Source organism: Delphinus delphis, chromosome 3 (assembly GCF_949987515.2).
Source record: "Delphinus delphis chromosome 3, mDelDel1.2, whole genome shotgun sequence".
Classification (NCBI taxonomy): Eukaryota; Metazoa; Chordata; class Mammalia; order Artiodactyla; family Delphinidae; genus Delphinus; species Delphinus delphis.
Genome location: NC_082685.1, coordinates 136,398,185 through 136,542,363, shown reverse-complemented (window position 1 = coordinate 136,542,363; position 144,179 = coordinate 136,398,185). Strand labels below are relative to the sequence as shown.

The window sequence follows — 144,179 nt, the reverse complement described above, 5'->3', positions numbered from 1 at the left end:
ACTCACCACAGCTTACTGATGGGGAGTGAAGTTTTCTGAACTGACTGCAGTTGTTGGTATTATCACATTTAAATTAAAAACAACAAGGGTCTATTTCCACCAGTACAAATTCCAGCTTGTAGAACTGGGCAAATGTATAAATTTTTGCCTGCTGTATGCCCAGCAGGGAAATGACATAACCCTTGGTTCCTGGTCCTGCCCAGTGCCTCTGGGGAGGCTCATTAATCCTTTGGAGACTGATTCAGCATCTTAAAATGTAGTCATAATAATAGTTCCTACCTCGTTGGGACTGATGTTCAGGTTACAGAATAAAATCTGTGTGAAGAGTTAAACCTAGTGGAAAGCATACATAAAGTGTTTAATAATTCTCAGCAATAGTGTTTAATGCCTGACTCTGCTCACTGGAATAGGAGTCCCTTGAGGACAGGGATAGTTTCACATATACTGCCATGTCTACTGTACCCAGCTCCATGAGGATTTGAATTGAGTACTTATTTCCATATACTGTTCTAAAGAGTACCGTTGCCCCAAGAACTCATACACTCACTTACGGAGGAATCTACATGCAGAAACTCCATTTACTCCAGGAAGAACTGGGCCCTGGGAATTATGTTGTTTCCTCTTCCTGCATTAAAACATTGTAGGATTCAGCTGAAAAAAACACATTCCTCTCTTCACTGGAGACTTTGCTGAAAGGGTTTCTGCTGCATTTATCTGGGAGATTGAAAGTAAGGGAAATCTAACATACATCAAGGAACTATTTTCCCGGAAGGGTAATAAGGTAAAGTAAAAGAATCATGTTAAATATATGCTTGTCTTTCTCATAAAAAGCTTTGTCTTGGAGGAATATTCTGAAGGGAACAGACCACTGTGAGCAGGTCAGCCTGGGGTTTATCCATTTCCTAAGCAACTATCTCATTTTAGATAAAAGGCAGGGGTTTTCCTTAGAAACATAAAGTGTCAGGCATTAACAGGGTTTTTATTATTTATTTTCTAAGCTTCATTATGGTTGACGATGTCTCACTTTTTCCATTGTAAACCCCTTCTTCTTGAGGGGCTGTAACTCCTCCAATAAAAGGAATGGCTTCAGGCAAACACTGGAAGCATTTGCTCTCAGCTTAGGAGGACCTTTGTTTTTCCAGGTCTTGAATATAAAAATCCATTAAAATTTTTTTAAATTATAGGAGTGTTAAAGTGAAAAAAAGAACCCAGGGATTACTGCTTTCATATGTCTCTTTACTACCTGAGCTCAGAATTTTTGTTTTTTTTAAACAGCAATTTTGCAGGCTCCTCTGATTACATTAACAGCCCCTCCTTTATTATCTGAGATAATTCAGTAATGCCCATCTGTTTCCTGTCCACTGGCTTCCTCAGAGATGCTTGCTGGAGACAGTTTGGTGATTAGTTTGTACTGTCATTTCTCTTTCCCTGATAGATGATCCAATGTTTCCCAGAAGAAAGCACTCCATTCAGTATGTGTTCTGCTTCCTTCAGTGAAACATCACAGTGAGCTGCCAACCTGAGGGCAGTGAGCTGATAGCAGGCTATGTCCCCCTGAAGATGGCTGCACACTGAAACACCTTTAACATGTCTCTCTGGTGTTGCTTCCAGAAAAGTGCTGATCTGGAGGTTGTCATGGACTGCTGGATTGTGGGCCAAAGATAAGTGCAGGGTAAAGATGAGGTCCTAGGGACGCATTTCAGAGAGTCACTAGAAACCCAAGGTCTACTCATGGCACAAGTGAGAGACTCTGGTTATGCCCCAGTATGGTGGTCCTAGGTCCTAGCATGTGGCTGGGGGTGACCTCTGTAGCTGAGTTATGCCTAAGGGACCCCAGCATCTTTAATACTTTTTCTTCCCCCTTCGCTCTCCAGTCCAGTACTATCTCATCATGAATATTTTTAAAATAAGATTTCAGGTAGTTCATTGCCTCTGAAATATACACACAGGCAGTAATACATTAAATTCCTCTAGCTACTTCTGTTTAAAACGTAGCTGAAAAGAGAGGATATCTCCTTTAGAATGTGCTGCAGTTTTCTGGAAAGATCACTTTTAGGAGTAGATTAGAGGCAGAATATAAAGCAGTGTCAATAAATACAGTGTTGTGAAAATTGTTTTTTCATATAGAAAAACAAAGTAGATTCCTATGTCACACCATATAAAGGAAGCTATAGGTAGATTAAAGATCTATTTTTTTTAACTTTTGATTAGAACCAAATACAGGAGAGGATTTCTTATAGAAGATACAAAACTCCCAAACCATAATGTAACAATAGTCAAATTTGACTATACCCAAAAGAACAAATTCTAAACAACCATAGACCTAATAAACCAAGTTATTTTAAATACATATAGCCAGCAAAATATTATTATTTATGATATATAACTACGTCCTACAAATCAACATAAAAAACAACTGAAAAATATGAAAAGGATATAATAGGCAATCTATAGAACAACCAATAAACTTAGAAACTAATGTACTACTTCACAAATAATCAGAGAATGTATATAAAAATAAAAGAGAGATACCATTCTACAACTATTAGATTGTCGAAAATTGAAATTCTTATATTACCAAATGTCACTTAGGATGTGGAGAAATGAAAACTTTCATATGCTACTAATTGGCCAAAAACCACTTGGAGAGATTTTAACATATTTAGTAAGCTGAAAATGTGCATATCCTTTAAAATGCACAAATTTCCCTTCTGAACATATGCTCTTGAGAAACTCTTGCACCTGTGTATAGGAAATGTGCACGTGACTGTTTATTGAACAGTGCTTGTAGTGGTGAACAACTGGAATCAACCTAACTGTTCATTATATTTAAAAAATTTATTCAGGTTGATATTTAGTTTATTTCTTGTAACTATTGTAGAGTATTCCACAGTATGCCTATACCTCAGTTAATTAATTCTTTTTCCAGTTAATTTATCCAGTGGAGAAGGAGGAAGGGGAATAGAATCAAGATCCTAGGAACCACCATTGTTTCTTAAAAATAAAATATTTGAGAAAAGTATGCAATAATATTAAGATCTGATAGAACTGGATAATGGGGATGTGGGAGGAAAGACTTCATAAAGGCTTTCCATTCCTAAAATCGTAGTCATCCAGTATTATTCAAAATGTACCTTCTTCTCAGAAGTCTGTCTAACCCATTTAACTATGACTCTGGCTAGACTTGTATCCCTTAAAACTTTCCATCTATATATCAATTTGCAAGTACTGTATCAATTGGGACTTGGTGATTTGTTTATTTCTAAGTCTTTTATTCAAAGAATAACAGAGCAAGAAAGACCTACTCTTTACTGTTGTTATAATAATGAGGAGACTGAGACCTAGAATATATTTATGCATGTGTGCTTGGTCACCAAACTAGATAACTTTTTTCAAAATAGGGAAATTGCTATTTTTAAATATATTGTAGGTTTACCATGCTTTTCACAAAGTGCTGTGCACATCAAGCAGCAAAGTGGTTGACTAGACAACTAGAGGACCAATTCTGAGAGACAAAGTCTTGGGTGGTGGGAGTGCAGAGTGCAGAAGCCTAGAATAGGAGAAGTCCTAGTCAGGAGCGATGTCATAGGATTGGGAAAGGGGGCTAGACATATGAAGAAAGAAGAGTCATGAAATGGAACTGTGAACTGAGGCTTAAGGTATTTTAGGAGAATCAGATGGGGGAACATGTAAAGGAGATTTTTTTAAACATTAGTCAGGTCTGCATTTTCTGCCATTCATTCAACCCTGGATTAACCATTCAGCAAAGTAAGGAGGTGTAGCAAGGAAAGGTGAGTACTACACGTTTCTCTCCACCCCAGCTATCTTTTCTTTAACTATTTCACTGCCTTCCTTGACTTTAGTCCAATTTTGGGGGGTTATTGCCATGTTTTGCTTTAATCTGTATTATTAAACATTTTCTTTGTCATGATGAGTGACTTAAATTTAAAAGTTTGGTTTGAAGCTGTTGTCAGATATCACAGTTTTTTCCATCTCATAGCTTGAGACTTTCACTTATATCCAATATAAACATAGCTGGTGAGTCTGGCTAGCATTCAACTCACCAGCTGATTTGTGTAAATGATCTTTAAGCTCTTTATTTTGAGCAATGGAAGGACTGAGAGGGCACCATTGTTGGACTAGGCTGAGGGCATCAGTTGGTCTTAATCCAGCCTTTCATTCATTAATTCATCTCATTTGTCTTGAAAACTACCGTGTACCAGTCAACTGTTCTGGCATCGGAAATGCATGTTGAAAAAGACTCAGTCCTGCTGCCTTTCAAGTTTATGATAGCCTATGGGCCAGGCTGATAAGTAAAGAGGCAATCACAACACAATATATTCAATATTGCTATAGATTGCTTAGTCACTATTCTCAGTCATAAATCAGACTGTGCGGTAGTGACACTAATCCAAATGTCTTCTTTCTACCAGACAGAGTTGATGTTACAGCAAACCAGAAAGTGAAACTTTTTTTTTTTAATTTATTAAATTTATTTATTTTTGGCTGCATTGGGTCTTCGTTGCTGTGTGCAGGCTTTCTCTAGTTGCGGCGAGCGGGGACTACTCTTGGTTGCAGTGCACGGGCTTCTTATTGAGGTGGCTTCTCTTGTTGCAGAGCATGGGCTCTAGGTGTGCGGGCTTCAATAGTTGTGGCATGTGGGCTCAGTAGTTGTGGCTCGTGGGCTCTAGAGCGCAGGCTCAGGAGTTGTGGCACATGGACTTAGCTGCTCCGCGGCATATGGGATCTTCCCGGACAAGGGCTCAAACCCGTGTCCCCTGCATTGGCAGGCAGATTCTGAACCACTGCACCACCAGGGAAACCCCCAGAATGTGAAACTTAAGAAATTTTTTTTTTTTGAGGAAAAACAAAGCCTACAATACACACTAAGCCACAATTATTTACAAACATATACAATTCAACTCTTCTATTTGGAGCAGCAATTCTCAAACCATAATTGTCTAATTCTATCCTCTGTCATGTATGCATCCTCCTTGCAACCAAAGGTAATTATGTCTAAGTACATGAACCTAAAATTTGCATTAGGAATGCCTAAAAGCACTCTGGAAGTGCTGAAACCACAGTACAAGAAGGAATGAGCACAATACCAGTGTGGGTTTTTGGGCATAAACACTAAGATCAGAATAGTAACATGAATCAGTAGCTGTAGCCAAGATCTGTTATAATTTGCTACAGTTGATGGAAGTCCATTAATCCTTATTCAATCTTACTGTTTAAAAGAATAGTTCAGAATTTCCTTCAAAGCTAGGTTTAGGTTATGGGGGAGAAGACAAGGTATATTTTGGGGGTTCCTGGGAAATCAACACCATTTTTATATTTAAATATAAACCCTTCATCCAAATACACAAAGTCTAGGGATGTAATAAAAGGTCAGTCTCACATTTTAAATCATCCCCAAATATTTTTCATTTACTATAAAAAGTCAAGATAATATGATCCTTACAGAGTGAGGAGTGGGGCTCAGAGATGTTCCATGGCTTGGCCAAGATTACACAGCTGTTTAGTGATAGAGTAAGGAATGAGCCTTACGGTGTTTTTCAGATGTGCCTGAAGAAGACCATGTCAGTTGCCTCCTTAGGTAGGTTTATTCCTAGTTATCTTATTTTATTTTATTTTTTGCAGTGGTAAATGGGCTTGTTTCCTTAATTTCTCTTTCTGATCTTTTGTTGTTAGTGTACAGGAATGCAAGAGATTTCTGTGTATTAATTTTGTATCCTGCAACTTTACTAAATTCATTTATTAGCTTTAGCAGTTTTCTGGTGGCATCTTTAGGATTTTCTATGTATAGTATCATGTCATCTGCAAACAGTGACAGTTTTACTTCTTTTTTGCCTGTTTGGATTCCTTTTATTTCTTTTTCTTCTCTGATTGCCATGGCTAGGACTTGCAAAACTATGTTGAATAATAGTGGCAAGACTGGGCATTCTTGTCTTCTTGATTTTAGAGGAAATGCTTTTGGTTTTTCACCATTGAGAATAATGTTTGCTGTGGGTTTGTCATATATAGCCTTTATTATGTTGAGGTAGGTTCCCTCTATGCCCACTTTCTGGAGAGTTTTTATCATAAATGGGTGTTGGATTTGGTCAGAAGTTTTTTCTGCATTTATTGAGATGATCATATGGTTTTTATTTTTCAATTTGTTAATACGGTGTATCACATTGTTTGATTTGCATATATTGAAGAATCCTTGCCTCCCTGGGATAAATCCCAGTTGATCGTGGTGTTTGGTCCTTTTAAGGAAGCAAAAGACCTGTACAAAGAAAACTATAAGATACTGATGAAAGACATCAAAGATGACACAGACAGATGGAGAGATATACCATGTCCTTGGATTGGAAGAATCAATATTGTGAAAATGACTGTACTACCCAAAGCAATCTACAGATTCAATGCCAATCAAATTACGAATGGCATTTTCACAGGACTAGAACAAAAAATTTTCCAATTTGTGTGGAAACACAAAAGACCTCAAATAGCAAAAGCAGTCTTGAGAAAAAAAAAAAAATGGAGCTGGAGGAATCAGGGTCCCTGACTTGAGACTATACTACAGGGTTACAGTAATTAAGACAGTATGGTACAGGCACAAAAACAGAAATATAGATCAATGGAACAGGATGGAAAGCCTGGAGATAAACCCACGCACGTATGGTCACCTAATCTATGACAAAGGAGGCCAGAATATATAATGGAGCAAAGACAGCCTCTTCAAGTGGTGCTGGGAAAACTGGACAGCTACATATAAAAGAATGAAATTAGAACACTCCCTAACGCCATACAAAAAATAAACTCAAAATGGATTAAAGACATAAATGTAAGGCCAGACACCATAAAACTCTTAGAGGAAAACATAGGCAGAACACTCTTTGACATAAATCACACCAAGATCTTTTTTAACCCACGTCCTAGAGTAATGAGAATAAAAACAAAAATAAACCAATGTGACCTAATGAAACTTAAAAGCTTCTGCACAGCAAAGGAAACCATAAACAAGACAAAAAGACAACCCTCAGAATGGGAGAAAATATTTGCAAATGAAGCAACTGACAAAGGATTAATCTCCAAGATACACAAACAGCACATGCAGCTCAAAATCAAAAAAAGCAAACAATCCAATCCAAAAATGGGCAGAAGAGCTAAATAGACATTTCTCCAAAGAAGATATACAGATTGTCAACAAACACATGAAAGGATGCTCAGCATCACTAATCATTAGAGAAATGCAAATCAAAACTGCAATGAGGTATCACCTGACACCGGTCAGAATGACCGTCATCAAAAAATCGACAAACAATAAATGCTGGAGAGGGTGTGGAGAAAAGGGAACCCTATTGCACTGTTGGTGGGAATGTAAATTGATACAGCCACTATAGAGAACAGTATGGAGGTTCCTTAAAAAGTAAGAACTACCATATGACCCAGCAATTCCACTATGGGCATATACCCAGAGAAAACCATAATTCAAAAAGAGTCATGTACCACAATGATCATTGCAGCACTATTTACAGTAGCCAGGACATGGAAACAACCTAAATGCCCATCGACAGATGAATGGATAAAGAAGATGTGGTATATATATACAATGGAATATTACTCAGCCATAAAAAGGAACAAAATTGGGTCATTTGTAGAGACATGGATGGACCTAGAGACTATCATACAGAGTGAAGTAAGTCAGAAAGAGGAAAACAAATATCATATATTAAAGCATACATGTGGAATCTAAAAATATTGGTATAGAGGATCTTATTTGCAAAGCAGAATTAGGGACACAGACGTAGAGAACAAACATATGGTTACCAATGGGTAAGGGAGTGTGGGATGAATTGGGAGATTGGGGTTGACACATATACACTATTGATACTATGTTTGAAATAGGTAGCTAATGAGAACCTACTGTATAGCACAGGGAACTATACTTAATGCTCTGTGTGATCTAATGGGAAGAAATCCAGAAAAGAGGGGATATATGTATATGTGTAGCTGATTCAGTTTGCTGTACAGTAGAAACTAACACAACATTGTAAAGCAACTATACTCCAATAAAATTAAAAAAAAAAAGAAAAAGACCATGTCAGGAAATCTAAGGCCAAGAGGCACATCGTCTCTGGGCTGTTCATACCTTAGTATCAGCCAGAGACCAGTCATGAATATAAGACCAACAGCAAGAAATTTGATGTAGAAAATGTAATACAGAAAATTATCTACAAGCAAGAAGAGCAACTCAGGAAATTTGAGACAACTCCAAGGTAGGCAACTTCAGGAATCCACCATTACTCACAGGGCTGGAGGGGATTTGGAAGGAGAGCTGAGGCCATGTGATAGGAATGAGAACTTCGCAGGAGGGGCCCTTTCATGGGGCCCTGAAAACAGGACTACTGAAGATGCCCTGCAAGACAGAGTTGGGGGAATACCTTGGATTCTCCCTCCAGTAGCCTATAAGATGAGCTCAGTGGGAAGCCAATTTGCAGGAAGGTCTAGGAAACATAATGCGTGTCTATCCCCCTTGGAAAACAGAGCAGTGCATGAAGAGGATGAGGAATGGGTCTGAGGAAAATGATCAGCATGCCTTTTTCAATGGGATATCTATGTTTTTAAAATGTGTGTTTTGCATCTTAGGGATGTTTTATTTGAAGAAGGGATTCTATATTCAAGAAAGTAAGAGTTTAAAATTCACTACCTTTGACCAACTCACTTTTAAGAGAACACTACATCTTTAGCATTTCTACATACAAAGTACTTTTGGTTGTGTCCCCTCTTAGAACACTGAAAATTGTTTCTATTTTAACATGAAGAAACTGAAGCTTAGCTTACAGTAATTAAGAGACTTCACCCATAAGTCATGGCCAAAAGTCTCAACAGCTATGACCGGAAATATGAGTCTTGGACTTCAAATTTGGGTGCCATTATTCCCAAATTTTGTGCTAAGGCATTGCAGGGTGCTGTAGAAGATGTGTAGGGACATAACTAAATATTTTTAAATGTCAAGGGAAATAGAGTAATCTATTTTGGACCCTACATGAATTAACAGTTTGAACATTAGATTGCTGTGTTCCATTGGTTCATGTCATATTTTTGTGAAGCTAGGTTTTATGTGATAAAAAGCAAGGACCATGTAAAAATCGTTTCAGAACACAAAATGAAGGTTGCAGTGTCCCACTGATTCTAAGGTTTGAGAAGTTGTGCTGTGCTCAGCAGTCACGGAATTGTTGGGATATAAGTACTTAAAAAATGTTTGGACCTAACTGCTTAATAAATAGAACTATTAATGTTTCTTTTGGTTAGGCTGTGCTGTGAAAAACTTACAGACATTAAGAATAGTGTAAACTGAGAACTGATTTCTGCTCTAGGGACATTATCTCATAAGGACCCAAAAGCAATAACATGAAGATATTGAGATTGTGGTTGGGGGGTTTTGGGGTGAGAAGAACCTTGGGCTGTTATTCTAGAATCCTACACCCTCTGGCCACCACCTTTGTTTGCTTTAATCTGAGGAGTAAACATGGGCTACAGTTGAGTTTAGCGATTTGAAAGCCAAGGTCATCCTTACAAAGAAAACTGCATCTTTAGACTGCTCTTAACCTGCCCCTCAGAGTGTAAAACTTGGAAGATCACTTGCTGGATTATCAAAGTTCCAAAGACCACATGCAAGACCAGCGTGGCACATCATCCCTCATGCCTTCTATCAGTTCCTGCTCTTATCTCAACCTGTCTTTGTCATGTGCTCACTTGGGAAGCTTAATTGTGGCAGTAAGGTTGCCAACTCTTTGTCATTCAGATGTTAGTTTTTTTTCCTCTTCCAAAATGTAATTCTTGAAACAATTTTTATTTCTTGAACACTTCCTCCTTATCTCTGTAAAGACCTCTAAAATGTGCCTTATAATGAAGATTACACCTGACAATAAATTCTCCAAGAAGCGTAGACATCTTAAAAGATCAAAGAAAATGGGGATTGAAATTTGTAAGTGATGTTATTTTAAACAAAAATGAGTGAAACTGACATCTTGTGACATTATAGAGTGCTATGATATTTTGTACTTTGGGAACTAGAGAAACAAAAGATCAAAAGATGGGAGGGAGAAATCAGAAAGAAATAAATTTCAATATTCTATAAACGTATTAAACAGTTCTCTTGCTTATTAGGATGGAACTAGAGTCAGTATAAAGCAATGAAAATACTTTAAATTTTAAAAATGTACATTACAGGTGCTGTGACTTCTTAGTGTGCCAAAGTTCTAAGCCATGGTTATGAATCAAAGTCACATGTGGAACTTTACAAAAAATGCCGATGTCAGGGCTCTGTGTCAGACCTGCTAAATCCTCTGGGCTAGGGCTCTTGAATCCCTGACTGATGGATCGATTCAGTGATTGACAGCAGTTTATTAGTCACCTGTACTCACAGCCCAGAGGAAGACACCACATACCAGGCACTGCCAGTGAGGAGTTGCACTCGGGAACAGTGTACAAGCAGGAGCTGTGGGAGGCAGGCTGTGTCGGATCCAAAGGGTGGAAGGCTCATTTCCCACAGGAGGATATTACTGGCTTGTTTGAATAATTCTGTGGGCTGGCAGGGAACTGAAGCCTGAGTGAATCCCTGTTTAAAAAAAAAAAACAATTGATGTGCAGCCATTTAATTAAGAGATTATTGAATTAGATGCACTCTGGTGTAGAACTACAGACTAGCAGCATCGATATCACCTGGGAACTTATTAGAAGTGCACAGTATTAGGACCCACTCTGGACCTACTACATCAGAATCTAGAGTTCAAGATTCCCAGTGATTTGTAAATAGTAAAGTTCCTAAAGCTCTGGTCTATGGGAGACAAATATCAGACTGGGATCAGGGGACTTGTATACCATGGCTCTGTCACGTACCAGCTTATATAAATCATTTATCCTCTGTGAGTCTATTTCTCCAGCTAAAGGAACAGATATACCTACCCGACTTACACCAGGACTGTTGTAAGGCTATGAAATGGAATATGGAAAATATGTGGAAGTACTTCAAAAGATTAAAAGTGCACTGTTTATATCAACTGGTGCTCTCATGTGGTCAGTAGAACCACAGATTTATAGAGCTACTTGGCTCTTCAGTTTATTCCACCTCTATATTTTGAGCCACATCCTTGATTACTACATGGTTAAGCCCCACTCACATTTTTTTCAGCCGCCTACTAAAACTGCCCAAGGGTAGCGTTAACTTTTTTCTCTCTTTTTTTTTTTCTTTTTTTTTGCGGTACGCGGGCCTCTCACTGTTGTAGCCTCTCCCGTTGCGGAGCACAGGCTCCGGACGCGCAGGCTCAGCGGCCATGGCTCACGGGCCCAGCCGCTCCGCGGCATGTGGAATCTTCCCAGACCGGGGCACAAACCCGTATCCGCTGCATCGGCAGTCGGACTCCCAACCACTGCGCCACCAGGGAAGCCCTCTCATAATTTTTAAGTCATAGGAAAGTAAGAAATACAAGTAAAAAGATAGCTCAGTAGAATCTGTAGAGTGCCTGGTAATATGATATATTCATTCATGTAACTTCATATCTGGTGGGACTTTGCAAATTCAGGATCTCAGTAAAGCCACCTTGGCATTATGAATCCTATAGTCTCTCTTGTCATGGATAATTAACGTTTGATTCATGGTTTCTTGATTCATGGGTCATCTTGTGATAAGCTGCTCTGTGCCATTAGGTGAATTTGGTAATGGAGCTCTGTCGTTGTGTCTACGTGAATAAAAACTAGAAGAGTGTGATTTTTAAAACTTGCCTGGGCTCTCTTCTCCAACCTCTTTTATTCCATTTGTGATGCCTGATGCTCCTTGGGGGCCAAACTTTACCCCCAGCTCCTTCTCTACCTGCCAACTGCCTCCTACACCCCAACCTCCTCCTACCCATGCCCCCAACACATACCTGAAAGATGTCCTTCTAGATGAGGCTGAGCGCTACCTAAATACAAGTCAGGATTTATCTCTAACTCCAATCCTCAGTTCTGACTCTCTAGCCAGCTATAACCCCAAGACTTTCTTCTGCCTCAGCTCTGCCTTTGTGTGGATGCGAGTATCTCTCTTCATGTACTTGCTGTGCTGCAGTATATTTCTCAGTAGCTGCTGCGCTGGATGTAAACGCCAATGAAATTCTTTTTGCCTCTTTGCCTACACTCTTGTTGTTTTTTATTTTTTTCATTTTCCCCACCTGAAGTTTTATAGTATGTTCATGGTCCCATGTAACTTCAGCTTATCCAAGTTGCTGTTTCTCCTCACTTTCAGCTCATTCCCTTCTCAGTCTTTTTTCATTCTACTGGGCTCAATTACCATTTTTGCACTTAGATTCACTGTGCTTCCCTTCAGTTTGATGTCTATGCCTAATTTAAGGCTATGTGCTGCCTTCTGGCCTTTGTCGCAAAGGGAAGACCATAGGCTAATAAAGTATTTGACCTCACCATTCATATGTTTCTCACTCTCATTTCTTGGGCGCTGGGAGTCACTATTTAATTTCATCAAGGGACACAGTCATTCTGGCAGTAAACATCCTTCAGTGTAACCAGAAAGTCAGTCCTGGGAGAATAAAACCAATCATGATATTTTCTTTGAAGATTTCTTGTCAAAAAAGAAGTAGGACCAATGAGTCAGTTATCTAAGTGGACTGAGAAACTGCAAAAATGCTTTTTGTTTATACCTCCTTATGGTCTCTATTACATGTAGGGTACACATATGGCATTTCTAGCAGAGGTTTCGTTTATATATGTACAAACTCAGATTGTGGTTTACAAATCTTACTTTTAGTTGTCTAGCCACAGCACTGTCAGCTTACAATTCAAATGGTAACAACTGATTGTTTCTATCATTTGAATTTAATTTCTGTTTTGCAAAATGTCATGAGGTTCCTCTTATACATGCTATTCTGTGTCTTCTTAGTGTTTAGAGGGGGATTAGAGTGTTTAGAGGAATTAAGAAATCCAAGCAGCAATTATGATAAATTTCAATTATTGAAAGATTTAAGAGAAATGAAATTAAGATAAATGAATAAAAGGCAGGTACATGTCCTAGAATTCCACATGGTTTTGGTCACTTGCATTTGGGCTTTATTTAAAGAATGAGTAGTTTTTGTGTAGTATTCCCAGAAACATTTAAATACTAAAATGTGCCAACTAGTCATGATGTGAAATTTTTACTGTTTATGACCTTGCAGTCCAACTTTCATGTGTATGGAAATTCTTTCTTGTGTGTTTTTGTTTATTTCTTTGCTGGACTAGATTGTTGTAGCTCATCTCAATAATCTTTATCTCCTGTATTCACACTCTGGTATAGTCCCTTCCCATGTTAAATAGAGGTAATTTTTGTAAGCTATAGAATATTGTGGAAATGATGGAATGTAACTTCTGAAGCTAAGTGATAAAAGACATCGGGGCTTCCTTTTGCTTTCTTATATGACTTGCTTTGGGGAAAGCCAGCTGCCATGTCATAAGTACGCTCAAGAAGCCCTATGGAAAAACCCATGTGTCAAAAACCTGAGGCTTTCTGCCAGTAACCAGTGAGGAACTGAGACCTCTTGCCAGTAGGCAAAGGAGTGAGCCATCTTGGAACGCTAGCTCCAGCTGAGTGTTCAGGTGACCGCAGCCCTGGCTGACTTATTACCTGTAGTCTCACGGGAGAACCTGAGCCAGAATCACTTAGTGAAGCCACCTCTAAATTTCTAACCCACAGAAGTGTAAGAAAATAAGTGTCTGTTGTTTTAAGCAGCCAAGTTTTAAAGTAATTTGATAGATTGCAATATATAACTAGTGTGTAAATATTCTGTCATCAATGGAAAGATCTCAGATCTGAATGATATTAAACAAATACAATGCCCAAATCAACCTGCTAAAGAAATTAGAATTACTCATGTCTAGTTTATTTATATTTTTATGTATCTCAAATAAAATAAATATTCCTTCATTTTATATTTGAAGTTACTGTAAGTTAAAAAATAGAGTGACAATGCTACAACATTGAATAGGGAAGAAATTTTCAAATCATAAATACAGAGACTTATTTGAAAACTTTAACAATAGAAATAGTTATTCTATCTCTAAATAACTAGAAATTAATAATCTCTTAAGGTTGGCAATTTTTGAGATCTATTAAAGAAACTATAGTAACATAATTAAGTGCCACTTGCCAATATTTTCCAGTTGTGTGTAAAGTTAACTGAACATATAAAGCATATTTTCTCCTGCTGTTGACTTTTTATTGTCTTGAGCCTGTAGTAAATGTAAGTCTGCTATGCTTAAGGGTATCATTTTGTGCAGGAAACCACAATAAGGTCTGGGAATAATTGCCACAAAAACTAAGATTAAAAGATAAAGTTAGCAAAAATCTTTTGACATTTCTATCAAAGTCTGTTCTCTAGAAGAAAAATTCTAATTATTTCTTAAATGATAAAATCAATGTTAGAGGAAATGCTATACACTTCATTTTGTTGTATAGTCAAGCAACTTTTCTACTTCTGTATCTGTTCTTTAGGTAGAAAAAAATTAAAAAGAGTATTAAATCTTTTTTCAGCTAAACTATTTAATTTTAAAACTAAGTAGCCACAAATACCATATGCTAATGCATATATATATGGAATCTAAAAAAACGGTACTGTTGAACCTAGTGGCAGGGCAGGAATAAAGACGCAGACGAAGAGAATGGACTTGAGGACACAGCGGGGGAAGAGGAAGCTGGGACGAAGTGAGAGAGTGGCATGGACATATATACACTACCAAATGTAAAATCGATAGCTAGTGGGAAGCAGCTGCATAGCACAGGGAGCTCAGCTTGGTGCTTTGTGACCACCTAGAGGGGTGGGATAGGGAGGGTGGGAGGGAGGCTTAAGAGGGAGGAGATATGGGGATATATGTATACATATAGCTAATTCACTTTGTTATACAGCAGAAACTAACACAACATTGTAAAGCAGTTATACTACAATTAAGATCTAAAAAAACCAAAAACAAACAAAACCCCCCAAAAACCAAAATACACACACACACACAAAATGAAGTAGCCATAACTATGAGAGAAAACATTTAAAATGTTTGGTTTTCTTAAGTTTTAAATATTTCTACATGTCCTCCAGCCCTCTCATGAAATCAGTCTCCCTGAATAACCTTATTTCATTCTTCTTGATGACATTATGGGAAGTAACAAAACTCTGGACCAAATTGTCTGTTGTTATTATGGGAAGATTCTGATAGTTCCTTGGAGTGCCACATAGTGGCTATAAAAGCAGCTTTGGAATGGTTTTCATGATCCTAGACCTCTCTAAATTGAGGTCCATGGGGGTCAAGAGATAGCATATAAAGTCCAAGAGTTTCTATATCCTTTTGCATTTTATTTTGGAGTGCTGAAGTTTTGAGGATTTTTGTAATGTACCTGAAAGGGGCCTGTAGTCATCAATTTTAACTCAGCTGTGCTGTAGATCTTTGAGGAATTATGCCATGCTCTTTGCTCCATCTGTATCTTGAGTCCAGTGTTACCCCCCAGTCAAAGCTGAGAAAGTACTCTTCCCACACTCTTGTGCAGAACTTGCACCACTCATCCTACAAGACCTATCTTGGAATAGTGCGCAAAAAGGTTGTCGACACTTTCATCTGGAGGGCTTACTAGAGAGATCCCAGAGAAGCAAGACCCAAGGACGAGCTTCTGTGGCTAGTTCCTTGTCAGAAAACCTATCCTGAATGTGGCAAAACATGTTAATGTGAGAGAAATAAGAATGAAGAGAGTCTTATTTCACAATAAAAACAAGGCATAATTTTTTCTCCCCAAATATTTATTGACCATGTTACAGATGTGCAGCTCATGCCACATGCAGGGAAGAAACTTTAAGACTTACTTTAAGGAGATGTTTCAACTCTCTGAGCTAATACAGACAGTAATGGTAAATAAGAATGCAGAATATTAAGGCATTTTTTTGTTTGTTTTTTTTCCAGAGGAGCCCTCAGCCTTTACTGTGAAATTATTACTAGACAGATATTATGCTGTTCATATGCAAAGTCAATGACAAAGCTCCAAATCATTGGGAGGCTTTGATCCATGTAGTTTTAATTTCAACATATGAATTCATAGTTATCGGAATAGGATTGAAATTAAATGATGTCTTTATCAACATCTTGAAAATTCACTTTTCTTTTTCTGACTTTGCACAGAACAACGTTAATGTTGAATAGAGAAACAGCAAACAGTAACTTCAGCTGCTTGAAATTCAAAGCTCTGTTTTCCACAGACACATAAAATTAGTTGAGAGTAGCCAACATTCTGGCCTGTACTGCAGTCTGGGTGTGCTCTGTTGGCTTCTGTTACTACATCCCGTCTGCAAACCAGGTGCACAAAACATCACAAAGAAGTCTGGTTGCTGGTAGTTAATGGAAGTTATGTGGTGAATGAAATTCAAAGCAGTAGCAATATATTTTGCTAGAGAGGGTTAGAAAAGTTTTCGTGAAGCTAGCAAAATGACAGCAAATGACAGCTTCTAATCTCAGTGAATGAGGATATTCTGATACTAATTAAAATTCAATGTTTAATCATCAACTCTTGCTTAAAGAAGAGGGGAGGGAAAAAAGATTTTTATGTGGTGGATAATATGTTCCCTATAAAGCAAATAAGGCAAAGCTACTTATTTTGATGAACTGTGAAAAATAATGGCTCACTAAATATTGTACTGTGCTTAAGGGCTAAATTTAAGGCTATGTCACATTTCCCCTCTCAAAAATGTGTACCCCCTGGATAAGCTTAACTCATGATTGGTGCTGGAATCTAGACTTTATCTTCTCCCATATTTGACATTATTTTATATGGGTACAGTCATGATTTGAATGATGTTTAATGATGGAGTTGTAACTGCTTACTCGGAAAAAATGGAAAGACGCATTGGGAGTAATAGATTATAGATAATCTTATGATTTATGCTGAATAACCATGAGTATATCATTTTTTCTTTCATAAAAAGGTAAATATGCTATAAATTAATGAGAATTTTGGAGGATTTATAAAGCATATGTTTATACAGGCTTTCTAAAGCCTTTTTTAATAATAGATGTGTCAAAGAAAATAGAGGGATAATGATCCCATTGATGCAAGGAAGTTATCCTATTTGCATCCAAAGTCAAATTGCTAAACAGGAAATAAAAGCCAAAGCAAGGCAAAACAAAAGCAATAAGAAAACTTTCTTACCTATTAGAAAACTAATGTGGAGTCAAATTTATAACTGTTTAGAGAAGAATCATTTAATCAGTTAACAAGCTCTTATCAGTAACTACTAGGTCTTCAACACTGAACCAGACTAGGCTACTATACTTTGTAACAGAATCATCGGGGCAGTTTGTAATTGTGGAAGGTGGTAGGTCACCATAATCTTGTTGCTAACCCAGTTTGAGGTTCATTGTTCTGGGGGAGTTATCCTAAAGCAGACACCTGAGTCTTTCTGCAGAGGGGAAGGAGATTACTATATAGTATAGGAGACTGGATATTTGTACAAAAAAAAAAAAAAAGAAAAGAAAAACAACAAGTAATTGATGACAACTTGTAGTCTTGTAGTTTTCCTCTAACTATAAATGTTATCTCCAATTTTTTGCATTGGAGCAGTAAGTGGATGTTTAAATTTAGTCAATCAGTAAGAAATGTTATATCACTTACCTAGACCAGTGATGTTTACTTTTTTCTTGGTGGTAGGCCCCTTTTGAATCTGATGGATATTTAAAACTTTTGCAAAAGTAACATATTCTAACTTATTGTATTATATAATTAAAAAATTAATCAAACTATACACCTTCAAATTATGATACATATAACCAAAATAATAGAAATACCTACTTGTACACATGTCTTCTTAGTGAAAGTGGAGGAATAGTTCTTTGGTTTCATTGATGGATGATAATTGAAACCAGAAATATGGATGAAATCATCATTGGGAAGTATTTAGAACAAGAAGAGGGAGGAAGAAAAGGAACACTGAAAGGCACAATTAGGAGGGAATGGAGGAATAGGAGCCCATGAAGGCAAGTAAGAAGCAATAGCCAAAGAGAAAGGAGAGATGCCAGAAGAGTATTATGAGAGTGATGGAAGGGTATATTGTTGAGGACAGAGTGAACAATATTGCTAAGTGCTGTTGAGGTCAGGTAAGATAAAGAAGGCAACCATGTAGTTTAAGAGGAACAGGAGTGAAGTCCTCAGGACTTAAGGTAATGGATCTATGAGACTACAGCTTGTGATTTTATATGGATTTTGAAGTTCTCTGGGATAATAACAGGGCTTAGTCTGGAATAGGTGACTGATCCAGGAGCTCTTTGTCCCATGTGAGTGAGATTCTGAGTGGTGGTAGATTGGTTCTGATATTCAGGTTCAAGGCCTGAGGTGCCACAACCATGGTCTCAGATTTAAGGACACTCATCATTTAAAAAATGCTGCTAAAAGAATATGTTATGGAAAATAAGAATAAATATTTAGAGTCATGTTATCTGTTATCAGGTGATCTTGAGTAGTGACATCATTTAGAAATGTTTTAAGATATAAAAATCTAAGGAAGTGGCTGTTAATACTGGCTGCACATACAATCACTTGGGGTAGTAAAAACCAAATTCCTGGCAACAACTCAGCCCAGCTGAACTTTTAAAAGCCTCTTCTGGTTTCAGCCCTGACACATAAATAGTTTGGAATTCATTATTCCTGAACTTACAATCAGAAAAAATCTGAATGAACTAAAAGTCAGTGACTTGTTGAAAGTATCAGAAGAATGAAGTCACAGAGAAAATCACCTTGCCCAAATGTGGAGAGAGAGTTAGTCAAACAGAGTGAACTAAACAATATACATGTAGGCATATACTACTCAAAATGCAGAAAACCAAAAGAAAAGAGAACATCTTGAGAGAAGTCAGAGGGAATAAAGCACCTTAAATATAGATTGGCAGGATAAGAATTACAGCAGACTTTTTATCAGAAACCATGCCAGCAAGAAGAAAGTGGGATGAAATAAAGTGTTAAAAGAAAAAAACTCATCAACCTAGAATTCTACAACCAGCAAAATTATCCTTCAAAGAGACCTTCAAGATGGTGGAAGAGTAAGACATGGAGATCATCTTCCTCCCTACAAATACATCAGAAATACATCTACATGTGGAACAACTCCTACAGAACACCTTCTGAATGCTGGCAAAAGACCTCGGACTTCCAAAAGGCAAGAAACTCCCCACGTATCTGGGTAGAGCAAAATTAAAAAAAGAAAAAACAGAGACAAAAGAATAGGGATAGGACCTGCACCACTGGGAAGGAGATATGAAGAAGGAAAGTTTCCACACACTAGGAAGCCCCTTCACGTGGAGACAAGGGGTGGCAGGGGAGAAGCTTTGGAGTGATGGAGGAGAGTGCAGCGACAGGGGTGCAGAGGTCAAAGTGGAGAGATTCCCGCACAGGATCAGTGCCGACCAACACTCACTAGCCTGAGAGGCTTCTCTGCTCTCCTGTTGGCGCGGGTTGGGGCTGGGAGCTGAGGCTCAGGCTTCGGAGGTCAGATCCCAGGGAGAAGACTGGGGTTGGCTGCGTGAACACAGCCTGAAGGGGGCTAGTGCAACATGGCTAGATGGGAGGCAGTCCAGGAAAAAGTATGGACCTGCCTAAGAGGCAAGAGACTATTGTTTTGGGATGCATGAGGAGAGGGGATTCAGAGCACCGCCTAAACAAGCTCCAGGGATGGGCGTGAGCTGCGGCTGTCAGCGCGGACACCAGAGACGGGCATGAGACGCTAAGGCTGCTGCTGCAGCCACCAAGAAGCCTGTGTGCAAGCACAGGTCACTATCTACACATCCCCTCCCGAGAGCCTGTGCAGCCCGCCACTGCCAGGGTCCCATGAGCCAGGGACAACTTCCCTGGGAGAACACACAGTGTGCTTCAGACTGGTGCAATGTCATGCTGGCCGCTGCCACCATAGGCTTGCCCCACATTCCGTATCCCTCCTTCCCCTGCCCTGAGTGAGCCAGAGCCCTAATTAGCTCCTTTAACCCCGTCCTGTCTGAGCGAAGAACAGACGCCCTCAGGCGACCTACACACAGAGGCAGGGCCAAATCCAAAACTGAACCCCAGGAGCTGTGTGGACAAAGAAGAGAAAGGGAAATCTCTCCTAGCAGCCTCAGGAGACGCAGATTAAATCTCCACAATCAACATGATGTACCCTGCGTCTGTGGAATACCTGGATAGACAGTGAATCATCCAAAAATTGAGATGTTGGACTTTGGGAGTAATGATATATATTTTTTTTTCCTTTTTCTCTTTTTGTGAGCGTGTATGTGTATGCTTCTTTTTGTGATTTTTTGCTGTACAGGTTTGCTTTTACCATTTGTCCTAGGGTCTGTCTGTCCATTTTTTTGTTTTGTTTTGTTTTTTTAGTATAGTTCTTAGAACTTGTTATCATTGGTGGATTTGTTTTTTGGCTTGGTTGCTCTCTTTCTTTCTTTCTTTTTCTTCTTTTCTATTTTTTATTACTTTTTACTTGTTTTTGTATTTTTAATATTTTTTTATTTCAATAACTTTATTTTATTTCATTTTTTTCTCTTTCTTTCTTTTTTCTCACTTTTCTTCTGAGCTGTGTGGCTTGCAGGGTCTTGGTATGCCAGTCGGGTGTCAGGCCTGTGCCTCTGAGGTGGGAGAGCTGAGTTCAGGACACTGGTCCACCAGAGACCTCCCAGCTCCACGTAATATCAGATGGTGAAAGCTCTCCCAGAGATGTCCATCTCAATGCTAAGACCCAGCACCATTCAACGACCAGCAAGTTACAGTGCTGGACACCCTATGCCAAACAACTAGCAAGACAAGAAAACAACCACATTCGTTAGCAGAGAGGCTGCCTAAAATCATAATAAGGTCACAGACACCCCAAAAACACCACCAGACACAGTCCTGCCACCAGAAAGACAAGAGCCAGCCTCATCCATCAGAACACAGGCACCAGTCCCCTCCACCAGGAAGCCTACGCAACCCACTGAACCAACCCTAGCCACTGGGACAGACACCAAAAACAACGGGAGCTACGAACCTTCAGCCTGTGAAAAGGAGATCCCAAACACAGTAAGTTAAGCAAAATGAGGAGACAGAGAAACACACAGCAGATGAAGGAGCAAGGTGAAAACCCACCAGACCAGATAAATGAAGAAGAAATAAGCAGTATACCTGAAAAAGAATTCAGAGTAATAATAGTAAAGATGATCCAAAATCTTGGAAATAGAATGGAGAAAATACAAGAAGCATTTAACAAGGACCTAGAAGAACGAAAGAGCAAACAAACACTGATAAACAACACAATAAGTGAAATTAAAAATTCTCTAGAAGGAATCAATAGCAGAATAACTAAGGCAGAAGAATGGATAAGTGACCTGGAAGATAAAATAGTGGAAATAACTACTGCAGGCAGAATAAAAAAAAAGAATGAAAAGAATTGAGAACAGTCTCAAGAGACCTGTGGGACAACATTAAGCACACCAACATTTACATTATAGGGGTCCCAGAATAAGGAGAGAAAAAGAAAGGGTCTGAGAAAATATTTGAAGAGACTAAAGTTGAAAACTTCCCTAATATGGGAAAGGAAATAGTTACCCAAGTCCAGGAATCACAGAGAGTCCCATACAGGATAAATCCAAGGAGAAACCTGCCAAGACACATATTAATCAAACTATCAAAAATTAAATACAAAGAAAACAATACTAAAAGCAACAAGGGAAAAACAACAAATAACATACAAGGGAACTCCCATAAGGTTAACAGCTAATCTATCAGGAGAAACGCTGCAAGCCAGAAGGGAGAGGCAGGACATATTTAAAGTGATGAAAGGGAAGAAACTACAACCAAGATTACTCTACCCAGCAAGGGTCTCATTCATACTTGACGGAGAAATTAAATCCTATACAGACAAGCAAAAGCTAAGAGAATTCAGCACCACCAAGCCAGCTTTGCAACAAATGCTAAAGGAACTTCTCTAGGCAGGAAACACAAGAGAAGGAAAAGACCTACAATAACAAACCCCAAACAATTAAGAAAATGGTAATAGGAACATACATATCAATAATTACCTTAAATGTAAATGGATTAAATGCTCCAACCAAAAGACATAGACTGTCTGAATCGATACAAAAGCAAGACCCATATATATGCTGTCTACAGGAGACCCACTTGAGACCTAGGGACACATACAGACTGAAAGGGAGGGGATGGAAAAAGATATTCCATGCAAATGGAAATCAAAGGAAAGTTGGAGTAGCAATTCTCATATCAGACAAAATAGACATTAACATAAAGACTGTTACAAGAGGCAAAGAAGGACACTACAAAATGATCAAGGGATCAATCTAAGAAGAAGATATAACAATTGTAAATATTTATGCACCCAACATAGGAGCAGATCAATACATAAGGCAAGTGCTGACAGCCATAAAAGCGGAAATCAACAGTAACACAATCATAGTAGTGGACTTTAACACCCCACTTTGACCAATGGACAGATCATCCAAAATGAAAATAAATAAGGAAACACAAGCTTTAAATGATACATTAAACAAGATGGACTTCATTGATATTTATAGGACATTCCATCCAAAAGCAACAGAATACACATTTTTTTCAAATGGTCATGGAACATTCTCCAGGATAGATCATAACTTGGGTCACAAATCAAGCCTTGGTAAATTTAAGAAAATTGAAATTGTATCAAGTATCTTTTCTGACCACAGTGCTATGAGACTAGATGTCAATTGCAGGAAAAGATCTGTAAAACATATAAGCACATGGAAGCTAAACAATACACTACTAAATAACCAAGGGATCACTGAAGAAATCAAAAAATACCTAGAAACAAATGACAATGAAAACACGACGATTCAAAACCTATGTGGTGCAGCAAAAGCAGTTCTAAGAGGGAAGTTTGTAGCAATACAATCCTACCTCAAGAAACAAGAAACATCTCAAATAAACAAACTGACCTTACACCTGAAGCAGTTAGAGAAAGAACAAAAAAAACCCCAAAGTTAGCAGAAGGAAAGAAATCATAAAGATCAGAACAGAAAGAATGAAATAGAAATAAAGAAAACAATTGCAAAGATCAATAAAACTAAAAGCTGGTTCTTTGAGTAGATAAACGATATTGATAAACCATTAGCCAGATTCATGAAGGAAAAGCGGGAGAGGGCTCAAATCAATAAAATTAAAAATGAAAAAGGAGAAGTGACAACTGACAATGCAGAAATACAAAGGATCATGAGAGATAACTACAAGCAACTACATGCCAATAAAATGGACAAACTGGAGGAAATGGACAAATTCTTAGAAATGCACAAGCTTCCTAGACTGAACCAGGAAGAAATAGAAAATATAAAGACTGATCACAAGCACTGAAATTGAGACTGTGATTAAAAATCTTCCAACAAACAAAAGCCCAAGATCAGATGGATTCACAGGCAAATTCTATCAAACATTTAGAGAAGAGTTAACACCTGTCCTTCTCAAACTCTTCCAAAATATTGCAGAGGGAGGAACACTCTCAAACTCATTCTACGAGGCCACCATCACCCTGATGCCAAAACCAGACAAAGATGTCACAAAGAAAGAAAACTACAAGCCAGTATCACTGATTAACATAGATGCAAAAATCTTCAACAAAATACTAGCAAAGAGAATCTGACAGCACATTAAAAGGATCATACACCATGATCAAGTGGGTTTATCCCAGGAATGCAAGGATTCTTCAGTATACGCAAATCAATCAATGTGAGACACCATATTAACAAATTGAAGGATAAAAACCATATGATCATCTCAATAGATGCAGAAAAACTTTCGACAAAGTTCAACACTCATTTATGAAAAAAGCCCTCCAGAAAGTAGGCATAGAGGGAACTTACCTCAACATAATAAAGGCCATATATGACAAACCCACAGCCAACAGCATCCTCAATGGTGAAAAACTGAAACCATGTCCACTAAGATCAGGAACAAGACAAGGTTGTCCACTCTCACCACTATTATTCAACATAGTTTTGGAAGTTTTGGAAGCAATCAGAGAAGAAAAAGAAATAAAAGGAATATAAACTGGAAAAGAAGAAGTAAAGCTGTCACTGTTTGCAGATGACATGAAACTATACCTAGAGAATCCTAAAGACTCTACCAGAAAATTACTAGAGCTAATTAATGAATTTGGTAAAGTAGCAGGATACAAAATTAATGAACAGAAATCTCTTGCATTCCTATGCATTAAAAATGAAAAATCTGAAAGAGAAATTAAGGAAATACTCCCATTTGCCATTGCAACAAAAAGAATAAAATACCTAGGAATAAACCTATCTAAGGAGACAAAAGACCTGTATAAAGAAAATTATAAGACACTGATGAAAGAAAGTAAATATGATACAAACAGGTGGAGAGATATACCATATTCTTGGATTGGAAGAATCAACTTTGTGAAAATGACTCTACTACCCAAAGCAATCTACAAATTCAGTGCAATCCCTATCAAACTAGCAATGCAATTTTTCACAGAACCAGAACAAAAAATTTCACAATTTATATGGAAACACAAAAGACCCCGAACAGCCAAAGCAATCTGGAGAAAGAAAAACAGAGCTGGAGGAATCAGGCTTCCAGAATTCAGACTATACTACAAAGCTACACTAACCAAGACAATATGGTACTGTCACAAAAACAGAAGTATAGATCAGTGGAACAGGATAGAAAGCCCAGAGATAAACCCACGCACATATGGTCACCTTATTTTTGATAAAGGAGGCAAAATATACAATGGAGAAAAGACAGCCTCTTCAATAAGTGGTGTTGGGAAAACAGGACATCTACATGTGAAAAAATGAAATTAGAACACTCCCTAACACCGTACACAAAAATAAATTCAAAATGGATTAAAGACCTAAATGTAAGACCAGGCACTATCAAACTCTTAAAGGAAAACATAGGCAGAACACTCTATGACATAAATCACAGCCAGATCCTTTTGACCCACCTCTTAGAGAAATGGAAATAAACCCAAAAATAAACAAATGGGACCTAATGAAACTTAAAAGCTTTTAAACAGCAAAGGAGACCATAAACAAGACAAAAAGACAATCCTCAGAATGGGAGAAAATATTTGCAAATGAAGCAACTGACAAAGGATTAATCTCCAAAATTTACAAGCAGCTCATGCAGCTCAATATCAAAAAAAATCAAATAATCCAAAAATGGACAGAAGACCTAAATAGACATTTCTCCAAAGAAGATATACAGATTTGCAACAAACACATGAAAGAATGCTCAACATCACTAATCATTAGAGAAATGCAAATCAGAACTACAGTGAGGTATCACCTCATATCAGTCAGAATGGCCATCATCAAAAAATCTACAAACAATAAATGCTGGAGAGGGTGTGGAGGAAAGGGAACCCTCTTCCACTGTTGATGGGAATGTAAATTGGTACAGCCACTATGGAGAACAGTATGGAGGTTCTTTAAGAAACTAAAAATAGAACTGTCATATGACCCAGCAGTCCCACTATGGGCATATACCCTGAGAAAACCGTAATTCAAAAAGAGTCATGGGGGCTTCCCTGGTGGCGCAGTGGTTGAGATTCCGCCTGCCGATGCAGGGGACACGGGTTCGTGCCCCGGTCTGGGAAGATACCACATGCCATGGAGCAGGTAGGCCCGTGAGCCATGGCTGCAGAGCCTGCGTATCCGGAGCCTGTGCTCCGCAATGGGAGAGGCCACAACAGTGAGAAGGCCCGCGTACCGCAAAGAGAAAAAAAAAAAGAGTCATGTACCACAATGTTCATTGCAGCTCTGTTTACAATAGCCAGGACATGGAAGCATCTTAAGTGTCCATGGACAGATGAATGGATAAAGAAGATGTGGCACATATATACAGTAGAATATTACTCAGCCATAAAAATAAATGAAATTGAGTTATGTGTAGTGAGGTGGATGGACCTAGAGTGTGTCATATAGAGTGAAGTAAGTTAGAAAGAGAAAAATACTGTATGCTAACACATATATATGGAATTTAAAAAGAAAACAAAGTGGTTCTGAAGAACCTAGGGGCAGGGCAGGAATAAAGACGCAGATGTAGAGGATGGACTTAAGGACATGGGGAATGGGCAGTGTAAGCTGGGGTGAAGTGAGAGAGTGGCATGGACTTATATGTACTACCAAATGTAAAAGAGATAGCTAGTGGGAAGCAGCCGCATAGCACAGGGAGATCAGCTCGGTGCTTTGTGACCACCTAGGTGGGTGGGATAGGGATGGTGGGAGGGAGACGCAAGAGCGAGGAGATATGGGGATATATGTATATGTATAGCTGATTCACTTTGTTATAAAGCGGAAACTAACACCATTGTAAAGCAATTATACTCCAATAAAGATGTTAAAATTTTTTTTTAATTTTATACTATTGTGTATAAAATAAATAAAATAAGCTACAAGAATGTACTGTAGAACACATGGAATATAACCAATATTTTATAATAATTATAAATGGAATATAACCTTTACAAATTGTGAATCACTATTTCATACACCTGTAACTTACATAATAGTGTGTATCAAATATACCTCAAAAAAACTAATGTGTGTGTATATTTGTGTGACTATATATTACGTTCTTAAATTAATATGAATATATAATATAAAAAATATTATCCTTCAGTAGTGAGGGAAAAATGAAAGCCCCTTCAGTGTCTCAAATTCACAGCCAAGTTTGAGAACAAGTGGTTTACGTAAAATTTGCTTAGATGGCAAGAATATATGGAAGGATTCTTATAAAAAGCCTTAGTCAACAATGTTTAACTTAAATTTGTCCACAGTCCTCTTTACTGCTGACAACTAAAGAAGATTCTGGCCTTGTGAACTCAGTTTTTTCCCTTCCCCTCCCTTTTAGGAGCTACCTACATAGCAGAAAGAGAAAGAGAAGGTAGAAAAGAAGGCTGATCAAGACTTAGAGAATTTCTCTTTACTTTTTTCTTTCTCTCACATTTGCTTCCTTCCTTCCTTCCTTCCTTCCTTCCTTCCTTCCTCTTCCCTCCCTCCTTCCCTCTCTACCTCCTTCTTTCTTTCCTCCTTTTGTTCTTTCTTTCTTTCCTTCCTTCCTTCCTTCTTTCTTTCTTTCTTTCTTTTTCTTTCTTTCTTTCTTTTTCTTTCTTTCTTTCTTTTTCTTTCTCTCTTTCTCTCTCTCTCTCTCTCCCTCCCTCTCTCCCTCCCTCCCTCCCTCCCACCCTGCCTCCCTCCCTTCCTTCCTTCCTTCCTCCCTCCTTTTCTTCCTTCCTTCCTTCCTTCCTTCCTTCCTTCCTTCCTTCCTTTCTTTCTTTCTTAGAAGCTAGCATGAAAGTAGTAGCTGTATATGAGGAAAACTTATGGGCAAGAACAGGAGTTTTCAAATAAGTGTTGCTGTGAAGTACAGTAAGTCCCCTACATACGAACCTTCAAGTTGCAAACTTTCAAAGGTGTTAACATGTGTTCATGTGTCCAGTCACATAAGTTAGTTCTGTTTTAGGAGGCGCTGTTAGTTTTTGAGGCACAAGACCCGAATATAGAATGGTACACGAAGGTTGGAGCAGCACGTGTTCAGAATGCAATCCAGTGCTACCATGTCATCTATGATGAGAAAAAAAGAGCTACTACCCAGACATCACTGGATCATTTTTTCAAGAGGGTAGATAGAATTGAATACAATAAAGAACCAGAACCTGTGCCATCAACGTCAGGAAGGAGTGAAATTGCAGCTTGCCCTCTGTCTCCTATTGCTGATGATCCTTCAGCTCTACCATCTCCCACCTCCTCTCCCTCCTCCAGTCAGTAACTCTTCTTGCCTGTTCACTCGATGCCACCCCCTGTATGCCAGCTGTTGTACTGTACTACCGTACTTTTCACAGTAGTGTACTGTAAGATTAAAAACATTTTCTTTATTTTTGTGTTTGTTTTTTATGTATTATTTGTGTGAAAAGTATTATAAACCTATTACAGTGCAGTACTATATAGGTGATTGTGTTTGTTGGGTACGTAGGCTAACTTTGTTGGGCTTACGAACAAATTGGACTTATGAACATGCTCTTGGAATGGAATGCATTTATATGAAGGGGACTTACTGTGTATCCACTTAATGGTGTTCAAATGATTTAAGACATAAGTTGAGTTACCTTTTACTTATTGCTCTGTGTTCTATCTCTGCTGTAACACTGGACCAGTGGGTTATGGCTCAGTAATTTTATAGTAAAGATATATCTCACAGTAATTCTCACGAGATTTTTCCTAGTTTGTTGAAACCACCACATGCTCATGAAGATTGCCATAATCATGCAGTTGATATGGATGAAAGTTTTGAGTGTGAATTGTGATAGATTCAGGGCTGTCTCTCCTTGGTTTGGCAAGGCCATGGCAAAAACATCTCTTGGAAGGGGCTGCTTCACACCACTTAACATATCATCTGCATCATATTTATTGCCATAATAATTTGACCACAAGAATGTCAATAGATTGCTCAAAGTACTTCTAGAAAATTGAACAGTTTTGAAAAAATATTTATCTCATAAGATGGATTATATTGTCATTTTATCTGCATCCAGTTGTTGTACAAGTTTATCTAAAAGCTAAAAATGTGCCTTGAACTTCAAAGGGTCAAAAATAGAAGAATTTCAGCAACTAGTCATGCATTGTTTCTTTTCTTTCCCTCATTTGTTTGTTTTGATTTTACTTATTTAATGGATAGCTTGTAGTATTATGGAATGCATTGGCCTTGTTTACCCTCAGAGTTTTAAACTTATGTGGTTTTCTCTTTGCTTCTCTTTTGTGGGAGGGGTTGGAGAGACAAAAAGACTGAGCTCATTCCTGGTGATTAAGCTTCTTTTTTGACTTTTTCATTGCTTTAACCATAGAAACAGAAGCCCTAAACAGGAAGCCAAAGCTTTAAGCTAGAGCAGGCTGAGGAGTTGGGTCTCTTAGCAGGAGTGGTATACAGTGCTGGAGTGAATCATATTGTCGTCATTGAGCCCTTAATCCAGATGGAAATCCTTTTTCTCATCACTCAGTGTAAGGGGTTGGAGGAATCTGGGAAATTTGGTCATTTGCTCATTTCCTCTGCATAGGATTAAATCATGTTATTGAGATAACAAGTAAACCTTCTAAAAGTGCATAGACACACATACATACATAACCTTATTTAATCTTTAAAATTATATATTTGATATAAACCAAAGAATATATATGTTAAGTAGGTTAATTATGTAGCATAATAAAAAGTACTCAGGTATGAAATCAAAATCAATGAAGGCTCATGTATTCCTCTCCTATCACAATCCCTTACTCTTCCTACAACCACTATCCTGAATATTATCACTACCTTGCTATAAAAAGTAGTTTTTCTACCCTGGATGAATCCCTAAGCCAGTTGAGTTTTATAAAAAACAGTGTTATATATTGTCTTCTAGGGCTTGTTTATTCTATCAATATTGTATTTCTACAATTTATTTGTGGCTTTGTGTGTAGCTATAAAGTCATTCTATATTCTACCGAGTGAGTATAGCATAATTTATTCATTTACCTGTGGATGCTGAAGGGCATTTCAGTTTCTGTTGTTTTGCAATTATAAATAATATTGCTTCCCTGAAGATTCCTGTACATATTTTCTGGAATATATATATGTATTCTGGTGCTCATGTGCAAACATTTCTCTGGGAGTGAAATCACTGTTTTAAGACATAAAAAGTTCCACTTTACAAGGTAGTGCCTAATTATTTTCCCAAAATGCCATAACAAATTTGCTTTCCCATGGATAGTATGTATGAGTTCCTATTGATCCATCCTCATTGCACTCTAGTACTGGATGATATTCGACTTCTTAGGTCTCGCCAATGTAGTGGATATAAAATGGTGTCTCATAGTCTTATTTTAAATTTATGTGATTATTACTGAGAATGTACATTTTCTTTTTTTGTATATTTACATTTATATTCACTATTGTGGGGAATGTCTGTTTTATTTTTGATGATTTTCTTATTGGCCATTTTATCTTATCATTTTATAGTCTTTTATATATTATGGCTGTACTGTTTCTTTGTTAGTTTTGTGGTGCAAGTAACATGTCTCAATTTTACCTGTATCTTTTTTTTACTTTATGTCTTTTGACTAACAGAAATTCTTAATTTCAATGTTATCTTATTAATCGACCTACTTTCTTTGTTAGAATTTTTTTCTTTGTATCTAATTTAATGCATTCTTTCCTACTCAAGGTCATGGGTATTCTACTATGGTTTCTTTAAATTTTAAAGTTTTCCTTTCATATTAGTTTTTAACCCATTAGAAATTAATTTTTATAAATAGCACAAGTAAGAAATAAATTTTGGTTTTCCCATATGGTCTTATCATCAGTGGTCGTAGAACTTATATTTTTAAGGGTTCAACATTTCCTCAGGGAGTTATAATCCATTTCTGTCATTTGTCTCATATTCCCATATCCTTATATTTAGGAGTTTGTTTCTCTCCTCTCTATTTATGCTAGTCAATTTGTCTATCCTATGCCAATACCACACTGACTTAATTATTACAGTTTTGCAATAAACATTGATATTTCATGGGGTACAACATATATTTTTATCCTTCTTTAGCAATGCTTTGATTATTCTTTTTTTGTGCACATAAACTTAGAATCAACTTGTCAAATTCCTTGTAAAGTCCTATTACAATTTAGACAAACAACTCCAAAGGTCAGTTTAAGAAGTGACATCTTTAAAACATTGAGGATTCTTACCCCAAAAGCTGGTTGTCACATAGCATTTCTGATACAGATGGTATTGGTTTACATGAAATTGTTGACTTCAAATTATGTTTAGTGGAGTGGAATTGATTTAGATATTAAAAGCCTATACCAAGGCTTCCCTGGTGGCGCAGTGGTTGAGAGTCCGCCTGCCGATGCAGGGGACATGGGTTTGTACCCCAGTCTGGGAAGATCCCACATGCCGCGGAGCAGCTAGGCCCGTGAGCCATGGCCGCTGAACCTGCGTGTCCAGAACCTGTGCTCCGCAATGGGAAAGGCCACAAAAGTGAGAGGCCCGCATACCGCAAAACAAACAAACAAACAAACAAAAAACCTATACCAAACATTCAAGGAAGAAATAATGTCAATTCTACACAAGCTCTTCCAGAACACAGAAGAGGAGTGTGAACACTTCTTGATTCATTTTTATGAAGTCAGAATTACGTTTTCAACAAAACCAAAGACCCTATAAGAAAAGAAGACCATAGACTGATATTTCTCATGAACATAGATGCAAAAATCCTCAACAACATATCAAATTAAATTCAACAACTTAAAAAAATATTATGACACCAAGATTGAGTGGGATTTATCCTGGGAATGCAAGGTTAGTTCAACATTCAAAATCATTGTTATCAATATATCAGTTTATTAAAGAAGAAAATCCATATAATTGTGTTTATACAGAAGAAGTATTTGACAAAATTTAACATCCATTTGTGTTAAAACCCTTGATAAAATAGGAATAATTTATTGTTTTCAACCCAGTAGAGAATCAACCAAGAAAATAGGGCTAACATAATACTAATTGCGAAGGACTGAATTCTTTCCCTTTAAGATTGGGAAAGAGGAAAGTATGCTTACTCTCACCATCACTCTAAGGTTGAAATTCACATTTTGTTCTCTGTTTCACATGTATAAATCTTGTTTCCATTTATTCTCTTCCCAATAAGACTAATAGTTCCATGAAACTAGAAAATTGTCATATACTTCTTCCATAGCATTAATACTTGCTAGGAACATGTGTAAAAGCAGAACAAAAATGAAAATTAGTAGCTGGGATAACACAGTAGGTTCTAAATTTGCTGTTCTCAGTCCCATCACTCTATCTTTGTGTCACCTGGATAGATCAAGTTCAGGAAATAGAAATGGGTTATTTAGGCATATTCTTAAATAGGAGTGGTTGGAGAAACTCTTAAGAGAGAAATGGTTAAAAATCAGACAAAATTAATTAGTGTCAAGTCCACAGTAGGTGTTCAATTGATAGTTCTCCCACAATAGTGGGTTGTCTTAATTATTGGTCATAGGTGGACTGTATTCACCTCATATCACAATGTGAGAGAGGTTACAAGAAAGATGGCATTTTAAAATTCTGACTAGTGAATGGAATTGATCCAGTGAAATTCCAAAACCTAAAGTGTCCTAATTATTCTACAAGCTACAAGCTATTGAATTTAGCTATATAGCTAAATTCTTTTTTCTCTGGGATCCATAGGTCCAAGTTATGATGGAGTGACTCACAGCTGAGAGATTTTCAAATTCATTTTACAGGCTACTCATCTATGGTAAGAATGTTATCCAATACAAAAACAAAACCAAAAACACAAAATTATTTGCTAATCACCAAAGTTACTTGGTAACTTGAAATAATAAAATTCATGAAATTCTTGACAGAATTAAAACACGGAAGCATAATTTTAAAAATCTTAAAAATCCAAGAAATATTTAAAAGTAATTAAGTTACTTCAATGGAAATTATAATATTATATAACACACAGAAGATTAGGTTTTGTTCAACCAATAAGATTTGCTTCCTTATGTGTATATGTGTGTGTAAATTGTGTGTAAATTGCTATAATTTACACATACAAGGAATATCAAATGAAGTAATGAAACACTTTCTATAACAAGATGTATTGATATAATATGTAAAAGTACAAAGAATATTGTTCCTTCTTCAATAACTATCCCTATTTTCAGATATGAAATAAAATCAATAACTAATTCCATATCTAGCTTTAACTGGTAATGTTCAATAATTTTGGTTGAAATAAAAAATATTCAAAATTTTGAAAAAAAGGCATTTCTTATAGGATGCTAGAATCAGACTAAAAAGATTGCTTCACTAGATTAAATATAATGAAGATATTAAATGGGTTAGTATTTTGAAAAGAGTATATAAGGATAGTCAGTTTGAAGAAACACATCAGCACCTCACATTAAGTACTCAGGACAAGAGAGAGCTGTATCTTTTGTCTCTGTTTCCTTTCAATGCCCCTTTACTCATGGGATAATACACTGTTTCCAAAATAAGTTATTCACCATGGAAGAAACTCTAGAGGTTAAGGGTGAACCTTGGTGTTCCTGGAACAGGATTGAAACCCTAGTTTTGACTCTTGAATAGAATGGCTAGTGTCTGCAAGGCAACCCCAATAATTACTCGAAGTAACAGGAAACGTCCTCTCCAAGAGTAGGCAGGTGATGAAGTACCAAGAGGTTTCCCATCCCACCTCATGGTCTAGGGGAAGAATTTGAATTTGGGGAGTAGGAGGATGGAAGTGAAACACATTTCTGCCTCCGGTGTACAGAAACGATGCTTCCTTTATGTCTAGAAAAATGTTTAGAGAATAAGGTTGAAATAGTATATACAAACAACACTTTCAAATTGCATATTTCTAACATTAAATTCTATAGATGCAGATGTGTATTAGTGCCTAACTGTATTTTGAGGGGGAAGCAAATGAAAACCAAAACAAATGGCTCACCAAGTAAATTGCTTTGGTTTCATAAGGGCAGTCTTATTTGTATGTAAGGAATGATATGGTCATATCTGGATAAGTAAAAATATTTAAACTGGTGCTAGCATTTCTACTGACTCAATTCTTTTATTTTTTTTTCTGGAAATTGCTATTTATTTTCACTACTTTCATTGAAATGGTGAATTAAACACATTTTCTTCTTTATTTAAACCATGTATATTAAATATGGTGAAAAAAACAAATGGGATTTATTCAAATAGTGAATATATATTTATGAAAACAGTCTTCTAGACTATATATATAAAATTTGTAGTGGTAAGAATATAACTGTTCCCAAATGTTAAAGTTGTAAAGAACAAACAAAAGATTCTGATGACTACACCATTAATTTTATTTTAAAATATGTCTTTAATAATAAAAATATCTACTGGCTTCTTGGACCCTGTGGATGTTAAAACATCTGAAGATTATTTTTAAAATATAAATTCAAAATAACAGCATCCTACATAATTTTTATGTGATCGAGGAGTAGTGAGGAAAGGTGATAAACTAGAATATGACTGCATGAAAAAGCGAAGGAAGTGATTGCAAGGATCTACCACAGTGGTTTAATGTCAATATTTAAAAAATTTTTTTTTTGTTATGTAGAGTCTAAATGGACCCAGAACCTGAAAGATGGGTTGGGGTGGAGGAATTAATAACAGAAAGTACTGCGTATTTAAAGACCTGGAGGTGACAAAGTTCATGGCACCTTCAGAAACCTGAAATAAGTTCACTATGGCTAGAACCTATGTTGGATTTAACAGAACATCAGGGGTGATTCCATGTGGATATAGAGCAGGATATTATGACTGATCTATATTCATGATTTATAAACATGTTATCTGTAACTACATATTTCTTAAATAATTAGTAAATCTAATCTTACATTGCCTATCAAAGTTTAAGAAATTTAAGGGCAAGGTAATGTTGTCTGGGCATTTCTATAGTTAGAAGCAAATATTCTTATAGAGCCAGTATAAATGATAAGGAAAAATCAGAGTTAAATAAGAAACATACCGTTCTACTTTGTTTCTACTGAATCAGCTACAACCCTAAAAGATACACAGCAACATTCTCCAAACATTAGTTTGGTTTTCAAAATTCTTGGCTCCCTAGGAAAAATAGATCTTGCTATAACACTATTCACGATTTGATAGAATTCACATAACGCTGTTTGATTCTTCATTTATTCACTAATTTAAGAAATAGTTGTTGAGGACAGACCTTATGCCAGTATGACCTACAGACATATAAAGTGCTCATCTTTATTAATAATCATGGAAATTATTTTCCATGATTATTAATAAATGGTAACAATGAGATACCATGTCACAGGACCAGGTTACTAAAAATATTTTTTAAAGTTCTCAAAGTTCAAAGTGTTGGTGAGAATGTGTTGTGATGGGAACACTGTGGGAGTATAACTATTACCATACTGTGAAAAACCACTTAAATAGTAAATGTTCATACCCCAGCAGTTCTGCTTTTAGGTGTGTGTATACTAGAAGATGTGTTTACAGGAGCAAAAGACAGAAACAAGCAAACAAGCAAAACCAAATCCTTTACTACTGGAATAAATAAATAGTGGTACCTTCATAAAACTATGCAACAATGGATATGAATTAACTGCAGCCAACTTATCAACATAGATGAGTTTCAAACCCCAGTTTGGGAAAAAAAGTAACAAAGTACATACAGTTTGGTTCCTTTCACAGAGAGTTCAAAAGTAAGCTTAACTAAACAATAAGTTGCTTGGGCATACATCCATATGTGGTAAAACTATTGTGAAAAATGAGGCCTTGATTATCCCAACATTCCCTTCCCTTAGTATCTTGCTCCTCCTTCCTTTGATGGCACTATTTATTCATTTTGCCTCTCCTCTTTCTTCTCCTCTAATATTCACCTGTTCAAATCTTACCTGTTTGTAATATTCTTTCACCACGATCCTCTTCCAGAATTTACCCAGTCTTTTCTGTAATATGTCTTTATTAAATTATTTGTCACATGATACCTTTTATAAGTTTATCTTCTTGTCTATGATTTCTTTTTTATATTGCTACCATCTCAAAGACAAAGGTCATAAGGCCTTAATTTTTACAGCCTCACAGCCTTTAGCAAAGAATTGAGAATAAATACAAATTCTCACACATGTTTTACTGAATTATATTTTGACTAAAAGTCACTTTATTATAAAACCCTTAAAGAAAGCCTCATAAAGAACTCTTTGATGTGTGTCTTCAAATTTTAAAATATAAAGAGGAGGATTGTTTTAGAGGCAAAGGTATGAAAATTAAAATAGTGAAAATGGAATTTAGGAAAAGGATTCACAGTGTGTGTGTGTCTATGCACACGGGCACAACTTGTTAGAGTTAAGCACAGAAATTTGAAATTTTATAAGTAATAAATATATATGTTTCAACATAAAATCATGTGACAATAGAAATATCTCCACGCCTCTATTTTCAAATTATTCTTACCACATAAGAAATATATTTACTTAAAAAGCTTTACTTTTCAAGCTCACTGATAAAACCTTACTTTGAAGAGATTTTTTTTTTAATTTTTTCAGAAACTACATGCTAGTTTACCATGTCAGATTGGATTGCACTGTCATTGTTTTTAACCTTGTAAGGAAACTAAAGCTTGTTCCAGAGAAGTGCAAGTTCTATTTTCTAGTTGTTTGTGATTCTATTAGTAAAGTTATCTTTATTCTGAAATTTTTATAGAAATCTTTTAAAACCATTTGTCCATCTTGTTAGAGTTAGTTTAATTAAAACTAGATAATATAACCTGTAAATCTAATTAATTGGCCACATGCAAATTCCACAGTATGCTAATATTTTAAAAGCAAATACATCACTGTCCACCTTCTTTCTCTGAGGGCACCTCACCTTGTAAGTAAGTGCTCATGACCATTGGACAAAGGGCCTATGGGAAGTCAACAGGGTCTGTGTATGTTAGGTATTAGCAAAGCTTTGTTTCCGTTTTACTTTTTCATTTAAAGATATAATATGCAACACACAGATCATTTTGTGGCTTGTATGCCCACTTTCTAGAGCCTATGAATTAATCTAGTGATTGTCAATGGAGGGTAGGAAGATGAAGAATCGCCAAAGAAACTTTTTCACAATCAACATGTACATACTACTTCTCCACTACCCCTGGTGAGGATCGTGATATTAGATTCTAATGGCCTTTTACCCATATATAAAGAAAAAGAAAGTTCCATAAATGTAAAGACAACTGGCTGTCCAGAATTGAAGGTTATAAACAACAGTAATTCCCCCAGAAGAGTATTCTTTTTGTGTGTTTCTTCAATTCCGTTTTTTTCTTCTCCCACTTCTTAAATCATAGGCTTTCAAAAAAAATTATGTGTAGGCTATAATTCCAATACATGAGAAGGAATATCCATATGAAAAGAGTTGGGAGAAATAATACCAGAAAAGTGAAAGTGCTAGGTCATAGAATTATGAATTTCATTTTTTATGAACTTTTTGTTATTACTTTAAAGCCAGGCTGCCAAGGTCTGATCCCCTCCATCACTTAATTTCTCAGGGCCTCTGTTTCACTATCTCTAAAACAAATGTGTTGAACTAGTTGATCTTTAAAGTATTCCAATGTTAACATTATGTAAGTTGTATGTGTCTGAAAAATTTAGGGGGCAAACTACTTTTTCACTTGAAACAAATACTGGTTAAAAAAAAAGCTTTTAGGTGTTCTTCTCAGAGTTCAAATGATTTTGTGTTTATTGAGCATTTTCCATAATCCAGAATCTGTGCTAGGAGCTTTACATGTATTGTTTCCAATCTTTATAGCAATATTCAAGAAAAAAATTACAATCCCTCTTTTATAATAATTCATAGCTGACACTGAATTCAGCTAATAAGTGACTGAGCTGGGATTTGAATGTACGTATGGCAGACTCTAATGTTTGTATTCTCTCTACTACATTGAGATTGTTGAGGCTAGTTCTTTAATAGACCTGTGAAATAGATTATGAAAACCTATGTATTCTCTTACTTTATCTTGGGTGTGTGTGTTGCGGGGGGGGCAATAATGAGAAGAGGCAAAAAATGATAATGATTTTCATCATTGTACAGTATACTCCTATATTACTGAAAGGAATGGAAGATCGTTCTTTCTCAAACTTGGCCACTAAGTTTGGTTTTAGGCTGACCTGCATAACAAGTAACATGAAAAATATTTTCTACATGTGTTTTTTATTTTCCTGTATCTTTGTAAACTATTGTGTATGTGTGTGTACACTATCATATATATTTATTCTTGAATGTAATTCCACATATGTGGCAACAAGTCTGTTGCATATTTCATGCTCATTTAAAAAGAAATCTTACAAGATTTCCATGTATTGTGGAAAGATCGACATCTGTCCCCTATTTAATTAGGTCCATCCTGGTTATGTTAAATGTGTTCTAGCTCCCGTTAAGAAAATTCTCTAAACATACATGAAAAAGAACCTTGTTAAAAATGAATTGTCAGCAAGAAACAGGAGAGATTTAAACAAAGAAATTCCAAGGAAAGCTTAACAGAGAAACATCTCAAACCTGAATGCTTAGACTGAATAAAATTATAGCCCTTCCCCTTCACCTCTCATGACTAATCCACACCAAAATGCAAATGTAACTTGAAACCAATTGTTTTGGAGGCTTCAGAAGTTTGGTTAATTTTTCCTTCCTGTTACTTTTCACTTTGAAACACCTTTTGGCTTCTGGGATCTGACTGGAGCCAGGAGGGGAAATGCCAAAATTCTATGGGGAAGGCTTGTTCTTAGGGTAATTTAGACCTAACTTGAGGAAGTCAACTTTTGCTATAAATTTTATGTTAAAAAACTCTGAAATTTCCAGTGGGTTGAACAAATGCAAAAATTGCAGATAATAAAAGAAAATTTAGATAATAATGCAAAAGTAAGGAATTATCAGACACTTCATGGGGGTGAGGGGTGGAGTTTAAGCTTTAGATCTTGAAGCTTGGACTCTCCCCTTTGTTTTACCATTAATTCAGTTATTGTTTTCAAACTTTTCCTCTAAATGTCCCTACCTTAAATATATGCAGCAGTAAGATCCCTTCATGCCCAATCATTAGGGATATACAAGCCTTCTAAGGGTGTGCAAATACTTTTTTTTCATTCACTCAGCAAATATTTGCTTGCCATCTATGTGCCAGGAGCTAGTCTAAGTTCTGGGTATATAACAGTGGAAAAAAAAGCATCTGACCTGTGTACCTTAAATTCCAGTGGGGATTAAACAAATAAATATATGTTAGATTGTATTAAGTGCCATGCAGAAAAATGAATCTATGTACAAAAATATTTTATATACAGTGGTTGGGAAAGGCCTTTCTGAAAAGTGACCTTTAAGCAGAGACCTGATGGAAATGAGTGAGTGAGCCATGTAGATACCCCAGGGGAAGCGTCCCACAAAGTAGGACTAGAAAGTCTGAAAGTCCTATGTGTTTATGGGTTTGAGAAGCTGTGAAAACAATGTGCTGGGGAGGAGTGAACATGGAGGAGAATGGTAAATGACATGTTCAGGGTATGAGCAGGAAAGAGATACTCAACTTTGAGTCTAGAGTACATGCTTATACAGAAAAGAAACAGTAACCAGCACAGTCACTGAAATTGATGCTGTTCTCCTGTGACTTAGATGCACAATTGAAAGCGCTCTGCTACTTGAGTTTAGAATTTCAGTCTTCCCTTCACCAAATTTGTCAGGACAATTGGCAGGAATGTAATTTAAAAAGAGGAAACCTAAATATACAAGAAGAGGTAGAAAGCTTGTTTAAACAAGAGGAGGAGACAATTGGAAAAAATTAATTCCCCCCTAATTAAGCTATGAATTTTCAACAATTGAATCAAAATCCCAAAATGATGCTTGCAATCCCTCTTTTTCTTCTCTTCCCTTCCCTAACCTCCCTCCCTTGCCCTTCCTCACTTTCTATTTCCTCCCCTTCCAAAAGGTTACATGCTGTATGATTACATTATATAGCATTCTTGAAATAACAGAATTATAGAAATAAAGAACAGATCAGTGGTTGCCAGTTGTTAAGGATGGGGTGTAAGTGAGAAAAAGTGGGCGTGGCTATAAAAGGGCAAGATGAGGGATGTATATGGCAATAAAAATGTTCTCTCATATTGACTCTTTTAATTCCAGTATCCTGGTTGTGATATTTGGCCTATAGTTTTACAAGATACTACTATTTGGGAAAATTAGGTAAAGGGACACAAGATCTGTGTGTATTATTTTTTTTACAACAGCATGTGAATCTACAAGTATCTGAAAATACAAGTTTACAAATTTAAAATAAGGAGCATCGTGATGCTGGAGGACAACCGACACTCTTCCCCTAGCATCTTTCTGTTAAGGCTGTTCTGACACCAAATCTTCTATGGCGTGTTTATCCCTTGGTGCAGTAAAGCAACAGTATCCATAATTTAAATTCACTGGTAATCTCTTAGGCAAGCAAGTTGTGATGTACCCAGCTCAGAGCAGGAAAATCACTCAGAAGAGCCAAAATAGTTTTCAGAGGAGCAAGATAATCTGAAAGTTCATATAGAATAGAAAAGGGCCACAAGGTACCTTGGAACATTTTTGATGAAGAAGAAGTTAAATAGATCTCTGTTTTCCCCTGTTTGCCAAGAGACCAGCAGAACATGAGATTTTTCCATTTCACCAACTCTTCTTCAATACTTAGTGCTATCAGAATTTCAAATTTTTCCTGATTTGATGGGTGTGAAGTGGTCTCTTTTTGTTTTATTTTCTAGAAAATTTTAGGAGTTCTTGATATATTCTGCATACTAATCCTTCTCAATATTATGTGCTGCACATGTTTCTCAATCTGAAAAGTTGAGATTATGTGAAATAGTTTCTATACTATAGATTTTATCTTGTTTAAAATTTTGTTAAAACTTGCCTGAAACTATCTGGCATTATAAACCTTTAATTATTACAACTGTGTGTTGCAGCTGTAGGAATAGACAAAAATTTTAACAGAGAAAACTAATCAAGAAATATTCCCACACATTGAGTTTGATTTATGATTAAAATGGCTGTATGTTCCAGTTTGCATGGGACTATTCCTGGGACTTATGCCTGTTGTCCAAGCATAATTATTAATAATGCACTTTTCAGTTTCAAACACCTTTTGGTTTAGATGGAAAATATATACAGTCATCCTATATATATGAGAGAGGTGGACCTAGAAGTAAATAGAGAGATCATTGGCTATCCATACTGAAGAGAATAAAATTTTATCCCTATTCAACACTAACAAAAATACATTCCATATGAATTAAAAATATAAATATGAAAAATCTTCATAACTTTTAGAAATAATTATAAGAGAAAAGCTTTACAACATTAAGATGGGGAAGAATTTCTTTAAAATGACATGAAATTACAAACCACATTAAAAAAAATTATCTTTTGGAAAAACTTTGGAGAGCAACTTGACAATGTGTGCAGAAATTCAAAGATGCTCAAACCCATCTCTAGATACACAATGAAGAGACCTTTTGACCTTGTACACCAAGGGATGTGTATGAGACATTTACTGCGTCAGTGGTCATAAAAATTTAGAAACAACATGTATGTGCAACAGTTTGAGGATGGATAAATTGTGGTATTTTCATAAAATAGAATGCCATGTGGCAATTAAAACAAATGTACCAAGTAAAAATTTGCACAGAATTGTATAGGAGGAGTATCTTTTCCTTTCCTCTCCTAATTGACTCGGTCACTTGTTTTCTACATCTGCATCCCAAGGTTGCTGAAGACAAATGTGCACATCTCATCAAAGATTATTTTTGTGAAAGTGAGAAAAGAGGGACATTGTATACTTTTATATTTTAAGATTTATTAGCAAACTCAGAATTTAAAATAAAGCCTGTGTATAGCATGTTGTATTTTAGCCACCCAATTATATCTTAGATATAACAAAGAACAAGATCTTCAAAAAAATTCAAGGGTGTATATTAGAACTTAAAACACTTCCAAAATTTTTACCCTATCCTATGTTAAACTCATTAAGTAATATAAAAATATAGTAGTTCGTATAATATTTTAGAGCCTCCATAAAAGAAACATTGCACATATAAGGTGATTTAAATATGTACTAAGTTTTCTTGGATCAAACTGTTAGTTGTACCCCATGACTACGTGTAAGATTTGTTTTAATCTAAGTTTATTTTTACATCAAAAGTCTTGTAATCCCTGTATCTATTTCTGACTTTTGGTTATTGAAATATTTCCTCTAATCCATTAAATGATTAAATCCATTAAAATAATATTTACCCTTGTCTCATGGAGGGTTGAGTGTTTCCACTGGGCTTGAGGAGTGTTTCTATTTTTCACCTTTGGTTTCACTACTGGCCACTGTAACTTTACCTCTGTGTTAAAACTGGCTAAAGGAATTTCTGTCCTGAAGCAAATCATTTGCTTCCTGAAATTGGCAATTTGTTGTTGAGGAACCAATCCAAGGAACTCCAAGGTCTGGGTCATAAATAGTATCTAAGGTGAAGGGGAATGGTGGTCTTGTTCTTTGTCAGCTCTAATTTTGCTTCTTCATCTCTGAGCAGAAGATCTGTCTCATATGTCCCCTTATTCCTCCTTTTGCCTCTTTTCATGCCTCACAGATGATAGAGTACTTAATGGCAGGGCGTTGGGGCAGGTATGATGGCAATGAGGTTTTTAGTAGAATACTTAAGGACCTTTTCCCTTCTACTTCATATTTCAGTGAGAATTGGGTTATATTGCTGATACTATGAGTGATCCTATTTGAGACCTATTTGAATAATTTATTTAAACATGTCTTTCATAGAAATACCATACTTTGCATTTTATTCTGTATTTCTTCAGAGGCATTCAGGGTGTGCTCATCAGAATATAAACTGACAAATACCAACATGCTAAATAACAGTGTGGAGTGCCCTTTGACTTGTGAGAAGCGCTGTACCTCGTTTCTTTGACTGGCTTTTGCTGTGTGGTAATTGTCAGGGAAACATCTGGTTACTGTCACATATTTTAGTATCCGATCTCATTGCATGACATTTTGTTCTGTGACATTTAGTTCCCACTTGGGACTTGGAACTGGAAACCTAAAATTAAGTTTCATTTCCAACATAATAATAGGGAATTGTCCTGGTTAATGATGTTTGAGGTTCCCAGTAATGGAATTTCAACATAGCATATTGGAAAAAATAATAGTAAATTTTTATCCGTGATTTTCTTTACAAAAATACAAATACTTAGACAGGTCCCAAAAACTGTTTGGAGGGGCTACTCTGGAACTTTTCTTAGTCTTGAGAATATTATCCTTTGCTTTTTAGACTCATGATAAATAGAAACAAACTCTCTTAATGTGAAGTTCATATACTTACGTATCTCTCATTTACCCTTTACATGGACATTTTTTATTCCTGTAAGGAAACATTTAGGAATATTCAATTTGAAATGTTTGAGTATACTTTTCTAACTTAGGTTTTCCACAACAGAATTGTGTCTATCAGGCATTCTCTCTGCTGGTTCTTTCATAAAATGGAAAGGAAAGATGTTAGACAAATTTCCATTTTGCCTCTGCTTGATTTTGGCCATTAGCTTAGTGCCCATGTGCCTCTAGTTCATATCCTGGACTAGATGGGAAACCCATTCTTTCCTATGCTGTTGGGTCAAGATAGTCCTAACAACTGCTGCTTCTCTCATCAATTTTTTCCTAGGAAGTGTTGTGTGTCCTTAGGTTTCTCCGTTGGACTTATTAAACTCACATGTTATTTAAGTTAAAACTGATGCAACCATCATTCAGAAGAAGGGGTAGCTGGTTTGCTACAGTATTGTTGAATAGTCTCCACCTTAAAAACAAACAAGCTGCACTTATAGGATGTTTTAGATCTAGTTCCAGAGGAAACAGACTCTGTGGTGGAGATTTGCATGTAGGAAGTTTATTGCAGAGTGCTCTTGGGACATTTTTGAGGGGTGAAGGAAGCAGGGTTAGGCAGAGTAAAAAAAAGTTGATCTGGGATGAAGTCTCAACAAATGTTTCAGCTGGTCCCACAGGGCTGACCCCCATTGAATTATTGGTAATTGAGCAAGAGGACAAGGGTTTTATACGTGACAGTGAGCTGTCATTGGATGTGGCTGCCATAGAGGAGGGGCATGCAACTTACTTTCAGCATCTGGGGAATGAGTGCCCAGGTCCTGAGAAGGGTATATGGGCAGTGCACCACCTGATAACTAGGCAGGATTCTAAAAGCTGAATTGTTGTCTTGGAAACAAATATGATAGGCATATTTCCCCTCATTTCCCAATTTATTTACAAACATATTAAGAATTTAGCAGGAGGTAGGTGGCTGCACAGTGCAGAATACGCAAGATATTTTTATCTGTTTTTTTTTGTGTGTGTGTGCGCTCCCTGTTCCCTGTGTGTTTAATAGCTATCACTTTCACTTTCTATGAAAATGAGGCTTTGTTGGGGGGAAGAAAGCTGAAATATTGCTAAACCATTGCTATATTAAGACATATATAACTTTTCTAGAAACTATCATGCTTATAGTGCGTACCCTTAGTTTCAAGTGAATATTTTAAAACATCAGTCCCTCTTGGTTCTTAAACCAAACTTCCCACAGACAGTGTCATCTCCATAACTGAAGTAAGAAAGCTATGTCCGTTTGTAAGTTATCTTGGCCTCCTTTGTTCTGATGCCTCAGAAAGCCCATCTCTCCAGGGGAGAAAATTGAGGTTCAAAATCAAAGTACCTCCTCATGAGCTTGCCTAGGACCCAGTAATCCACAGTGCTGAGAGAAGCATGATTTTAACGTACATTGATGGTGTAGTCAATGGTCAGAAAAATGTTTCCTGGGAAGAAAGAAATAATACACAAACTGAGCCTGAAACCTGTGTAATGAAGTAATCTCTTGAGTGAATGTGGAGATTTTCAAAGTCACTTAGACATGATTTTAACACATTAGGAAATGTTTTATAAATATTTACCATTGACCAGCAAGAGGGCAGAAAATCAACATGTACTGAGTACTTACTGCTTGCCGGTCATTATACAAGACTGTTAGCTAATATAGTAACATTCAATCCTTACTACTGTCCCAAGTGTTATGAATTATTATCCAAGCTTTTTGTTCATTCATTGTTATCTTAAAAGAGGTAACTTTTCTATGTTTACACTGCTAGAAAGTGGCAGAGCCAGGTTTAAAAAATAGTCTCTCTGATTGAAAAGTACATGCCATTCCTCCCAAAAGAGTATCTTATAAAGAGAAATGTGTCATTTAAAATAAAACACCTTCATTATCCTTAGAATTACATTTCTGAAAAGAATTGAAAAAAAATTGGGTTGTAAATGGTGTGGATCTGATTTTAAAAATTAATGTTTATTTTTTATTTTGGTAGAGTGCCCATATAATAGAGAGAAGAGTAATTTTGGAATCAGGAGATCTGCATTCATTTCCTGGCAGTGAGCTCTGGGAAAGAAAATGAACTTCAACTTTATCACTTACAAAATTAGGGTGTAAAAGTAGGATGTAAAAGTAGAATTTCAACTAATTTACTGCATTTCATACTGGAGACAAATCTGAACAAATCAGAACTATGTTGTGTCCCAGAACCAATCTGTGATATTTTGAATGTCAGGTACTCCTGTGGTTACATGAAACATTGGTTTAGCATTGGGTTATCCCAGAGTGATTTTATCTCTGTAGCAGACATCTATTTTGTTGAAGGCCTGTTAGCTTTTTGCTTGTTTATTGTACAAAAGAAGATGGAAGTTCAGATGGTAAAGAAAGGAGGATAAAACACTGAACACCGTAGAAATCCTGCATATTATTGGCTTCTCCAGTAAATGATCAGAGAAGGAGAAATAAATGAGGAAAGAAGGGTTGGCAAATGTGACTATAGTTACAAAATGTCCTTGTAGTTTTTTGGTACATAACACAAGCATTCCATTGTTTTATACAACATTGGTTCTGGATGGATTTACTAAAATTTTTGGAGAGGGCACCCGTTTTACCCACCCATCTTGTAGTTGCACACAGTAGGATGACAGGAACCTATTCAATCATGTATTTGGATTCAAAAGTTGACTGCGCAGTTCTCCTGGGAAGATTAAGATTTAAAAAATGGAAGCTAGGGTTATAAATTAGTGTGTGTCCAGGTAACTACCTCTGGTGTAAACAGCTATATATGGGATGAAATGGAAAGTCACTTGGATCAAAACATGCTTGGAAGGAGGTAGGATCTGGGTAAGAGAACAGCTGATTTCTAAGGTAAAGAATATTATTAATAAAAATATAGTCTCCTAATGTTCTACTCTGAAGTGAGCAATATTTATTTTTATATATAAATTTTGATATATTAGCCAATTCTATTTAATAGTCATGTCTCCTTTATAGTCTAATTCCAAATATTTTTGAAATAAATATAATTATTTAGATGTTAACTCATAAAATTGTTATAAATTACCAGGAATTAATGGAGGCTACCATAAATAGGTTTATATTTGTATGTACTAGTTTGATTTTGTTTTTTGTTGTTTCTCTAGTTAACAGAGAAGGTCCACATTTAAAATTATAAGAACTCCCAATAGAATATCTATTCATCACTAAATTTTCTGGCCTACATAGAACTCATCTAAATTGCATATTGAGACTTAAGTCAGATGTATTTATTTGATTTCTGTCATATTTGGGGTCATTGAGAAAACTATAAATTTTTGTAGAAAAGTATGACATGATTCTGGGTATATTACAAAAATCTATGGGTTTATTAAGTAAAGATTTATTAAGCAAAACTGTATATTGGATTTTGTGGTGACATGGCTTAGGAGTTTGTTGAGATTGATTGATATGAAGGTTAGTGTCAAACAATTCTGTTGTATTGACAAGAAAGCCTTATGCTTCCAGATGTGCCAGAGCACCTCCTAAACTTGAGTTCTAAGGGTCTTAAGTTACAGACTCTGTATTAGTTTTCTCGGGCTACCGTAACAAAGTACCACCATCTGGTTGTATTAAGCAACAGAATTTCATTGTCTCACTGTGCTGAACGCTAGAAGTTTGAAATCAAGGTACTGGCAGAGTTGATTCGTTCTGAGCACTATGAGGGAGAATAGCTTCTAGTGACTTGCTGGCAATCATTGGTGTTTCTTGGCTTGTGGACTCATCACCCCAATCTCTGCTTTCATGTTCATATGGTGTTCTCCCTGTGTGCATGACTGTGTTCAAGTTTCCTGTTTTTATTAGGACATTGGTCATATTGGGTTAGATGTTCACCCTAGTCTAGTTGGACCTCATCTCAACTAATCACATCTGCAAGGACCCTATTTCTTAATAAGGCCACATTCTAAGATACTGGGACGTCAAACCTTACTAGGGCCTATGTTTAAATTTTGTTTTAATTTTTTCCCAGTAGTAGGAATGAATAACTTAAATGATTTGGAACCATTAATTTTATCACTAGGGAATATTCATAAGCATGGAGAAAATATAACTTAAAAAAACCCATAGGATTGTGCAACAATAATTTCAGGTACTCAATATTGTCTCCAACAATCTCTACTAATATTACTGTGGAGTCTATACTCATTTGATACAGCTGAAGTAGGTATTAGTTTAAATAAAGCCTATATTTTTCTTGTGACTCTAATAAGGAAATAGATTTGACATAGCTATTTAATGTCACCTGGAGTCAAAAATTAGAAAGAAAGATAAATTCTTGCAGTTGAAATATGGTGATTTGACTATTTCTTAGGAGATCTTGGAGAATGGAATGCAGAACTTTCCTAGGGTAAGATGAGGAGGAAGGATTGCAGATACTGACTTTAAAATACCAGTATTTTTTTTTAAATTTATTTAGTTTATTTATTATTTTTGGCTGCGTTGGGTCTTCGTTGCTTTCTCTGGTTGCGGCAAGCGAGGGCTACTCCTCGCTGCAGTGCGCGGGCCTCTCATTGCGGTAGCCTCTCTTGCTGCAGAACACGGGCTCCAGGCGCGTGGGCTTCAGTAGTTGTGGCTCACGGGCTCTGGAGCTCAGGCTCAGTAGCTGTGGCACACGGGCCTGGTTGCTCCGCGGCATGTGGGATCTTCCCGGACCAGGGCTCGAACCCATGACCCCTGCACTGGCAGACGGATTCCTAACCACTGCGCCACCAGGGAAGTCCCCAAAATACTAGTATTTTAAAAAAAAATACTACTTAGTTTCATTTGTTTCCTACACGAGGGTAAGCTTGCATTGTAAAATGAATTTTACATCCAATTTTCAATCTATCAGGAAAACAAGTAAGATGTTGTTTGTATCTTTACTTATTTGCAATACCATGTCAGTGTTTCTCTTTCATTTTTCTCAGTTGGAAAGCTCCCTAATAAACAGATATTTTCAATATCATTTTTGTAGATATTGGCTTAAATATTATTGTTTAGCATATTGATAGTGTCATGGAAAAAATGGCAATTGAAAAGTCTGGTGTTTAAATACCAGACGTTAAAATATTTTTAATGTTGAACTGATAACCCTTAACCCAAATGCCTCCTGTAACCATAAGAAGTAGTCTTTTTTTGATTTATAATACCTCACGAAACACTGATTTTAATTTACTGCTCCTTGAAAGACCTGAGAATATTTGTATTGTCAGCAGCTTAAATTGACCACAGAAATTATCACTAAATAATTTCAAAAATCATGAGATTATTTAGGCATTTAAGATGTGTATAAAGTAATTAAAACCAAACTTTAGGAGGGTTAAGGCCTTACCATAGTTGGTTATTCTGCAACTGGGGTCACTGCCTAAGTTGTACGAAGGCCTATGCTCAATTTACAGTTGTAATGAGGAACATGGGATGTCTTGATTCTTCATTTGCTGTTCTCATCTTTAGAGGATGCAATTGCCTATATTAAAACATGAACATAGGCTCTTTTGTGGAGGATAATAAAAACATGTAAGGTAATACATGCCACATGCATAGATGGTTGGCATATGGCTTTTCTCTTTGAGTATGGAATTGTTGCCCTTAGCTGCTATCATGGAACAGCCACATGGAAATGTTCATTATTAGTCACTTAGGAATGAGGCCAGTTCCTTTGATCTCATTAGTTTGATCATGATTATTCCATTTTAACATGGTGTTTTGTAAAGGTGTTTTCAGTAGATTATTCACTTGCAAGGGCATTTTGTGTTTTATTATTTTCTAATCATCCGAAGAAAAGAGATATTGATGTTATAAAGCTTTTTGTCTCTCATATTGAATATATACAAGACATAGTGAGAGTCATAGAGCACATTTTCACTTTTTTATTTTACGATTAAAAAAGAAACAAATGGCATTTGAGTTTCAGATTTTTCTCTTCACGTTGATATATTTGAAACGACTAGTACATACTCTTGGGATAAATGTAAAGAAATACTTATAATGTCATGTTGTGATATAGACTGATATTTAGTATGAGAACCACCTTTTGATTCAGTGCAAACTTGCATTCATCTCAATGACCAGTTTGCAGAATTATAGTGAGCGTGCCTATATTCAGGACCCTATTCTTGGCTTTAATACAAAACAAAATGAATACCATCTCTCCCTTTTAAAAAATGCCTTTAAAAATCTTGATCTCCCTGATCTGAAGAAAAAGATGACGCTTAATTAGAATTAGCAAAAAATGCAAGATTGTCGGTAGTCTCATTTATATAGATGTAGCTAAGAACTGTTGTTGTTTTTACACCTGCCCCGCACCGCCCTTTCCTTGGTACACTGTTATTCACCAGTTCCAGTGGTGTGGGCTGCCAAAATCCCCACGGTGTAGCTCTGGATCATGTAACTGAAGCTTGGCCAACCATAGTGCCCATATGCCTTGTCCTGCTGTTTCCTCTGAAAGTTGGTATCTTATCCAAACTTGGCCAATAAGAGGCATACCTTGGATATTTCCGTTTTGGAATCTTGAGAAAAGGAGGTATGGGGTTTTGGGCTTTGGAGTTGGAAGAAATGAATTGGAGGCAAGCGGTAGCCAAGCAGATAAAGCCAATCAGAGGTAAGAGTACCGGAGAGGAAGAGGATTTTAGTAGCTTCATGTCTCAGTTCTGGTGGAATTCAGAATTGCCCTTTTCCTTCCAAGATCTTTCCAAAATATGCCTCTTTTTTTCTTACAGCTTAATTTAAGTTTAAAAAGTCCTGTCTGGTGAAATAGACAAGAATCCTTAATCAGCAGGATACTTGTTTGCAGGTGAATGTGTTACTTCTAATGCTCTAGATATCTTCTCTTAAATATTTCATGGCTTCCTACAAATATCTTTATTTAAAGAAAGTTTGGAACAGCTAAAACATTCCCTGATAAGGCAAAGGTAATTTTTATTTTTGCTGAATAATCATAAAACCTGAATTAAGAAACATCCGAATTATTAGAACTGTGCATATTAATAATGATCTATTTAAATAGTGTCCACAACCTTGCTTGGACCCTGGACCCAACTTGCATTATTATGTATTTTTTTCTCTCTACTTTTCAAATCAAACTCATTGGCTTACTCTATCCCCTTGAAATCAGATTTTGCAGCCTCCTGGCTTTCCTCCAAAAGTCTTTCATTGTTTCACAAGCCATCCTTGTTTTTAATTCATCCTTCTTTATCCACTGTGCAAACTAGGTGGACCTGAATACTTAGGAAAAATTGAAAGCATTTGGTTGTTATTAGAGTAGGGATAGCTGACTCACACATGTAAAACATTAAAGAAACCTTACAAATGTTTGAGTGATTTTTTTTTCTGTTGTTGTTGTTTGGGCCTGTGGGGCATTTAACCACATCCTGCCAAGCACACAACACATGAGCTTCTCTCTTTATTACCAGTATAGTTTTAGGTTAATAAAACAAACAAGGCCAATATTTTCATTTTCTTTTCCCAGCATTTTTATTGATTCATTTAAATGTAACATACTATACACTGTTCAGCCTTTTGGGAGGTAGGAGGAGGGAGGGAATCTATATCTTTATGAGGAGTCTCCTCGAAATCAACACTCAGATGGACAAACATTTGTGGCTGACGCACCTTGACATTGTAGCCAGGGGTCACACTTCCTACAGAGACAGAACTCCCAAAATCATGATTTTCTTTTTAAACATATGACATTTAGGACTGGAGCTGCTTTTCCTTCAGTAGCACAATCCAGCTGCAAAGAGGACCAGAATTCTATCCCAATACCAAGCAAAGATGCCATTTTTGAAAGTGGAGAATCTCATTACTCCTTACCAAATGGTTTCTGTCTTTCTCTCTGTCAATGTGTGTGTTTTGGGGGTGAGTCAGGGGAGAGGTGAAGGAAATGTTTTCTATTTTTGGCTTCTGCAAGCTTTGATACATTTTGCTAGAAGCTGTTTTACTGTTGTGAGTACTATAATGATGACTGTTTACACATAGTCTCTTGGTAATCTAAATGGCTATGTGAAATACGAATCCAGTTTGTGCCCTATTTGCTGTTACCATGGTCATCTAATACTGTATTTGTCTCACCAAACATTTAATTTTGGTTGTGGGTGGTCAGTGTTCATGTGTCAGGTGCAATTATTATTTTAAAATAAAACATTAAAGATAATCTAGTTCTCATAGGAATGCATTACATTATAGCTCTCAGACTCAGTTACCAATTAAATTTTAACAGATTCCAACCACAAAATTAAACATTTTTAGAATCCCATTTGTCAAAAAGCAAGTTGAAAGCCAAGTACCATAAAATGCAACTTTAGCCATAAGGCAAAACACTCTGCCTCAAATGCATTTCCTTGGAAATCCCAACTTTTTAAGGAATGAGAAAAATATGACCTTTTATGGGATTACTTTATGGGAAAGTTTCTTAATAAAGCTAATTCTTAAATAACAGATTAACTGGAAGTGCTGGTTAAGCATTGACACAATTAAGTTATTAGAGAGGATCACAAAACACCAGCCTTTCTAGAGGTTAAACTTTAGTAAAAAGACACATTTAGTGAGTCTTTCCTTTGTACCAAAATACTGTGTCCAAACAATAAAAATAAACAGACCTTTTCAAAACAAGAAATATGAAGGTAAAACTGCAGCATCAATATAATCTTATAGTTATCACTTAAAGTATTTAGAGCAAATAGTATTTTTCTACACTTTTAAAAATCACTACAGACACTGCAAATAAGGCTTATGTATTTATTTAGTGGAATACTATGTGATGATGACTGGTACGCTCTTATGTACTGTTTTCTATACCTGCTCTAACAAAATGAATTTCAATAAGGTTACGTTATGGAACCTTCCAAAGCTCTTTAAGTTTACAGAAAATAAGTTTTATTGGGTTTTGTAAAGACTAGATCATACAGCTTGAACAGCCTGAACAGGTTGCAGTATATGGTTACACATATACCAGAATATATTTGCTCAGTTTAAGCCCCTTGGCGGGTTGCACTTCATACCAAATTCTTTGATAGTTCCTTTGGGGGAGATTCACTATGTGAGACTTATAGAGTGTTCTTATATATGCAGACAGCCTCTTCATCACTTACCACTGTGATATATGGCCCAAAAATCATTAGTAAATAATGAGGCTAGGCTACTAAAATGTATGTAACAATTAATTTTCCTTCTTTTAATATCTTGGAGACACACTGATGTATTGAAAGAGAAGAATTTGGCCTTCTGGTCTATTTCTTAGGAAAGGAAGCTTTAGGAGTGATGTATGGTTTTAAATGATGGCAAACATCTCTCACTCGAGCCATGCCATAGCACTGTCATATTTATTGTTGATGGTTCTTATGGCAGAAGTGCAGATTAAGTCAACTGATGGCACGTGGGGCACTCACACTCTTTCCCCGATTTTATCTCCTACTCTTGAAGTGTTTGCCAAGTTTTAAAAACACTTTGTCATGAACACGCATGTGGTGTGCTAAAGAAAAAGAACAGGTAAATCAGAGGGCAGCTGATGAGGATACTCTTTAAAACCCCAAAAGATATTTAACATCCTATTAAATAAATAACTTAGAAAGAAATAGAAAGGGGTGAAGGCAGAATGCACAAGCATACCATACTATTTGTTTTGTTAGAACAGTTTTACACTACTGTGTTTATATTTTTTAATCCTATCCAATTCTTCCATGATGCCACGCCCAAAGCTCCTTTGGTTGTGCATATGATATGACCCAAGTGCTTTCCAGTAAATGCTTGCGTGTCTTACTGCTCATTGAATCATTAAGCTTGAATGAGCAATGAAAGTCTTTGATATGAGTTTGTATTCCATAAATAACTTTCCCGAAGATCATTCAACAGACTGTTCCTTGTCCTTTAAGTTCTATCTCAGAGGTTAAAAACAAAAACATAAACAAAAACTTAACCCAAAAACTCAGCCACAATATTGTTCACTTAGGAATAACTTCCATCCCATCTGATCTGCTTATATCTCAATTACAAAGCAGGACACAGAACTAATTAAGAGAACATCATATGTCAGCAGAGAGTACAAAAACCTTCAAAGGCTTCCTTTCTTTCAACCAAGCAGATACTTGCAATGTGTCTTTTCCTTTTGAGCTACTATCTTCACGAAGAACACCAACTTTTACCAACTGGTAAAAGAGCCTTTGGATCCACAAACATTGCCTTCCTCTATGAGTGTACCACCATTGGAAGAAAATGAGCTGAGGTGTTTTTCCTTCGTGTTTTCTGTCCTCTCCTGGGAGCTCCTTTTCCATTCAATGCCACATACATTTGCCTCCCATTGTGCTGCCAGTTAAAGGATGCATAGGTATTGTATCCGTTTTCCTCAATCCTCTCCTTCAGCTTACAGTCATTGTTAAATTCTTTCTGCAAGGGAAAAACAAAATCTTTTATTCCTACGGTGATGATACTTGATTCTATTTCACACAAACCATCCAGAGAACTCCAGTTCCTGGGTTTTATTTACTGTTGCCATTTGTACATAAGTTGTGCACTTAATACAAAACATCAACAACAGAAGAGTAAAACTCATAAAGACAAAACAGATTCTACATTAGAAGGCATGTGATTTATTTTAATCTATCATCATAACCACATATTGGGCCCCTTTTAAAAAGCTGATGTGCTTTGAACATGACATGTTTAAGTGCCTAGAATGATTGTTAAGAAGCAAGCATTCCAGTAACAATATTCGTGATGAGCCAATGATAGAGAATGTTGTTATAATCCTATTTTTCAGAGTAATAACTGGGGTTCCACGGGAAAAACAGAATTACAGGAAAAAAGTGGGCTTATCAAGTTTGCAAATGTTATCTACCTATAAATCCACAATAAATACACACACAATGATAAGAAAGCAGATTTTAAAGCAAAACCATAATAGTTCTAGATAACCAAGAGGCCCTGGGAGTGAGGGATGTCCCTCTCTTCCAAATACCAGATTTCTCAATTTTGTAAATTATTTACAATTTTCCGTAACTTGGAATTTTGACCAGTTTTACTCTGAGGTTTAGGAATAGTTGAACAGTAGGACATGAGACAACCTTGCTTTGTGAATTTCCATGTCAAAGAAACTATAAATCTGGTGACTAGCACTGCTTATATTGTATAAGCCTGAAGACTTGGGTCCTGGGAAATTCCACTTTACAGACACAGTCCTTTGGCTTTGTTTCAAGTGGCCAAGTTTTTTAAGGGGATCTTTTGTGACAAAGATTGATCACTCATTCATCTTAGAAATCCAGATTCTCACTCTGGAGTTAATAACAAAGAGGAGATACCTCACTAATCTCAAAACTCTGACTTCAGAAATATCCCTTTCCCCTTATACCCAAACTAAAGCAGTTAAAAAGCTAAGGAATTGGGGCTTTTGCTCCTCTGGGTCTATCTTCTCTATGCAAATCAAGGGCATTGTAGGCATCTTTCAGCTGAAACTTCTACTAGGCAGTTCAGTTTTTCTCACCTCTGCACTTTTGGAAATTTTGACTAAATTCCCAGTTCCTGAATGTGTGTATATTTAAATATCCAGGTTTCTGCAGGCTAGATCCTAATTTTGAACATTATCACAACTGTAATGAGCAGGTATATTTTACGTTAATGTTACCAGTTTAAGCTTTGTTTTCTGGAATTTATTTATCCTCTGTGCTTCTCTTCTATAAAGAATATTTAAATGTAGTGTTCAAGTAACAACTTATTTGGTTGAAAGTAAGAAGAAAAGGTAAATTATTTAAGGTAATGATTTTAAAATAAAAATTATGCATTAGAGAAGATTTGAATCCTTAATTTGAGTTTTTTTTTCTATTTATTCATCCTAGTCTGTCTAAAACTATGGTTTTAAAGGAGAGAGTGTTTTTTTACATGAATAATTGTATTTTTTCAATAAAGAAGGCATAATTTAGAGACTACAGGAGGATTGAGGTTATTTTAGCTGATTTTATATTTGAAATGGAGCTATGTATAAAAAAGTAGGAATGGATGCTAAATTATTTTTCCTCCCAAAAATTAATTTATAGAACAATGTCTCTGAAAGTGAATTACACCTGTATCAGACTCCTCATCTCAGGTATTTTGAATACTTAGACCATTGGTCAAATTTTTGTATCAGAATCTCTGGAGGAGACCTAGGAATCTATTGTTTACAGCATTTAGGTGAATCATAAATATTAAAGTCTAAAAAAAATCTAGGCTAGAGCAAGATCTCAAAAGTAGGGTTTTGGTAGTTTAGAAAAAGGTTTTGGATTTCCTCAGAATACCAGGGAAATTTCTTTGGTTTTTAAACCATGCCCTACAAGGGTTTGTCCTCTATACTTCAGTTTTATAATCTATTTACTTAATTCCATCTGTCAGGAGAAAACTCGGTATACAATAGTATACAATAGACACATTGCTCAGAGGGTGAATAATGAAAATCTAAGAGAGATAAGTTTCCCAAAAGGGAATCGAGGAAAATATTCAAGAGACTAGAATATATAGTGTTAGTTTAATCAACCCCTCTGGGTTTTTGCCTAATTGCTATTTTCAAGAAGGCTATGGAATCAATGGAAATTGTCTGAAAAAAAAAAAAGATAGGAATTACAAGAGTATGTCACCTGATATACAGAATATATAGGATGTGTACTCATGAATTTTTTTTTTTTGGTATACCCTTTAAATGCAAAGTTCCTAGTCCTATTCTGCCCTGAATAGGGTACTGAATTTGAGTAGATTTTTAATTTAATTTTGAACAAGCCATACTTCTTTACTCTTCCTGGTGGTAATGCAAAATTACAATAACAGTACACTATGGTTAAAGAATGAGCTTCTTTCTGAGACAGGCTGAAAGTGGAATGCATCGGCTATGATGGGCTGAGCTACTTGGAAAGGTAGTTAGGTTAATGCATTGCGCTATTCCATGCTGAAGAAATCATGTGGGACAAGGCAAACCCTGTCCTCTTGAAGTCCACAATCTACTGGGAGAAGACAGTCAACAACAGACACATTATTGAGAGAAATATCTGATAAATGCCACTGTAGATCATTAAAATGGTATGATATGATAGAAAGCAAATGAGCATCTACATAAGCAATAGAGAATGAAATAATCCATAGGCCTTAGAGCTCAAGAAGAAGCATAGGCACAGTGTGTGAGCTGTGTTGGGATAGAAGAAAAAAGTGGGGGAATGGAAGGAAAAGTATTAAATATTTTTATGACAGCTCATTTGAGAGCTATCCATTTTTCTTTGATGTCACCTTTTTAAAGAAATATACTTTATCAATTAAAAATTATTTCAATCTTTTATTGCAATTAAAACTTTTATATTTTCTCTCTCAATCTAAATTTTTATTAGGTTTTACTTTAAAGCATTGGTTTTGACTATGCATCAGTATCTCTTCAAAGAATATGTGCCCGGACCTCTTACTCAGTAATTCTTATATAAGAATTAGGGAGGGAAGGGACCTCGGCATGTTGATTGAAAAGAAAAACAAAAAATGTCTCCAGAGTGGTTATGCTGTGAACTCCCAAATGGAACCACTTTTTTAAATGGTCCATTACTCTTCTAGGCTCATTAGTAGAGCTACCTATAATGGAAAAATTTAACTAAAAATTTTCTGACCCCTTCACCCAAAAAGCATTTATCCTAGTCAAAGAGGCTCACCCAAGGTATGCCTGACTCCCCAGTTATAAGTGGATCTGATATGAATGAAATACAAGGCTATTGTATGTCCAGACCAATGACGGAATCAATTTCCAGTGACTCTCACATTGTGGGTACCATACCAGGAGCATTAGGGAAACCTGGGACCTTGTTAGAAATGCAAAGTCTTACAGATTTAACTGAATCAGAAAATCTGAGAGTGTGTTTTAACAAATCCACTGAGTGATTCTGACACTTACTTAAGTTTGAAAGCTGCTGGCCCGAGGCAGGCACTGCAATCATCCTTATACTAATCAACACAATAAGTTTATTTACACATTTTTAAAGTGATATTCCCTGATACTTGCTATGGAACACAGGGATGTATGTACTCAAAGCGCTGGCTGGGTACCAGCTCCGTAACTGAATTAATCATTATTGTTTAGGTAAATAAAATTCTGGAGTTGATTGAACAGCACAGAAAATGTTGAATTTCCTGATGTGTCTCCCCATTTCAGATTTTAACGGGATACAAAACACCCATGCCCTCGTTTTATCTTCAGCTATAACACATACACACAGAGTATGTGGTTTTCTACTCAATCCAAGATCTTTGTTTTCAATGATTCTTCTCCAAGTTGTCTGCAGTAACCATGACAATCTGACCAGATGCTTCCGTGAGAGTCTGACTGGTTAGCTCAGAGCATTCAGAATATTAGCATTCAGAGCACTGACTGATGAATGCCAGCAACGGTCTGCACGGTAGACTAATGGGTGAACAACAGAGGAGATTACAGAGTTGGAAGAGCTGCCTTGCCAGCCCTTGAAACGCTGGTGACCAGCCCTTTGTGGTTCTATTTACTAGCAATAGAATGATAACAAAACTATTTAATGTCTAGGGGAAACATTGCAAAACTGTGGTAATAATTTACTGAAGTGGATTTTTCAAATAAAAGTAGAATACTTACTGAGCCATAGAGTTTTCCCTTCTTGTTCATGGCTAAATAATAGTTGCTGTTAATGGCTTTGACGGCAACAACTCCAATTTCCACTGAAGTTATCTCCAAGATACCTAAAATATACAATTCAAAAAGGCTAAACTTAAAGAGTCACATAAATTTAGTTGAAAGAAAGAAAAATCAGAAGAAATTATGGTTTATTTTTTGATGCCTCCAAAATCAAAAATTAAAATAATTGTGGGAAAAAAACCCCAACCTTTTCCACTGTGCCTAAAAACATAGCAACAATATGGAAAAAAATAGTAAGTCTTTAAATGAATTCCCTTGCATTTTACTCTGCACATATAGGGGAAAATATTGTTTTAATTAAAATGCTTCCTTTGCTAACTCTGCATTTTCAACTCCATAAATATTGAAACAGCTCTGCTCATCTTAGCCTAGGTTTCACAAAAACTTATCAGAGCACACATCTGTACTATGGTATTAAATTAAACCTATAGCATATGTCAATAATATGTCAGATTTACTTCAACCTGTAAAAACAGTGGTAAACTGTTTCTTCTTTGTAGGACTTTTAGATAAACTAAATCTCTTGGCTACATTTAACTGATAAATTTATTTTTGGCAAATGTGTTGACATTCTGAAATACTGAGAGACTAATCCCAATATACACATTGTCTTTAAAATAGCAGAATCACTACTCTGGGTTGGGAGAAAATCCATTAGTATTTTTTGAAGTTTTAGTTTCTTGTTTCCTAGAAAGAATGAAAAACTAACGGAATTAGGAACTGATAGACAAGAGATCTTTTCCCCTAATAGACAAGTTTTGGTTGGTGCATCTAAAGATAATTTTCTCTGAAAAGTTGGTAGGTGAACTATCTACTTAAAATGCCCACCTAGTTTAGGTTAAGGAGACCTCAGGTCCTAAACCTACTTCTTAGTTTTAAACCCTTGGGAAAGCTTTCTCAGGGCAGAGAAGCAGCACTGTGATTAGCAAAGTTCTGAATCCAGACTGAATTTGAATCCTGGCTTTGCATTTAGTAGTGAATGAACACAGGAGAAGTCACTGAACTGCTTATGTCTCAATTTCATTTGCAAAATGAGCAGCATATTAGTATCTCCCTTCTAGTTTTGTGATGATTAAATGAGATAGTACATATAAAATAATTAGAAATTGCCTAGAGCTTACTGCCTCCTTAATTATTATGAGAGGAAAGTTTTCCTCCAACAGTTATAGAGTTTGAAGCTTCTTCTTCAACAAGCTGTGTAAATCCTGAACAGAACATACAAATTCCCACTGGCTTAGCCTATAAAATCTGAAAGCCAATATATGTTATCATTTATCCTGTACTTACTATCATAAAAAACACCATCCTAAATGTGGTCCACAAATTATGTTTATACTCTTCCTAGAGGGAAAGAGTGTCTTGTTCTTAAGACATGGACACTTTCTTTCCTTTCTTCACAGGTTAACAAGCCATGTCATGGTCAATAGAAATGCTTTCATGCCCCCAAAGCAAAGCTGACATCACTAGAGAGACTTGTGCCAGAACTACATGCCATAGAACATTCTGTTCTTATATTCTACAGGAAGCCTGTGACCTAACACAGCATACCTCCTCATTAATAGATTGAAAGAGATTTCATTTAGCAAGCTTAAACAAGGAAAGATTGTGAAGAGTGAGGGAGACAGTAGCTGTATTTTTTTGTTTCATTGGAGTATAGTTGGTTTACAATGTTGTGTTAGTTTCAGGTATACAGCAAAGTGATTCAATTATGTGTATGTCTGTGTGTCTGTGTCTGTGTATATGTTCTTTTTCAGATTCTTTTCAGTTATAGGTTATTACAAGATATTGAATCAGTATCTGTATTTTAAACATCTCTTTTCCTTATACTGGTAGTTGCCCTCAAGGTACAAACACATACACACATTTATTTGCGCATTTTAAAAAGTACTTTCTTGTACTTTATTTCTTTAATTCTCCTAACAGTCATCTAAGGAGGTATGATTATTCTCAATTACAGATGAAAAAATGGATGATACTGAGGTTTTGTAACTCACAAGGTGATAAAGTGACATAGGTCTATAATGAGGGACCCAACACCTAAGCCTCTCACTTTCAGACTATTTTGCGCTCCATCTCTGACTATTTTGCCTCTCCATCATATCTCCCGCTTCTTTCCCATTTACACAAGGGAATTCTGCTAGAAAACCAACTGACGTAATGACTCATCGAGATAATAGTCTTTATTGAACTAATAATGCTTTTCCTCCCAAGGATCTGGCAGGCCACAGAGGATGATGCCTGAGTCTCAGAGAAGGAAATCTAATATACTTTATTTATGTCACAAGCAGAAGATATAGAACAAGGTAGTGATAAGAATCTGGGGCAAAATATTTAGACTGCTATTTGCTTTGCCTGCCAAAAAGGCAAGTAAGTACTATCAGTAAATTATAAGGTGTTCCCTATGTATGCTTTGTAACTGGAAATTGTTAGAATGAAAAAGGTTGATTTCAGCAAAGAATTAAAGATTTTTGAATGTGAACACGAAGTAGTGGGATTAAGCTATAGTAACAGACTGAGTTGGCAGAAGCAAAAATGTTCTGGTGTAATAAATATTACCGAATCTTTGATTATTTCTGAGAGTGCACTGGATATGGTAGATCATATTTATGCTCAGAAGCCCTTGGGTTTCTTTCTGCTTTGCACAAAATAGGAACACAATATTCAAAGAATTCATCAACCAATTAACCATTTTTCTTACTCTGCAATCAGTTAAAGCTAGCTTGAAAAGGTTCAGTATGCTTCAAAATAGAAAGAGGAAGACCTGGATGATTTAAGTCCTTTTGAGTCCTGAAGATGAACTTTTGGATACACCATATGTCATTAAGTCATAACTGATAATCTCGTGGGTAATGGACAATGACATGTCTTTATTGTAAATATCTGTGAATGTGTGACTTTCTAAGGAACTCAAGTCTAAAGGACTTGCCTATTTTTTCATGAAGAATCTCTCCCATATTCTCTGTTCTTTGGTGAGGATGATCAAGTTTGCCTATAAAAGCATTTTTGGAAAGTATGTTTGTTGTTGGATTAATAACTTATAGTTCTATGGGTGTATAATTTGATGCAAAATTGAATGCCAACTGAAGGAAAGCCTGCCAGGGGAAAGTGAGGAACAAGGCAGGAAGTTGTTAGAAGGCTGGGGAGTTGTCAGTCTCAAGTTATCAGCCATCTTCTACAGACTCTAAGGATTTTGGCAAATATGAAATATTTTATCTAAAAATATATAACTTTTAAAAGAACATATTAGAAAAAGCCAATTTTTAAAGCAAATTCCTTTAATAATAGCAATATATTAACTTTATTTTGAACTGTATTTGAAATCTTAAATAATAAAGTTTGATAATCAATAAAACAAAAGTGATTGTGACAAAAATCAGCTCCTGTTAATTGGCAAATTCTACCGAATGAGGCAGCATCACCATAGTAATGGGGAGGATTTTGCAAACTGATGAACTCCAAATGGAAATAACGTAGACATCACAATTTTCATGTAAATCAGTTATTCTTTTAACTTTAGGGCAAGAGTTATGTTTTGATGAACCACTGAGTTGTCAGTCTGAGGACGTAGCCATTCAAAAGCATTTTTCTCAGCTTATGCCTCTCATCCTTCTCCAGAAGAGAAGCATCTGAACTGTTTTCTCTCCAGCAATTACATTTGACCGAGACTACTCTTTTTGGGCTATGACAATAAACAAGCTATTGGCCTAGATAGTAACTTTCTCCTTAAATACCTTTTCATGGATATAACAGGAGAAAGAAAGTAAAAGTCATTTAAGAAAATGGATATATACAGGGGGGAAGTTAGATGTAAAAAATAAATGCAAAATCCCATTCTGCTCTCCTAGATAAGCAGAACATGAATATATAAATAAATCCTGGAGATTATTTGAATAAATTAATTCTGCTAGCATGTACCTAGCACCAATGTGCAGGGCTTGTGTTAGCTCTCACGATGGAGGATGAAAAAACAAACGAGACACCATCTTTACCTTCAAGGAGTTTTAAAACTGGGTAGGATAAAGACAGGAATAATTTAAGTAATTAAAGCACAGAAAAATATATTAAGTGCTCTATTAGAAATAAAATATGTTGCCATGGCTTTAAGTAGTAAAGAAGTCATCCTGAAGAAGGTGGTTGGTATTTGAGGTGAGCCTTTCAGGGGGTAGGATTTTAATAGGTGGGAATTGAAAAGTCATGGGGAACATTTTAGGTAGAGAAAAGTGAAAGAGTAATGAAAGGCATGGAGGAGGGTAAAGAGCTCAGTGTGTGCCTGAGCCACTGTTGGCTCTCCCCACCGATTGCACTTTGTAGGGGACACTCAGTAAAAGTAAGTGTTCTGCTTCATTGAGTAGCAGTGATGCTCTCCCGGGTGAGGAATGTACTTTTTTTTTTTTTAATTTTTAAATTTTATTTATTTGGCTGCATTGGGTCTTCGTTGCTGTGCACGGGCTTTCTCTAGTTGTGGTGAGCGGGGGCTACTCTTCGTTGCGGTGCGCGGGCTTCTCGTTGTGGTGGCTTCTCTTGTTGTGGAGCGTGGGGTCCAGGCATACGGGCTTCAGTAGTTGTGGCTCGTGGACTCTAGAGCTCAGGCTCAATAGTTGTGGTGCACGGGCTTAGTTGATCCGTGGCATGTGGGATCTTCCTGGAGCAGGGCTGGAACCCGTGTCCCCTGCATTGGCAGGCAGATCCTTAACCACTGTGCCACGAGGGAAGTCCTGAGGAATATACTTTTCAAAAAATTTATTGTGAAACTTGGAAGCAGCTCAATAAATGTCAGAGCCTTATGAATTCAGAATCAGTCACATCTTACTTTTGTCTAAACATTTTAACTCAAAATAGATATTAATGCTATATATAGTTTGTTAGTTTTAGTCAATGTGCTGAAACATATCATGACTAGTGTAAGATGATACACAAATCCTATCCTCTCTAAGTCTCTTTCTTCCCCATGAATTGTTCAGTGGCCCGAATAGTTCTATTATATACTAATATAGAAAGACCTATGGAGTGCCTTGGCTTGTCATATTTACACCATATACCTCCGAGATTATGTGACCATACCCAATAGTGAGGGGCTAAATGGCTCCAAATATGGTATTCAGTTTAGAATCACTGTGGGTCTATCTCATTAATTGTGTATCTTTCTCAAAGAACTGTAGTAATCATAGTGGTCTTTTTAAGAAAATTATTAGAACAGTGCAGAGTTCATAATATGTGCTCAATATGTATTTATTGAATGAATGAACGAATCATAAGTGGTCAGTCCAATGACTGGCTGAGGAAAGAAAAACTGGGTGTTCATTAAATAATTTTTTTTTCTTTTGACAGTAATCATCTTTGTAAAATCTTGAGATTAATTAGTAATTCCACATCCAAATTAGAGGAAATGCCAAAATGTTTGCTTCAAACGAAAGTTGATGAATTATAAAATATAAATGCTTATTATTCCTTTTAGGTAAATTATAACAAAGGCAATGATAAGGATTGTTTTACCTATTTAAATACTTTTCTCCAAAGTACTATTCTATTCTCAAAGTACTATACTATTCTAGCAAACACTTGATTTTTAGATTTCAAAAGTATTTTAGAGAAGCATACTTTTTAGTCCACACAAAGGGATTCACTTCCATATAGACTAATTTTCTAGGTAGCTAAAGTTTTTCAGCTCTCAGACTTTATTTATTAAAAAAAATAATAACTTGGCTCCTAAATCTTCAAGTTCACTCATTTCCTTGTTCATATATGGAGATTACTAGTTACAAGTTTGTTTTTCTTGATGACATTAGCACTGATGGCTTTCTCTGCTGTGAAAGTACATTGCTCTCATGAGCTTCTACATTAAACTGCCAAATTAATATGTGATCTTGTTAAAATTGAGTGAAAAATGTGAGCAAGGTTTGGAGATTTTCTTTTCTGAGTATAGGACATGAGGCTTTATGCAGAAACATTAGTATTTCTTTTTGATAGGCTCTCAGTTATATTCTGGAGAGTGGATATCTACACAAGTGTAATGTTAAAATTCTGGGGTAAACATAAAATATATAGCTTTAAGTCTAGAACAAACTGCATTTGTTTCATTATAGACATAAAATTAGATATTTTTATGTCTATGATGAAACACATGTAATTTTTCTTATATAGTAAAAATTATAACAGCAAATTCGCAAATAACTTAATGGGGCATAATTTTGCTTTATAAACACTAGTGTTGAAAGAATTATACAGAAATTATTTCAGCTGGTAGTTCATTTACACCCTTGAATTTGTTGACAACTTGATTCCATTCATGGTTCTTGAGCATAAAATGCTACTTTACACCTAGAAAGTGCGACAGATTCTAGGTCTGCATGATCATGTCCAGAAAAAATACACAGAGGTTTTCAATAGCTAAATAATTGTCATCATATTAAGTAGAAATATTTCAAATAATGTTTTCACCTCTCTTTAATGTGAAACAGAGCTAAATTCAGTGAGGCCTCAACACATTATGTGAACTGTTGATCTCCCGCACAGCACAAAGGACTTTCCTGAACACTGTGCTAAGAGACTCAGTCAAACTTTACCCTGGCTTCCAACCTCACTAGGCTGTGTCCCTAAAGGTGACTCTAGCCACCATGCTTAAGAAAACACAACGCTGCCAAACTGAATTGTTCCAGCCCCCCTTGCCAAACTATTTTCAGTAATTCTCCATTCCACTCCCTTCTGTAATGTTCCATTTCCACTAGCCTCTTTTTTGTCCCCCCTTTATCACTTCCCCATAATCCCTTTTTATTCCCTCTCTGTTCTCCCTTAAAAACTTCAGTCACCTTTGTCTTAATTGGAGTTGAGCTCAATTAATACTCTAGTCTCTCTCCCTTACTGCAGTAGTCTAAATAAAATCTGTCTTGTAACCTTTAACAAGCATCTGGTGCTGGATTTTTTTGTTTGTTGGTTGGTTTGACAGTTACGTGAGATTAAAAAAAAAATCTCACAAGGATTATAGAGTAGAAAACTGTCACCAAAGTCAGGGGTATCATGTGCAAGCAAAATAGTTCACAACTGGTAAGTGAAGAAAAGTATGGCTTTTTGAAAACTGGGAGAGGAAAGCACCTAGCTGAAAGGTAACAGAACTATGTTAGTATCTCTTAGCTTAAGGGTCCACATGCTTTACACTTGTTTGGGATTGCATATTTGCTTGGAGACCCTAGCTTAACTGTATTGAAAGAATGTCAAAATGTACCTGAGTAATTGCTGTGTATTGAGAGTAACTGGAACAACAGCAACATTTGTGATATTAATTTTAATTTTGTATCAGCTACTTATTTTTCCATCTCATTTCTCTCCATCTACACCCCCTTCTCCCTCTCCATCCTATCCTATCTCTGTCTCTCTTACACACACACACACACACACACACACACACACACACACACACACACAAACACACAAACAAACATGGTAGGCAGCTAATAACCACACACACAAACACACACACATTTTTTAAAGGAAATAGCAAAGTCACATTTCATGTGATGAAATTAATAGAGGAGGCACTTATATGTAAATGACAGGGAAATTAGTGGAAGCTCTAAAAAGCAGAAGAAATTGGCTTAATAGCTCTCTTTCTTAACTAGCTGTGTGACCTTGGATAAGTCAAGACTCAGAGTCTTGGTTTCCTCATTTGCAAGTTGAGGCTAACTGCCTACAGCTCATAGGATTGCGTAGAGTCTCAGACAGTGGATATTGAATAGATATTTACTGTCTGCTGAGTCAGAATGGTGTCAAGTTAACCAGTCTTCTACACCAGTGGTTCTAAAACTTGATCATGCACCAGAATCATTTGGAAGGCTTGTTTAAACAGATTGCTTGGATTTTTGATTTGGTAGACCTGGGGTAGGGCCAGAGAATTTAAATTTCTAGCAATTTCCTAGGCAGTGCTGATTCTGCTGGTCCAAGGACCACACAGTGTTTTATACACTACATTCAGAGACAGAGCAGGTCTTTGATATAAAAAAGCATTGACAGAAACATGTGCAGAGAAGCAAAACCACAAACGGGAATAGATGCAAATAATGGTAGCAACTTAACATCAAAGTAAAATTGTTAAAGAATGTGGAAAGAAGTACTGGGTTTTTCTTTTGCTTGTTTCTGATAGGCGTGGGATTCAACATCTGCATAACTGAGATAATGTGGATTTGGAATTCGTGTACAAGTATAGTACATTGTTGTCTATAGTCAGTTTTTTGAAGAGTTGCAATAAGATTATTATCAGAATCTTTATTTTCTTCTCCTCAGTAAAAGTGTGGACATGCTGGTGGAAATGTAAGTGCCTTCATCTACCCCTAAAGAAGTATTTTATAGGAATTCTCATAGGGCTAATTGTGTTGACACTCTAAGAATTAAATGACTGTATGGCTCCCTTAAAATTACGCCAATGGCCAAGAAATTGCTACAGATCTATAGGGATTCACTTGATCTCCCACCCTCTAGAATAATCTCACTACCTTTAAAGGGAAGATGCCAGAGTGGGCTAATCATTGATCTACATCTGGTCCACCTTGTACTACTATTATAGACTCTGGCTGCCTTTTCAGCATAATGCAATAGAGCTATTTAGTTTTTCTCTCAGCCACAGTTCTTTCAGATATCCTTGACATTCATTTAGAATTGTAGACAGAAACAGGACCTACATTAGCAGATAATCTTTACCATCCCTATATAAGGAGATATATCTTTGCCAATTTGCTACAGTACAGAATGACCTTTTAAATTCTCACCTGGTACTTCAAGTCATAGTGACTTGAAGCTCAGTGACTAGCCTGGTCTTATTGATGAATATGGTGGCAAATTCTAAAGCATTTCTCAATTTAAGGCTATATTTTAATTGACCAGTACTGTAATTTAACCATTGTCATTGACCTAACATTAAAAGTGTCAGAAGCAACACAATCTAGAGACTTTATTCCCTAGTTATAAATGAATTTTAAAGTGTGTTAGAGATTCATCTCATTATTGTTTTTTTTTTTTGTTTTTTTTTTTTTTTTTGCGGTACGCGGGCCTCTCACTGTTGTGGCCTCTCCCGTTGCGGAGCACAGTCTCCGGACGCGCAGGCTCAGCGGCCATGGCTCACTGGCCCAGCCGCTCCGCAGCATGTGGGATCTTCCCGGACCAGGGCACAAACCCGTGTCCCCCGCATCGGCAGGCGGACTCTCAACCACTGCACCACCAGGGAAGCCCTCACTATTGTATTTTTATTACAAATGAAATGTGACTCTGAGGTCTTCCACGATGATCATTAGTCAATAAATATTTGCAGATGGCCATCTAATGTGGCTCTTCATGACACTGTACTAGATCAATAGATTTAGTAAATGTAATATTTTCTAAGTTTTTTTCCTCACTAGCAGAGTTTTTTTGGTTGTTCATTTAACTTTATTGCACTGTGTCAGGACATAGACAATTACTAATATTGTAACAGTGCTGTGTTTTCAGACATTGCTTTTGTGTTCTCGGGGTAGATTCACAATGAGACATAAATGACATGTTTCTAAGAATAAGAATTTATTTGAAATTCTTGAGAATTTTCCATAGTAAGTACTGATGTAACTTTAATTTGAAAAATGAGAAAAAATTGTAAGCCTAATTTTGCATGAAATAAAGACCTAGAAAAGCTTGTGTGCCTCTGGAGATAGGAACCCTCACCCTACTTCCAATTAACAGTAATCCTGGAAAAAGAACACTGGAAATACTTACATGTTTGAATCGTTTGCTGTGACCCAAGATAATTGACATTGGATCCCATTGTACAGTGGAATAAATGGTGGGAAATAGCATAAAACAAAAAGAGAGGCTGAAGATATACTCAGAAATCCCCAGCACAATGCATTTGGATGGTAGGTAATAAGGCCATAATAAGGCAGAAAGTAAATACGGAAAGTATTTCTTCTTGAAAGGTAAAGTTATTTTTGTGTCAGAAAATATATTTATATATAAAGTTATAAAGCTATTTTTCCCCCCATTTCCTTTAGTAAGCAAATTCTTCAAAAAATTCTAAAATGTTAGAATTCCTGATTTCTTGCCTGGGCATCCAGCCACACCCCGCTTCGGCCCTACTCTTATTATGTCTCCAGTATTTAACATTTGGGGAAAAAGCCTGAGGGAATCCTTATGTGGTTTATGTCTCCTCACTGAGCATTGGAGGGAAGGAAATTTTCTTTTTTTTTTTTCTTTCTGCTATTCTGTGTAGAAAGGTTGGTCTAAATATCAACCATGTGAAAATAAGGGACAATCACTGCAATCTTATTGCTGCTGGAAAAATCTACAGACAATGCAAAATAATACTAGAGATGTGTTATGTACTAGAAAAAGCCAAACAACTCTCTAAATTAGATCTATCAAGATAAGGAGGCTTTGGTAAGCATATCAATTGTGATATTCCTGTTCCCCACCCCCCAAAATTAGTCATCATAGATTATTTTGGGAAATATTCTTGGTTCAAACAAAACTTCTGATCAGTCTAATTTAAAGCACAGATTTTAAAGCCTCAAAATCAACTAAAATTACAAAATAAGAAAACTTCGTGTCATTTATTTTAGTGAGAAAAGTTCAGGTCATTTAAGGCTTAAGAAAAAGCTAGGTCTTACAAATTGTAGAGTCAGAGAAGAGCTTGATGAAATCTAGAGATTGTCTGGTTTATCTCTTTCCCTTCTGTAATAGATGACACCAGGGGACCTAGGGATATCCAGGGACTTATCCAAGCACCTCTAAAAGATTACTTAGAGCCTGAAATAAATAGTTAGTACATGTTCTTTCTACTACAACATGAGCCTCCTATAAACATTTAAAAACTGTTGGCAGCCAGGCAAAAGTTTTCTATCTACTTAATGTTTTATAGCCTAATTTATCTTGCTCATTACACAGAAACAATTCATTCTAGTTGAGCTTGACCACTGTATATTTTATTTATAAAGGAAGAAAAAATTTAAAAGCCAACATAAAGGGTCAGAGGAATTATTTCATGACATATTTTGCTAAATGATCACCAAGTCAATATATTTACTCTAAAGTTATTCTTATAAAATGTCTATCACATTTACTAAAGTTTTAATGAATTTCTTGAATACAACTAAATGTAATATAGAATATCTTTTCTCCTCAGTTTAACAAAAAGCATAAGATGGGTCAGTAGAGCACATCTTTTTTTTTTTTTTTGAATTTTTGAATTTTATTTTATTTTTTATATAGCAGGTTCTTATTAGTTATCTATTTTATACATATTAGTGTATATATGTCAGTCGTCCCAATCTCCCAATTCATCCCACAGTAGAGCACATCTTGATGTCAGACTTCTAGTAAGAAAAAGTCTTACTTGATGCATTGAAGTGTTCACAATGTTAGCTAAGCATGAACAGCCCTGAGTAGTTTAAAATACTTAATGTAGAACATATATTAGAGTTCAAACTCAAGGCTCACTTTGAACATGTATTTTGTAAATTTATAAAGCTTTTAGCACAATGTGGAATGGTATATAATTTGTTTCTTTACTCTTTCAAAGATTCTTCCCATAGTTACTTGGGTAGTGGATAATTATAATACTAAGATATATAAACACGACTATTTAGTAAGTGTATTTTTATTTGATTATGCAAAAAGATGACTTATTTATATATACTTGTCAAATTGAAACATTTATTCATTTGCCACATATAGAATTATATATTGCAATAAGGAATTCTGACTTCTGCTGAAAAGGGGAAGTTTAATCAAGATACTCAGGGAACGTCATAGCTCTCTGGACGTTGACCAAAAGGATGTCCTTTTTTGGTCAAACACCAAGGTAGAAGTGATTTTGTCTCCAAAGTTCATGAAAATGCCCTGTCATTTGCCACACAACTGGCAAAGAAAACAGATCTCTTAGGTTGGAGATAGAAGACAGCATCACACATTCATTTCTAGTCACTAGTAAAGCACACGGTCAGTATTTTGCAGAGTACACTGGAGGGAATACTTTCTTAGAAATTAATATAAGGGATTTTCCTGGTACTTAAAAAGAATATTTTGAGACAGCATAAAATTAAAATTAAAACTTAGTGTAGGGCTTCCCCGGTGGCGCAGTGACTGAGAGTCTGCCTGCCAATGCAGGGGACATGGGTTCGTGCCCCGGTCCGGGAAGATCCCACATGCCGCGGAGCGGCTGGGCTCGTGGGCCATGGCTGCTGAGCCTGCACGTCTGGAGACTGTGCTCCGCAACGGGAGAGGCCACAACAGTGAGAGGCCCGCGTACCAAAAAAAAAAAATCAATGCTTAAATTGGTTTAAAATAGTATACTTTTGAGAAAGAACACACACCCTTTAAGAAAAAACACAATCTATTTGACCCAAGTTTGAAAGGGAAAACTGATGGGTCAGAGAACGTTATATGTAGGTGCTGGTTCCAAATAATCAACAGGACCATATAGGAGAGCTTTAAAAACTGCCGAGAGGCAAATAAGTAGAGTAATATATAATGTGTGTGTGTATAATATATATGTATTTCAGACAAGTGTTATTTCATACTCATCTTGATGCAAGTCTTAGTAAACTGTTATGAATAAAACATGCTGAACATTCAGCATTTGAGAGTAGAAAATAGATTATAACTACTATGTACTTGAGTTCTCCTGCATATAAGACATGCTTTCTGGTATCCAGATTACAGGGGAAAAAACAGAGAGAGGAAACCAAAAACTAAAAGTTAACAGAGAAGAACCACAGAATTAAAATTATTCTACCGACTTGATTTTGTATATCTTGCATTAAAATACATATCCAAACCATGCTAATTGCAAATGGCTCACTGCATTCAATTAAATTTTATTCAAAATTGTTAAAATCTTAAAAAATTTGGAAAAAGTATTCAAAGAAAAGTTATCTTAAACTTCTTTGTAGTATACTTCAGTTCAGCTGGATAAAACTCCATATATTATATTTTGAAGAACTGTTTCCACTTACGTTTATTTGTCAAAATCTGAAAGCATTTCCCCCCAAAAGAAAAACTCTCAATATTATTTAATTCATATACTCAATTGCAAGAAAGTATTTGAATTGATTTGCTCAATTCTGACTTGCTTATTTTGTCAAATAACTATTAACTTCAACTGAAATAAAATAACTAATTTATAAAATTTATGGTGAGTAAAATTTTAGTGCATGGATCTAAGGTAGAGAAAAACAGAAGCTGAAAAGGACAATACAAATTTGAAAATAATTTGTCAAATTGTCATCAGATTGGCAAAACACATTTAAGTAAAGTGGTTGGTTGGTTTTTTAGCAAGTCAGGTTAATAAATTACTGGAAACATCTATAAAGAAGAATGAGCAACATTCAACAGTTTCATACCATTCAATTTCTATTGTAAATGTTTCTCCTCCCACTAATTCTAGTAGGTCAGAAAAAAATTGTGATTGTAATACAATTGGATTTAGTACAAACATTGAAATATTTCAGTGTATATCTCAGTGTATTTTTCTTGGGTAAAATTCAAAGTAAACCTTTTTTATTTGTTTTCATGTAAGAATCTTTACAAATAGATGTCAAATATAGTGTCATAATTTAAGAAGGATATATATTTGATGCCTCCATATTTTACCAAAACAGACTCAGAAATTCAAGACCCATGAGACGACATACATTTCATAGTTACTGTTATTAAATAGATAGATGAATAGAAACATGTACATCAATCTTACATAAGCAAACCGGTGAGAAAAACAATTTTTTAAATTTCAAAAAACTAAAATAAAAATAGACATGCTCTTAAAAAGCTTGAAAAGTTTGATTAAGCTGTGGCAGAACATGGAAATGGAACTCAGGGTTAGAACTCTCTCAAGAAATTTTTACTTATGGATTAGTTACAGCTGTCATGTAGCTGAACTTATTTCTTTATGCATTTTGATACAAGGACTAGGCATATTTTTATGTCAAGGAGAAGTTCAGTATGCAGATGAGAACTATAGTGAAGAAAGAGGAGAGTGCCTTTGGCTGGAGGTAGGAAGAGCCTCAAGTTGCCATTAGTTTATTGAAAGCATGACTCTTCTATTTCTCCAAATGGGCCACATCTGTGCTGTCAGCACCTAGCCCATAGCAGGTACCAAACGTATAATCATGGAACAAATTAGTCATTTATCTGAAGGAACTCATGTGCAAAGTACCAGTTTCAACTTATTTTCCTCTGGAAAGAGGAAAGGAAAGCTCTTCTCCATTGGCAGGTATTTGAGTGTGCCAACTCTACCCAGAGTACTCAGTGGGGTAAAATCAAAAGCCAGTTCATCTTCACCTTCCATGGCAGGAATATAGAGGAACATACCACCCTCTGCACCCCCCATCCTGTCCCAATTTGTCTTCTAACCTCAGCATGGGCTCTATCCTGAGACTGATTCCTCGCATTATTTTATGGATGTACATTCAACTCAGAGTAAAGCACAGGTACCTTAAAGGACTGATTATCAAATGCAACCCTATGAAAATCACATTGACAAATATTTGGTGCTTTCTGTGTATGAAAGCCAGCTACTGAGCATAGAAAGAACCACTGTGACATGTGTGTAATAGGAAGAGAAAGAATAAAATGGAGTCCCAAGCCTAAATTTTTCTGCTCAGTCTTTTCCTACTAAATTCTGCTTGCTTCAACCACAGCAAAAGGCAAGAACCACTCTGTTCCCTTTCCTTTCATAGGTGTACAATCATAGCAACCTGTTTTAAAAGGTTAAAAAAAGAAGTCTCCTAGCCACAAAGTCCAGTATCTCAGTCCACAACCTGGATGGTTTTTTGCCTCAGAAACTTAGTCAAGGATGTTAAGGTAATGAGGTCTGCTGCAAATGTCCAAATATAAACAATTGCTTGCTGACTCTAAAACCCTGAGTGTTTTCATTTTGAGTGCTTAACAGCTTTCTGACGTGGTGGGAGATCCTATCTTTATTCTTCTAGCCAACAAAAAGCCTTCTCATCCCTCTTTGCCTTCTCAGTCAACACTTTAAGTCTGGAGAGTTTGACAAAGTCTTTATGTTGAAAGTTAAAAGCTACTGAGGAGAGTACAACCATTTCACGCCCTTCCTCTTTCATCATCATCAGCTCCTCTTTTTATTGTTTCTCTACCATGCCAGTTGACAAAAACAGCCGCTAATAATTATGTTTGCAGTACTAGGCTATGTGATCTAATTGCACAGACTTGTGCCACATGTCTTGTCCAGTTACACAAACTTGATTTCCAGAAAGACAGCTTCAGAGACACTTTCTTAGCTGTCTTCCCACTCACAAACTTCAAGGGATGTGCACACTATACTGTTAAATGGCTGTACTTGAAAACTGTTTTCATGTTTTTCTTCTTTCACCTTCATTCAACCCCTCCAAAAATACTGACATTTCTGTAGAGTGAGCAGCGTACTACTCTTTGGAATCTGATAGTTTTCTTTTTTAATTGCCCTTGCTAGCTAACTACTTTGTAAGGTAATCACGTGAAAAGTCAGATATTTTTGACCTTTAAATTGAAGCAAAATATCAACACACTGACTTTTTTGGTAGACAAGATTTTCTGGCAAATTTATTACAGGCAGAAAAAATATATAATCAATTACTTGCTTTGCAAGATACTTTTTCAGATTCTTTACATTTCTCTTATTCCTTACTATAACCTGAAAATCTCACTATGTTAATACATAATTTTAAAAATCTAAGGAAAAAGCCATATAAGGAAAATTATTTCAAGTAGATTTTTACCCAGAATAACTTGACTTATTTGAAGAACTGATATTATTGATGAAGATTTTGCTCTTACTGTTGGCAAATAAGTGCACCAGATTGATTTCTTATGACTTGGACCAAGTCTAGTTTTCATTGTTTGTTGAAGCAGATCTTTTCCTAATTGGCTGACATATTTTGATCCTAGGCTTTTAGCTTGACATCACTGTCTTCTACTTCGACACCACTGATCTAAGCCAGCACCCATTCCACATGATAATCCAAATGAAAAATATCACAAAATGAGCATGTACCCAATATCAGAAACATTTGCTTTGACATTTATGGCTCAGGCCTTCTAAGTAGTTCTGGCATGGTCTAAACTAGACCATCTAGTTTCCAACACAAAACAGCTGGTTTAGGTGGCAAAATCTTGTCAAGTTAAAGCACCCAACCCTTAATAATGAATAATTGGCAAGATGTTGTTCCAATTCATCTTTCGTCTCTACTGAATCTGGACAAATGACTGTAAATTTGCGCCAAATTCCTCTTCCTAAAATGGACAGCCTGGCTTCCCACGGAGACATAGCGTTTCAGAGCATTAGTGTCCCCAGGGTATCTGTCAGTACAAAGCTGGTCTAGGATAAGCCACATTAATAGCAGTTTCCTCTTGTCATTCTTAAGCTGTCTTTTTATATTTATGAGCCCATCCATATGAGTTAAATGTTTCACATTTTTTTTTGCTACTTCAATATTTATCTGATACTTTTTCAAAAACTAAGTTTTTTCATCCTTTAGTAAATAGCATTTCAACATTTCCCAAAGTATTGGATTTTTCAAAAGAAAGTTGGCTAAAAGAGCATTATAAACAAGGTGCAAGGAGACACTGGTAGTTGATACTTCTCTTTCTCAACATATGGCTTATGTTACAACTGAGCAGGTTCCCAGCTTTTATCTCTGGGAGCTGTGAAGTTGACTGCTTATAAGGTCTCATTGTCTAATTAATCCTTACTTAAAATTCACCTAAGTAAGTCTAACATGGATAGGAAGTTGGTTTCTGTTACTTGTTCCACCTTTCACCCTACCACACATCTGGGAAATATTCAGTTTAAGATCAGGTCCAAGCCTTTTGGCATTAACTACCCCAAAACATTAAGATATCACCAGCAATTTGCCTCTGCATCAGAAAATTAAAAGCATATTTGAGATAAACATGAGTATGCCACTAATATTACTGGCAATAATTGAGAGCTGTTCTTTTATTATAATGGGAAAAAAGAATGTTCTCAGAAAAATAGGTAAATTAAGTCCAAATGGTAATATTAACCTCCTAAAATAACTGCATATACACTTTTATATGAATGCTAAAAAATAGTTTTTTAAATGCTACTGTTTTTCTTTATTGTTGTACTGTTAATGGTAGAGAAAACACATATCCTATACAAATAGTATATAATTGGTGTATCCCTTAGGAAAATCAAAATTACAATTTAAGTTGTTTAAATTATAGATTATGGATTACTAGCTCAGTTGATCAGACATCATCATTCTTTTGCTAAGATTATTTCCTTTTTAGTTTAAAATGGGAAAATCAAAACCTACTTAGACCATTTACTTTAGACTCTGCTCCAATCTTAGCAGCTGTGTTTTGCATTTATATTCTTGATAATTAAAGCGAGCTTGTGGGTAACTCATTATAAACAATTTTGATGTAAAATTATGACAGTTGATTAGGACATCATTTATACACTGCAGCTAAAGGTAACAGGAGAGATGGGTAAATCAGGACTCTGAAAAATTTATTCAGGAGCTAGATTTAAATTTCTTTGTGAAGCTAGAAATCGAGCAAGATTAGATATTCCTTCAGGGAGATCAGCTCCATGCTTTGTGACCACCTAGAGGGGTGGGATAGGGAGGGTAGGAAGGAGATGCCAGAGGGAGGAGATATGGGGATATATGTATATGTATAGCTGATTCACTTTGTTATAAAGCAGAAATTAACACACCATTGTGAAGCAATTATACTCCAATAAAGATGTTAAAAAAAAAAAGATACTCCTTAAAAAATTTATGCTCTTATTGTTGGAGCATTTTTGTTGCTGGGGTCACTCCACCAAAACTTTGCTTCACAATTTTTATCCTGGAACTTTGCTCAAAAACTGGAGCTCTGTCTAAGAAACTGCTTGTATTATATCCATCAACATTCAAATGCTTATGCCTAACTAATTTTATGTGATTTTAGTTTTTATTAAATAATTGCATTGACAAGTTAGAGAAAGAGAAAAGGAAGAGGAAATTGAAAATGTGGCTCTTTGTGCCTTTAACTGGAGATTCAGAAATTCTTCTCATGCGATTTCCATGTTTGGCTCAATGTTTTCTAAAAATGCATTGATATTTAAAGCATTCTTTAAAAGGTCATTTTGAAGACATGTGAGCAAGCTGTACTGAGGGTGTTGTATGTGCAATTAGTGTTCCTTTTTCTGTAAAGCCTTTCCAGATTCTTAGATGAATAAGGATCCACCAGCTCAGTTTTCATTGCCTTCTGTATCTTTTGGTCTGACATAATGTTGATCCCATTTTGCATGCAAAAAACATATGGGGATTGAGAATTAAAAGCAGTTACCGGCCAAGCTATTATAACAGACATAACTAAAGACCACCAAGAGCAGAAATCATGCTAGCATCATGCTGAAAGGAATATGAAACAGTACCATGAATATTATGATTACTTAATACTTAGTGATTGGTTGATATTTACATGTGGAGACTTATGGGACTGGAGCTAGAGACATCTATGCTGTGTTTTGTTTGTTTGTTTGATGTGGGCCATTTTTAAAGTCTTTATTGAATATGTTACAATATTGCTTCTGTTTTACGTTTTGACCCTTTTGGCCCTGAGGCATGTGGGAGCCTAGCTCCCCGACCAGGGATCGAACCCACACCCCCTGCATTGGAAGGTGAAATCTTAACCACTGGACTGCCAGGGATGTCCCTATGCTGTGTTCTGACAGTAATACAACTGAGTATAAATAAGTGAAGGAAAAAAAAAGACAAACGCCTCCGTTGCTATCTCCTCCCTCTAAGGAAACAGCTAACAATATTAAACCCATCATCTGTGTAAAGCACAAGTATGAACTCCATTTTACCATGAATACTACAGAGATTTGTTTAGCATCCTGTTAAAATCTTTTTACTCTTGGTAGGGAGTCTGTTGGTAGTAGTTCCAGCTTTGGCTTGGCAAACTGTGAGCTGTATGAATTTGAAAGGGGCAGTTAACCTCTCAGAGTCTCCTTCCTCATCTGTAAAATAAGGAGGTTGCCCCAGAGGTGATTATCAAAGCCTTTTCCAGCTTTACAATTCTATGATCTATGAACAAGAGCCAACATTACAATTTAGGATTTGGCACCTGATTTTATACTATGCTAGTGCCATGGAACTGCTTATTTCATGAATCTCACATGTTGAATTTCTCTATGTAACCTGGTTTGATTTTGTTGTTTTTCCTTTAAAGGAACTAAGCGTACTATCCCTTTGGCAACTGTGGGTAGTTATAAGAACTTTTAATCATACTTGGGAAATACATGCAGTGCCTAGTGGCGCACATGTCCTACTGCCCTCTAGTGGGTGAAACCATATCTTCCCTAGATTACCTACAAGACTGGCTAAGATAGAGCTGCTCAAGCTTTATTCAAATCACCTGAGGTGGGGTCCCAGTTTCTGCAACTCCCAAGTAATTTCACTGCTGCGGGTCCTAGGACTACACTTTGAGTAGCAAGAATTTAAGTGATTAGTGTTCTTCGGCACATACTTGGTTGAAGTAAGGAAGGAAGCATATTCAGCATGGGCTAAGAAGTATGTTTCTAGCTAGTAGAAGAGGAAGGAGGAGGAGAAAAAGGAGGAGGAAAGAGAAGGACAGGAGGAGAAGAAGAAAAGAGGAGGAGGAAATCAATCCACCAGACTGAAAGGGCTCTTGTGGCCAAGCCACGTTCCTCTTGATCACTAGCCATCTCTAGGAAGTTTCTAAGTCTTAACACGACAGTATATGTGTTTGGACTTACATAGTCTCCTTCTAATATTTTATTATATTTTAGTTAATTAACAGATAGGCCTGCAAAAAAATTAGAACTAGTTGAACCTGTCAGGATTTTACAACTCTATAATTATGTAAAAACACACATTAAAGCCAGTCTAGATAGAAAATATTCACCATATTTGTGTAACTTATTACATAAGTAGGCTGTATTGATGGAACAATGAGTACATACGGCACTGAACTCTTGTATAGTGGGATTTCTTTCCAGAAAGCAGTGGTCTAAGTTTAGCAGCAAAAAACTATCTATCTATGTTCAAAGCACTATCCTAGGTACTCAGGGTATAGAGCTGAACAAGGAGGACAATAGTGGTCATGAGTTCATTTCACAGAAGGGAAGAGAGAAAAATGAACATATAACTGTGATAAAAGTTAAAACTTGGGCTTCCCTGGTGGCGCAGTGGTTGAGAGTCCGCCTGCCGATGCAGTGGACACGGGTTCCCGGTCCGGGAAGATCCCACATGCCGTAGAGCGGCTGGGCCCGTGAGCCATGGCCGCTGAGCCTGCGCGTCCGGAGCCTGTGCTCCGCAACGGGAGAGGCCACAACGGTGAGAGGCCCGCGTACCACAAAAAAAAAAAAAAAAAAAAAAAAAGTTAAAACTTATAGCTCCAGTTTATAGGTATCCCTATGTACTTGACCCTATGCTTAGAACACTGTGGTCATTAACATTGATGGCTGCATTATACGTCCCATTACATACATATGGAAGCTAAAATTGAAAGAGCTCAGCGTTAAGGTCCAAACTCTTATATGACATCAAATGTGCAGGCTCTTAAGCACTAAATGATGTTGCATTTCATTGGTTTTCAAAATGTTAACTAACAAACTCCCTCTGTGTGATTTGATTTCCATATTCTCAACAGCTGCCTCTTTAGTCTGTTAGCAATGGAAGGAGATAATGCTGAGGCTGCCAGTTTGAATAATAAAGGACGTGTGTTGGATCCCACTATCTCTGTGTTTGTATTCTATGTGTTGGGCATGTTATTGTAGGAAGAGGGAGGAGCTGGCAGGAGGAGGGAAGGCAGAGCCTGACACTCTCATCTGTATTTTAGATCTGGTCTCCCACTCCATCAGAGCTTTCCTTCTCTTACACCAAGTCTTCTGGGCCTCGCTTTTTTTTTTTTCGGAAACAAATGGTCACCTGGTGCAAAGGTGATTCTCATCTCTCTTGCTCCTACAACTAGGAAGGGCAACACTTCCGTTCAATAATAGTAAATGTTACTTCCAATTTTTCTTACCAGTATTCCGCTTTCAGTAAACCTCAGTTGCTTGAAACTTTGTGATGCCCTAAATCATTTTTCTGAATGAGGATATAAATGCCTTATCACTTTAGTCTTTGCATCTTCTCCCATTTTACCTTATTATCCCTGCATTCTAGAGGGAGAATCTAATTGAAAAATACTACTTCCCTGGCCCTTTCCTCAAGTGTGTTTGGAATATTTCTAGGCCACCTCTACAAAAGTTTCTTGAAACCCAGAAAGAACATAAGTTTTCTCCCAATTCACTAAAAAGAAATGCCTGTCACTGCCTCACCCCAACTACGAAGGGGAATATGGCCACTTCATACAAGAAGAACTGAATTCAGAAATGCTTTAGAAGCTTATCAATACACATGTTATTAGAGGTCATATTAAAGAATGTCAATAATTTGGATTAGGCAGAATGACAGAATGGTTAAATGAATTACTTGGCTTTATACAACTGGTGGTTAGCCCAGCTGAAATTCCAATGCAAGTTTTTTCAATCCCAGCCAAATGTCTTTCCACTAGCTCTAGAAAAAAGGTACTCTGCAAGGTAGTTACCATCTGAGGTGGTAATGCCTGGCAAACAGGAGTGCTGATGCCTGGTGTTGCTTAGTTGGTTGGAAAATAAAGATACCGGTCATAAACAAACCCAGGGAAAGCTCAGTGGAAATTGATCATAAACGCTGGGGAGTAAATCATAAGTGACCATGAGAAAAATCCCCATAACAAGACCTTTTCTTTCTCTCTCCTAATCATTCTCACTTGCACATTCCTCCTGTTAATGCTGTAAGATTTTTAATAATATAATATTGTATTTGGTTTAATTTAATCCCTTCTACATAGTGCCAGACTCAGAATTTAACTTCAACGTAAAGAATGGTGAATAATAGCATGGGGATAAGTTAAAAATCTAAATAGCTTGTATTTTTCTAACCATAAGTTATAAGAACTTATGCCTACAGGTGGGAATATGTAGATCACAACATGACAAGGATATTCATAACAATGGTCACTCACCAGGAGACACTCATGCATCTTAATGATGAGAGGAAATGGCCTACTCCACTTTCTCTTAAGCAAGTGCTATTTGATTGGAAAAGTCTCCAGATTTCTTTTTCGTATCAAGAAATTTTGATAGTTTTGATAATTGAAAAGCTTCCATTTTGGCTGTATCTCCAATCCTGTTCATATCTAGTGTTCTACTTGGTACATATCTTAGCATATAATAAAAACTCTCTTTTTATATTAAGGACACTTCATCAAAATAAAAGAAAATTTAAACAAAAGTCTTCTTGGGAATTCTACTGGGAAGAAAAATTTAGATTTTATGATCCCAAAGCTACAGGCCACATACAACTAAATTTATTCAGTGATTTACATCTTGAACATCCTTAATGGAGATCAGTGAAGTTCTATTTAGGTCACTATTTTAATTCATTTTGTTATACAAGCTAATCATAGGAAACAAGTCCTCTATACAAATTCACATAGTAGTTAAGTTATATGCTTAGACTATTCTTGTATGTTTAGCTGTAATTTACTGTTTTCTTCCCTATTGACTATACATATCAGAAGAGTACAAGTTGTGAAAATGGAAAAAAAAAATTCTGTAAACAAACTCTAGAGAATATTCTATATTACATATGCATACCCATTTTAAGAACTCATATAACTATTCATATTCTTGAATATTAAAAGCATCAGAATATAATTAATAAATGTTAATAATGATAATGACTTCAACACCAAAGGTGACCCTCAAACATCCTTAGAACCTATATTCTTCATTACCTGATTCAAACTGAGAAAAGGGTCTACTTTCAATGAGATAAAATATCACCATTACTACCACTACTATTGTAAAACAATTTCTCCAAGCCTAAAAATGGCTCTAGGAACCAGTGGTTATACTTGTGAAAGTTATTAAATATTCTAAAACAGGTAAACCCATGCTGTATTAATAATTCCAATTTATTTTGCCAAAAAGCATACCTCTGACACTGAAATATGCTAAAGATAGTACAAAGAAAGCTACCATTGAATCCTAAATAAACTACTAATTAGTTGATTTCAATAGCACAATATAGGAAGATGCCTTTATGATCAAGTGAGATTTATCCAGCAATTCAAATATAGTTTGATATTAGGTAAACTACACCCATTGACAGAACTAGTATTTAACATTAACCAAGAAGTTCAGGTCAATGCAATACAGCAAAATTAGACAAAGATTAGAAGAATATGTATCGAAAAGAGTAAGCAACACTGTTATTACCTTTGAGTGATAGGATTAGCTAACTTAAATGGCAAAATAATCTACTGGAAACCTTAATATTTCTTTACTTTGGATCATTATAGGATATTTAAAATTAATAGCTTTTTTAAAATACGCCAACCAGTATTAGAAAAGAAAATGAAAATAATCCCCTTGTAAAATCATGAGAAAAAAAGCAATAAATAATCGTAAGAGAAATATGCAGCACTTATAAGAAGAAACATAAAATTTTGAGAGATATAGAAGAAAGATGAGTATAAAGAGATAAAATATTGTAAACATTTCAGTTTTTCATTTATTATGTGCTTAATACAATTTCAATCACAATTTCAACATTTTAATTTGGCAAAGTGGTCTTATACTTCATTGGGAAAAATAAATAGTTAAAAATAGTCAAATTTTCCTTTAAAATATGTAATTTTGAGAACATTTTACTCTCAGGTAATAAAATATATTTTATAGATACAATAATTTAATCAATGTGAGAAAAGTACAGTGAGATTGATGGATGGAATAAATGGCTCAGACACTAATTATCCTATGTATAAAAATTTCCTCCAAGCAGAGGATGAGTGGACTTCCATTCAGAAACTTGACATGACCTTTTAACACTCTTCTATTTGTTCAAGAAGATGTCAGTTCTATCCTAAGTCTTCAAATTGTTAATCCTTGTTCTGCCCTCAGCTGGCTGCATTCATTAGTGGCCCCCCTGAGGTTGAATATTCTTGAATTCATGCCTACTCAATATCTTTCAAAAGCTTGTATAAGAGTGTCAGTAATTATGAGGGATATGCAATACATTCTTAGGAATATTTTTAAAACTATACTTGAATTAAATTCATCAGAAAACTAAAGCCATGGGCTGGAAAGTAGCAGGTTAATACAACGGAAATTTTAGTGTTGTTCTGTTTGTTATAAAGATATAGTAAAAAATATATTTCACCATAGTACATAGTGTTCTTCTTTATGGTTTCACTGGGCAGAAAATTCGTGATTTTTAAGAGCATTAGTTTTTTATATCTGTGAATTCTGAATCCCATAACACACTAAACTTGCCTTTTCTCCCTAACTTTTTGAAAACCTAAGGGGCACTATTTATGGCCTATTCTTTGCATAGGTATAACATCTGAAGGCAGAAAATTTGTGTTAACTCATTCTTGACTCTATCTACAATTTCAATTATTATTTTTTCTTTGCTTCATTTTACTTATTTTACCTTTGTTTTATCCTTTATACATTTTCTTAAGTAATTTGGAACTAGACACAGTGTAAATAAATGATAAATAATAACAGTATGTCAAATATAGTTTACAATTAACATAGCATAAAAATTAGAAATAGAGTCATTATAGAGTGCTGGATAATTACCTATTTGGGCAAAAAGGGGAGTTATTGGATCCTTTTCTCAAATCAATAATAAACTCCTAGTTAATGAAAACATTACCTATGAAAAACAATACCATAATATGATCAGAAGTAAAAATATAGGGAAGTAGTCTAATCTCAGGGTATGAAAAACATAAAACACATTGACAAACTCTCAAAGTGAAAATTATGGATTTCAATATTTAAAAAGTTAATGATTCTGTACATCAAAATACATAATAAAAAGAAAAGATTTAAAAAAAGAGAATATTCTCTACCACAAATTTGACAAGGGAACTAACCTAAGTCTTTAAGAGCTCACAAAAATTGATAAAAAAAAGATAAACTAAAACTCAAGAGAAAATTGAGCAAATAACATAAATATGTAATTCAAAAGAAGAAAAATACAGGTTTTAAGCATATAAAATGTTTAGTCCTCTAGTTAGTAAAATAAATCCAGATTAAAACAAGGTAAAATATTTTGCTTATCAAATTAGCTAAGATGAAAAAAATATAATAGCCAGTGTTGGTATTGGTTTGGTGAATTGCCGATAGGCCTGTAAACTGGAACTTTTTTTTTTTGCGGTATGTGGGCCTCTCACTGTTGTGGCCTCTCTCGTTGTGGAGCACAGGCTCCGGACGCGCAGGCTCAGCGGCCATGGCTCACGGGCCCAGCCACTCCGTGGCATGTGGGATCTTCCCGGACCGGGGCACGAACCCGTGTCCACTGCATCGGCAGGCAGACTCTCAACCACTGTGCCACCAGGGAAGCCCTGGAACATTTTTATAGCAATTAAGCACTTGCTAGAATAGCCTTCAAACTGTTATGCCCTTAACCAAATAATTTCAGTTTTAGAAATCTATGCCGAAGAAATGGTTACAATTGCCAAAACCAAATTTATGTATTAAATGTACATTGGAATTATTACAGAATACTGACAAACAGAAAACAATCTAAATGTCCAACTAAAAGTGTTAGATAAATCATTCTTCTAACTTATGATTACATATTTTATTTCCACTAGCAATCATAGAAAATGTTAGAAATAACATTATTTAATGATTTGAGGAATTGCTAATAATGTAAGCTTTAAACATGGCACTGTATGATCACAATTCCATAAAAACGACAATTCGACATATATAGTTATATATCAGAAAGGAGGAAGATAATCTAAAATAACAGTGATTATTTCTGAGTGTTGGCTTTATTGGTGATTTTTATTTTTCTTTATAATCTTCTGTATTTTCTACAACCAGTGTTTAGAACCTTTTTCCCAAGCATAGAATTGACTTTCGGAAAAGATGACTTAACAAAGTTGAGCGATACTAAAAGAAACAGAAATTATGAAGTTCCATGTAGACCTCACAGAGTCCCTGCAGTGACAGGAGCTCCTGTCTGCCATTTAGAGGAGATAAATGCTATATCTCCATAGGAAGATGGGGCACAGATAATTCAGATTGACAAAAGCATCTGTCCAGCATACTTAGCTTCCTAAGGCTTTGATGTGTTTAAAAGATCAGCAAAGCTTTCCCTTTGCCTTCCCTCACTACAGCACAAGTTCAAAGAAACATTTATTATGAAGAGGCTGAATTGTAACAGAAGCTTCTCTCTAGCTTTGAATTACAATGTAAAGTTTATCTATAACTTTATATCAGAAATGCCCCAACAGCTGAGTTAAAATACTCTATTAATTTTCATTAGTGGTTTCTGATTTATATGTTCTGTTTCAAGTATCAAAGACAAATAATAGAGACATTTTATTGTTCTTCAGTGAGGAATGCAAGAAGATAACAGAGAATGTAGAAAAGCAAGCTATATTTAGGTTGAGATTGTCTAACCATCTACTTAATAATAAATTTAAAGCATGTTAAGAATGTCAATTAGAATTTGGATAGCTGTTCACGTAAAGCCAAATCAATGAATCTAATTTTCTGTTCTTTTAGGGCCAAGTATATTTAATTTTAAAAAGCCCCTTTCTGTTTACTATTTTCTTTTCTAAAAGTGACCAAAGAAAACAATGAATATGACTTAAATATGGTATTTTTGAAAATTCCCAAAATATCTAAAGTCTCAAAACAGATTAAAATCCAAGCACAAAGAACATTTAAAAAATCTGATTATTTTTATTTGAAGCCTGTATATCTAAGGTTCTAAATGTCATAAAGTGATGGTCAGAATAGATAAATCATTTTAGAATTCAGTAATCCAAGTAAATGTAGATTAACCCACCCCTCAAATATGTTACACATAATTTAAGTAGGGTTTAACTTTTAAATGTACAAATGATTCTGCCCTTAAAATATATTAAAGAAATGTGAGGTTGGGGAAGATAGAAAAACAAAACACAGAATAAAAATTTAGTATAAAGCCTTCTATTATGGAAATTATCTTTTTTTTATACAAATGGCTTGTGCTCTGCTCTAGCAAGAGAATTTTCCATGTCGTGTATTTGCAAATTATCTAAAATGCAGTGATAACCTCCTATCAACACTCTATATGTGAAACTGTAACCTATTCGGCCCATGCTGAGAAATTCCACTTATTTCTTCCTTTTTCACTTTTGAAATTCTTTGAAAGGTGTCCTCTTATCTGAAAGGTCTCCTCTGGCCATTTGACCCCTATCTTTAATATCTTGCTTTCTGCTCTTTGTTCTTCAGCGCCTCACTTTCTCACTTTTGACTGCATTCTCCCCCTCTTACAGACTCCTTATTATTTTGAACAAAGGACACCACTTCAGGCCATCTGCCCCCATTCTTTTTACTCTCCTATCAACACCCACATTTTGCCTCTGAAGACTCAGGTCTCCACTCTTACACACCTCTTTAAAATAAGGTACAACCTTGCTCATTTCCCTTAACTTTACAGGTCTTTCTCTACTATTTGGTTAAGAGGACAGAAAATGGTAAGAAACCAGAATTCATGGGAGACTGGGAGTGAGAGATTTTAGAATGCAGTCATATCTTTGCCCCACTCACCAACTGCTGGTCTTGCCAAAGTGACCATGAAATTTTCCACTTCACACACATCTACCACTTTGGACAGTTAAGGAGGACTGGCAATAAAGATGAGAAGGATATATTAAAAATGACATGAGCAGTTGAGACCAAAAGAGTAGGTGCAGGGAGAAAGCAGAACTATGCACCAACACAGAACTGGAAGGTGAAATGAGAGTGGCCCAAAGAACAGGAATGACATGCCTTAGATTTGCCTCTTTTCCAATTTCCTCAAGGATTGCCTGAGAGTTATCAACTTGAGTGAGAGTCATTAACCTTTGAAATCTACCCTCTACCCATACAGTTCTCATCTTTTAGGTTTTTGGTAATCCCCTTTAACTCTTTAAAAAACACACCCCACTGACATAATATTAAAATATTATGAAACAGTAAAATATTGAAAGTTTAAGAACATGGCATATACAGGCATTAAGACAAGGAGCGTTAACCCCAGGACACAGTTAAATGTTTGTTTCTTTATCATGATGGCTATAGGTATTATCTTTTGTCAAAGAGATAGTTTTTCTTTTCGTTATTCCAACAATAGTAATATATAGATTGCTAGCCTGTAGTGTTCACTTTATGACTGGAGAGTGTTACCAAACATGAAATTCATTTGGGCTCCAATGGAATAGCTGTCCTATTTCTAGGATTTTGGATCTACCACCTTGAATAAATTCAGAAATACAGAAAAGAAAATAGAAGTAGGATTTTATGTATTCTCCCTTACCCAAAAAGGAAAAAAAAAGACATGGAAGTCAAAGGTAGAATCAGCCCAGGAAGAAGAAAATGCACTTCTCTCTATATATCCTAGAAGTTAACATGAGAACCATCCAAATGGGTTTATACGATGATCTGAAATATATCGTCTATGTAATATGAGAAAAATTTATTCTAATCAGTTCTTCCTTTGTTCTTATCTTTCAGCATCTCTGGGGTCTGTCTGATATATAAGGTTCCAGAGTAAAAGTTTGCACATGAGTTCTAGGTGAAATAAATGGCAGTAAATGTTTGTTAATATAATAACTATTATAATATAATGTTTTATAATGGAATTTACTTTTTTCCTATTTATATTATACAGATTCATTGAACATGTGTTCTTGGAAATTTAATATATGTAATAAATACTGAGCTAGATAAAAATTGGTTGGATTTAGCTCTTAAGGAATTTTTAGAAAGAAGAATTAAAAAAATAGAACTACATCACTCAATTCTACTTCATTTTTAGAAAGAAGAATTAAAAAAAATAGAACATCACTCAATTCTACTTCATTAGGTTATGGATCTGATTTACTGAATAAGTGAAAGACCAACAACATAGTCCATTATTTTACATATCCAGGTAGGTATATTAGTTATAGATAGATAGTCTCAGCTACTCATCATTAGAAAACAATGACACAACATTTATCAGAGTTTACAAGTAAGTGAGTTATTTTAAAACTCAAGACATTGGACGAAACAATGAAAGTCCTATAATGTCCACATTATAGACCACCCCCACTCTAAGGGAGTCATCTTGGAAGGGATTTTACACCATTATTTGAAGACCTAAATCAACTAGGGAACCGTTAGTGTTGCTCAGTACAGTCAGCATCATGGTGGATCGGTTCCAGGAACTGTTGTAGATACTGGAATCTGTGGATGATCAAGTCCCATAGTTGGCCCTGACAGTTGGCTGGAACTGACTGTCCTGCTGTTATAGGACCCAAATGTAAGAACAGAAACATATGTGAATATGAGCTGTAGTGACTGGGGTGAAATCATGAGACAGTGGATTGAGCACAGAATTTAAAACCAGATAGACCTGTCTGCCTTCTATTATCATTTTGGGTGATATTAAACAACCCTACTTCATAAGGTTTATATAAGAGAATAAATTTTTTAATGCATGGAAAATGTTCAACAAATAATGGATATTCTTATTTCTATATTCTAACTGATCCAAAAGACTTTGCAAAAATACCTTTGGTGATGACGAAGGCAGAGCTGGGAAGGCAGCATTGTCTAACATAAGCTTTAAAAACTAGGCATGTTGGGCTTCCCTGATGGCGCAGTGGTTGAGAGTCCGCCTGCCGATGCAGGGGACACGGGTTCGTGCTCCGGTCCGCGAAGATCCCACATGCCGCGGAGCGGCTAGGCCCGTGAGTGATGGCCGCTGAGCCTGCGCGTCCGGAGCCTCTGCTCCGCAACGGGAGAGGCCACAACAGTGAGAGGCCCGCGCACCGAAAAAAAAAAAAAACTAGACATGTATTCCTTAATAACCCCATTATACCTTTAATATTTGTGAATTTAATCCCATTTGGAAGTTAGTGAACTTATACTTTCAGTGGCTACCACCTCTTGTTAGCTATTCCTTAGTTAACTGTCTCCTCTATAAAGTTATATTATTTTAGTCTTAAATTTGATATTCATAAGCATCACAGACAAATCAATGACCACGTGTGAAGTACCACATATATATTATTTACTACAGGATACAAGGAAGTGGAAGTCACACTCTAGCATCTAGATCTTACTTTTAATTAAGCCACTCAAATTCACTGGACCCTGTATTAGGCACATTCTATCAAGGGGCAAAAGAATGTTTGAAAAGTTAATAAATATTAGATACAGATGTCCATATGTAATATATATGATGCCAAGTAAATTGCATAAAGAAGAACTTCAACAGGAGTTCAAGAGAACAAGGATTTTGGATTAGGAAGGTTATGGAAGGTTTTATGGGAAAAACAGAATCCATTATTCAGAGTATTTACTGACTGCCAGCTTTAGGTCAAGCACTCTAGTAAAACACAGGCAGAAGGAGGGAGGCAAGGGACCCTTACGGTAAAGGAAATGAAAATATGATGAAATTCTTTATAACCTCGCCCATGTTAAAGTTCATCTACATTTTAAACAAATCAATTACATACTTTGAGATATTTCACGAATTTTAGGTTGGGGAATGTTTCTCCTTAGAGGAGTTCAGTGATGTCTGCAGACTGAATGACATCACTTTTTACTCTCCAAGAGTAAAAATGCTGCTGCGTGCAGACAGATCAAGGCAAGGCTATGACCAAGGAATCATAGAGGTGGAAAGATATAAATCCAGACATAGGACCAAGAGGACAAGCTAAGTTGGATGGTCAGAAATCTGGACAGAGAGCAAAGGGACATCTAAAGAGAACAATGAGAGAGGTGAGCATGACAACACAGAACAGGTATCACGTCTGAGGATGAGGCAAGCTGCTTTCTCAGCCTAAGTACTTCAATGCATTCCATTGCCATAGTCCAGTTTTGAGGCGTAACCAAACTTCATCCCTGCATGGTGATAAATTCAGGTAGATAATGACACCATGTCCAATTAAAGACTAACCATTAGCAGAATAGCATTTGGAAAAATTGTACTTCACACTAGGTTTGCTATAAAACCAAAGGATATATGATTTGAAAATTTTTAAAATATTAAATGAATGGTTTTTTTCCCTAAATTTAGAACACCATAAAAATGACAGATTTAAGCTGAGTGATATCTTGGGTAAAAGTTCATTTTTTTCTTTTTAACAAAATTAGGGTTTTATAGTTTTGTTTTGTTTTTTAAGCAACTCCCTGACTGATTTCTTCCTGGGACAGATATTTTGTATTTTCAATACTTAAGATTGAGAGATTACAAATTTTCTTTTAAGATGACTTTCTTTGAAACATTTGCTAATAATAACAGTAAGTTTCAGCATTGTTCTAATTGTATGGTATGTGCTGGGTCAGTGGTTTTTAGGGGTCAGTAGAGGAAAGGAAGTGTTTGGACTTTCAAAGGATTTCATTTGAAAAGTAACTTTTTAAATTTGGATAAAAGCACTCATATATTCCCAGTAACTTTCCGGATTCAGGCTACAGTAGTAGATACAATTATTTGTTGGCTTCTTTTCATATTGTATATAGACCTCCCTCCAATCTGCATGCCTAAAGGATCTCAGTTATTATGATCAATGGTCCCTTTGCTCATTGTCTGTAACCTGAATAAGCATCGTATCTAATGAGTATACACTATTTCTCAAAAATTGTGGGAATTTTGTAGTGATACAATTGATTTTAAAGCATTTTGTAGTGATGAAATTTATTTTAAAGCACACCTACTAGCCTTCCATCATTAGGTAGTTATAAGATTTCATATGGGAGTCTAAAAATATATTAACCTTAAACAGAGTCTGCAAATGTTAAAAGGTTGTGAATTACAGTATATTATTTGATTGTAGAAAAATATTAAATGATAGAATGAGAAAATTTGATTTGAGAATACTCTGGGGAAAAATAAGCAAAGTTAAACTGAACTAAGATTATAGTGCCTGAGAATATCAGATTTCAACCAGATTTTTTTTAGTCTTCTGTTTATAAGAATATTAATACATTAAAATTTTGCATTATCAAAAATTTTGCATTATCTTTGAACATCTGTTCATCTTAGCTCAAGCAAATGACCATTACCATCATCAATGTCTGCCCCAGTACAGGGTCATTCTCTACAGTTTGTCTGGGTATTGCTAATCTTCAAACATTCCTTTGACCTCAAGCTTTTCTCCAATTTTTCTCCATTTTTTTCTCCCCTTCTCAGCAAAGCATAAGTTGTCTACATATACCCATTTTTCACTTTTCATTCTCTTCCTCAGCTCAGTGAAACTGGGCTTCATCTTGGCACCCTTTCATCAGGCACCAACAAATTCCATGCTGCTAAGTTCCGGTGGTCTCTTCTAGTCTTACCCCAACTCCCGTGGCATTTGAGATCACTGTTCTTCCACACTTCTAGAAACAATTTTCACACTTGCCTTCTGAGAATTCGCTCTTTGGATTTTTCTCCCATCTCTTTGGTACTCTTTCTAAGTCATTCTTCTATCTTCTCCCCTTACTCTACTGAATATGGAGATAATTGGGTTGACTTTGGACTCAGACCCAGCCAGGTATTCTATGCTGTCTCCACAAGTATCTCTCAGTTTCATGACTTTAAATTCCATACATATGATGATGATGCCCAAACATACATCTCCAGCCCTGACTTCTTTCCTAAGCTCATAAACCTCTAACTACTTGCCAGCTGCTATTAAATTTTAATAGTGATCTTAATATCTCCAAAATTAAACAACTGATTTTTCCTCCCAAAGCTGTTCGTTGCCCCCGCAGATTTCTTCATCTCAGTACAAAGCAGTATCATTCACTCTTTCTCTCATCTCTTCACCTCCCACCCCCATTTACTGTCAAACACAAAGATTTGTTTGTTCTGCCTCCAAATTGTGTCTGGACCCTACTACTTCTCTACAGTGCTGTTGTTAGTGCAGTCCAAAGCACTAACATTTTTTTCTACCACCATAATGTTTTCATTTTCCCTCCAACTATCTCTTGTCCACAAATAAAGTGATTATAAAAAAGAACAAAACATAAATCCCATGATGTCATTCATATATATTAATTCATTCATTGGCTTCCTATTAAGTTAGAATAATTGTCAGACTCCCTAGTATGGGCCTCAGGAACCACAATCTACTTTTTAAACTTCACCCACCATTTTCTCCTTCACACACCATTCTCCAGCCCCTCTGGCTTTCTCTCTCTTTCTTGAAAATATTGATTTCATTCTTCAGGACTCTTGCACTTGTGTCCTCTGCCTGAGCTTTATTTCCCCTGATTTTGACATGGCTGACTCTATCCCATCATTCGGGTTTCAGTACAAGTATCATTTCCTCATAGATAAATACGTTTATATAAAGAATCTATCTTAAAGTAGCTCTATCCTGAATTTCTGCAGTGAAAGAAATGTTTGATAATCTGTGTTGTCCAATATGTAATTATTGAGCACTTAACATGGGGCTAGTGATAATCAGAAACTGAATAATTTAATTTTCATTAATTAAATTAATCTAAATTAAAATAGCTACTTGTGGTTAGCAGCCACCATATTGATTAGTGCAGTTCTAACACAGCACTTCATTCTATTTTTAAAAAATATAATTTAAAATCATAGTATTATTTTAAAATTTGTTGATATACTTTTGAAAAAACATTTTTCTTCTCTACAGTATAAGCTTCATAGAACAGGAACATTTTTGTCTGTTTGTTTCTATGTGCTCAGAACCCAGAAGAGGGCCCTGCACATAGTAGGTACTCAATAAATATTTGCAGAAAAAATAGATAAATGAAAGAATGGATGAACCCATCCCCTCTGTTTCTGGCTGAAGTCAGGCCTGTGTTGTAGTATCTTTAGTTCAGACTATTGATAATAGTTTCCTCCCTGGATGACCTCATCCTACTTCTGCCTCACTCAAATCTCTCCTTCATGTCACTAAGTGATGATTTTGAGTTACTTCTGTGATCAAGTGACACACTCCTGCTTAAAACACTTTGGTGTAGGTCACTATCATGAGCATCCCTTAATGATATGGTGACTTCTGCATAGATGGCTCTCCCCACCTCTCATCTTACACTCAAGCAATACTGAGGTACTAGCAGTTTTCACACATCTTAGGCTGGTGGGAACAACCCTTCTTCTTCATGTTTGGCAAATCCTCACGTATCCTTCAAAAACCCAAAGAAATGTTTTGTATGATGATTCACCCATGGCAAATCTTCCTTCTCTTGCTGAGAATAGCCCCTTTGTGTGTATGTGTACATTTAATACCTTATTCATACTTTGATGGCTACATGGATATATTGTACTTGGTTTCAGGGACTTTGGTTTACTTTTATAACCTTAGCACAGAGCAAAATTCTAGCTGTAGCACTTAGTAAGTGCTCCATTGATAGTTGTTAATTAAATTCAGCTCATGTCCTTTATAGCAGGGTTCCATTATACTGATGGATGGGACTCAGTGGGTCTGGCTCAAGGCTTTTATTTTTCCTGCAGAAAAGTAATTATTTTCTTCCATTTTTACTACATAGAACAATTGTTTTTAGTGTCTGAGTAATATGATTTTTATTTATGTTGGGGCCATATTATATTTTTATTGAATTTAGAAGGTAAATATAGGAGTCTTCCATACAACCATTCTACAATATGTCATTTTTCTTAAGACTGTCAGATTTTGGTGTAAAATGTGTATAGATCCTGTCAAAGTGAAAATATTTTACAACTATGAGGATAGTTAGAAGATCTCAAGGATTCTACTTGCCTTCTAGCTGTACCATGGATGAGGTGGTTAGTAAGGCATAGCTAGTCTTGCAACATTTCTTTAAGGAAATGTGTGAACTATTCCAAAGAGTTGTGCATTTAAAGGTGGGCCAGAAGTGAGCTATTAATTTTCTTATATGAAACCACTGATGATAGTAGGATGAAATATTCTATAAGTATTAAACAAAGCTAATGCTAATAAAATGTACTAATGGAATAATCCTACCACAACAGGAGCAGAACTAGAGACAGAAAAAAGGACACTGTTTTATTCTAGCCAGGCAGCTAACAAAACACTACAGACCAGATGGCATATAAACAGCAGAAATTTGCTGCTCACAGTTCTGGAAGCTGGATATCTGAGATCAGGGTGCTAGTGTGGTCGGATGAGGGCCCTCTTTCCAGGTCACAAACTTCTCATGTCCAAACAGCGCACAAGGAGCTAGGGAGTTTCTTAGGATCTCTTCTATAAGAGCACTAATCACGTTTATGAGGGTGCCACCCTCATGACCCAATCACCTCCCAAAGACCCCACCTACTAATACCATCACCTTAGGGGCTTAGGATTTCAACATATGAATTTTGAGGAGATACATTCAGACCATAGCAAGCACTTAACATGGGATCTGTACTTCATAATAATTCTGACACTAACTATGCATATTTGTTTTTGCCCTATCCTCTAAATTGTAAAGAAAATTCAGCACAAATTTCTCTCACTCCTGTCCCAGATAAGGCGGAACCTGTCATCCTTCCTGTTATCTCTGGAGGTTATTAGGAGTAGGTTGCAGATTTAGTAAATAAAAATACAGAATGCTTAATTAAATTTGAATTTCAGATAAACAATGAATGACGTTTTTTAGTGTAAACATATCCCATGCAATATTTAAGACACATTACCTATGGCTCTAAATTCTTGTCTGCACTAAACTCTCAATCTTATGTACCCACTAAAAGTTCAACCACACTTTCCATGAATCTTCTCTTCTTTATGCTCACACTGCCTGTGTGAGCTGTTTCACACTGTGAAACAGGGCTTCTTTTCTGTAATGTTCCTCTAACTCATTCAAGGCATTTGTGTATATAGTGGGCTTCACCTAACATTTACATTTGAAACTAGGGAGAGGATACAGGTCATAGCGGTTTAAATAATTTAAGATTAAATAAAAGATGTGTTTATTTTCTAGCATACTTTAATCACACTCCCTACCCCCTTCCTACTTTTCACTATGACCAGTTGCTCACTACCCACTTGTCTCCACAGTCCTTTGTCTCCTATTTTGTTTCTCCTCCTCTTTAATTTCTTCAACCTTCTCTCCTGTCTTGCTACTCAGCCCAGTAGCGATTTCTAAGTTCACATGCAATGCAATTTTGCCATCTTATCTTCTTCACCATCACTTTATAGATCACGTCTTCATGGCCTTACTTTTTTAACAAATAGCAGTTCTTCCCTAAGAGATATCATACACACACACACACACACACACACACACACACACACACACACACACACACACACACACACACACGCACTCACGCAACTTTGGCAAAAATCACTTTATTTCCCTTGCTGGAATGTAGTCTCTTTAGTTTGAAATCAAATTAGACTTGGCCTAGGTATATATGTCATACCAGTTTGACTCATACTAGGTTTTGAAAATAGTTTAATATTCTAATTTTACTCTGGTTAAACATCTTGAGAAAAAACTGAAAAGCTGTTTGGGAATATGTGTTGGTAACTTTAAAAATTTGAATACTCTTTGACCTAAAAAGTTGGCTTCTACGAAATCATTTGAAGACAGTGAAGCTGTGGCTAAGAGCATCGTGTTTTGAATCATACGGACAATCCTTGTTTTGTCATCTACTAGCTATGGAAAATCTAAGTCATGTTTAGAGAGATTGGGATAACAAGAATATTAAACTAATAAGATTATTTTGAATATTTTAACTATTGACATATATATTTCCTAAATATATATCTAATAAATATATATTATATGTAAATGGGTAAACTATGATATAGATATGTCAGGATCTTATAGGAGTCTTAAACTAATATTTATGAATATTTTTAATAATATGAAAAAGTGTCCAAGAAGAAACAAAGTTATCACCAGGATAAAATATAGTATGTACAGTATGATATCCACTAGGAATAGCTGCATAAAATAGAATTATATAATCATAGACACAGAGAAAGGAATGAAAGGAAATTGACCAAAATAAAACAGCAGTCACCTCTGGGTAGTGAAATTATGAGGAATTATTATTTTAATACCTCCTTATCTTATATATTTCTAACAATGGACATGCAATAATAATAGCAATAAGAAAATCATATATGTGTATATATAAACACAAGCATAACACATACATATGTAACATGAGTATATATAATATATATGCTCTTAAATTTTATATAAGAAATATATTCAGTTTAAAATCATCAATAATAATTTTTGAAAGATTATTTTTATTCTATCCATGGTTCATTACTTGAAAAAAAATCAGTATCTATGTTTAGCAAATAGCTTATTAAATAACTATAGTAATTCTTGGTTTTGATTCATGTTTTAGATGGCAGTGCAGTTATATATATATATTTTTTTAGGAGAATGTTTTTAGTAGCTTACATGTTGAGAAAACTTGTTTATATTTGCATCATTAGGTAGCTTAGAAAATAATGCTAAATGAACACTGTTATATGAATTACATTGCCCCTAAGAATTTCAAAAGTACTCAAGTAAATATTGAAATTAATATTGAAAATTAATCTTCTCAGGTCAGATTGCTTACTCTGGTTGTTAAATTAATAAAAAATAAGTTAATTCAATTTAGCCCATGTTGAAATTTGAATTCTCTTGGATTTTAAGTACTCCTATTCTCTCTATCTTGAGAGAAGATAATCCATGATATGAGTTTCTTATTTACTGACTCCAAATACACTAATCAGCTGCACAAGGCATGCTTTAAAGACATGACAGTGTCTATGAATATCCTTACATAAAAGACTGGCTTAAATTATCATCCAATGATGATAGAGACAGAGACATGGATAACAGATAAAATGAGAGACAGAGAGATGGATAACAGATAAAATGAGTTAGGGATTTGTTCTTATATTTGTAATGCTTAGAGGCTATGCTCAATGAAAGATAGTCTCTGATTTATTCCATTTGATATGATCTAACTTGTTTTTAAAGTTAAGTGGTTTTCCAAATGTTTAAAAACAAAAATCTTTGAAGAATTGAGAACTATAATTAAAATTTGAATTAGAGAATCACAAATACTGTGTGCACTTAATTAAACAGATATACATGCTACAATGTGTGCTTCCCTTGTGAAAACCAGAAGTATGTAATTTATAGGCCAGCTCATCACTGGAATCTCATCTTCTCGAGGAAAGACGGCTTCCAGGTTACCACTGGCTAAATTTCTATACCATTTCTATTGATATTTTGCTACTACCAATAGTTTGGCATTTTGCAGATACTAGACTGACTCGTGTAAATTTCCATTTTTATACATGAGATTTGGAGGAATGTAGTCAATAATACATGATTCAACCTAACAATCTGTGCCAAAAGATGCACGATGGGTGTATTCCTTCAAATTAAAACACACACACCATTCACACATATACATAATCTAGAGTTAAATATTTATTGATTTATGTCTTTTTTTTTCTTTAAGGTGTGAATTTTCCAACAAGTAGGATACTGTGTTTTAATATTAATTCAGTGGTAAAAATTTAGAAGCTAGTGGATATTTGTAGAATCAATCAATTATTTTATTACTGATTCCATCTCAGGCTAAGGAGGGCCAAAACTTATAGTCCATGTAAGAAGAGCACATTTGGGGTACACTGACATGTGGGACGGTAACTGTCATTCAGCCCTGGCCACAACATTGGGCTTGATGAACAAAAAGAACACCATGCTACTGACCCACTTAGCAGGTGAGGGCTTTGGCTTTTAGGAGCTTTTCTGAAGTTTCTGATGCACAAGTGCAGGATGTGTTGGAATCTACTGTCAGAACTCAAGCGTTCAGTAAAAGAACTACTTGTATACAGTGCAGAACCTGCCACAGAGGAAACTCATGCCTGACACTCCATGCCCCCATGCAGCAACAATGCAGAGGTGGCATGGCCCTTACCTGGGCCAGGGTACAAGCCAGGCTCTTCGGTTTTGGAAACAAAGTATCAACTGTAGGAACTCTACCTGACTCCTACCAAGCTCCTATCAGAACTTTGATTGAGATAACTGAGTTTTGAAATCGGTAGTCTGAAATCCAAGAGTATCTGTCAAGGTATTCTAAGACCCATCCCTGCATTAATTCAGATCACCAGGAGCATATGATTTGGACATTACCCAGGAAAGCTCTAGGTTCTGTAATTATGGGAACCTAGGCCAGTTGATCCCTCTGTGACTACTTTTCCTCATCCGTAAAATAGGGATGTTAATAGTATCTAACACAAGAATTTTTCTCAGGTTCAAATGAGTTAATGTATAGTATGTGCTCAATAAATGCTTGCATAAGTTGTTTTGTTACTATTAAAAATAAATTCTCAGACTTCTTACAAGAATGGATATGAGAAACTTCCTTAGCAAAAATGTTTTGGAGTTAAAAAAAATTTCCCTTAATATGACGTAGTGCCATGTGTAGGTAGAATGAAACCACATAACCTCAGTGTTTTCATTTTTCTCATGGAGATAATACTAACTCACCTCATAGAGATCTTGTGACGATTATAAATTAGATTATGTGGATAAAGTATCTAGAACAGTGTCTGGTCAATAGTCTTTTCTCGGTTAACATTAGTTTCCATATCTGTAATCCATCCTCCCTCTTCAGTATCCACAAAAGAATCCAATGCCAAGAAATATTTTTATTGTCCAGATAACCTCTCTGTTATTGTTGTTGTGGTAGTGGTTGTTTGTTTTTGCTCTGTTCGTTTTACTTTGGCTTTTTGTTGAGAACTATAGGCTTTGTTCTGTGTTTTCTTTTTTCTTTACATTTTAATAAGTTTAGAGCTAAATGTTATGCTCAGTAGCAAGCCCAAACATAGTTTCTATTAAAACTATTGCAACTAAAGCCCTTATTATATATTCTTATTTCCTTATTTTAATGGTTTTGTTTACATTTGTATTTTATTTTAAATTGCCTCAAATCCTTTGGTAATTAGGTAGAAATAATAAAAGAAATCCTGAGGGTACTTTTCAAATATCATAATGAGAGCTTCTCAGATACCTTCTAAATTGGAAGACTCTGTTCGTAAAATTGGATGTATCTGGAAAATTTTTCTTTGGCAGAAGAAGCTGTGGGGTAAGGAATTTGTGGAGGCTCTACAATCTCATCCTATTAGCTTTAGGATTAAGTGAACTGTCTTCTAAGTCATCATTGGGGGAGGAAACTCAGTAATTTATCATGAAGGAAAAGGCTCTTATTTTCCTTGCTAGAATGCAGCTGAGCTTGAAAGGGTGCTTGTAGTTTATCCAGCTAACTCATACGTTGCCATTTCTAAAATGAAATGAAATTGTAACAAATGCACTTATTCCATAAATAATTTGAGGATTTTTCCCTCTATCTTTGACTCTCATACTAGAGCAGTACAGCTAAGTAATAAAATAAAGAATAAAATAAGATGGTGAATAACAAGCTATAACTCTCTGGGATTCTTAGTTTAGGTGGATTAGAGTATGTTAGATCTACATTATTTATTAAATGTTAGAAAGTTCCCTTTTCTTAGGGGAATACAAAAAAAAAGAAAGAAAGAAACAGACTGCTTAACAAAGAACATACAAGATTCTTAAATTGCATCTCTAGCGACATTTAAATCTTTTCAAGTAAAACTCGTAATGGGTGACATGTTAAAATGTCTGTGTTCTCAGTTCTTACATGTTTTTGTCTAGCATGCATATTACCTTAATATTGTAATGAATGGCATTTCTCAGAATGGCTGAAGAAGGTACACTTTTAATTAGAACTGCTTATTAAATATAAATTTAATATAATCTGTACTATATTATATTTAATATATCTTCCTTGACCCCAACTACCTCATGCTAAAGGGCAATTACATTGACTTTTATAAGTCAAATAATTCATTTGCTCTTAAGTCTAATTGTATCTGAAGACCTTAAGAGCCCTCAAATTTTGTTCATTGTCCTTGCAGAGCTGTAAACATCACCCAATGGGTGGATGTATCTAAACTTTTCATTCCTTTCAGAAGGTATCCAAGTAGACCCCAGTCTTCATATAATATTAAAATCTCTAACAGTGGTAGCATGTTTGGTTATAGCACCAGGTTGTGTATGGGAATCTGTTGCATTAGAAAAGTTATATGCAGCTGGTGTTTTAATACTAAATCTGTGATGGATAAAACCCAGGGCTACTGGTTTGGCTACTGCCTGCCCTGAGTCACACTATCTCCTCTCCAAAACACATGTAACACATTAACAATCTGATAATTAGTGCACATTCCTGCCTGCTCCTTAAAACCTCACTCCCAGATGCAGCTTCGGTCAGATCTTGTTTTTATTAGCTTTCATGATTCACTACTGTTGTAATACTAGTTCCCTTTTCCATTCATTAGGCTTTCTATCTGGCTAGGCAGTGTTGATGTAAACTCAGGTCTTAAAAAGGCAATGACTTCATCTTCTTTGCACGTACCCAGTCTCTAAATTATGTGTCCATATAGTGTGGAACTATGGTCTCAATGGCATGAAAAGGAAAATAGGACTTACAAGAACATTTATTTCACTTGTATTTAGAGTTGGAAAAATGGTGTAGGGAAGGACACAGTTGATTCAAGAAGAACAGCCATTGTCTCCTGGACTCTTCAGCATGTGTAAAGCCTCATCCTACCAAAACACTCTCATGTATGTGGCCCCAACCTAATATTACAAATGATCTTCTATGGGGACATTTATAGAAAAGTCAAAGTATATTCGCTTTCTACATGGGATAATAATGTATTTGTTGTAGACATAATAAAAGATTGAACAGAAAGAGAAAACAGCTTACAAGGATCTGACATGAACAGAATCAAGTAGAACAGGAAACTTGCTGAGGACTCAAAAGTGTGGGATATTCTGGTATATATTTACAATCTACATTAAAATGGTACCATTTACTAAGACAGAGAGAACTAACAAGCATCTCAGATTCCTGAGCTCAAAACAAAGAATGACTTATTAGGTATTAGTGCACAAAGGTATCATAAAAACAAGGAGAGTGCAATGGCCCATATTTTTCTGCAATACTTTAGCAACACTAAAATGATAACAGTAAGTACAACATAGCATAGAAGAGAAAACTTCTTATATATGACTCCGTGTGGCTATTTTGAGATTAGGGTGTGTTTATATTTAAGGCATCATGATTCTGTTTTCCTAATCTGAATTTTATAAGTAGGATAAATTGAGATAAATTATCTTAATGGTACTTTGGGCCAAATATGCAAAGCACATCACTGCTTTTCCCAAGAGGCTTGAACCACTAATGCTTTAACAAGGAAATGCTGATCATACAACTCTCAGTGTCAGAAAAGGGTGGGAGGTGAAGCTGTTACAATCTCCCTTAGGAAATCAGTGATTGGAATCTAAGGATTTAATTTCATCTCCGTTCCCTAACTTTTACCAACTCCTTTCTGACTCAGAGTCCATAGGTCAGCCAACAGGGACAATAAAGAATATTTTTTGCCAACTTCATTTTAACAAATTTGAGAATCAAAATCAATTAGATAGATGAGCATCAGCAATTCAGTTGAGATTGGCTAATTTCTCCCACTGAAAAGGAGTGCTTCTCATGGGCAACATCTAGGTAAGAGATCTCACCGTCTATTATCAATAAAAAGTTGAGTATGTTTCAGTTTATTGAAAAATCAACTCTCTTTGTCCCCTTTGGGGGAGAGAATTAGACCCAAATTCAACTCAGATTTAAGTCTAAAGTAATTTTATTAGCTGATCTACCAAACACTTTATTACACCATGCATTCAGTGTCGTAAACATGATTTTTGGCAATCTCTTACTTTAGCTCAAGAACTGAGTTGGAAAACACTGGACAACATTTGGATAATGACAATCTCATCTTGTCTTCTTTGGAGAGTAATAATGTAAACAAAATGAGATCTTCACTGGCAGCCAAATGCAGTGGAGCTTGTGTCTGTTCCTTTTCTAATATCAATGTCTCAGGGATATTTTCGGAGCATGTTTCTGGAGACAGAAATGTTCCATGTCTTTATCCAGTAAGGGGATCTTATATGGCATTATCAACTGTTTCTCAGTCAGACTCTTCTAGTGAAAAGAATTTCTCAAGAAAATCATTAATATATCTGCTATTTTTAAAAGCAGTTCTAAAGTTCTCTGATACTTTAATGGAGGGAGTGTCCATGAAAAGGTGTCCAGGATGGTTTTAGTTGTTAGGAAGGGCAAGAGAGCCTTATCAAACTGATGCAATATTACTCAACTGCTACTCTGAAGAAGCAAGAATGAGGTGAGAGAGAAAAGAATTACACACTTCAGACTAACCGGGTGACCTTATAACCCTTTCCCTGCAATATACTTTGCTTTCAAAAATCTAATGTTTCACTTCTTCCTGCTCCAACTGCCAAAACTTTTAGAAAAAGGATTGTTACAAAGAAAAAAATGTATGTGCGTGTAGGTGAGGGATGGCATTCAGATCACTAACACTTATCTGTAATTTCCTAAGATTTTATGAAAAAACAAACATTCTGATGCAATTTGGAAACATGATGAGTTATTTTGGCTGGACAACAACAAATCTCTTGAGTTGGAGTAATTGGATGTTAGACCTGAAAGGGGCCATAGACGTAATCTACTTCAACCTCCTCATTTTACAGCTGAGGAAACCTGAACCTCAAAAGACCAAGTAATTGCATAGTCACACAGCTCGCCAGTGCTGGGATAGGGCAAAAACTTCTACATCTTGTCATCTGTGTGTGTTTCTTTTCTCACTAGTTTACAGATGTAAAAATTGATCTATATGTGAATTCTAAAAGTGAACTTGATATCAGAGAAGTGGATGAAATTAAAAATTTCCAGTTGCAATTTTGTTTAAAGCGTACCAGGTAACACAGATCAAGTCATTTAACCGTCTAACAGCCCTATGAGAGAGATACTATTAGTATCCTATTTTACTGAAAGATAACATGCACCTGAGGTTCAGTAACGTGCCTGAGGTCACGTACCTCATTAAGGTGAAGCCAGGATTCAAACTCAACATCAAATCCAGTGTCCTTGCTCTTAATCTTATGGTATTTCACCTCTCTTTATACGGTGCTTAAGTAGCTTAATGACAAAGATGCCAATTGGGGGCAAAATTCTCCTGCTTTCTCAACGTCTTGGGGAATATAGGTTTCTGTTTATAGCTAAGTACAGTCTCTTTTTCCTCACAAGCTACCCAATTTTTTTTTTTTTTTTCTGCCATGGAGGTTCCTAGGAAGACCTGTAGGAATTATATATTTCCCTCTATTGCCTTCAGAACTTATCATACCCACCAAATTATAAGATAATGAAACAGAGGCCATGTGAGAAAAAGTGGAACTGGTGTACCCCAGAGGCTGAGTGACTTCACAAACAGGAGGCTTGATGGAAGACAGTTGTATTTCCAGGTCAAATTAGACTATTGGGTCCCCAGGTTTTTTTTTTGTTTTTTTGTTTTTTTACCCTTCCTTTGTTTAAGAACTGAAAGAGTGTTACAGATAAGAGGATTGTGACTCATTGAGAATTAGGAGGCTTCTACATGCAGAAATTCCGATAGATAAGGCAGAACATACTCAAGGGAGAAGATCTTTAACTTATGCTTGTTGGCTAACTTCTTTATAAAACTCCTGCAGGTAAGGAAGGCTCTTAGCACTACGCTATGTACTTTCAAGTTTTGGGTCAATACTGGAATTCTTTCCCTGTGGTGCATTGAACTGCTGTCCTGGGGCACATAATCTGAAATTAACAACTGTTCCTTGAGATAGAGAATTTATATTCAAGGTTTTGATCCTCTTGGCTCTTCATTATTTGGCTTAATAAAGCATACGTTAAGCAAACAGAAAGGCTATTGGAGTCAGAAGCTCTGAAAAACAAAAGGACATTATAGAACACAGACAGCTAGCTGCTTTCTTGCTCTGCTAATAAAGGACTCCCTCCAGATTGTTTATTTAGTGAGCACAGAGTGTCAACTGATGTGAATTGTCCTGGAAACTTTCAGATGTAATTAACCTCAGTAGCCTCATAATGCAGTTTCACCTATAATCCACAGCCCAGTCTGTACCCCAGAAGAATCTCACAGCTAACTCACCCCAGGATTGCAACATTTCATGAAGAATTTGTGATTAAAGCCAGACATATAGACAGTAAGAAACCATGTGGTGCATATTATCTCCACACATCAATTTTAATGGTACATGCTCTACCCATGACAACACTAAAAGTTAGTACATTGTATCTTAAATTGATGTATCTATTTTTAAAGCCATGAAAAATGGAAATTATATAATGAATAGATTTAGCTCCCCAAAATAGAAAATTTCAGAATGATATTCTCTAAGAACAACTCTGTTTTTGCATACATTTGTTTTTCGTGTGAGGCAATACACACAACCCCAAACGTCCAAACCTCAGTGCGCACAAAGGCTCAAGCCTTTCACCAGTTGATTATATGCAGTCTTATTATACCCCGATGAGAGCCTCCTACTAAGATTTGAAATCTTGTAAAGGTCGGGGGTTGGGGGCAGGGTACCATCTTACACTGCTTTTGAACCATCCACAGTATCTTGCAGAGTGCTTATATCTAGTTTATGTGCTAGTAGTCTTGAGATTTTTCTCCCTGCTATTAGGTATGCTCTGAACCTGCACATTTTTACATAAAGGATCTTGCAAGGAAAAATTATATTGAAATGCATTGGCAAGATAGTATTAAAAATCAGATGCATATTCAATGACATATGATATTCTGGATCTCCTGGGGAAAATAATCCTTAATTATTCTACGTGGCATTGTGATTTCCTTCTAAGGAAATCACAAAACCTTCCACATTACCTGGGAGAGGGGAATTCCATAGTCGATAAGCCTCTTTTGGGGCAGTCCTGCAGACTGAATCAAAGCGAGGGTGTTGTTCATTGGACTTTTCGGTAGAGACCTATCCAACAGCACATGGAATCATTTGCATATGGCAGATACTCTTTAATGGTGGGTTACTTTGCCCCTTGGTTCCCAAGGTAGCTTGTGCTGGCTAAGTAATGGTGGTCTAATTTGACTAGACTGGAAAACCTAACTCCATCTTGAAAATTTGTGATCTATGTTTAAACCTGTGGTTGTTTAGAAAGTGCCACATTCCTGGACTGAACCCCCTTCTTGGGATACCTGTACCCTTTTAGGAACCCTAAGAGTTTCCCCTTTCAAATCATCCCAATCCTCACAGTCCAGAAAACCACAAAAAGGCTTTGCACTGACAAGTGTTCATTTGATGCTTTGGCTCATAGTGACATATAAAACTTCATGGGATGATGTTTGTCAAGACACATGTGGAGAATTTTGAAGTCCAAATGTTACAATTCATTGTTCCACTATAAAATGACATTATCTTAATCACATAAGGATCATCTTTAAAACAGATTCCACTTAATTGTTTAAAATACTCCATCAAGAAGTTTTGAAGGGTAAACATTTAGTGTGTTGATTGAACTTTCCTACTTAACCTTACATTTGAGTTTCTCTAATGGCTCTTGATATGCCCGTTTAGCTTTGCCTGCCAATCTCCCACACTCTCTTCCCTGTGGCAACCATTCATTCTCCTACAAGCGTCTGTCCTTGAACCCTGCGCATACTGGCCACATTTCTCATTTAGGCCATGGCCACCACCTTGTGTTCCTTGCCATCTCAGACACTTGCCTAGATTGCATATTTCCTTCAAAGAGCATCTCTCAAGTGTCTGCCTCTATGGCTTCTTCATGCCTGCCTCTCTATTGATTTTATATACTATCCCTTTTGTACTCAGTAATTAGGAATTTTTATAGGTACTTATTACATGACCAACTTCAATCTTATAAACTAGATTGAAGACTCAAGCTTGGGGGCTGGAATATTATGCCTGTTTATGTTATGCCTGCAATCATTACTATCACTGCCATTAAAAGTAGCAAGACACCTCTAGCAACCCTATCACCAATTGACTGATTGTCAAAGCATATTAAGGGTATGACTTTCTCTAGAAAATATACTGTCTTAATGATATTTCAAGATTTGGGTCTTCTAAGGAGGCCTGGTGCTGATGAAAACATAGGTGAATTCCTAATTTTTGTCTAGTTTAAACTTCCAACTTTTTCTGAATAAATGTCCTCCTAGTTATCTCAGTGGCCCAATATAGAACACAAACCCACGTGCCCCGAAATATCTATATTAAAAGGTATTCTGTGGGCTTACAAGCAATAATAAAAATTTTAAATGGAAAGACTTGCCTTGCAGAGGCAACTCTGTGTCAAGATTATTCTTCAGTGTTGAAATCTTGACTGGAATGATGACAATCAGAGTTTGCTAGTTCAGCTAAAAACAGCTTCTGCTGTCCCACAGAAGCTCTATGGGCCTTCTTAGCTCGTAGTTTATTGCTTTCTGAGTTCAAAATTTTTTTTTAATTTGGAGAAATAACAGCTGAGATTTTTCAGACACTCACAAGAGACTTCTATTTTAATACTGCGGCATTTGAAGGCCACTCAAGGGGTCCACCCAACCCTATCCTCCCCAGAGGCAGTGTCATAGATTTGAGAATCTGACAGTCTCCAAGAACTACTGGGTGCATGGAGATGACCCATAGTGTTAATGAGGAGAGTGAAGCCTGGTGCATCACTCTGAAAACCCAATGAAGAGTAGAGTTCCACTCCAGATGACTGTTCATCAAATAAGAATTTGGAAGGGGTCAAAGCATCTGGAATTATCTCTCCAGATAATAGCTCTGTTTAGGAGCTGAGCCAGGGAGGAGAGAGAAGTCTGTCTTGCACAGTCTGGCAAGACTTAGAAATGTTGGGCTTCTACAGATTCTTTGTGCCTTACAAACTCATTATTATGTAGCACTTAATAAATCTGCATTTGATATTTTCTGTAAGTTTACTTGAAAATTTTCACCGATTTTGGTTTGTCTGCTCAGCAGTTTTGTAATTCCCATTTCCGAAGCACCTAGATACTATTTCTCATTCCCTTTCATCTGCATTTGCAAAAAGTGTCTCAAGTATACCTCCACACAAAGCCACCTCCTAGCACTCTCTCAGTTGCTCCCTTTACCAGAAAGGTGATCTGTATTTATTTTGTCCAAACAAATCCTATGCTTTTATACCTTCTGCTTCCATTTCTTTTAGGTCCCTTGAGAACACTATAATCTCTAAAAAATCTTACTAAATCAGATAACACACACAGAAGAAGGACAGTATTCCATAGTGGTTGGGGTCATGCAGATGCGGCTTGACATCGTGGCCCTGCTCCTCACTGTCCTCATCAGCTTTCACAAGTGATCCTTTAATTCTTCTGCAAAATGGGAAAATATCAACTGTTCCATGTGTTTTTGTTTGGTTGGTTGGGTTTTTTTTGCGGTACGCGGGCCTCTCACTGTTGTGGCCTCTCCCGTTGCAGAGCACAGGCTCCGGACGCGCAGGCTCAGCGGCCATGGCTCACGGGCCCAGCCGCTCCGCGGCACGTGGGATCCTCCCGGACCGGGGCACGAACCCGTGTCCCCTGCATCGGCAGGCGGACTCTCAACCACTGCGCCACCAGGGAAGCCCTGTTCCATGTATTTTTGATAGAATTAACCTAGACATATGTAGAGTTCCTGTAACCCAGCATACAGCATAGCAGCTATTCTTATATTTCCTCATATTTGATAACACTAATATTATTCACAGTAACCGATCCTGTAAACGTTTTGTCATATCCTCTGTCCTACATAGAGATATCAGAGTATCAATGGATGCTATGTGCTAGAGGATAAATATTGATAATAAGTAAGGAATTTAAAATTTTCCTAAATATAACGAATTATTTCAATCCTATCTGCCCTTATATGTGCTATTCTCCCTCCATTTACAATGCCTCTAATATCTTGGAGATATTCTATATATGCTTTATCCTTTGCTGAAGAGATTCTCCCTGGAGAAACGTGAATTGACATTACTCATTTCTGAGTGTTCCCGCCCAAAACGCTCTGAGGCAAAGTTAACTCTTCCCTCTTTTTGTGCCTCCACTGCACTGTTCTTTTGCACTAACAGTATTATACGATTATGTGTTTATGTGTCTATTCCTGGTTCTAGACTGAGTTCCATGTGGGAGACAGCAGTGACTAATTTTGTTGTCCCCAAAATATTTCACAGGACTTGGAATTTAATAGGTAGTCAATAAACGTTTGTTGAATGATGAATGTACTCCTGAATAAGTGTGCTCTGTGACTTTTCCAGTTGTTCATGACAATATCAATTTTCCTGGACTTCATTTTGGGGAAAAACAACAGATGAATGTAATTTACCTAAAAATTACATGTTATAAAAAAACATGTAATTTTGTTTCACTTGCCTCAGATCTCTAAATGCCCATCATTTAATGCACTATTAATACAGTTTTAACTTGCAATACAAAAGATAATGGCTCTTCAAGTGAAAACTTGCATTAAAATAACTGGTGTATCTCAGTTAAACATAATTCTCATTTAATAGCTAATTGTGAATGTCATCAGGACACTTAGATAAGTAGAAGTAATGAAATGGGTATTTAACCTTTCATAAGGATGTAAATTATTACTTACAGTGAACCAGCAAGACTTAGCCGTTAGGCATTTTTGAAATCAATAGCAAGTTAAAAAATATAGATTGGAAGCTTTTAAAGACATCTCAGATAAAGCTTGACCACTCTAAATTTTCTGTGAGAACCTTGGACCAAGCACATTTCACAGAGCTTGGACTTTCACACCAATGATCTTATACTCCCAAGGAGCACCAAAAAAAGATGTTTGTTGAAAAGTGAAAAATGAACATAAAGGGTTTGTGACTTTCCAATGAGGTTATTGACAATATCTTTCCAATGAGGTTATTGACAGTATCTTTCTTCATTGATTAATGAGACCCTCTTTAAAATATAAAGGAAGTAATTTTTGGCAATCTGGTATTCGTTCTTTGTAATTAGAAAACTTATTATTAACTTAGAAGGTAGAGTGTCACTGACTACATATTCACTTGAAATCACTCATAATTTATATACCCTTGTGGTCTATGGGAAATCTTAATTATTCTTTTTGCTTTCATTAGCTATTTTCTAGGTCACCCCGGATAAATTTTTCCTTCATAGTTTGTCTCTTCAGCTCTTTCATATGCCCCCACTTACACAAGTAAGATAGCCCTGGATCACATAGTAATGAGGCAACAAATTATCAACTGGTAATAAACACAACTTCTTTATATTTCAATTGAGTTGTAGAATTCACTCTACATGTCAGAAACTGATAGCTTCAGAGAGTACTGCAAAAAGGAAAGAACACTTCAGGGCTCAAATCTTGGCTACACACTGAGACCTTGGCTTTGGAGCCTAAGAGACTTCCAAACTCATCTGAGTTACATCTTCTTCCTTTGTAGTTTAAGAAAACAAAAAAAAAACTTTTAGAAAAAAAAAAATTTTACTGTGACTCTTTCTAAAGTACAGATGGAAAATTAGGATGGGAGGCTAAAAGCTTTAGAAGTATTAAGGGAAGATACTAGATTATATCCTCTGTGAGTGGACAGGCACTCATTATTAAAAGATGACAACGCAACAATCCTATAAATATTAATAGAAAGATACACATCTTATATTGGGGGAATTTCATGATATCTAACAGTAATTGAATACAGTTATTCTCCAAATAGGATCAGATTGTCAGTCTCCTATACCACGGACTATGACGATGACAATTTCTGGTTGTCACAAGTGGGAAGGGACTATCACTAGCATCCAACGGGAAGAGGTAGTGGATATATTGCTAAACATCCTACAACTCATCGGGCAGCCTTGCACAGCAAAGAATTATCCAACCCAAAATGTCAGAAGTGCTGTGGCTAGGAAACCCTATTCCAGGAGAAATATAATAGTACAGTGGAAAGATTATTAATTAGTAACCAAAGGAAGAGAATTCTAGATTAAGTGCAATATGATTAGTTTTTTCACATATATAATGAAGATATTACCACCTACCCTGCCTAATTCAAAGAGCTATTGTGAAAACCAAATAAGATCATATATATGAAAGAGTCCTGTAAAACAAGTAAAGTATCTGAGTGAATTCAGCCACAATATAACTCCTTTTGATTCAAGGAAATCAAGATAGAAATGTGGCAAAATAATCTTTGTGGATGGTTTTCCATGGATGGTTTTTACATTGAAAATGTAAAGTTGCAGGATACAAGACCAACATACAAAAATAAGTTGCATTTCTATACACTATCAACCAACTATCTGAAAAAGAAATAAAATGATCCCATTAACAATAGTATCAAAAACAATAAAATGCTTAAGAATAAATTTAACCAAGGAGATGATAGACCTGTACACCGACAATGATAAAACATTAATGAAAGAATTGAAGACACAAATAAATGGAAAATGTAAAGATTTTAAGTAGGTCATTATAAAGATATTAAGTAGGTTACTCAGTTATCTCTCGTGCTCACTGAGAAACCAAGACATAATGAATTAAAATTAGAGAACCAGAGCTTTAACATAAAATTTTAATATACATCCAGATATTATAGCCAAACACTAGAATTGGCTATTAATGAGTGTCGTAGATTCTCCGATTATGATGATTATTGTCAAATACCAGTATGGGCGTGATATGTCTAAAATGACATAGAGTGGGTTCTGTGGAGGGAGAGTGGAGGTGATGTAAATGGCCTCTGAAAGCTCCTTCCATACCTCCAACCTCCACTCAGACTTTATACCCCAAGATTAGCTGTCAGCAGGCTCGAGCAGATTGTCCTGTAGGATTCCAGACATTGCCACATTAAGGAGCTCTTCAATCAATTGCCTCCTTTTCGCCTCTTCATGTTCCTTTCCTGGTGGTCAATCCAGTTCTCAAATAATTGGCCAAAAGAAAAAGCTCTCTTCTCGTTATTGTCTTCCTTTCTTCATAAATCATGATTCTGTAACGTTATTTTAAAAATACATTTGGAAGGAAACTCAAAACCTTCTTTTTGCACCTCCCCCTTCTTGCTCCATGAAATTCCCACTCCTCTGAGCCATGACTAACATGTACAGCATGCTTGCAATGAAAATTGTTTTTTCCCCCTAAATGTCCTAACTCCAGATTTTTATTCTTATGACTCTAAGCCTTGATTAAGACATATGTTAAAAGTAAAACTCTGTTTCATCCTAGGAAGTTTTCATCCCATTCCTAGGTTCCTTCCTTTGTCACTAGGTACTTGATAGGAAGGTCTAAACTTACTAAACGTTGCAGATAATTTCAGCATGGAGAACCACAAACAGATAATGCTATTAAAGCGGAAAAATACACAAGGTTAGAAGGGGGAAATTAACTACAGATATAATTAGCCAAAAATGTGTGGGTTGTGTGTATCTGGGCAATAAGAGAGAACATTTGACTGTCCCTCCAAAGTACAGAAATAAATGAGAAATGTTAAAAATAATATAGCTTGGGCATAATTGCCCACAGTTGGACAATTTCTGGATGCACAGAATCAATATAAAGTCTTTCCCTCCCTCCTATTACTATTATAGCAATCATCTTTGATTTGATCCTTTTGAAAACTGCTCTTCTATCACTCCGACCATAATATTTCTAGATTTTAGCCAATCTACCGTAAAAGTTCACTCTCACACCTCTGTAACAATTGTTTCCTATTTTGTACTACTTTATTTTTTTCCTCCCTCCCCCTAATGGAAGCCAATTAGGATAATGAGGGCAAAAGGTTATATATACATCTGGTTCCCTCATTTAACATCTTGGTTTATCTTTTATGCTTTGTTGAGAACAATAGAGAGAAGTGGGCAGAAACACCTCCTTGTACATATTTTCAATGCCCCCCCCCAAGAAAAGGATTCCACATTTTGTACATATGTGACATCTGAAATAACTCAGACGTGGCAACATTAAGGAAATCATTGCTTCTTAGTTTCATGTTTAATTGTCAGAGCCAGGAAAGAAGGAGGTGAAGAAAGAAGGCAGGACTTGCATGGGCTGACACTCTTTGAGGGACCGAGCTGGAGCAGGCATGGCTTTCGTTATATTTAAGTGAATTAGTCTGTTTCCTTTAAACAGGAGAGATTAACAAGCCACCAAGGGCCTGCTGTGGGATTTTGACACTTTTAGTGGCTTGTGACATATGATTTGTGAATATCAATTCACCTTCAAAAGCAGAAAGCAAATCTACCATTAGCATGAGGTATGTCAGAAGCTGATTTTTGGTTAGTTTGGTTGAAATTCATTAGGATAAGATGAGAAAATAAATATTTTCTTTGATTCAATATTTGGATCGTTTTTAAGTTCTCCTCTGAGCTTAAAAAATGGCTACATGTAGATGTAGGAGTTTAATATGGATGACTTTCTTTGATAAGGAGAATACTTCAAGTCTTGAACTTGGAAACTATTGAGACCTTAAGTAAAAGGGAAAAGATCAGCAATTCCAAGTAAACTTGTCTTAATATTTTGCTTTCTTAGTGAAAGAGTATGTCTTTGGGCAGTTTGGCATCCAGACAACTATTTCCCTAACTGCAAGAAAACAGAATAAATATTTTCTTTTCATATGTGATTAGATTAAAAGTATCATCTTTGATATTAAATGAATGATATAAAGAACTTTAAGCTGAAAGAATTGATAGAAAAATGAACTCATACTATAAAATTTATTTTTGAAACATTTCCAGTTTGTCATTCTTTAAAAAGGCTACTACTGGAAAGGTTCATATATTTTTTGATCTGTTTCTTATTTTAGTCATTGTGAAGACAAAAGTGATCGGGGCCAGATTTTTTCAGCTGCAGGTACAAATCTGTACATGGCAAGAAGAGATATTCTTTGGTCTTTGTGTAGACAAAGTTGAGTCAAGAAGCATAGAATACTATATAAGGCTCCTCCAGCTATAAAACTTAATTTGCTGATGTACCACAATGCCGTTTGCCTCTGCTTGACTAAAGGATTTCAAATTGGACTAGTTACAGGTTGTGTCTTATTGAAGGGTGCAGTATTATGGTGTTTAAGTGTATGTGCACTAGAGCAGCTCTACTATGGTTCAAATCCTAGTTCCACCACTTATTAAGTACAGTACTTCAGTGAAGTTACTCAGTCTCTTAGTGGCTTCAGATTTTCCCATCTGTAAATTGGGATGACACTAGTATCCATACCCTAGGGTTGCTTGAAGATTAAATGAATACACGTGTGAAGTATTTAAGACTGGCTATTCAGTATCATTAGCTGTTATTATTATTTTATCTCATTCTAAAAACAGCTGAAACAATGTCTAAAACCATGGAGCTTGATATCAGTAGTTGAGAATATTCACCCAGTTTGCATCAATCATTCAATGCTGACTAATAAAATCCCTGTTACCTTAAAAACAAAACAAAACAAAAACCCCTGTATCTGTTTATTCAATGGATTCTGCTGATGTCCAAAATGATTTTTTAAAAAAAGCACAATGTCGGATGAAGAACCCATATGTTAATTAAAACTGAACTACCTCACAACATTTTCCATGATCAACATAGAAAAACAAAAAATGTTTATGTAGTCAGTCCAAGAGATTTTAGAATATTACTGAATGCTTCATTTATTTTTAATGTAAAATAAGAATAAAATTAATAATAAACTTATTCCAAGTTCTAATTTTTCTTTCTAGTATCTGGCTCTGCTCCATCAAACAATTTCACTGTTACTAGTTGAAAACATTGTTAGTTCCATTAAAGTGTTAGTCACTGAATAAGGACATGGGACAGTAAGAAGGTCTAGAACAAGGAGCTTTTATTCTATAATCATTGTCACCAGAAAAGAAAATAATATGGCAATTGATGGTGAATAAAATCAGCAGTGTTCAGTTTCAGATTCTTTAATAGTTGAAATAATTTGATGCCTTCTTTGGAGCACAAAACATTAGGGCAAAAACGCCTTGGGCCAATTGCTTCATATAGCACGACAGGATATAACAAATAATTTCAAACCCCAGGAAGCCTTTTTGGATTGTGAAAAGCCCAACCACACTAGTTTAGGTTGCTCAGTACAATAATCATCTCAGACTAATAAATTATGGCCGGTGTCAGTGGTTACACACTGCTAAGCTCAGCTGAACATATGCTGATTAATCTTATTAAATGATTTTGAAGGCTTCAGTACAAAGAAAAAATATATAAAAAGAAAAAAAAATACACAGAGGAAAAAAAAGATGCCTCCAAGGGTGTGCTAAGTGTTTTCAATTTTATTAACATTTCCAGATCCATATTCCCTGTGAATTAGCAGTAGACATTCCATTTACATTCCATATGGACTGTAAATCTGGTCCAAGGTGTCTTTTGTAAGTATAAAGAAATGTCACTGACACCTGGAGGAAACCTATAGTTTGCATACTCTGGAACATCCAAGGTGGACATAGTCACAGCTTTTACTGTAGTGCCAGTCTCAGTCATATGAAGAGAGGGTCATACACAGGAACTGAAACAAAGGTACTTTCCACAGCTGAAAGAAAAAATTCCTCACGATAAAGAGAAATTCCTCCCAAGAACGCATAAGACATTAAGGAGCTGTGTAAGTTTGAAAGATCATTCCCGAGGAAACGACAGAATCTCACCAGTATTCCTTTTTCACTTTTTCAGCTTTGGAAGCTGTACTACAAACTCAAGTGATTACTTTGAAGGCTAGGTTTCTGCCAACACGCTTAGGATTAGAGGCGCTTATGAACAAATTCCTGTGGCTTAAGAAAAAAAACAAGCGAGAAGGATCCCTGAATCTCTAAAAGTTTTTTTACGTAATTGTCATTTGGTGTAGCACCCCCAGCTCTTCCTCATATATAGTAGTGGCAGAGTATACTGACATGGTGAGAACACAGCCAGTTTTAGACAGGTACCGTCTCTTCTTGCCCATCACCCCAGATGTAGCATACACACAACTCATACACCTACTGTAGTGAGCTGAAAACTGACTAATCTCAGATTTATCAGAAAATCTCCCACCAACCAAGGGGTATTTAACTTTAGCATATGTCTTAACTTTAAAAATTACTTTCTCTTTACAGAATATACTGTCGCTTTCTTCTTTCACAGAATATGTGCAAAAATGGAATATGTCCATGAAATTCATTCTGCCAAATTTTTCAGATTATCCCAAACTCAAAACACCTTTGGCCTTTCATTCCTCACCACTACACTTAACTTAGTGTCACCCTTAATTTTATTGTTTCTTAGAGGTTCATTGGCATTAAGAATTGCTTGGGGTGTTTAATAAAGTTCAGATTCCTGTGTGTCCTCTCTTATCCGTCTCCTCTTCCCTTGTGCAGTACTTCTGGAATAGGACTCCTAATGTGCTTTTTTTTTTTTTTTTTTTTTTTTTTTTTGCGGTACGCGGGCCTCTCGCCGCTGTGGCCTCTCCCGTTGCGGAGCACAGGCTCCGGACGCACAGGCTCACTGGCCGTGGCTCACGGGCCCAGCCGCTCCGTGGCATGTGGGATCTTCCCGAACCGGGGCACGAACCCGTGTCCCCTGCATCGGCAGGCGGACTCTCAACCACTGCGCCACCAGGGAAGCCCCTAATGTGCATTTTGAGCAAGCACCTGGTTCGTTCTCATCATGTGGTCCATAGGCCCAACTTTGAAAACTACCTAGCATTACCTATTATTATTAGCTGTTTCAAATCTGGCCTCTCCTTTTGCCTCAAATCTCTTTTCTAATGACTTATTAAAATGAATCTTATTTTAATTAAGAGAAATGGGTAGGGGACTTCCCTGGTGGTCCAGTGGTAAAGAATCTGCCTTACAATGCAGGGGCTGTGGGTTCGATCCCTGGTCAGGGAACTAAGATCCCACATGCAGCGGGGCAACTAAGCCCGTGCGCCACACCTACTGAGCCCAAGTGCCTCAACAAGAGAGCCTGCGTGCCGCGAACTACAGAGCCCATGCCCCCTGGAGCCTGCACGCCACAACTAGAGAGGGAAAACCCACATGCCATAACTAGAGAGAAGCCCGTGCGCCACAACGAAACATCCCGCGTGCCGCAATGAACGATCCCACATGCCTCAATGAAGATCCCATGTGCCGCAACTAAGACTCGACGCAGCCAAAAAATTAAATAAATAAATAAATAGATCTTTAAAGAAAAAAAAGAGAAATGGGTAGGGGCTGGATCTCAAACCATAACTCGCAACTGTCTCTCTGTCCATTCTACTGCTAAGAAAGTTTCAGAAGCCTGCTGTAGATCTGTATGTACCTATATTATTTGCCAGGTTTCAGAGACTATAAGTACGACCAGGGGTGGTAGGATTGATCCTCCCCGTTAGCATGCTCACTGTGCTCGAGAAAGTCCTGGATCAGATCTTATACCCAGTTTTCATGTACCAGAGCCCTATTCCTAATTGCACTCACCTTTCCCATCTCACCACCATTACTTCTCTTCTCAAAATTACTATAACCCCAGTACTCAGTTAACAATGAGTGTTAAGGATAAAAAGGAGTACGCTCCATAACACTCTAAATTAGGAGGTGCCACTGTCAGCCTCAGCTTAGAAAAAGCCCCATTACCCTAAGACATGACAATAAAACATTCATCTATTGTCTACCACTTCATAGCTTCTATTACTGTGAGAGAAATTAATTTTCTGGAAGAGGAAATGCCAGTTTTAGAATCCTGCTTTTCCAGGCCTTACCTTAAAATTTCAAGATACAGAAACAGTCATGATAATAAACTTTAGGAGGGTTATACTAGTATGGAAACATTTTGAGATGTGAGAGGCTTAAACATGGGATGTTGCATGAATTCTACCCATAGTGAAAGAGGATAGGTGATGCAGGGTATTGTTTCAATGAGAGCACAAGTATAGTAACTTCAACATATTTAAACATGAAATATTTCAGAAAGTACCACTTGCTTACATTTTAATTATACTAATTATCCATTTATAAAATAGATCTTTTATCATCCTTAACTGTAAGTTGGAAAGGTTCCCATGGTTTAGCATACATCTTCAGGACAGTGACTCTTGGACAAGTGAAGAGGAAGAGAACAAATATTCTTTAACCCAGATTGAATTTACAACCCAATGGAAAAACAGACCACCTTTATAGCTAGGTTCTATGTCAAACAATCAGAGCTCTTCCTTTGGTCCTGTAGTGCCCAGCAGTCAAAGTACTAGGTGCAAATAGACTATATTTTTAGAACAATGTTTTACAGATATATAGTCATTTAAACTTGTCATCAATTTAGATTCAACTAAAATATGGGGCTCCATTATGAGCCTAGTACTTTTCTAGATATTTTTAGATAAATTATTTTAATCTTCATTGGTCAGATGAAGAATCAGAAGCTCTGAGACCTATCTCAGTCACACAAGTAGTAAGCGGTGGATAAAGTGTTAGAACTTAAGTCTATTTGATTTAAGAAATCAAGAAAGCACTAAGAAAGCTTAGTGCTTTCTATTATAAGATACTGTTTTTGTCAAATCACCATTAATTTGGGCCACATAAATCTGTCATAGGTTACTGTATTATTTTCCTAGGGCTGCTGTAACAAATTAACACAAAGTTGGTGGCTTAAAACAACAGAAAGGTATTCTCTCACAGTTCTGGGAGCCAGAAATCCATTATCAGTTTCATCGGGCTGAAATCAAGATGTTGGTGGAGTCATATTCCCTCTGAAGCCTCTCTCAGAGAGAAACTCTTCCTTGCCTCTTCAAGGAAGGCACATTTCTTGAGGCACATTTCTTGGCTCATGGCCTTTCCTCTATGTTCACAGGCAAGGGTATAGTATCTTCAGATCTCTCTCTGCTTCCATCATCAAATCACCCTCTACCTTCTGTATGTCAAATCTCCCTTTGCTTCTATCTTATGAAGACATTTGTGATGGTATTTAGGGTTCACTTGGATAATCCAGGATAATCTCAATCTCTTCATCTCAAGATTTTTAATCTAATCATATCTGCAAAACTTTACTACATAAGATAACATTCACACATTTCAGTGATTAGGACCTGATATCTTTGTTTTTGTTTGTTTTTTAAATTTTTATTTTATATTAGAGTATAGTTGATTAACAATGTGTTAGTTTCAGGTGTACAACAAAGTGATTCAGTTATACATTTTCATGTATCTATTCTTTTTCAGATTCTTTTCCCAATTAGGTAGTTACACAATACTGAGCAGAGTTCCCTGTGCTATACAGTAGATCCTTGTCGGTTATCCATTTTAAATATAGCAGTGTGTACATGTCAATCCCAAACTCCCTAACTATTCCTTCCCCTTCCCACACCCTTCCCCCTGGTAACCATAAATTTGTTCTCTAAGTCTGTGAGTCTGTTTCTGTTGTATAAGTAAGTTCATTTGTATCATTTTTTTGTTTTTTATATTCTGCATATAAGTGATATCATACGATATTTCTCTTTCTCTGTCTGACTTACTTCACTCAGTATGACAGTCTCTAGAGGACCTGATATCTTTGAATGGTCGTTATTCAGCATACTACAGTCCACCTTCTGGACCGCCAAAATTTATATCCGTTCCATACATAAAGTATGTTCACTCCACCCCAACATCCCCCCAAATTTCCACACATCATAGTATGAATTTCAGTCCAAAATCTCATTTAAATATCATGAGCTCAAAAATCCCAAGTCTCATCACCTAACCTAAATTAAGTATGGGTGAAACTCTAGGTATGATCCATATTGGGGCAAAAGTCCTCTATATCTCTGGATCTGTAAAACTTGAAAATAAAGTATCTATTCCCAAAATACAACAGTGGGAAATGCATAGTACTAGTGTTACAGACATCCCCATTACAAAAAAGGGAAAGGGAAAAATGAAGGAAGAAAAGGGTCACCAGTCCCAACTAATTTCAAAAGCCAGCAGGACAAATTCCATTAGGTTTCAAGACCTGGGATTAGTCCTTTGTGGCTGGAGGGTCCTGCTTCTGCATCTGTGGTTCTGCCTTCTCTGCCCAAGGATCTGCCCTCACCATGACCCTTCCTTTACTTGAAAGCTAGTATGTGTTTGCAGCTGAATGGTTTTGTCAGCCTGTTTCCTGCTTGTAGAATTTGGGGAGTCTGACAGTTTTCCTTCATTTTGTCCTATCTCAGTTTCTTTCAGTCCAAGCAGGCAGTGTTTCTGCTGATATAATGTTCTCAAAAACTTTGTGGGTCTCCTGTGTATATCACAGGCATTCATATCAGTAGACAAGATGGTGCTCCCCAGATCTTTGATAATTTCTATTTCTTGCTTCTGTTGAGATGGCTGAGGGAACCCGTCAGTCACACGCACTAGCATAAGCTGTTCAGTCACACCATTGGCCTTTTCTTTAGAGCATACTTTCCGAATAATGAATCTTTTAATTTAGCATCTTTTGCAGTCTGGATAAGTTGAGAAGTTCCCAGTCAAGTGTTGGTTCCATTTTACTTAACAGTTCTTTCTTCACTTTATCTCTTTCCTCTCACGTTTTACTGTAAGCAGCAAGAAGAAACCAGACTGCACCTTCAACACTTTCCTTAGAAACTTCCTCATTTATATTTCCAAGTTCACCACTTACTGCTTTCCACACAATTATAAGACACAGTTCACCTAAGTATCTGCCACTGTATAACATGAATTTCCTTTCCTCCAGTTTCTAGTAACGTGCTCCCTATTTCACCTATCTCTCACCAGCAGCATTTTTAATATTTCTATTTCTACCAACATTCTCTCTATGAAGATACAGGTATTCTCTAAGATGACGCAGGCTTTCTCTACTGTGCTCTTCACTTCCTTCCAAGCCTCACCAAAGGGCCTTTAATATCTATATTTCTCCCAAAAGTACATTTAAGACAATCTAGGCTTTTTCTATCATGTGCTTCAAAATACTTCCCGCCCATACTCATTACCTAGTTCCAAAGTCATTTCCACAGTTTTAGGTATATGCTATAGCAGCACCCCACTCTGAGGTATCAAAACCTGTGCTGGTTTCCTGTGTCTGCTGTAACAGATTATCACAAATTTGGTGTCTTAAAACAATAGAAATTTATTCCTTCACAGTTCTGGAGGCTGGAAGCCTAATATTAGTTTCACTGGGCCCAATTCAAGGTAGCAGTAGGGCCAAGCTCCCTCCATAGGCTCTAGGGAGAAAATCTGGTTTCCTCCTCTTCCAGCTTCTATAGCCACATTCCTTGGCTCTTGGCTCCTTCGTCTTCACAGCCAGAGCTTTGCATCTTTATGTCTCTCTTTGTCTGCTTCCATCATCAAAGTGCCTTCTGCTATCTAATCACCCTGTGGGTCTAATCTCCCTGTCTCTCTTTTATAATAAGAACAAGTGATAGCATTTAGGACTGACCTTGATAATGCAGGATGATTTCCTCATCTCAAGATCCTTAACTTTATTACATCTGCAAAAATTTTATCATATAAATGTCACATTCACATACTCTGGGGATTAGGACCTGATATCTTTGGGTGACTGTTTTTCAGCATACTATAGTTATTATCTCCTAAAATAGGTATGCTCCTAGAAACCAGTCCTTAACCTTGGAAACGATTGAACAAAAATATTTTAATAATTGTATTTGGTTTAATATACTCATTTCATAGATTAAGTTTCTGAGGCCAAGATAAAGTAAATGATGTGCCTGATTGCACAGCAAATGTTTTGACACAACCAAGCCATGAACCGTATCTCTTTACTCCCACTCTTTTGCAGTATGTTCTTCTCTAAATGAATCACCAAGAATTGCTCATTTCTTAATTGTCACCAAATTACCCCAGAACCCAAATACAACTCTGAAGCTATAAATAACTATCCCACAGTCAGCATCAATTTTAAAAGAGAGTAAATTCATCATGTATCTCTACTGAACAGTCAATAGTAACCTGAGGCAAATAGGAGGAATATGGGAAACAACCCATTTCAAGGATCACACAAACTTTCATTCGGAAGTTTGTATGAATGCAAGTATTTAGCATTTAGTTAAGTAATGAGGCCTGATTTATCTTCTAAGTTCTCAGAATTGTAGAACTTAGAACTCAATGGAATTTTAAAAGATAATTTACTTCAACCGCATTTTTCAGGTGGGTAATATGTTAATCACGCTTTCCAGACCAGGTGACGAGACCAAAGAAAGTCTTAAGTGTCTTGGCTCCAGGACACGGGGTTAAAAAGAGAAATTTATCTAATAAACATATAGAGAGGACGCATTATATTCCAGACAGTATATTAAGGGCTGGCAGGCAAAGGTTGGTGTGATGCATACAGTGTTCACCCTCAACAAGCTTTCTGTGCATGAGGAAACTAGGTGGGTAAATTAATCAAGTGTGAGATTGTGTTAAAATACTAGATACTGAGTGTTGGGTTCGGTGGAGTCAGTAGAGTGGTCAGGAGGGTTTCCTAGAGATGACATCTAACTGAGACCTGAAAGAAAGGGGACAAGGGGCAGGAACATCACTCCAGCCAGACCTAGGAGTGTGTGCAAAGGCTGCATGTGAAGGAACAAGGTATGTTCGGGAGCTAAAATCAACTCAGTATGTCTGTGATGGGGAGTATAGTAAGAAAGGAGGTGGGGATGAGGGCTTTACATGACATGCAAAGAGATGAAGTTATTATTTTGAGGGTACTGGGAAGAAACTGAAGTATTTCATAGAGAACTGGCTTGTGTAGATTTGTGCCTTACACAAATCAGAATGGCTAAGACTAGGGTGATTTTGTAATGCGGTACTTTGAGAGTGAATAGGCTGCTACTGATAACATGCCAGAACAAGAGGCGCATCTGAGACTGCTCCAGGCAAACCGGGATGGAAGGTCACCCTAGCCAGGGCTGTCCTAGGTTTGAATTCTGCCTCACTTATGGTAACTATATAACTTCAGTCTGGCACCATAACTTTTAGACTCAGTCTTCTCATCTAAAGATAATATGGGGGTAACAGTGACTCTTTTACCCACTTCACAGAATTTTTCTACAATCCAACTGATGAAAACATTAGAATTCTTTATAAACTATAAAATACAGTAAGGTGGTATATGATATCACTTTTCTGTTTAATTTTTTACTATCTTATGACTTAGGGGTCTTTTCAGAAAATGGGATTATTAAAAACAACACAGTAGTCACAGCATAAAACAGTAATAAGAGCTAACATTTTTGAGCTCTTAAAATGTGACAGGCCCTATATTGAGAAATTTACATTTATAGTCTCATTTGTAAATTTACAAACTCATCCTTCTAACAGTGATCAGGTAGGTGATATTATTATCCTCACTTAACAGTTGCACAGATCAAGTCCCTGGGAGTCCTTTGTCCAAGGCCACACAACTATGCAGTTTTAGAACCCAGATTCTACATCAAGAAGTTTGTCTGCAAAGCTCACGGTCTTAATAGTGGATGCAGTTGCATATATGCTGTCAGCAGCCTGCTCCCTTAAAAGACTTAAGTATACTCTTTCACAAGAAAAAGAGCCGTAGTCGATTTTTTTTTTCCCTAATCACCTAAACGAAGTAAATCTGAGACAATTTAGAATGGCAATGACAAGAAAAAATATACAGGTGGAGCAAGTAATATTGATGCCTCAGTAGTTCCCTTTGGGAATCTGCTGTGAAGTTGTAAAACCCCTTCCCAGGGATATGTGTAAGTTAAGAACTTCTGCAGGAGGAGCTATTTTAAAATTTTAAGTAGTGATCATTTAGCAAATCAGGAATGCTAAAGATGAAGCCATTTGGTATAGATCACAGGAACTACTTTTTCATGTCCCTAGTATGAAAGTAGTTCTGGGTTTTTTGTCAGATCAAGCTACAGTTTTAATATTTTTAGGTTATGTCAATTATACTGTAATTTATACCCTTTTCAAATATCTCTCTGCCTTCTCTTTTTTCTTTACTTCAAAAAGTAAAGCAAATATAAAATAGAGAAGGCCGATTTTAAATGCAAACTATATAAGTGTAATATTTTAGCAGAGAACTTAAGTCCTCAAATCTAAGTATATTTACATACTTCCCTCTCACGTGATGACACATTCTAGTGTATTTTGCTTTGTATTTCATAAGATACCCACCAATTTGTAAATTCTGCTCCACCCCAGTGGCCTGCCTGTTGTTTCCTGAAAACTTCATGTAAGGTTCTGTGCCTTCTTTTAGAATATTCTTACTCCTTTCTTCTTATCTAATTCTATCTGGAGTCCCTTATCCTCAGTGTGATACTCCCCTTGTCATTCATCCCTCCCTCAGTTACAGGTTGCTGTTTACTTAAATTCCACCCTGCTTCTTTGGAATTTAGTATAAACTGCCTTATATTACCTTCCAGCCGCCTGGGAAGATCTGTCTCTATCTCTAGATTGCAAACCCTTTGAGGGTATGGGCCAAAAAGCTCACAGTCATGGGATGAGAAACAAGTTTAACTACAGAATATCCTGAAAGCTGAGCATCTGTGATAATCCTGGTTCAAAACCATATCATAACTTGAAATATAAGATTTATTTTGAAATATTTAAAAATTGAGTCACTTTTATTTTTTCCTTTCATGCAGTAATCTGTCTTCTTCTAGTCTTCATGGTTACCTGTTTTGTCCTTATTTTGTTGTTGTTTTTCTTTCTTTTGTTCTTTTTTATTGTTCTGTCCTTGAACACATTTGTTACCTTCTATTCTTTATTTTTAGTTCTTCACTCTCTCCTCATCTTCAATTTTCAAATGTCTGCTACTAGTCTCTTAATGCAACTCTATGCTTCCCCCAAACTTCAGAACATTATGGATACTACAATTCCAAACCTTAAATTATTTCAGGTGTTCTAATATTTCTGTTTTTTAAAAAATGCCAAGTGCATTCCTCATTCCTTCTTTTTTCTAATAGTTTTAGTTTCCACTTCATCAAGTAATCTGCTGGTTGCTTTCCTGATACTTTCCCTTGAAATAAGAGAAGCATCACATTTACTTTTCCCTTATATAATACCCATCTGATGAGAGCACCGTTAAGCTACTACAAACACTAACTTCAACTTCTCCAAACTTCTCACCAAACCCCAGGCTCAGTGTGCCTTTTCTGTACTTCTTGGAGGACGTACCAAACTCTCCCCATGCTGTTCCCTTCCTCCTACCTCCCATCTTCAGAAGGCTTCTCTAGCCTAGAATACTTCCCAACTGTTTTCTGTTAGAGTGCCCTGCTTGTTTTCCATACAGTTACCCCAATTTTTCATCACATATCTCTTTATTTGTTTGTTTTTTTTGATATTGTCTGTAGAGTGAAGCTCTGACAGAGCAAAACCAGCATCTTTGTTCAGCATGTATTTAAGTGTCAGACAGTATCTGACACAAAGCAGGCACTTAGTATATTTCTGTTGAATGAATAAATGATCTCATTTAATCTCTACCATGTAGAAAAGAGAGATAGGTATTGTTAATATCCTTGTTTTACTGATGACAACTTGCCCAAGTGATACACTATTGTCTGGCAGTTTGGAGCCTCAAATGCACCCACTTCTGTGTCTACAAAGCTTACTTTTGATCCAGGCCCATAATTGTAATCACTTTTAATCAAAGCCCACACTTTTAACCCCTCTACCCTTCTGCCTCTTTAGCAGGAACTCAGATTTAGCCTTCCTTGCTCTGATACCGTGGCTGCGATTACTTCTGTGGGATTCCTTTTAGATCACAGGTTCTCATTTCAGTTAATTTAACATCCAGTTGAATGCCAGGGATTGGGTTATATTTCCCTCACACCTTTCTTGTCATGTCAGCCCTTTTGCAGCGCTACTCATTAGCTTGATCTCCTTCCTGAGAGTTCAAAACCCTTGTCTTCATCACTCCAGCAAAGCATCTCCTCCTCCTTTCACAGTCTATGTCTAAATGCTCTATGGCCTTTTCTGCTTTTCCTCTGGCTTCTAACATTCTAATTATATGTTCTTTACCATCTCTCTTGCTTCAGCTTTAAAGCATTTATGTAGTTTCATTCGCCAACTTTTTATACCATAATCTGATTAATATCCCTAGCACTTTTTCTCTTCATCTTTGTGGAATCACATCCTTCTATAGAGACATTCCAAAAAATGCCCTAGAAGTCTGGCTTGCTACATTGCTAATTACTGTTATTAATAACATTGTAAATATATCTCACTTCAGATCGTAAATAGTATAAAAATTAGTGTCATGTTTCCTCATGTTGCAGAATATTAATTTTTCTTTTAATAATTCTATCAATAAATCAAAGCTATCCCTATAGATAGATGGAAATCCATCTGTCTATATCTGTATCGATCTATCTATATAATTTGAAACAAACTGTAAAAAGAAGCTTGGCTTTTAATTATTATTACAGTAACAAACCAATCTAACATACGTAAATAGTCAGATTCTGCATATAATAAAAATAAATCTAATTCAGCAATCAGTGCCAAAAGGTTCTTTCTTGAGAGAAGTATGTGAATACACATATGCTATGAATTTAAATTTTAACTCCTGTCAGTGTCTCAGTGTTTTCTAATAAAGCTATGTGCATTTCTATATTTGGTCAACCTGAAATACACATGCATGTACGTTTTACATTTTTCCCCTTTGATAACCAGTATTAAAATGAGAACATTCGTTTCATTTTAAAGAGCTACAGTTGGCAGGGGTGTACAGAGAAGCTTTATAATCTAAGTGAGGTTCTGGAAGTTGGAAATATTAAAGACCTCCAAATTAGTGTTCATCTTTTTGAAGTAAACGATGACTTCAAAAAGAAGCAAAATAATTATTTGATTTCCTAAATCATCTTCACTTTCTTTCTCTTATAGGAGTCTAGACAAATGCCAAAAGGTCAGAAAATTGACAAAGTAATTAGTAAGTGTTGCATATACTGAAACAACTTTTAGAAGAAAGGTGAAATGAATGTGTAGGGAGAGTTACTGGGAACAGAATATTTAACCTGAAGGGAAAATGCAGATTGATGGTTTAGTAACTAGACAATCAGCGTCCATTCTCAGAAGGTGCTTATTCGTGGTTTGCCCAGTTCACGAAAGGCAAAGCTTTAAGAAATTGGCCTGAGTGCTGGGATAATGGGACTTCACTGGAGATTCAAAATGAGAAGAGGCACCTGGTGGAGTATGTTGAATTTGCATTGCTGAAGACTTTTTTGCATAGAATATAAACTACATGTTTTGGTTGTTGATGTGCCCAAGTGATACATCCAAAAACAGCTAGGCTACTGGTTCTAAATGTAACATGGGATGCTAAGGAATGATAATGGATGACTTTCTCTTGCTTAAGTGGTATGTAAGGGGTTTAGACATGAGGGAAAAGGAAAAAAAAAAAAAAAAAAGAAAAGAAAAGGAGGAGAAAATAATGAAGTGGTGAAGGGGTGATAAAATATCAGGGATTCACAATGCCTCAGATGGCTGCTATTTCAGACGTATAACTGCCTCAAGATAGAACTATTAGAAAGCAGCTGATGGGTCTTGAATTGTAGATTCTATGAATATGTCAAGTTATCCTCAAACAGGGGCAGTGCCTCAAAAAAGGTTAAGGATGAGCTAACACATATGTTTGTCAGTAAAACATGTTAACATAAGGTCCTTGAAAGAAAAGAATAATGATGATAGGAAATAATAATTATTATGGAAAAATGCCTGTTTAAAAGAATTCTTAATTTGCAATTAGGATTAATTAATTAGAAGTATTAAAGTTAATAATATTTTTAAAGTTCTTAATTTTGCTCTTTAGAATTAAGTTCCAGTTAACCCCTGCTATTCATAATTAAGTTATCACTGTAGTGAAATTATTAGGTTATATTTAGTTGACGGTTACGTGAAGTTGGGGATATAGTGACTTAATATTTTACCTCATCTGTTATGGTTAATTAAATGATTCATTAATATCTTAATGTCATTGCTCATTGTAGGAAGCATGCCAAACATTTGAAACTTCCTCATTAATGATAACACACATACTGACAGATTAGATATAGGTAAAGGTAGACAGGTTTAGGCTGAAGAATTATTAGGTGAAGTATAAAATGAGGCAATACTTTACTGCCAGCACCATGAATCTATCAAATGGTAATTGGATGCACGTGTTAGCAGCAGTAAAAAGTCACTGTCCAGTTGTCCACCTTACATGGGAATCTACTCTGAGTGTCACCTTTGATTTATTGTTCCAATTAGGACATAGCGTTCAAAGAAAGAATACAACTGACCTGATTTAAAAGCAAGGAAATCTTTAAGGTCATTATTTTGTGGGTGACCCAGCTCCCTTTTAGATATCTTGAAATTTTCTATTTGTGCAAAATCTGTACTAAATAAATACTTGGTTTTAAACTAATTCTGTAAAACATTGACACATTTTATTCATTAATTCGGTACCAGAGTGTCACTGGTGGCTTCCCAAGGTGCAGGTATATTTTCTCACACTAATTTTATAAGGCACATTTCTAGGTTATCACTTGTTATACCGACTGACCAGCACAGGTAGAGGTAATAGGCACTGAAAGAACAAGTCCCAATTATGAAAAGTAAATATTTTTAATCTGCAAAGCCAAGTAACAAACACCATTTGTCAAATGGCAAAGGTAAATGATCTTAAAACATTACAATATATCAATACATGAAAAATTAAGATGCTTCTGCATAAAAAGCTTGAGACAAAATGAGTTTCATTACTCTGCTAGATTGTAATAAAACTGTATTAAAATTATCATAAATCTTATGCCCAATTTTACTGGAAAATTAAAGGAGAACTTTAATTTCTGGGAGGGAAATGCTAATGTTTTACTTACACTAAGCAAACATCAACTATTAATGCTGACAAATGTTGGAACAATAATACTAAAAATGTCATCTGAATTACTCTTCATTGCAAAGTTCACAGAATTAATGTTAAGATAGATTAAAATCACTTTGAACTAATACGCATGTATTATTCTTCCTTCTGAAGCATAATAAAGAAATATCATTTGTACTGCAATTTTGGATAAGTGTACAGACATTTAAGGCTTAGGAAAGATGGAGATATTCATAGGCAGCTCATAAATGTGAGGAACATTAACTCCATTTCAAATGAGCCGTCAACTTTTTTCCAACATTTTGGCTTGTGGAAAGTCAGACGTTTGGATAATAAATGGGGTTTGCCTCTGAACATTAAGGTAATTGTGTAGGAATTTAAAGTGCTCATTCCGGTTCTACCATAAGTTCATTAAAAAATGAAGAAATGAACTGGAGTAAGGCTTTTCGCTCTAAACTGGGTAGTAAAATTGTAGAGGAAAAGTGCATGCAGTGGAGTTTCCTTCATTGTATAAGGCACAATTCTTCTTCTTTTAAGCTCTGTGCTTAAACATCATTTTGAAAACACCTGTTTTTAAAGAATGGTGCATGCCTTTCGGTAATAGATTACTAAAATACTCAAGACCTAGAGATTGGTGTCTCTGAATTCTCATACTCCAGTATTGGCATGTGATTTCTGCCAACTGTTTTCTTGAGTTTCTTGTAGTAGACGGTTATAAATCAGGTTTATAAAGAGGAAACTCTCTGTAATTGTGCATTTTTAATGGATTTATGATAAATCCATCAAAGTGGAGGGTCCATATGGTAGGAATGCAGTAAAGGTAACAGGACAGTGTCATGTAAACATTAAATAGTGCCTTCCACCTTCATAAATCCTCGATCCTCATGATTTAATGCTGCCAGTTATAAATTATGCAACCAAACTCTAGAAACAACCACAACTTAAATAAGACACCAGTGGAAGCCATAAGTTTTATATAGGTTTTTCTTCCCAGAAAACTGTTGTATATTTATTAGGAGATAATATTCAAGTCCTTATTTTCCTCAAAAATTATTTTCTTATTTAACTTCCTAAAATAAGCTCTAGTCCTGATTAAAAAGTAATAATGTAAACCTTATTTACAAGACAATAATCAGTCATTTCTATGTGGTGGAATACCTTTTTGATTTGCGGAGTCATTTTAAAGCTTCAGGTCTCTAAGATTTGCTCCTTTTAGAGTCATACATCAGAAGTTTCTTCAGCAGCCCAATTTCACACTTGTACTTACAATCAAATTGTTTTATTACATGTGGGAACAATTAAACATTTGGCCCTCAGCTGTAAACAATTACTATATACAATCATATTCATGGATTTTTCTTAGTCATGTATTCCTAATGCCTTCTGTGAGATGGATGTATGTGTACATTGTGTGTCCATGAGCAGTTATATTCTCAAATGTAATATCAAAAGAGAGATTTCACCCAGAGAATGCACTAACATTGTCTGATAACATGCAGACACCTGCAATAATAACTTTAACATACTCACTCTTTTCCACTGTCATTTTACTGCTCTTCCAATTTCCTTCTGATGAACAGTTGGTGTGCATAGCAAAAAGGCAATTAAGGATCTGGATAATTTGATTTTTAGAGTTTTGTGGTGTCTACTTCTGATATATCGACAGCAATGTTGTCAGTAGTAGCGAGGTAGAAGAAATAAGTAATGATAAAACCAAATCGACTTGGGCTTTAATCTGGCTGTCAATTTCTAGTTGAATGACCTTGGGTAATTTACTTTTTTTCAGGGTTAGTTTTCATATTTGAAAAATGTGGATAGTCCTATCTAAATCACAGAACTATTATGAGTGTTAAATGAGATATATATTTAAAGAAATAGGGCTCATACTGCATACTCAGTGCACACTGATTTCTCTAATGTCTCACATACTCCTTTCCTGAAAAGACTCATAAGCACTGTGGCTTTCCATTTTGAGAGTATCTATCCTTGACTCTCTCAAGTTTAGGGATACATTTTCTTTTCACTAGACTCCCCTCTTCTATAAGTGACAATCAGGGGAGTAGCCCACAGCTGTTTTACTCACATCCAGAAATAAGTCCACTGGTTCCAGTTGCACGGGTACCTAACAGCTGTATCCAGCCTTTCTAGTAGGCCAGAACTGGAGACGAGTGGTAATGTTTCAAGGGCAAAGCTCTAGATGTAAAGAATGATATAACAAACCTAAATGAGCCCGAGCATATCTAGTGACAGATACGCCACAGCTATTCTAAATTATTCAAGCTTTCTCAGACTTCTAGCAGGAGAAACATAATTCATCACTGCTCCCTTTATTCTACTCTCATATAATGGCAAAGGAGCAAACAAAAAATACCCCACCCCTAAAAATTTATAATAATCACTCAAAATGGAGAAGAGTTTCTCTAGCACATGTAATATTTTTAGAACCATCCAATTTCTGGGAACCAACTTTGGAGGTAGAAGTTAAAAATGATTTTTCAGTGCTCAAGGGTGATTTCCTTACTTCTCTTTTGTTAGCATTTTGCTGGCAAAAAGCCAGTAAAACAGTTGTTTAATTACCCAGGACCATCACAAACATGTAACCTCTTAGATAAGCTGTTACTGTATTTTAGCAGCAGTAATACTAGGGTCAAAAGTAACAAAGAAAATTAAGCTTCAAATAAGCAAACCTTAAAAGAACAGCTTTGTGTATTGAGAATAATTAATAACTTGTTTAGGAAAATGTCACTGAAATGTGGTTTTTGGACAAGGAACTGACACTCTTCAGAGGTTAGATACCCTAATATTTAACAGGCTACCATTTGGTGGGCTGGCTGGCTGGTTACCCTGTAGGCATAGCAAAAGTTTGTTCTCATGTAATTATGCAACATTTAGACAATATCTTAATGATACCATGTAGTTCAGCTGAATCAGTCCAGCTGGAAACTGTAGCAGCATTCTGATTACCCAGCCACATGTGAAATGAAAGCTGTTTCAACCTCTACTATTCACTTGCTATGTCTTGATACAGATGGTCTTGGAAAACCTAAATTATTTATGGTTTGACATTATTTAACATAGCAAGCTCCACCCCCTTTCATTTTCAACCATTGATTAGGATTGCATTACTATATGATATTATAATTTTAACAGGGACTATTAGTTATCATCACATGGAAGACGTATTAGTATATTTTAAACAGGATGAAAATTTTCCACACTTGTTTTTACACGATAAAAATCATATACTTTTCTCTTTGCAGATAATTCTTACTGTAAAAAGATATTTTAATGTGTACACTGGAAACCATTTGCTAAATGGTTAATCACACAGTGATCATTATTTTAGAAAATGGTAATTTAAGTTGCATAAATAAACTACTATAGATTGCTCCTTACATCACATCATAAAGACACTTAAAATACAGCAATAGCAAAGTCAAGTTAGTGTAAAAAAAAATTTGCTCAAGGTTAACACTCTGAAATTTTATTATATTTCTTTGAGTTATTTCCATGAACTAAAAATACAAAGAATTTCAGTCCCTGTGAATTTTTTTTTTTTTTTATCTCCCAGCTCACTCTTCAGTAAGTGTTTGGGCCACTTCTTCCCCATCGTCCTACCTGGATGATATCACAACTCTTGTGTTTTAGAAGTGAATAAAAGTATTAAAATTTTAAATTAATAACCATAACATCTATACATCATATCTAATAAATTCAGGTAACAAGTTACTTTGGAGCAAAAAAAAAAAAATGACATTACTTCAGCCACTTCTTATGAATAAGAATGGAAAAAATATAGGTAATGGACTATAGGTACATCTCTGGTAGTAAACATCAAATGGAATACTTTAAAACACTTACACAAATCTTTTTTATTACTTGTAAACATATTGTTAATTTTAGTAAATGGAAATAGCATCTGAGGAGGAACAGAAGTTAATGTTGAAGGTATGTGAGTCCCCAAGTAAGAAATATGTCTTATTTCTTGTAAATCTTTATTTTAAAAAGATAATGCTAAGTTCTTCTTAACTGTCTTTCCCATTAATACCAGATAGTTTCTGGGCTAAGGAATCATGAAGTATATGACTCATGTATTTAAGTTAGCTAGCAAATATATGCTTGGAATTCCCAAACAACTGACACAAAAAAATCCTTTGAAAAGGTGACTTGGAACCACCTTTGAGATAATGCTAAATGGTCATTAAAGATGTTTAAATGTTATTGTCTTCAGTGTGCCATTACATAGCCTCAGGGATCCTTTCAAATTGCAATCAATAGAGGATGAATAAGTCTCACCACTTGAAAGTAAGCAGGAAAGGAAGCCAACAGAGTAATCTGGCTTTGCTGGACTGATTCAGGAAGAGACACAATGTTCACTCCTCCTCTTCTGGTTCTCCCTCCCCCTACCCAACCCACATCCCTGCAAGAAAGAAAGAAGAGAAAGAGCTAAAGAAGGAAAGAGGGAGGGAGAAAGGAAAAAGGCAAGAAATCCAAGGATGGAGCATAATTTGTACTGAGGTGAAAATCTCATCCTATGGGATAAACCAACACCATGGAAACAGACTTATGACTTTTACTTTGAAAATAAAAGAATGACAATGAAATTTGTGTGAGGTCTGTGTGACTCCAGTCCCAGATGTTTACAGTGCTGTAGTACTATGGCTCTGCAATATGAGAGGTTTGAGAAGAAACGAGTACAACAGGACACCACAAAGCAGCGCATATGCTATTGACAATGCAGACATGAGCATCATGTTACCAAGAGAGAAGGCAGGCAGAAGACAAATAGCAGCGGTGGTGCCTGAAAAGCTAACTTCATGGACTGCAATCACTCAAACCAACATGAGGGACCAAAAAAAAAAATCAAAACCAGAAAAATGCTTTTGCTCCTATCTAGAGGGGTGGTAGGGTAAAGGGATGGGGGTGGGGGAGAGTGAAATTGACTTTTCTTTCTTAAATAAAGTTCCCATAAAGTCCCTATAATTGACAGCGGATAATTATTTTCAGCTTGAGGAAACTGTCCTGAAACTCTTAATAAGATTGCCAGCCAAAAGAACAAAATGTGTTTACTTGAGCCATTTCCAGAAGGGAGGGAAAGGAGACCTTGGGGTGAGGTGGGGAAAGGCGATGGAGACAGAGAGGGGCATCTATGCGCTGCAACAACTCTTGGGCGCCCTGCGTGGTCCCGCGAGTGACAAGCCAGAGAGACGGGGCGGGCAGGGTGGCAAAGAGCCTGGGTGGGGGGTGGGAGGGAGCGCGCTACGGGGAGGGGGTTAGGCGGCGCAATGTATACACCCGGGGGGGGGGTGATTTAGTGTGAAAGTATTCCACTTAATCATTTTACAGGAGTTGGGGACGTAAATATTTAGCTGGCCACATCTGGAACAGATTCCCCCCCCGCTCCGTGGGGTGGGGTGGATAATTGGAAGGAGGGGAGCGCGCATTTGTTACTTACTATACGGGCAGTTCTCCTTCTTGGTACCGCTGACCTTCCCGTTCTCAATCTTGAGAAAGTACTTGGTGAAAGAGAAGAGCTTTCTCCAGCGGACATCTCCTTGGAGGTGATTGTAGCTCCGCACATGCCTCCCCGCACTGGAAGGAGAGGAGAAGGACGAGGAAGAAGAGGAGTTGGTGGCCTCTGGTGACACCATGCCCTGACCAAGGGCTTGGCAGGTGACAGGGACGGAAGACACTAAGAACAGCAACAAGAAGCAGCAGCAGCAGCCGGGCAGGTGGGGAAAGGCTGAGGCACAATGTGTCAGTATCCATTTCCACATTGTACTGAAACTCTCGGCACTGGAAATTGTCTCATCAGAAGGAACATACTGGAACGGTAAGACCTGGTGCGAGGCAAGGAGACAGCTGGAGGTGGCGGCCGCTGGTTAGCTCCCTCTGGGCTCGGATCTGGCCAGAAGTGAAAGCACCAACATCCATAACTCCTCGGAAGGGCCGGCTGCCTCTTCTCGCTCCTTTCTCGGATCCGCTGCCGCGCGCCCCTCGGTCTCCCGGTGAATGTGGACGTGGGTGGCCGCAGTAGCAGGAGCTGGTGGTGGCCGTCGTGGTGTGGGTAACCCTCGATCTTCGCTCCCCCGGGAGTTACTTTGTTCTCTTCTTCACTCCTTTCTTCACCATGTTAGATGCAGAAAAAGGTCTGAAAAACAGATGACAGCACGGTGAACAAAACCCAAAGGGGCTGGGGTGGGAGGCTGGGGGAGGTATCTGCGCCCTTCTGCGGTTGGCACCTTCTGGTCCCTCTCCGCACAGCCCCAGCTTGCTGGCCAGTTCTAAAAGTGAGTCCCTTTGAGTTGTCAGAACTGGAGTCAGCTGCCCGGTCGCCGTTGTTCTCTTCCCCCTCTTGCTTTCTCTTTTTGGTGGTGCCTGTTGATATGAAGCCTCCAGAAAGTCACTTCTTGTTTGGAGGGGATGGCGGTTGGTGTTTTGTTTGGCCCTATTTCCCTCCCCCCGCCGCCCCCCTTCCTTTGGAAAGCCCGCTTGTAAACAGGTTGAAACCTGGAGTCTAAATGTCAGTGATTCTAAGCCAGAGGTGGGCTCTGCCTCTGCTGGCCAAACCTCATTTGCAGGGGTGGAGAAGCGGGGGGCGGGCGGGGGGAAAGGGGGTCAAACGGCGGTGGGACATCTGAAACCCTCGGCTGCTGGGAACGCCGAGGAGAGGGGGGGGGAGGGGGCAGGGAGTGGGGAGAGCAGGGGAGCCAGGAGAAGGGAGCGCGATGCCTCTGCCTGGAGCTCGGGGGCTGCGGGTCCTTTCCTCGCCACCCGGGCCGCCGCAGCCTGCAGCCTCCGCCAGCGCCTCCAGCTTGGGTTAATTGCTGCGAAAGCGTCCTTGTGCTCGCAGCGCTGGTCACCGGAGCGAGCAGTATCCTCACGCTTTCCGAGTTTTGCTGTCTTCCAGTCTGAACCAATCCCCTCTGGGGAGCCCCTTTCTCACTTGTTTTCCAGTATAGGATTTTTTATTTATTTTTTCCTTTTGGCAGTGAAGTACTTGAGAGCCACCTGGAGCCTGGGGTTTGGCTGACTTTTTTTTCCCCCCTCGCTCGCAGAAGCAGGGGAGGGCTGAGGGAGAAAACAGAAGATGCTGAGGATAAACCCTCCAAGGCAGTAGATTATAAACTGGTGGGAACGAGCAAAGAAAAGGAAGACATAATTAGCTTCCTTTCCTCCTCTTCTGCCAGCTTCCAAGGAGGTCTCTGCTTTAATGAATCACTGATTTCTCGCTTCCTTTGCTGAAGTAAAAAGTTCACACTTTGGCCCTCTCTGACTTTTAAGCTCAGGGAGATTTATCACCACCCCTAAAAGTCGCCTCTCTCGGCGCAAATGAAATCTGGGACCGAAATGACCGATTTCTGATAGCTAACAAGGGTCGTTTACAGAATAACGCGTGCACTTCAAAGCGAACTCACTTTATTGAGATTGTGAAGATTTAACCATACGATTTTGCCGAATATTCTGCTGGTTCCTAGGCAATTTCCTTTGCACTTTGCCATCAAGAGGTATTTTCTTTCTTCTGTCTTCAAATTTTAATGTTTAAAGGGTTCTATTTTATAAAATAACTGTACCACCAGTCTCCCTCTCTTTTTCACATTCACCACCCTGAAACTCCTTCATTGCTAATAAACTTGCTCATGTCTTAGGTACAGACAGAATCAAGTCCCTGGCTAGGCAGCCTTTGCCAAGGATTAAGAGGCACAAAGAAGGAGATACTGTGATAATCCGTTCCAATCTTAGTAAGAATTCCTAGAGAGTCTCTTTAAGAATTACTCTAAACTAGGGACAGCCTGACTGGAAGAAGTGACTGAAGATGTATTGGTATAAAGTATTTATGTTCTGTAAGGCAGTTGGACCTTTGTGTTATGTTGAAGCATGTGAAATTGCCAGTATTTTATGGTTTTTGACCTTCAAAAGTGGCAGTTTCATATGGTTCAACCTAATTTTTAGGCAGCTATCCTAAGAGGGTGAATCACTTCAAGGTGAACTTGGGAGTTTGACCTCTGCAACTGTAATTCGGAGGGAACTAATCAGGCGAGCTTGTGTATATGCTACAAACCAGAGTCCCTGCAACGTGCATTTGGTCTCAGTCTTCATTGAACAGGAGAAAAGACAAAGAAATTAAAAAATCTACCTTTGGAAATGGGCTTTAGGAATATTGCCTAATTATGTTGTTTGGTGACTTGAAAAATGACTTTACACCGTGCTCTTATAGTTTCCTGTGCATTCAGAGCCTTTGAAACAGAACATTTTAATACTAGAATCAGGATTTTAACTGCATTATTTATAAACCATTGCAATGCTTATTCAGAAGACTTTGACAATGTGGTACACACAGTAGATTTTTATATTCAATGTAATTAGCTCTGATTTCTGTAGCTATTAATTGGAGAGTTAAGCAAATAAAGAGCATATGTCAAACAAGTCTGGTTCTTTCATTAAAGCATGGATATTTAAAAATAAACTCACAGTGCTAATTTCAATTTTCTAGTTCACTGTTTTATACCTGAGCTGAAAAATGCCTAAAAAAGAGTGTAGTGTTTCTAAGGAAATAGCTTCAGCCCAGTTGTTCAGCTGAATCCAAATGTTTGAATTGACAAGTAATTAAACCTACATATTTTTTTGAAAATAAAAATATGTTTGATGAAACCGTACAATAAAAATCCTGCCATGAAAAGTTACAAAACACATGAAGTTATTATTTTGAGGTTTCTCTGCACTGGGCACCAACAGTATTGGTGCCAGCTTGAGATCCTTTCAATTCTTTTAACTCACGATAGACAACCCCCCACCCCAAACCTCGAAAGTAGTCTCTCTGTCTCTCTCTGTCTCTGTCTCTCTCTCTCACACATACACACTCTCTCGTCTCTCTTTCACGCACACACATATCTACCAACTTTCTTCTCCAGTAGAAGAAGCTGTTCAGACATTTAAGTGAGAGGTTTTGTGTTTTTATTCTGTCCTAAATGGGAAAAATACATCTTTAAAACTTCCATATTAAAATCTGCTTGCGGCAGGTGCAGCGTTTAAAAGTTCTAGAGCCCTTTCGCCTCTCTTCTGTACAGCGTGATGACAGGAAGGGCATTTACAAAACAGCCCAAAGGAAAAGCTGACATAGCTTTTTAGATTATATCTCATTCTTCTTTCTCTTTTCTGTACAGCCTTTCTTTTATAGCACAGTTGAATCCCTAAATACTCCACTGCTTTGCATTGTTAGGTCACCTCTTAGGTTAGCCCGAGAAAGCCTGAGAAAAGTTCCACAGGAAAGATGCACTATTTAACGGAATTCAATCTCTCCCAATAGATTTGAATCACTAACATAAATGTATGAATGTAGATTATATCTCTGTAATGAGGCCTGAATCATTCTCAGTTACTTCAAAGGACTGAAATTCTACCTTCCTTTTTTAGCAGCAATAATCAGGTCTTAATGGATTCCTTTATTAATTGTTTCTCTGCAACGATTGAAAAGGACAGTACAAGCTTCAGATTAGAATGGTACCTACTAATTCTAAAAGGCAGTTTTTCTCTTCTTTCCAACCTCTGGAAGGCATGCTTTATTTCTATGCCCTAAACATATCCAGTAATGTTAGGCTAAATCTTTACTGGGGGAAATAGATGTGGCCTTTTGTTAAACACGATGTCTTGAGAAATTATTGAGGCTTTTAAAAGCAAGACTGTGGCAGCAGCCATCGAAGAATCCTAAAACGTGGTTATTTGACCTCAGAGAAGCAGTTTGTGTATTTGCTTCCAGATCTTTCAGTAGCTATTCTGTTGAAGCAGTTGGATTCTTTATGTTGCCTGGCACTATCTGTGGTTCACTTACAAGATGTGTGTTCTATTATGTGCGATGTTATTGGCAGTGTCAGTAAGCTGCTTTAAATAATACTAAGTCAGGTCAAAAGTCAGCCAGGCTGTTCTACAAAGTAGACATGTGCAGGCCTCATTTTTGAAGTGTGCAGTGCAGCCTTTATGAGTACGTACTCCAGCTCGTTTTTTCTTTGGGATACGGAAGATGCCAGTTTTAAAGCTTTGTTGGGGCTTGTGGTCTTACTAGGATGCCGCTAGAGGTGATGCTAATAGTCATAATATCTGGGGGAAAATAAAATAGTGATATCTTATTGGTTTTTAACTAGGGGTTTCAAATGAAAGGACAAGAGGTCTTACCTCATGGAGAGTAGTGTAATACTGCAGAGCCAATGGGACTCTTAGCAATAATTGAATCTAACTCATTCGTTTCATAGGTGAATGAACAACTGATGCCCAAGTCACTCAGTGGTAGAACAGAGTTTGGAACTCAGGTACTAGGTTATGGGCTATTGTCCTAATTTTTTGGTAACACCTGTCTTGTCTATTTTCTCTTTTCCCCTCTCTGCTCCTCTTCTCCTTATCATTGACCACTCATCACTCTAATGTCGGAGATGCCAGCGGGGAAATGATAAAAAGGGTTAGGAGGCTTTACTTATGGAAAACCAATATTTCTTTGTTACAGTAGATTAGCCAGAGAAAAGTAATAAAATAGTTTAGTGTTGAATTATTAAGTACCAGTTGACTAGCCAAATAAATATTGAGATTTATTTGGCAAAGGGGGCTATTTTATCAAAGCCTGTGAAATGAACACAATTGGAAAGCAATGTATACACATATTTCCAGAATATTCAAGGATTTTTTAAAATATATAATCTGAATTTATAAGTTATCCTCCAGAAAATTTATGGCAACTTCTAGAAAAGTAGATTTATAATTTGATTCTTCTTTCTGTATTCTACTATTAAGTTCCCGTAAAGCAGTATGATATTTCAGAGCCTAAGTATTGGCTTAAACAATGTTTTTTAAAGTTTGAAACTAATGTAAATTTCCTATTCCCTAGCTTTCAGACAGACTTAATGATCTCTTATTGAGAAGGAAAAATGGTCAAGATGGTGAAAAGGACCTTTTGAAGGAAAATATATTCTATATAAGGATGTTTAAATCATATAATAAATCACCAAAAATTCCTGGAAACTGAACTCTGCATCTTGGCACCAAACACAACAAACATATTTCCACAAAGCTGCTGTTTGTCTCCTTCCAGCTGATGGTAAACAGAACCTTCCCTTGACAAAGCTGTGAAGTCTCTGAAGAGTTCTGTTTGTTTTCTGTGTTCTCAGCTGTCCCTTTGTCGAAATGTGCCTCCTTTCACTTCAAGCTCTCTAGGTTTCTTAGTCATATATCCTAGATCAAAATTTTAAGCATTTTGATCTCAGTCATTTATGTTTGTGAATTAATTGGCAGGTCATAGCGTTTTCTTTAAAGTTGCAATGCTTTATAACAACAGACATTTGTAGTATCTTCATTTCTCCATCCATTCACTGATTGGTTTTTATTCAACTAATGTTTATTGATACCTATTGTGTGCTAGCTGGGCATTGTACATTTTTCAGGATTTTACCAATAAATGAGAGCAATTTACCTTGCAAAGAGCATGAATGAATGAATGAATGAACAAATGAATGATTTTAGGCACTTTATTATTGATGGAAAAAACAGGGTTATCTTAGGACTCAGACAGCAAATGGAGAGATTGAGAAGAGAAAGAAGAGCCCCTGAAATTTCCTTCTGGTTGTTCTACTCCTTACAGGAAGAGCTGAAGGAAACCCTGAACTCTGTTCTCAGCTTCATGAAGGAGCAAGACTCGATCTTTGGCGGCTTTATGGCCCTGGCACAAGCCCTACAGTTTCTCCTGCACTCTGGGGATTTTGGCTATGTCCTTCCTGCTAACTGAACCTGACTCGGTTTCTTTTCCTTCTGTTCTCAGATTCCTGGATGCACATTTTGTGTTTTCTAGCTCTAGAAATATGTTAATTATTTCCCGCTAAGAGTTCCCTAATCTATCTGCTGCTGTGTGCTTCCCATTAAAACATACATATCATCAAATATAATTTGACCTAACATCCGTTCTCCCTATTTGACAAATTTTTCTCTGATAAATAGACTTTGACAAAGATTTATTATCAATGAATTAGTATTCATAGAATATTACAAATTAGTATTAACAGAAATATTATTGTTTTGGAGGAATACAATATGCACGGTGCTGGTTTTTCTTGGGTTGGTCCCCAGACCGATTTTCTGCCCTTTTCTGCTCAGCTCTGTTCTGACATCTCTGCATCACCAGTGTCCCTTGGACGGATGGATGACTTGCAGTTGGTTTTGGCAGTGGGAGAATGGGATCTTCAGAAGATTAGAGAACTTCTGGGTATTTCTTCCTCTCCTCCTCTTTGTTTCAGTGTCACTTTTCTAGGAGTGGCTGTGTCCCTCCAGATCCTCTCCTCCAGGGCTCCAGCTACCACTGGAGTTCCTACAATATTTCCTCCCCTCAGCCCTGAAGTGCAAGGAGTGGTAACAGTTCCTCTCTATTGCTAATCTGCATCATCCTTTGCTCTTTCCTTTCACATACATACACCTCTATAACTAGTAATTTTGTTCAAGTCTCTTCACATGAAGCAATGAGGGTAAATTTTGTGTCCTAGTCAGGACACCAACTACGGTATATATATTCTGATAACCAGCGTATAATAATATACATTTTGTATGTATGCAAAACTCCACAGGGGAGTGTAATTTAATACAAAGTACCTTGGGGAGCATCTAGTGCTTGCTTGACGTGCTATATTCCTTGAGCTGTACGAAAGATAACGACACATGTCATTTGCCCTCAAGAAGTGTAGAATCTAGTATTAAGTTTTGATTGATTATCGTGGAAGTTTTTTGATTTGGTGAATGATTTTGAAGTACAAAATTAAAGAGTAGAACATTTTGGTTACCAAATGTGCAATAGAACACTTTTACATAAATAAATTTAGAAAAGGAATTCAGTAAAGTAGAAATTGTGTTCATAAAAAGGATATGTATTTGTGGAAAGCTATAAAAAGCTCTATATTAAAATTAGCTTTCTTCTTTTTAGTTTGGTATGAAAATTTAACTGTTTCCTAATTTAAATCTTTACTAATCTTTAAAAATCATTAATTTTTTGTGAGTAAATTTGTTGTACTAACTGACCTTTGCTTATAGTTTAGTAAAGAAAGGAAGGAGGGGAATTAACAGTATTATTTTCTGGCCTACTTTGTTTTTATATAAAAACAAATCTTTAAGAACAGAGATGTAGGCAGGCTTGAAATATACAGTTGGGCATAAAAGCTGGTTATGGTACCAAAACTCCCCAAATTAAATACATATACAGATAATTTTGTGAGCTGACCACCTTTCAGACAAATTTGACAGAAGTATAATTTGTTATAGAAATCAATATAGCCTAGAATATATGGAGCGCAGATCAAGGATTTCACTTTTATCCTCTCACTTTATCACCCTGAACAATGATAAAGCTTTATAGCTGGAAAAGACTTTTAACTTCCTTAGTTCTTTATAGGTGAAAAAAGAAGAAGAGAAAAGGCCTGGGAAGATGAAGCAAGCTGTTCAGGATGACAGTGATGAGCCAGTACGTATGCACTAAAATAGCAAATTGCAAGAATTTCAGCTTTCACATACTTAATGGATGTAATCTCCTTGCAAGAACAACAGTGGCCCCTGCTGAGGCTGTGGGACAGGGAGGGAGAAAAGGAACATTTCAGAATCTCCAGGGCATTTAGCATGCTGTTTGGAGAATTCTCAGGGTTTATTCCAATGCGTGCCTTTAGAAGAGCGAGTCCCTGTGGTTAACATATGAAGTTACCCCCGAATTAGGAGAGCATCTACATAAATCCTAGCTAAGGGGTAAAGAGATTGCTCTTGGAATAATAGTTCAAAATATGTCATTTTAAAATTAATCAAGAATCTATAAGGGCTTCTTCTTGTCCCTGCCATTCTGGCTTTTATGTTCCTATTTCAGTTATCAGTGGAGGTTTGGATAATTTGGTTTGATATATTTAAATTTTATGGGCAGAGAGAAAAAGGACTTAGAAATATTTCTTTGGCTAACTTGTGAGAAAGAAATATTATTTTGTCTTTAACCAAAATTATACTCATTTGTGCATGGATTAGGGTATGCTCTTCCTACTTTATAGCATTACATTTTCTGGATTTATGTATTTATCTCGTATTGGTTTTACCTATATTTGCCATGGTTAAAAAATAGGAAAATATATATGAGAAATATTTTAATCTCATATTTTCTGCAATTAGAAACTTAATTGTGGGAAATCGCCTTACCCATTCCCTCATTCCTATCATTACACACACACACACACACACACACACACACACACACACACACCCCTTTAAGCACTTCTTGTTAGCTATCTAGTTTTGTTTTGAATTATTGAAAAATAAAGCCTGTCAGATCATTTAGAATTGATTGAAAAATAATTTTTTAACTCCAAAGCTTGAATTAGGAAGATGGCCAAAAATTACAGTGGCTCATTTTCATTATTTTCTCTTTTATTCCAGTTTTATTGAGAAATAATTGACACGCATCTCTGTATAAATTTAAGATATACAGCATGATGATTTGATCTACATATATTGTGAAATGATTACCACAACAGGTTTAGTTAACATCCATCATATCATATAGATAAAACAAAAAGAAAAGAAAAAGAAAAAAAATTTCTCCTTGGGATGAGAACTCTTAGGATCTACTCTCTTATCAACTTCCCTGTATATTATACAGTGTTAGCTATAGTCATCATGTTGTGCATTACATCCCTACTACTTATTTATTTTGTAAACCTTTTGACCACCTTCCTCCAAATACATAAACAACTTTTGCACTAGTTCAATATTTACCTATAACAAATTTTTGTTATTTATACAAATTAGTACTGGATGCTCTCTGTTTTAGAGGTCAACTTCTAGATTGACAGAAATAAAACTAGCAAAAGAATTACTTAGTGGAACAGAGAAAGTACTCTATTGTAATTGGAAGGCAACATTTGGTTTATCAAAGAAAGTTAAATGTTACAGTAATAGAAACTGTAGACAAACTGTGAGTTCTTTGTCATCAATGAATAAGATAGCGGAGGAAGTAGAAAGGAGTATTGACCTTAGAAGTACACGCTGAAGTCCAGGGAGGTGGAGTAACCTGCCCAAATGGCAGGATTCCCACACAATCCTGTGAATAGAAAAACACTGGGTACACAGATTGAGTACTTTGAACCTCAGAAATGCCAGTTAGCAAAGTTTGGGGGTATCTGTTGGGAAGATCCAGTGGGTAACAGCAGTGGTACTTTGTAATGATGTCTTTTTGTAGTTTTCTTTTTTAGATACCTCATTTTATTATTTCTTCCAGAAAGTTCAGGGTTCTGAATGTAGGCTCAAATGAAAGCATGTCCTCTTCTTCTTTATTCCTTTTCTAAATGCAGACATTTGTTCTGCACAACTGCTTCTTCTGCTTCATTATTGATATTGCAGCAGTAACGGTAAAGAGAGCCTTTTCCCATAACTTGGGGGATGTGCTTTATGTGTTAAGTTGCCCTTCTCCTTTTATCCCTTGGGGGCAGAGACCTGACTTCTGAGCTAATTTTGTGCCAAGACAAAAAATAATTTGGTTATCTTGCTTAGGAATTGAAGGCTGATGGCTGCACATAGATTCTACATAATTAGTGGAGAAAAAAAATTTCAAACTATTTGAGGACATTCCCAGTGAGCAACTGGAACTTCCTTTGGTGAGGATTCTTAACACAAGACCCCAATCTGACCATTAAAACCTGAGGCATGATGCCAAATCATTTTTTCAGAGAACAAAGGGGGCCATGGGGGTAAAAAATCCCTATTTACTCACTGCTTAAGAATTAGAATTTAGGTAACAAACTGCTGTCATTTTCAACTTTGCTTTTGTATTTTGAGTGTGTCAGATGAATTTTTGTTAATGTACTTTTAAATTAAGTAAAACTTTAAATTAGAACAAACATGGAACACCTAAGGACAGGATCTCCCATTATCAAAATGCAAAATAAAATTGACTGTGATGTTAAAAAAATTTATAACTAAGCAAAGCCAGTGAGAAAAAGTGACTAGTTTATGTTTTGGTAAATAAGCAAGGGAAATGAAATACAGACAGCAAGGAAGCCACATATTTGGTAAAGACAGAAACCTCAGATTTTTTTTAATAAAGCAATTTTCAGATTTAGCAACATAAAGTATAATTAGTTTTGGTACGTAAGAACATTTTATTGATAAACACTACCCTTTTAGGCCTACTGAAAATACACAAGGCTATATCCACATGACAGCAGATAGATGTTTGAGGAAGAAATTAACTGCTGTATAAAGTTTTGGGAGCCAGTTTCGTTTACATCATTTTTTGTCTTGAAGATATTTGCTTCTGTCACTTGGAAGGAATCCATTTTTTCCTGTTTGAATTGTCTTTATCACCAAGTAGATTTTCCAAAGCGATTCTGCTGAGTGACTATTAGGGAAAATTGGAAATCTGTGCCTGACATTATGTTGGTAGGTGGAGAAAGAAAAAGCTCTGTACCCTCTAACTTCCATCAGGAAAGAGCAGGATCTGGAAGTAAATTACTATTAAGAAGGGATGAAGGGAAGGTGAAATATTTTGTCACACAGGCTGTTCCCTCCTAGGGCCCAGTGGTGGGGGATGGAGAGAGCCCAGCCACTCTGCTCGCATGCAAATGGAGGGGGTTCTGATCCAGATCCCTGCCTTTCATCAAAGCAGCTGTAAGACCAAGAGCCTGAGACTTGGCACTTCCCTCTTTTGGTGGAGAGAAGTAGACGAGGCACTGTTCTCAATTCTAAGGGTGTGTAAGGTTCAGTGGAGGAGGCTGGAAGCTTAGGTAGGAGCATGACAGGAGGGAGTGGTTGCTCCTTTGGTGCACATTTTTTAAAAGCAAAACCACTTTAAGAACCCTAACATAAGTCATCACTCTTGTAATGTTTTAGTTTCAGCACTGTTGTATGGATATTATCAAAGTTAGTAACAGTGACATGCTTTTGTTTAAATGGGAGAGAATCTTTTATAGAATGAGAAAGTAATGTGTTTGAAACTGGGCAATACATGGAAACTCAAATCAGTCTTTGCCTCAGCAGATGTTGTGTATGCTACGTGCTGTTGAATATTATTTTGGGTTTATTTTCTGACAGAGGTGTATTTCTTGGAACTGTCTCTTATAGGAAAATATGCAGTTTCTCAGCCTTCACTTTCTATACTTTCACATTGCTGGAGACTGCCCAAGTCTGTCCAGATGCAAGTTAGATGTAGAATGGCAAATGCTTGTTAATCTGTGTTTTAATTATCTCTTCTAATAGTATCTTCTACAGTTGTTCATGTGGGGGGAAAGAATAACTCAGAATATTTGTCAGGCTTTTGTATGTTATTATGTTTATAAGTGTAATCATTGTAATTATTACATTTGCAGGTGAATAGGAAAAGAGGGAAGGGCACTAGCCCTGGAAGTTAGGAAATCTAGATTATATTTCTAGTTCTAACACTAGTAATTTTGAGGCCTAGCATTAATATTTAGGTAAAAGAGTAGATACCCTTTGGTTCTAAAATTCTCTAACATGTGAGACCCAGAATAATGAAGGATGTATTTTACCAGTACTGCATATGGCACTAGTAGGAACAAATAGCATTTAACATTGAGAGTCTGATCTTGTCACTTGAATTATTTGTGGAATAATAGAATGATAGAACTGAATGCCCATTTACTATCATACTCTATTTTCATTTTTCTCCCTACAGTTGCACAGGAGGCAACTACGGTCCAGAAAGGAAAAATTACTTGCCCAAGATTATCCAGCTAATTAGTGACAGAACCTGTAGAAGCTGTGTGCCCCAA

General features: G+C 36.5%; 1 protein-coding gene across 1 annotated transcript; it reads right to left on the bottom strand.

Moving 5' to 3' along the window:
* Positions 1-53,193: 53,193 nt before the first annotated feature.
* Positions 53,194-132,226, bottom strand: FGF10 (fibroblast growth factor 10). Its single transcript, XM_060007056.1, has 3 exons — positions 131,855-132,226; positions 57,615-57,718; positions 53,194-53,401 (listed from the first exon to the last, which is right to left on the bottom strand). Exons 1-3 carry the CDS (start codon positions 132,174-132,176, stop codon positions 53,204-53,206), a joined length of 624 nt encoding a protein of 207 aa, XP_059863039.1. The 5' UTR covers positions 132,177-132,226; the 3' UTR covers positions 53,194-53,203.
* Between the last annotated feature and the right edge of the window lie 11,953 nt (positions 132,227-144,179).

Coding starts and splice junctions, on each gene's coding strand:
- FGF10 (XM_060007056.1), bottom strand. CDS start 132,176: ATGTGGAAATGGATACTGACACATTGTGCCTCAGCCTTTCCCCACCTG. Junction 57,719..131,854: donor GAAGGAGAACTGCCCGTATA/GTAAGTAACAAA, acceptor TGTATATTTTAG/GTATCTTGGAGATAACTTCA. Junction 53,402..57,614: donor AGGGAAAACTCTATGGCTCA/GTAAGTATTCTA, acceptor TTTCCCTTGCAG/AAAGAATTTAACAATGACTG.